The 144,179-nt window shown below is 37.8% G+C and overlaps 6 protein-coding genes across 11 annotated transcripts; 3 read left to right on the top strand and 3 right to left on the bottom strand.

Moving 5' to 3' along the window:
- Nucleotides 1-7,162: 7,162 nt before the first annotated feature.
- Nucleotides 7,163-16,079, top strand: CLEC1B (C-type lectin domain family 1 member B). The gene is made up of 6 exons (XM_027594100.2): nt 7,163-7,313; nt 7,945-8,043; nt 9,050-9,166; nt 9,321-9,472; nt 12,215-12,321; nt 14,140-16,079. Exons 1-6 carry the CDS (start codon nt 7,184-7,186, stop codon nt 14,282-14,284), a joined length of 750 nt encoding a protein of 249 aa, XP_027449901.1. The 5' UTR covers nt 7,163-7,183; the 3' UTR covers nt 14,285-16,079.
- Nucleotides 16,080-18,257: 2,178 nt separating this feature from the next.
- On the top strand, nt 18,258-32,811 carry CLEC9A (C-type lectin domain containing 9A). Its single transcript, XM_027594941.1, has 6 exons — nt 18,258-18,411; nt 20,068-20,148; nt 28,222-28,368; nt 30,099-30,250; nt 31,450-31,571; nt 32,271-32,811. Exons 1-6 carry the CDS (start codon nt 18,321-18,323, stop codon nt 32,401-32,403), a joined length of 726 nt encoding a protein of 241 aa, XP_027450742.1. The 5' UTR covers nt 18,258-18,320; the 3' UTR covers nt 32,404-32,811.
- A 3,135-nt stretch (nt 32,812-35,946) lies between these two features.
- Nucleotides 35,947-67,989, bottom strand: CLEC1A (C-type lectin domain family 1 member A). The gene is made up of 6 exons (XM_027594796.2): nt 67,742-67,989; nt 48,635-48,733; nt 46,849-47,025; nt 43,392-43,543; nt 40,876-40,994; nt 35,947-39,558 (listed from the first exon to the last, which is right to left on the bottom strand). Exons 1-6 carry the CDS (start codon nt 67,854-67,856, stop codon nt 39,408-39,410), a joined length of 813 nt encoding a protein of 270 aa, XP_027450597.1. The 5' UTR covers nt 67,857-67,989; the 3' UTR covers nt 35,947-39,407.
- A 10,388-nt stretch (nt 67,990-78,377) lies between these two features.
- CLEC7A (C-type lectin domain containing 7A) lies at nt 78,378-91,411 on the bottom strand. 6 transcript variants are annotated; one of them, XM_027593712.1, is made up of 6 exons: nt 91,228-91,411; nt 89,410-89,508; nt 88,135-88,272; nt 86,875-87,026; nt 84,993-85,111; nt 78,378-79,353 (listed from the first exon to the last, which is right to left on the bottom strand). In XM_027593712.1, the coding sequence occupies exons 1-6, from the start codon at nt 91,328-91,330 to the stop codon at nt 79,218-79,220; spliced, it is 747 nt and encodes a 248-aa protein (XP_027449513.1). In that variant the 5' UTR covers nt 91,331-91,411; the 3' UTR covers nt 78,378-79,217. The 6 variants fall into 6 exon arrangements, with proteins under 6 accessions (XP_027449513.1, XP_027449517.1, XP_027449515.1 ...); XM_027593716.1 differs by lacking the exon at nt 84,993-85,111; XM_027593714.1 differs by lacking the exon at nt 88,135-88,272.
- Nucleotides 91,412-111,138: 19,727 nt separating this feature from the next.
- On the bottom strand, nt 111,139-122,191 carry OLR1 (oxidized low density lipoprotein receptor 1). Its single transcript, XM_027591804.2, has 6 exons — nt 122,055-122,191; nt 120,042-120,143; nt 118,110-118,355; nt 114,811-114,950; nt 114,422-114,537; nt 111,139-114,152 (listed from the first exon to the last, which is right to left on the bottom strand). Exons 1-6 carry the CDS (start codon nt 122,140-122,142, stop codon nt 114,008-114,010), a joined length of 837 nt encoding a protein of 278 aa, XP_027447605.1. The 5' UTR covers nt 122,143-122,191; the 3' UTR covers nt 111,139-114,007.
- A 6,814-nt stretch (nt 122,192-129,005) lies between these two features.
- Nucleotides 129,006-136,575, top strand: TMEM52B (transmembrane protein 52B). The gene is made up of 5 exons (XM_027594764.1): nt 129,006-129,493; nt 131,207-131,250; nt 133,020-133,058; nt 133,583-133,749; nt 135,084-136,575. The coding sequence occupies exons 1-5, from the start codon at nt 129,440-129,442 to the stop codon at nt 135,323-135,325; spliced, it is 546 nt and encodes a 181-aa protein (XP_027450565.1). The 5' UTR covers nt 129,006-129,439; the 3' UTR covers nt 135,326-136,575.
- The last annotated feature ends 7,604 nt before the right edge of the window (nt 136,576-144,179 follow it).

The raw sequence follows: 144,179 nt of genomic DNA, 5'->3' as shown, positions 1-144,179 counted from the left end.
AATAAGGGTTGATACAATGAAGGGATGGAAGATGACTGTAAAGATGAAAATTATAAAAGATTTTATAAAAGGGACTGATATGATAAGAAGTTGTTTGGAAAAAGAAAGAAGAAGATTTAAAAAAAAAGAAAGAAAAAGAAAATTTAAAAAAGGGAGAGAATGTGATCAGGCAGGAGACTAGAACAAAGCCATACACTAGTGATTTAGGGTATATTTTGATCTGTTAGAAGAAACTGTATCTCAAAATTTTAAAGAGAGAACAACCTATATATATATATGCCAAAAATAAGGGTAACTACTATGAAGGGATAAAATATGACTCTAAAAATGAAAAATAAAAAATGTTTTTTTAAAAAAAGGGATCGAGGGCACCTGGGTGGCTCAGTTGGTTAAGCGACTGCCTTTGGCTCAGGTCATGATCCTGGAGTCCCGGGATCGAGTCCCACATCAGACTCCCTGCTCAGCAGGGAGTCTGCTTCTCCCTCTGACCCTCTTCCCTCTTGTGCTCTCTATCTCTCTCTCTCAAATAAATAAATAAAATCTTTAAAAAAAAGGGATTGATAAGATGTTGGTTGAAAAAGGGAAAAAGAAAAATTTTTAAAAAACCGTTTAAAAAATTAACTTTGAAAAACTAATGAATCATGGTAAAAAAAAAGCCATGAATTCTATGTGCAGTATTCCCCTAGTGCTGGAGTTCTCCCGTTCTCCTTGATCGGTAAACTTCGTCTTGGCTTGCTGGCCATTCGTGCTGATCTTCTGGGGGAGGGGCCTGTTGCCATGGTTCCGAAATGTCTTTGCCGGAGGTGGAACTGCCCCGCCCTTGTCGGTCCGGGCTAAGCAAGCTGCTCGGGTTTGCTCTCAGGAGCTTTTGTTCCCTGCAAGCTCTCGGTACAGCTTTGGAGGACCAGGGTGAAAATGGTGGCCTCCCAATCTCCACTCGGAGGAGCCGAGAACTCGGGGCCCCGCTCCTCAGTGCGCCCCCAGAGAAAAGCAGTCACTCCCGTCTCCCTGGTCTCCAGCCGCACTGCGTGCTCACCCGGCCTGTGACTGAGCATTTCTATCTCTGGCACCCAACCCCATGTGGAGTCTCCAAACCCAGCAGATCCCTGCGGTGCGCTCCCGCGCCACTCCTCCCGGGGGAGGAAGGGGAGTCTCCCCGGATCTGTCACGTGTTGGGTTCCTGCTGGAGGAGCAGTGGCCCGACTGGGCCGCAGATCACGGTTTATGGCCACCCTGAGCTGAGAGCCCACGCCTCGGCTCCGTCTCTGCAGCCGGCTTCCCCGCTCTGATACCTGGGAGCTCTGCCGCACTCAGGCACTCCTGGTCTTTCTGTGACCCCGAGGGTCCTGAGACCACACTGTCCCGGGAGGATTCCACCCCCCGCTTAGCCACTGGAGCGACGTCCCTCAGCGGAGCCGACTTCTAACAGTTCCGATTTTGTGCTCCGCGACTCTATCACTTGCCAGAAGCAGCCGACGGAGGCCCCCTCCCCCGCCGCCTATCCTCCCGAATATCGCCTCGGATTCACTTCTCCGCACGTCCTACCTTCCAGTAAGTGGTCGCTTCTCTGTTCAGAGAGTTGTTGCTACTCTCTTCTTCGGTCTCCTGTTGAGTTCGTAGGTGTTCAGAATGGTTTGACCCTATTCAGCTGAATTCCTGAGACCAGACAAAATCCAGGTCTCCTACTCCTCTGCCATCTTGCTCCGCCCCCCTTCTGGTTCCTCTTTATCTGACTTCAAAATGCTGTCATGGCCCAGAGTTGAGTTCCCGGCCCTCTGACCTGTTTGTGCTCATCCTTGGATGAACTCTTCTAGATCCATGGCTTGGAGTGACGGCCATGTATAAGTGATCTCCAAATGTATATCTTCATGCCAGGGTTTGATCACCAGGTCCAAATATCTGACTGGAGACTTGGCATATGTATTTACATATGCTATAGGGTTTTTAAATGTAACACATCAAATAAATAAATAAACAACTCTTCCCCAGTTTCACTCTGTGCTTCTCCATTTCAGTACCTAAGCCCAAAACTCAAATCAGTTTTGACTTTTCGTGCTGCTCTCACATGCATTAAATCCACCAGAAAATACTGTTTATTGTGGAAAATAAGGGAATGCAGATATTAAATATGGAGGTATCGTTGGTCTGGGATACATTAAAAGAAATACTGAGTTTACACAATAAAAATTTATCCTCTACTCTGTTCTTCTGCGATCATTCCATTCCCACATATTATATGCCTATTTCAGAGAACACTTTAAAAGAGGGGTCTCTATTGGATAGTATCAAGCGATTAGGTAGAATGGAAATTAATTCAAAACTATTTACAAAAAAGAATGGAGAAAATGAAGATTTATTACAGAGGGATCGGACCTAAAGATAGAAGCAAAAGAAAAAAATGACCACAAGGTGGAGCTAGAGGATAAATACACGATAGACTATTTTGAGTTTTTTCTTGTTTTGGGTTTTGTTATTTTTTTTTTTTAGAATTTATTTTGAAATGTATATTCATCCAATCAGGATAATCAAATATCCTGATTAAAATAAAGGGCTATGCAGACAGATTGATTACCTTAAATCTCAGATCAACATTTACTTGTCCGGTGAAATGAACACAACCAGGGTCTGCCCCAAGCTTTGCCAGTAAAGATCTATTATTCGAGTTTTTTCATAGTACGTATCATGATCTGAAATTACTTTGCTTTTTTCTTTCTTTGCTCTCTATATTCACACCTTTCACTAGAATATAACCTTAATAAAAGCAAAACTCTTGGGTACCTGGGTGGCTCAGTTGGTTAAGCGGCTGCCTTTGGCTCAGGTCGTGATTGCAGAGTCCCAGGATCGAGTCCCGCATTGGGCTCCCCCTCATGTTCTCTCTCGGTCTCTCAAATAAATAAATAAATCTTTAAAAAAAAAGGTGCAAAACTTTTGTATGTGTTTTTCACCATATTATCCCAGAAAATAGAATAGTGCTTGAGACACATAAAGTGATCAGTAGATGTTCAAATAATGGATTAATTAATGGTCCCTGCAATGTACGTTTTATAGTGATTTTAACAGGATACTTTATATCCCAAAATATTGTAACATGAATCTTCAGTTCAAACATGCTTGATCACTTTGTTTTCCTTGATCATATCATACTCATTCATACTTCCATAGCTTTGTTTAGATGTTTGCCCTGCCTGATAAAAAAGTATTCCTTTCCACTCTCTTCTTCTGTAATCTTTGCCTTTCCTTCAAATCATAACTCAAGGCTTATATATTCCGTTTGATATTATTTAACTTTACAGATATTTTGTATACATGTGCATGATAAGCTTATCAGTGTGGTAGATGTTGTCTGACATATTTTCCCCTTTATTTTCTCTACTCTGTAACAAAACGCTCTGCCACAGTTGTTGTCTGATAGTTATTCATTGTTTAGCTCATTAACTTTTAATAAAACATGCCACTTTTCAGTCCACATGTTTAAGCTTTCTGGAAGTGAAAGAGAAAATATTAATTATGCTTTTTTTCATGACAGGAAATTCTAGCTTTTTCCAAAGATAAACAGTATTTGGTATGTGTGTAGAAGGCTAGTAAGTCAGAGGTGAACCAACAATATTAATGCAGAGGACTGAGAGGGAACAGGATATCACTGATAAATGCACCGAAGGGTTAGCATAAAGGTGATGTGCCTTAAAAAGTCTGAGACTCTTAACTATAGGAAACAAACTGAGGGTTGCTGGATGGAGATAGGTTGGGGGGGATGAGGTAACTGGGTGATGGACATTAAGGAGGGCACTTGACGTAATGAGCACTGGGTGTTATATGCAACTAATGAATCACTGAATCCTACCTCTGAAACTAAAAAAAAAAAGTCTGTAAAAAGATACCACGAGCTGCAAAATTCTCCCTTTCTTTATATATTTTTTTCAGTTTAGATACATTACTATAGCATTCATAATAGTCAACATCATTTTCCTTCGGTCTTTCTCTTTTACACATCCACTAGCCCTCATTATATGTTGAACAGTCTTATCCACAATGTTATGAATTCCACTGATTTCTTATTGAATCTATACCTTGTTGTGAGTTTAGTGTCTTTTATTCATTCTTCAGCTATAAACATAGATAATGGAGTCGGGACAATCCTCAAATTTGAAAGACTTTATAATATAGTGGAAAAACTTGGAAACTAGGTAGATGGTACTGCTTTCTACAAGCAGTATGATCATAGAAATGTCTCCACATTCTTTAACCTTCCCTTTCTACATGTGTAATATGAGGATGAGACTGCTGTTTGGATACATATTCATTCATTCACCAAATATCTACTGGATGGTAACTGTATGTCAGTCACTATTTTAGACCAGGCTTTAAAATTAAAGAGATAGCTTATGTAAAAGTGCCTCTTAATCTCTAAAATATTAAACAAAGATTTTTATTCCAAATTCAAACTCATCAGAATATTTGCAATAAAGGACTTTTTCTGTTATACTTTACTAAGCCAAGAAAAGAGGGGCAATAAAATATACAAACATATCAATGACAGACCTTGTAGGGTGATTAAGAGAAATCTAACAAAGGGGCACCTAGCTGGCTCAGTTGGTAGAACATGTAACTCTTGATCTTGGGGTTGTAAGTTTGAGCCCCACGTTGGGGGTAGAGCTTTCTTTAAAAAAAAAAAAAAGCGGTATCTAGCAAAGCCTTTGGATTTTGGAAAAGGAAAAAGAAAAGTTTTTAATCTCTATCTCTTTTTCCTGCAGTTCTCTGCTTAATTTTTGCTGAGTAACTCAGCTTGTATTTATAGCGTATTTAGAGGAAGAAAACAAAATGAAGACTAATGTTATCAGGGGCTCCTTTGACCCTGAGAGACTGTACTCACCCAGCATATTTCCTAACAAACCATGTTGGGGGGTTACAAATAAAGGCAAATATATTTTTATGGACCATAGATCCGGACATAAGACCCTCAGCCTGCGGCTAGTGTTATCAAAGATCCAAAAACCATGCCTTGCTGAAATAATATGGAGTTAGTGATTACTGTCTTTCAGTAACGTTTTCACTTTAAAGTGAACTTCCAGGAAGGGAAAAATCTTAATTAAGTGAAATTGTGTAATTTCAAGTATGGTGGTGCTTCAATGAAGAGCTATTTGTGGAAGGGACAGAAGATATCTTCTGTTATTCTGTTACCCAGAAGATAACAGAAAGGAAGGATAAATGATGCATTGCAATCATTAAAAGGAAAAAAAACAAAAGAAAGTCCACAGGCTGAGCTATAGGTAGGAATGGAATAGCATCTGAGGCTTAGGTTTCAGCTTTACCTACATCTGGTGTTAAACATACAGTTTTAAACATTCATGAATCAAGTAAGCCCAGCATATTCCTGGCGATTTGCAAGAAGAATAAATGGGATATTTTTATAACTCAACCAATTGCCCAAGACCTAGAGAATGTGGAAATCACAACAAAGCAAGCTAACTGTTATGTTTCATAACTCCTGAAAGTTTCTGCTAATTGAACATGAAAATGTTTATAATAATTACGAAGGCTTCCAAATGTTCATGGATCTTGCATTTACATATTTGATTTAATTTAACCATACATTTTCAGAAGTTACATGTTTGATTAATAAGAGAACAGAGTAAAAGGTTTATTGAAAAAATGTCATTTAAATTGACCTTCCATCCTTGTTTTGTTTATTCTTTACCTCACTTTTAAAATTATTTGTAGGGCAAGAAATTTCAAGATGAAAGATTATTCTAAGGAAACTGACAAAGAATTCAGAGTGAAGAAGATAACAGAAAGGAAGGACAAATGTATACCAGATGTACCAAAGGGAACATTAGTAAACAAAATACCTACCATGAGATCTTATATAATTACAATATTGAAAAGTAATGTCTAACACACTAGTAACTAAAAAAAAATAAAATAAGATTATTTATAAGATAAATGCCTAGAATTAGGCACTTAGAAGAAGGGAAGCTTTTCTGGCTGTAAAGGTTTAAAAAAAATAAAAAATATATATCTGGAGGCACCTGAGTGGCTCAGTCGTTAAGCGTCTGCCTTCAGCTCAGGTCATGATCCCAGGGTCCTGGGATCGAGTCCCGCTTCGGGCTCCCTGCTCAGCAGGGAGCCTGTTTCTCCCTCTCCCACTCCCCCTGCTTGTGTTCCCTCTCTCGCTGTGTCTCTCTCTGCCAAATAAATAAAATCTTAAATATATATATATATATATCTGCTATAAAACTATATAAAAGCTATCCTAATGACAAAATAGACAGCACCCTCACTAACAGCCTTACATTAGCACAGCAGCTAGCCTTCTCTAGCTACTCTAACTCCTTTCAGTGTGAGCTACAATAACAATTTGAAAACCCATTTTATAGTTAAATGTGTGGAATACATATTACTCTCTGATGTGAAGGGCACTAGGAACCTGTCCCTTCCACAAATAGCTCTTCATTGAAGCACCACCATACTTGAAATTACACAATTTCACTTAATTAAGATTTTTCCCTTCCTGGAAGTTCACTTTAAAGTGAAAACATTACTGAAAGACAATAATCACTAACTCTGTATTATTTCACTTTATATGATTGTTTTTTCTTTAATGCCTAAACCTAAGCAATGTGAAGCCTACCTCCTGTGGAGTCCTCAAATTTTTGAAAAATATGATTTGTGAATGATGCAAAAATTTGGACGGATTCTAGGTCATAATTAGGAATGGTGCCTTCTAACACAAGACCCTAAAACATCTACTTTAGCTCCTATTAGATCGAATTATATTAGACTTGCTCCTCACAATGGAATAGACTATGTATCTGCTCCTGTTTTATCCACGAATCTTCATCAGAGAGCAGGTCATTTAAACAATACAATTTAGACTCCACTAAAGTTAAGATGAAGCATGAACTTTTGTTCTTTGAAAGGATATAATAAGGAGACATTCCTTCATTCAGAGTTGAAGATAAGAAAACAGGAAACAAATGCGATATCTACTCCTTTACTGCAAGTTATTATTTTTATATTTTTATGTTCAAGGTCCATGTATTTCTGAACAGCTACGAAAGGGCTTCCTGGAAGAAAAAAAATTCAAAACACAGAAACAGAACAAAACAAAAAACATGTGCCCCAACACATATGGCTCCACCTTACCAGAGAGGGGAGGGTCACGGACTGGCAGGCGCTGAAATCTATGCGTGGACATGACAATTCTCCTAAGTCATCGAACCCTGAGCTCACTTGCAGTCCGAGGGAAGCCATGCTGGACGAAGATGGATACATCACCTTAAATATTAAAAATCGAAAGCCAGCTCTCACCTCAGGTAAGAATACCCAGAGCCAGGGATTTGGAAGTTAATTATTGAAATAGGTCAACCCTACTTTCCTTTCTCTACTAGTGACAGCACATATAGTTTTATTTTATTTTCCTGATGATCTTCCTGCTCTACAGAATTCGAGTAACATCTACTTAGGCTCAGACAGACTTATTTAGAATATAAGCAACAAAAGATAAAAGCAGGAACATTATAATAAGACTTATAATAAGGAAAAAATAATAATGCAGGATGGAATAGAAATCAAGAGAGTAAGAGGAAAGAAGGTTTTATAACCTCATTTTCTAAGCTGTCAGCAAGTGGGTGTGATTCTTCAGTTGTTGCATATAAAAGCAATTATTTTTGGGGGTGGGCACAAAACAAAACAAAGACACACAAAACCTTAACAGTTATATTTTGACTCAGAGAAAAGTCCATTGGAAAAGGGTTGTACATGCTATTGGGAATGGGAATGGGTTGTACTTGCTATTGATGATCACCAAAGAAACACCAGCAAGATCTGGCAATGAAGCTGTCTATAACACTCAGAAAGCCTTGAGAGGGCAGGGGGCAGGGGTGATGCTGCCCCATAGTTATGCCATACAGCCTGCCCCCTAACATCTGTATTCTATGTCTACAGTTGACCCTGCTTCCTCACCTCTGTGGCGTGTGATGGCTTTGATTCTGCTGATCTTGTGCATGGTGTTAGTTGTTGGGCTGGTGGCTCTGGGGATAATGTGTAAGTATTGACTCACTGCAAGAGATTTGTTCTGAGGAAAGCAACACCTAAGGGTCCTGGTGTAGGCCACTAGGCTTGATTGTCACTATGTGTCTCTTTGTTGCTACTTCAATCATTTTATACATGGCTGCCAATATATTCTCAATAAAGGAGAACTCTGACTTTTCTGTTCTAATTCAAATCGCTTTATTTAAAATTATTTTCAAGTTTTTAAACTCGTCTTTAAGATCCCCTAAGGTCTAGATCCACACTAGCTTTTCATTTTTTTTTTCCTATCCTGCATATCTTCAGTTCCAACCAACATGGACTTTTCACAGTTTCACAAATAAATCCTCTTTCCCTGCCTGAAATTTCTCTCCACTGTATTACCTCTTCCTAAAGCGCCCTCTTTCCCACTTTGTTTAATGAATGCATTTACTTTCACTCAGAAGCAATTCATATCCCACCTAATTTATATATTTTTTCTTTTTATAAATCTAAAAGCCCTCCAATGTCACATTACCCCATGTAGCTGTTGCTTGTTTGTGTGCTTGTTTATTTGTTAGAATGTTTTGTTCACCATCTTTTATTCACCTGAATATCATATTTTGAGCACAACGAGAAATCAATATGTATTTTTTAAATAAATGGATATTTTGATATTACATGAAAAACAAAATAACAGAGGTCATTCACCTCTGAAATCTGCTTAGAAATCTGTATTCAAAGAAATATCAAAACATTCGTTTTGATATGGCATGATCATGGCATTTTCTTATTTGTGATTGTCTCCTTCATATAGTTCACTTCTTCTTTTGGATAACCATCAGGCGTCAGTTTTGCATAGTTCTTAATTTGTTCTTTATACACCCCTTTACCCAAACCCCTTTGCAGTACTCATTTACTCGTGTGTATCTAGTAAACACTTCACAGATTGACAATTCTACTGAAATTAAAGTTCATCGAAAGGTCTCTGCATCACCCTTATGATCCTGATTACAAATTATTATCTAATTTTTACATCTAGCCGTCACAGAGCAAAATTACCAAGTGGAGAATAATAATGTCTCAGGAACTCTGCACCAAGTAGCAAAGAAGTTCTGCCAATATTTAATAAAACAATTGGAACAAAAGAGCAGTGTCAGTAAGTATGGTTTTGGAACCTCTTCATCTCCCCTCCCCCTGGAGTATTTCTGTGATGTTATCCATAGGGAATCTGGAGATCTGCAGAAAACACAGGATATGGGGGAAAAGCAAAAGTAAAAAGTATGGATTCCTATGCTTGGTTTCACCTTAAGGCCATAAATGCAGCCCATGTGACAGAAACTGGAGATATTATGAAGATAGTTGCTATGGATTCTTCAGGCGCAACTTGACATGGGAAGAGAGTAAGCAGTTCTGTATTAACATGAACGCTACTTTGCTGAAGATCGCCAGCCAGAACGTTCTGGTAAGGAGATTCCTATGTCAAATATTTTGGAGTCGTAAGAAGAATCTTAAGTGAAACATTTGACTTTAAAATCTATATCTATATTTCTCACGTCTTCCAGTCTGTGCTGATCTTAGAACCTTATCAAGCCCAGTAGAAATGACCACATTTAAGAATTTCTTAGAAAGGGGTAAAATGAGCTAATGAGACTGACCTCTGTGACAAGTCATTTCACTTTTCTCAGCTTCCTTGGTTGCATTTACTAATCCATAAAAGAATCTGAAAGTATAAAGAAACTCAATATCATTGTAAAATATAAAAAGCAGTGCCATCCCAATATTACATGAATCCTCAGTTCCTGCTAAATTGTTGAACGACTGAACTTGAACAAACCATGCAGACTTTACCTTTTCACAGGCTCTTCCATAGTTTTGGGAACAACCTCATTTGTGAAACACACAGGATTTCAGTTGAAATTTCTTTACTAAACGTCTCCTCTTCCACATTTTTCTCTTTGACAGCTTCTAACAAAGGCTTTATTTTGAAGCAAAATATATTCACATCCACTCATGCACTCTCCCTTTATTATTTAATGTAGCTTTTCTCTTTTTTTTTTTTGTGAATCCTGGGAGCAAACCAGAAACCAAGCCTTGGAGTCTCCCTTCTGCCAAATGATAGATTTCTTAAGACATTTTTTGAAAGGCAGAAATTCTCTATGGTGTTTAACCTACAATTTCCAATATGGTAATGATTCACATTCTGTATATTAAAAATGAAAGCAAGGGGAGCCTGGGTGGCTCAGTCATTAAGCGTCTGCCTTCAGCTCAGGTCATGATCCCAGGGTCCTGGGATCGAGCCCCGCATCGGGCTCCCTGCTCAGCAGGAAGCCTGCTTCTCCCTCTCCCGCTCCCCCTGCTTGTGTTACCTTTCTCACTGTGTCTCTCTCTGTCAAATAAATAAATAAAATATTTTTTTTAAAAATTAAAAAAAAAGCAAATAGGAGATCTGGATTTGGGCTTGTGCGGAGATTAAACTGAACTCAAATAGTCAAGCCAGTCAGATTCTACAGAACTGCTATAATTGATCAGCAAAATTGACTTATATTTTCCTGAGCTGAAGTCCACAGTAATGGGCCAGACCTGAGGAGATCATTCCAGTGACACTCAAGGTCATTTGTTGCCTTGTTACTATCCTCTTAACTCTCTTTGTGGACTCAAACTAATAGAGAAGATATTCAGGTAAGTAAATTATCTTTCTTTCCAATCAGGCAAAATAAGAGAGTGTCCTAAAATCTCAACTTCAATAACAAGAGATTAATGGGAGACATACAATATGTCTTGAATCTTGCACTGATGCCAGGTTGAAGGTTTATAAATGAAAGAAATAATGTCATTTTTGAGAAACAAAGAATAGTTGAATTTCAGGCAGAATATATTTCATATAGTGAGGTATATAATGTAGATGTATTTTAAAGAATAGAACAGGAGTTAACAGAAAGGTGGGGGATAGCTCAAGCTTTAAAAAATAAGCAGTCAGGGTGCTTGGGTGGCTCAGTCAGTTAAGCATCTGACTCTTGGTTTCGGCTCAGGTTGTGATCTCAGGGTCTTGGGATTGAGCCCCATGTTGGGCTCCATGCTCAGAGGGGAGTCTTCTTCTTCTTCTTTTTTTTTTTTTTTTAAAGATTTTATTCATTTATTTGACAGGGAGAGACACAGTGAGAGAGGAAACACAAGCAGGGGGAGTGGGAGAAGGAGAAGCAGGCTTCCCGCCGAGCAGGGAGCCGGATGCAGGGCTCGATCCCAGGACCCTGGGATAACAATAAATAAATAAGCAATCAAAAGTGACTTTCACACAGTATCGATTATGGAATGCCATTCTGTGTCTCACTTCTGTTAAGAAGCTTGAGTCATTTCTTATTTGCTAAGAATGCATTCTCACCTACCTCTTTTTCTGGGAAGTATGAGAGTATATGAATATTTGACTCTTTAATTTTGTTACCCATGGATTGACTGATTGATTGACTGATTGACTTTTCCATTAATTTGACAAATATGCACTGGAACTATTTCAGAATCTGAACCCATGAAGTTAATAAAACAGAAATCTCTAACCTCAGGGAGCTTATGTTCTAGTTGGAGCAAGAGGCAATAAACAAAACAAATAAGTATAGTGTATCATATAGTAAATAGTGACAATTCCTAAGTAGAAAAAGGCAAATTAGAAAAAACAAATGCTGTTTGTAATCCCTTTGAGAAAGACATCATATAATTCCTTTTACTCAGTCAACTAAAACAAATTAATACTTCCAATGTAAACATTGTAGGCTACTACAAAACTAGCTAAGCAATGAAACCAAGGCAAGTAGAAGTTAAATGTAGGGAATAAAAACATTTCACCAACAATATATTTCTTTTTTTTAATTTTCCTTCTCTAGTTGTTTACCATTATCTTATTTAAGAGCCATATTTGGTACTCTATTTGAAACTCTAGTCTTTAATCAATGGAAGATAAACGTGTAGAAAGGTTAGAATATCCTCCTTCTGTGAACATTTTTTCCTATATTCTACAAGCAATTTTTTTTTATTCTAAAACAAGTGAACTTGGCACAATTCTAAATATCAAATATGATTAGTTAACATTAACGTAGACATACAATCTAACTTGTTTTTGTTGTTCAGGGTCTTATCATGAAACTTTGTCTTTACATCATTACGAGAATTGTGGAAGCAGGTTGACCATTATATTTATCTGTGTTTGCAATAGGAATACATGAAGTCCAGGACTGGATTAATTCGTTGGGTTGGATTGTCCCGCAAGAACCCTAATGAAGTCTGGATGTGGGAAGATGGCTCTGTGCCCTCCAAAAATGTGTAAGTCAATGGACATTCAGAATACAAGTCACAGCGAGCAAATTTTATTCTTGAGATCCTCTACCCTCTTGAAGGCACACTACTTAAAAGTTGGGAGGTGGCACTATGACCTACTGTGTGCTATAGAAACAGCAGCACACTCAATGACACCCTACTCCTAATAAGTGAACACTGGTAATAAGACAATTCTACTTTACTTACTTTCCCATTCCTCTGCTCTTTATCTAAGTCACAATCCACCTCTATTCCTGATATTTTTCCGCATTCATTTCTACCCTCAAATTTACCATTAGAACGTGTGTGTGTGTGTGTGTGTGTGTGTGTGCGTGCACGCGTGTGTTGCTTGATCTGATTCTCTTCATGTATTTCTAGAACAAAATGATCGTTCTTGTTATTTTATGGTTGAAAGTGATTACTTTGAGGATTCTTTTGGCTCTTCAGTATCATTTTCCCTACTCTTCTTCCCTAGGGGTCTCCAAGAATCAGGCACACCATCATTCACAAGGTGTTTCTAATGTTCATATCATAAGGCTCCATCCTTGTACAGACAATCCAGGCAAAGGAGGCATTTATTTAATGTGGCTTTCCAATCTCCAATCTCAAGACCTTTGCTCATCTTGTATATCAAAACTGTAAGGTCTCTCCAGTTAAAATTAAAACTGATAACCACAACCTGTACAACCTGATCATTACTTAACATTTCAGTTCATTTATTCAACAGATACTAAGTATTTACTATGGGTAGGAGCAAAGGATACTGCAAGTACAAGCAGACTTCTTCATAGATCTTGAGCTTTCTCTCCTATCATTTGCGCGTCATTCACAATATTGCAGGCAAACTGGTGAACCCTCTGTTCTTTCAACAAATTAAACTTGTTTTGTTGTCTTAGGGCTTTTGTACTTAACTGTTTTCTTCTAGATTGTTCCACTTCCAGAACTCCATGATGGGCTCCCCCTTGTGACTCATGTGTCTTTTAAACATCCCTTCCTCAATGAGGTCGACTTTAATTACCCAAACTAAATTAGCCTCCTTCCACACACACCCACTCGAGTCCATTATCACACCATTTCATTTCTTCGTAACTCTTACCACTCTGAAATTTTCTATTTGTTGGCTTCTTACCAACATCCTCTTACTATAATGTAAGTTCCCCAGTAGAAGAGACCGTGTCCCTGTTTACTCTATCAATATTGGCACACAAAACAAATTTGGCACATAGTAGGTATCCCATAGATATTTGGCGAATAAATTAGATCTACACATTTGTTGTTCTCTTGTCATAAGCAATGCAGCGGGGAATATAGACAAGTTAACAGGCAATTACAGTAGAGTGTGCTGCCTTATTTCTGCTACCCTACAACATAAATCCTCATTTCAAAAATATTTAATCAACTTTCTTTTCCTTGAGCTCCTTCCCACTCTGTACAGCTACTTGCCCTACAGGGCTCTCCCATCTCCTCTCTGTTTATCTAAATCCTACCCTTCTTTCAAGACAGAACTAAAGTGTGATCTTCTATGAAAAGATAAAGCTTTCCCCATCATTTTCAGATCCCATCCATCTCTTTCTCTGGGCTCCTATTGTGCTCCTGCTCACTAGTTGCTTAATCAATGCTGTACTAAATTGCTATTGAGTTACTCAGCTGTACATACTTAATACTCCCAAGCAGATGGAAAATTTCTCAATGATCTGAATGTTGTTTTTTACTTTTATCCCCATATTTTTGTTTCCATTTTGTGAGACAAAATACTTTCATGCAGAGTTTGTTGACTGCTTATATAGCTTTTGAAGGAACTCATTCTACCTTTTCCTTTCACAGGTTTGAGCTTTCTGGAAATGAAAGAGAAAATATGAACTGTGCTTATTTTTATGATGGGAAAATCTACCCGACCTTCTGTAAGAACAAACATCATTTGACGTGTGAGAGGAAGGCAGGCATGGTGAATGTGGACACACTACTTTAATGCAAAGAGATGAGCAGGATGTCACAGACAAGTGCTTGATTATACAATGAAAGATCTGGATGAAGTACTCACTAGCCATAAAATTGCTTATTTTTCCCTTTATTCCCATTGGAGTGATCTTTGCATCAACTTTTCTACCAATACCACCTCATCCTTTCTTTGTATATCCCTTTATACTAAGGGATGATTTCATCCCCTCTTTTATACATCCAGAATTGTGTCTGTGAGTTGATCATTTGTTCTCAATTGTTCTGTTTCCATGGATTTTCTTTCTTGTTTTCATTCCTATGATTTACCACATCTTCAGACATAAACATATACACTTTAAATTGAAATAAGAAAGGTTAGGACTTAATTGACTCAAGTTGTGCAAAATATCTAAGTCTGAAAGACAGCATAAGGTAGCTGAAAGAATACTAAACTTGGAATCAGTAGAACAATCTAGATGGTGTGATTACTTAACGTACAACCATGGACCAGCTAGTCATGTGGCCTCTTTACCATTCATTTTCTCATATTTCAAATAGAATAACACTCATTACTTCACAGCTGTACAACCTAACAAAACACTGGAGTAGTAGCTATGTCAGAAATTCCGTAAAGGCCAACATCATGGCTTTCCCATTTGCTGCTGTATGCCTGGCACCAAGCATGGTTCCTGGCTCACGGGAAACAGAAAAAATAGTTGCTTTTCATTATGTGAGAAGCACCACGATCTGTAAAACACTACACAATTATAATTTGGATTCCAGGTCCACCTTTGGTCAGATTCTACAGCAAGGGAATTAAAGTTTCCTTCTGTGGAAGGAAAATGAAATTTCTGTGCAAGGAACTTGACAGTGTTTGAAAATAAGAAAATATTTCTTAGGAAGGCCTATAGGCAAGTAGACAAAACAGCAAGTACAAATGTTTTATCTTTTCCTGACAGTTCTATGTTTGGTTTTTGCTGAGTAACTCAGGAAGTATTTATGGATATGTGGCGAGGCAGCCTTTCACAGGATAACAGGCAAAAATTGCATTTCTTTCCCACAGCTTCCCTGAAGCTGCTTTTTCTTCTTACATTGGTAGTAATAAAATTTATGAATATGATTCTCAAACATCGTTAAAACATACAGATGCTCAAGAACAAATACTTAAGGTTCTCAGTTGGAAGGTTGAGGAGACACTGAGACCTGGGCTTTTAATAAGCTCTCCTACTTGATTCTGATCAAGTAGTTTTTAATACATTTTGAGAAAAATTACATTGAAACTTATTCCCTATGTGGCTTTTGCTAAGTTACTCTGTTTCCTCATTTATGAAATGGGCTTAATATAATTATTTTACTCATAGGTAATAGCGAGGATCATTTAATATAATATATAAAGCATTGAGCAGAGTATCAAGGATGTAATAAATACTCAATAAATATGTATTATTTTATACCTTTGAGCACTAATACTCAGACACTTGAATCATTGTCTTGTTTTAGACTATCAGTAAACAAGCGGATTTTGGGGGCTGAGGAAAAATAACACAGATACCTCAAATTCTGCTTCTACTTCAAATGTCTTGAGATCTTGACTTTTGGGGGATAGTATCATTATTTTATTGTTTTTTTACTTGTTGATTTAGAGAAATGGAATAGGAAATAGTAATTCAGAAAATCATCCAAAAAACAACCAACCATGTCTCTGGACTTTAGTGTTTTATTACCCACAAATGGAAAAACATATATTTATATATTACTATATGGCACAAGTAAATTTCAAAGAATAATATCTTAGTTTGTGACAAAAATGCAATTAAAAAATGTAAACCAACCAACTGTGCCTACAAAGATTCTTTTTTCTGGTACTCATATCAAAATCGTCTTACCCATGAAATCAGAATAGCACAGATTTTAATAGCAGAGGCTCCGTGATCAGACCACCTAGTTTCAAATACTAACTCTTCCACTTACTATGCAAGTCAACTTCGGTAAATAATTTGACTTCTCTGTGCTTCAGTGTACAATTAAGTTATAATGTACTCATAACAGTGCTTATTTCACAGAGCTGTTTTGAGAATCACAGTAATTCATGTAGCCCTTTGAAGCAGTACTTGGAATGTAATGAATAAATAAGTAAAATGTAGTATGATTTAAAACATCAAAAGCAAAGCTAGTAACATTAGTTCCTTATTGGAAGAGCCCAATGTTTCCCCCAAAGAAATTTATCAGAGAATATGCCATATTAGAGAAAACTAGATCTTTCTGAGCTTGATATAAACTAGATCTTTCTGAGCTTGATATTTAGCACTGATAAAATTTGAGAGCACCTGGAAATTGATGACAACTCATTAAATTTCTGTTCCTGTGCTCCCAACATTAGTCTTAATGCATATTTGGTATGCTTATGGTTTCTTCCTCTTTTTCTCCTCAAGGTAGAAATCATTACATAATGAAGTCTGCAGAGAGTTAAGTCACTTTATTTTTCAGGTCAGAATCTCAGGTCACATGAAAATCATTTGAAATATTTGGAGAATTTGCTGGATATTCTCCATTTACCCCTTGAGATCCTCTCAACCCCACCCTGTGCCTTGTGAGGCAGAACTCAAATGAACAGCACTATTTGGGGCAATTTTCCTCTGGCTTCCAGTTAATTTAGCTATTGAGAAGTACTTGCAATAATCAAAGGGTGAAAGGTGAGAGTGGTCAGGGTACTCGTCATTCCCTTGGCTCTCTCCCTACCAAGCCATGTTCGGCAAAGGCTGCATGTTCCCTACCTTAGGCCATGGCCCTTACCAGATACCCTCCCCTTAACTCCTCAGGCGTAGGAGTGATAACATCGTGGCAACGCATAATTCACCACCTCTTTTTGTTCCAGTTAATCTTTCCCCAAACTTTACAAACAGTGTCTTCATTCAATGCCCTGAGATTACTCCTTGAGTATGTCATTTGTTTTCCTTTGCTATAGAGATCAATGATTGATCCAGGGAGATACTGAAACAAAAGAGAACATTGCAATTTTGCAGATTGTTGAAATTTGCAAACTATAAATTACCAAGATGTGACCTTTGGCCATAAGGACAAATGGCCAGTGTGTGAATGATGATTAAAATATCAAGTTTCTTAATGCTACAGTCACAGGATGTGACAGAAATGGCCATCTATCCACTAAATAATTGATGCTTCTCATTTAGAGTAAAGTTGTCATCAAAAGTTTGCTAGCCAGGCAAAAATTACATTTATCAGGCCCAGCCTTTTAGATCCAAACAAGGGCATTACATTAGTGGATGTGGACGTGATACATGTTACTTCTAGGTTATGGCTTTCAAGAGGCCTATGTGGATTTGCCATCTTCTCTTTTCCTTTCTAAGGGACTCCAATATCTCACAAGATAGAAGGAGCTTGGGTCCCATTTGGAGGAAATCTCTCCACTAACCAGGATTACTGGAGCTAAATTGTTATGTGAGCAAGAAATAATCTTTATTGTGTTAAACAACTGGGTTTTTTTTGAGACTTCCTTGTCACAGAAACTACATTACCTTAACTAATAGAGTGGGCAAATTTATTTTAGGGATGAAATCCCTTCCTAGAAGCTTTTTTGTTTAAGGATACACAGTGATCTACAGCTCTTCACCATGGCTTGTCTGATGTGAGCTAACATCAAGTCTTTGCTGGCTAAGTCGTCCACATGCTTCCTGTCCTGTAACAAAATATAAGTGCATTGTTTGCACACCTATTCTTTTTATCTTGATAATAACCCAGTGCTATCACCTTCAACATCTGCTGGACTTCAGAACCCAGAGCAATAACCTATTCTACTTTAGGCCATTTCAAGTTCAGTTTCTTTTCTCATTTCCTTCTTTAACAAGTTGTACATTGGCTTAAACTTCATAAACTTCTACTTTCTAGATGAAGATACATCTACTGCATCCCTTAAACCCAAGCATAGTTTCCCACCGGTGTGAGAAGTAGCCAATTTCAGTTCTTTCACGAACGTGCTCCTACCACAAGAAGACATATTTGTCTTAGCTTCTCGGGTGGAGTGCCTTACCTATCACAGCATCTCAGACATGCAGGAGGAAGAAACATACACCTCTCTTCAGTGGGATGATCCAACACCAAGCCCTTACCAGAAACATCTGTCTTCCACCAAATATTCAGGTAACCAGTTCTGATTATTTAGTCCAAGACTTTGCAATTTATGCTTTGTTTCTGGTTCTATGATGAGCCCAAGGTGACTTTTCTAATGAGATAACCCACATATGGGTCTGATAATGTGCATTATATAATAACGAAGTGATGTGTAAGAGTAAGTAAAGGTGTCAAAGGGAAAGAGCAATGGATTTGACAAATATATAGTACCTTTTTTCCCTCTTTCTTGCTGGAAAGACAAAGCATTCCGGGATTTGGAAGACAAATGAAAGAAATCATATATTTTTTTATTATTTTAGTTCTTGCATAAAACTCCCTGAAAAGTACCTGACAAACACTAGGAAATAAAGAGAAAACATAGGTTGAAAAATGGACAAAACTTGCCAGCCTGGAGCTGTGTGCTGTGGTGATCAGTTCTGGTATTCTTATTTAACATGTGTATTAGCTTCTTATTATTTTGATAATAAATGTCCACAGACCAGGGGGGTTAATACAACACAAATTTATTATCTTACATTTCTAAAGATCAGAAGTCCAAAGTGGGTTTCGCTGGGCAAGCTGTTGTCAGGGCTGCATTCCTTCTAGAGGCTCTAGCTAGGGAAGAATGCATTTGTTTGTGTTTCCCAGTTTCTGGGGCTGTGTTTCTTGCTTCACTTGGGCTCTTGGCCCCTTATTCCATCTTCAAAGCCAGCAGTGCTATGCCTTCAAATTTCTTCCTGCTTCCATCATCATACAGCACCCTGACCACTGATCTCTCACTTATAAAGGCCCAGATAAAACAGGATTATGTCCCCAACCCAAGATCCTTAACTTAATTACAGTTTAAAGTCTCTTTTGTCACATAAGGTAATATTTACAAGTTCCAGGGAGTAGGGCATGGGCACTTGGGACAGGGGCATCATTCAGCCTACCACATAATCCAAAGATAACTTTTATTTTTTCTCTGATTAGTGTTAAGAATATAACAAATCACAAATTCTTCATTTTTTTTTCCCTGAATAGATGCAAAATTACCTGGAAAAAAAGTGTTCCTCATTCAAAATTGTATGTTTAAAGGAAATATGTCTGAACCAATCATGTTCAAGTGGTGCTGAAAAGAGATGAGAGATGCACCCCAGCGTTTCTGCTTTCAAAAATAAAAGCCTGCTACCTGGTTTGCTATAGTCTCTAAAAGGTTGTTGAAAAAGAATACAAGTAACTAGTTAGTAAGGTTGTGATATTATATAAGGATAAGAGGAGTATGTTACTTAACCTATTGGACTTGACATCTTTCAAAATCCAGGGTGTTCTGGGGCGCCTGGGGAGCTCAGTCATTTAAGCATCTGCCTTCACCTCAGGTCATGATCCCAGGGTCCTGGGATGGAGTCCCATGTCAGGCTCCCTGCTCAGCGGGGAGTCTGCTTCTCCCTCTGCTTGTGTGCTTGTGTGCTCTCTTTCCCTCTCAAATAAATAAATAAAATCTTAAAAAAAAAAAGGTGTTCCAAGTTATAACTTGCATTTCAAAAAGTTGGAATTCTTTTTTTCCTGTTACCACAGTTCCCATGGCCTCTAGGATTCTCTAGTAAGAATGCTCATTCTTTCTTTCTCTCAGTCTAGTCTCACTCTGGCCCATCTCTTTCACTTACTTTCTCTAACTCAGTGTCATTGCCTCTATGCCTTGTTCAGGAGCATGGTGTCTGGTGATGGTGATTTCATGTATTCTCTGCGTGGGCTCAGTAACAACTTCTGTTTTCTTGGGGATCAAGTGTAAGTACAAAAGGATATATTCACAATAATCTATATACATATATTTCATATACTTTATACATTACAAACATACATATACACTGCATGTAGCTTTCTATACAATTTTGTGTATGTGTATCATTATAAATAAAATGTCATAATTTATAAATAGAAAAATCAATTAGAAACATGTAAATGCATATAACTGATGTAAAATAATGGCTTCCTAATTTTTTTTATTTTTTGAGAGAGAGAGAGAGAGAGAGTGCATGAGTAGGGGGAGAGATAGAGGGAAAGGGAGAGGGAGAAACAGACTCCCCACTGAGCAGGGAACCCCACTCAGGGCTTGATCCCAGGACCCTGAGATCATGACCTGAGCCTAAGTCAGATACTTAACCAACTGAGCCACCCAGGTGCCCCTTGGATTCCACTTTTAATAACTTTTAAGGTTCATTTGCATGTTGTTTAACCTAACTCTAATGCCATAGAGTCTCTTTGGGGAAAATAATGCAAATAATTACTTATATTATTATTCAATTTGTGAGTCATATTAGCATGCTAAAGGATGCAACTAACAAGATTTCAGTATAATGCTCTTTCTTTTCTAAATATGTATGTATTCTAAACTTTATGCAGAATATTTTAGTAAGTTTTTCACTTTATATTAGGCAAAGTAGAATTTAATTAGTTTAATGCAAATCTGAGCACTTCATATAGGCCATATTTAATCACATGTCTTTTTTTTTAAGATTTTATTTATTTACTTGTGGAAAGAGAGAGATACAGAGCACAAGCAGGGGGAGCGGCAGGCAGAGGGAGAAGCAGGCTCCCCACTGAGCAGGGAGCCCAATGCGGGACTCCATCCCAGACTCTGAGATCACGACCTGAGTCCAAGGCAGACACTTAAGTGACTGAGCAACCCAGGTGTCCCTTTAATCACATTTCTTTATTTCCTTTAGTGTAAATTTAAGACATGTTTTCATATATGGCAAGTGAAATTTTTATAAAATATAATTACTGGACTGCAATTCCAAAAAACAAACAAAAAAACTAATAACCTGCATTATCACTCATGCTAATACTAAGAAATATGCTTAGAAAGACAGAGATAAAGGTTATTGTCCGGATAATTCTTCCCTTTCGTATGCCCTGGCAAATCATTTCTGTACATAGGAGACTTTAGCTGGTCTCTTACAGTTCAAAAGATCAGAAGTCTACAATGAGGAAGAGATCAGATTTGCTTCCACAAAGTACAAGAAACTTAATCTTGTTCATGTTAGCTATGAGCTTATTTTCCTGATTGTTCTTAGAAAATTGTTTTAAGCGGCGCATGAGTGGCTCAGTCAGTTGAGCATCTGCTTTCGGCTCAGGTCATGATCCCAGGGTCCTGGGATATGTCCTAAGTTGGGCTCCCGGTTCAGCGGGGAGTCTGCTTCTCCCTCTCCTCCCACCTCGTGCTCTCTCTCACTATCTCTGTCTCTCTCGCTCTCAAATAAATAAATAAAATCTTTTTTAAAAAGTGCTTAAAAAAAGAAAATTGTTTTAAGAATTACTAGAAGCTCAATAAATAATTTTTACTTTGTTTATCACCTGAAAAGAAATTTCACTGCTCACAGCAAATGTTAGCACTTCCAGAAAGCTTTCCTTATCTCACCCTATACTCCCTCTGTGCTTCACATAAAAATGCATTATTGAAACCAAATGCAAGTCCATTTTTTTAAGAAACTCACATTCAAACAGACAAACTGGAAATAGATTGCAGAGTTGAAAGAGAACTAACAAATAAGTCAATTGACATCTAATAATTCAGTTTCTTCTCTAAAACCTGGGCACTTTGAACAGAATATTGCTGGGCTCCATTCTAATGACAGTACAAGCATTCATATTTAACTGGCATTGCAAATATCAAAAGATATGGTTTAAATATCACATCTATATGATAAATTAAAATGCTATTTTATAAATATGAACTACTTGGGGTAAGAAGATAAAACAAATGAAGTATAAAGAACACTTTCAATTAAAAACAAGATTAACTGAAGATGTAATACTTAAAGCAATATCATGAAGTGATTGGGATATAGAATTTGTCTCTATATAAAAATGAACCTGTAGTCTCCAATCACCAATTATTACCTAGCCAAAAAGCACATTGTACATACTAAGGATGTTCATAAAAGCATACTCTACATTTTTTCCATGTCCTCAAAAAACTTGCTGTCCAATATATATTTACTTTTGTCTATCTCTGTAGTTCATGAAATCTGTTTAGATGAATTATCATGTTCCTAACAAACTCTAGGTCATTTTAAATTGTACTAATTAACTTTGACCCACAAATCCCACTTTTGGAAACTTTTTCTATAGAAGAACTCGCATGTATAACAATGGGGTAAAAAAAAAAAAGATTGGAAAAACTCAAATGCCTTTCATTAAGGGATCATTTAAATTAACAATAGTACAACCACATTGTGGAATACCATGAAACAAGGAAGAGAAAGAGAAGGAGAAACAGAAGGAGGAAAAGAAAAAGGAGAAGAAAGGGCAGGAGAAAGAAGAAGTAGAAAAGGAGGAAGAGGAGGGTGAGGGGAGGGAGGAGGGGAAGAAGGGAGGGAGGGAGAGAAGGGGTAAGGAAAGGGGGAGGGGGAGAAGCAACAGCAGAAAGAGCAGCTGCTCTCTATGGACTGATATGTAAATGTCTTCATGATACATCCTCAAGTGAAAACTTCTAAAGTAATGTATACACTACCCCACAATTTGATTGAAAACGGGTATTTTCTTCATATGCCAAGTGACACTGGAAGGATATATAAGAAGTAACTAAAAATGGGGTCAGGAGAGGGGGATAGGTGGTGACAATGTCAGTGTTTATTTATTTTTTTAATGTTGTAATTCCGTGGATGTAGTATGTTTTAAACAATTTTTTTTAACTCCCAAAACAAAAATTGGGGAAGAAAATATTCTGATGAGGATAAAAGAAAGCTGGCCAGAAAATAAAGTATTTAAATCTTTCAGTAATTTCTGGAAAATGCTTACAAATAAAAGTTTTGGCTTTCTTTTGTTTTGTGTTAATAGTTATAAATACTTTTAAAACTTTTGGGCACCTGGGTGGCTCAGTTGGTTAAGCAACTGCCTTCGGCTCAGGTCATGATCCTGGAGTCCTGGGATCGAGTCCCACATCGGGCTCCCTGTTCAGCAGGGAGTCTGCTACTCCCTCTGACCCTCTTCCCTCTCGTGCTTTCTATCTCTCATTCTCTCTCTCTCTAATAAATAAATTAAAAATTAAAGAAAAAACAAATCTATATTTAAAAAAATAAATAAAAAAACTTTTAAATATTACTACACAAATATAAAATATTTTTACCATTTGGCTTTTGTTCAAGTATAGTGACTTTCATTTTTTTGCTACCAATCCTGTCACTTGCCAAGGTCATCTTATACATTCTCAAAACATTCAAAGGGATTTTATTAAGTAAAGCCAGTTACAGAAACAAAAGAGTTGTGTTAAACAAGAAGCAGTTTGTTCACTTCAAATTTCCTAACTAACTGCTTGTCCTTGCTAGTTATAGATTATGTTATAGCCAGTAGATTTCGAGTTATAAAAATCATTTAATTTTTAATTTTTAATAATTATTTCATCTTAATCATCATTCCATTTCAACAAAAAACGTTAAATGTTTTGTCCATGAAAATTTTCAGTGTAAGAGAAAGGTCAATACTAATATTTAAATTACATATATAACCACATATGATGTATATAATTTAATATACATAGTAAAAACACGGACATGTTTCTGACAAAGAGTAATGAATGAAATCTATATCCTGTTTAAAATATGATATCAAAGTAATGAATGGGTCAATTACAAATTATTCTTATATACCATCAAAAGTGCATCCATGGATATCTGACAATAAAATAACTGGTAAAAATTAATCATGCTACATTGATATAAAAGAACACTCTGCAGTAATTTAAAGAAGTCTTCTAGAACTATTGTTACTAACACGGAGATATGGTTATGTGATATTTTCCCATGAAATAAGCAGATTGAAAAGTCAGTTATGGAAAAATGTAGTTTTATAAAAATTATATGTAAAATAGATGTATTTTTTACATACAGATATGGAAAAAAGTTTCAATAGATATAAACTAAATGTTAACAGCTGTTATTTGAATGGTAGTTTAAATGTAAGAAGTAATTTCTTGCTTTCTTCCTACTATTTTGTATATTCTGTTTTTTCCCTCCAAAACTCTATATGCAAAAGATTTTCTAACAAATCGGATTTTTTCATTTGTTTTTACTACTCCTTTTCATTTTCTTTTCTTTTTTTTTTTTAAAAGATTTTATTTATTTGACAGAGAGAGACACAGCAAGAGAGGGAACTCAAGCAGGGAGAGTGGGAGAGGGAGAAGCAGGCCTCCCACGGAGCAGGGAGCCCAATGTGAGACTCGATGATCTGAGCTGAAGGCAGACGTTTAACGACTGAGCCACCCAGGCGCCCCGTCTTTTTCATTTTCTTAATTCATCAATTAGATATATCATATAAAATCATATAATAAACACTTTTCTTTTGGGGTTTTTAAAAACTTTTGTCTTATATTCCTCTAAGTAAATATATTGTTTAATCTATATTCTTCACTTGTTGCAAATTGATTACAAGCCCAACACCAGTAAAGGCACGGTACATTGCTTCCCATATAAGGAGAAACAAAGAAAAGTCTCATTTCCCTTTCTACAGTTTTATTACAGTTTTATGTAGTACAACCTTTTCAGATCATAATAAACAAAAGAGCAATAACCTCAAGAATATAGTTAATCTAGAAAAAGTTCGTCAAAATTCAAAATTTTGGAAAAGGTTATCTCCAAACATGCCAGCTTATAAATAGAATAAAATAAATAACATCACTGTCTTACTCCCACTCTGGTTACATCCAACCTTTTGCTAAGAAGGAACATAATCCAAGCCACTAGTAGCCGGGATTACTTGAACCATCCACAGATGGATAAGGCATAACCATCCATTGTCCATAGCTCTTGAGCAAAATATAGAAAAGAGGGTGAGAGTCGTAGAGCATATTGAAAAAGATTAGTATATTTGTAATAGTAGACCCAAAAGTAGAAGAGAGAGAGAGTTAGACAAAAGTAATATCATTTTAAGACTTACTGGATGAATATTTTCCAAAATTGATTAAAAACATTAAGCCATAGGTTCAAGGAATTCTATAAAAAACAATCAGCGTAAAGAAAAATCAATATCCTTGTTAAGAAAAATATTTAATAAAATAGGAATAGATACTTTATAGAATGATTTTTAAAAAGAACTGACTTGGGACACCTGGGTGGCTCAGTCGGTTAAGCATCTGCCTTGCACTCGGGTCATGATCCTGAGGTCCTGGGATGTAGCCCTGCATCGGGCTCCCTGCTCAATGGGGAGCCTGCTTCTCCCTCTCCCTCTGCTTGTACTCTCTCTGTCCAAAAAATTAAGTTTAAAAAAAAAAATCTTAAAAAAAAGAACTGACTTAAAAATCTAGTCAGACTTATAAGGAAAGAACTACAAAAAATATGAAAATAATATGAAAATGGGAGGACTGGCCCTGCCAAATATTGAAATAAATTATAAATCTAAAATAATGAAGACAGTGTGGTACTGACCTAGGAATAGATAAGCAGGTGGATTGAATATCATTAAAATAATAGAAATACATCAAAGTAGTTTATTGGAAATTACAGTAAGCTAAAGATAACAATTAAAAGAGGATGAGGAGGGGGTTATTCAGTAAATGATATGAGACCACAATGTCGCCATCTAGGGGAAAAATTTGGAAGTCATACCGCATAAATTCCAACAAAATAAATTCCAGCTAAACAAACTGACGGGTATTAAAGAAGGCACGTTCTGCGTGGAGCACTGGGTGTTATACGCAAACAATGAATCATGGAACACTACATCAAAAACTAATGATGTCATGTATGGTGATTAATATAACATAATTAAAAAAATAAAAAATAAATACATTCCAGCTACATCAAAATATGAAAGTGAAATATGCTTGTAAAAAGTATGATCTCAGGTGTAAGATTTTTGCTCAAAATGACTCAAAAAGCATCTGATGTATGTGGGGTGAATTACCACAAGCAAAGTCAAAAGACACATTGGGAAACTTGTGGCTCATATCACACACAAGCTAAGTTGACCCAAATGCAAGTGCACTAACACAATCAGTTAAACAGGATTGGTTGCTAAAGCAGATTCACACAACCTGAAATGACAATGCTTACAACTCTATAGTTTATTACAAGAAAAGGATGCAGTTTAGGAACTGCATTAAAGTCAGGATATGGTCTGGAGAGGCCAGGTACAGACAAGTACTTTGTCCTTGCTCTGTAACTATCTCCTCAGGACAAAATTTCTCTCTTGAGTCAGGAACCACTGATGTGTATGTCCACAAAACACTTTGGTGGCAGGGAGCCCAAAATGGAGTCTTGCTTGGTAATTTTTATCTTATGCTGACCACATAGGATATTTCTTTCTTTTTTTTAAGATTTTATTTATTTACTTGTCAGAGAGAGAAAGAGAGAGAAAGAGCACAAGCAGGGGGGGAATGACAGGCAGACAGAGGGAGAGGCAGGCTCCCTGTTGAGCAAGGAGCCCAATGTGGGACTTGATTCCAGGACCCCGGGATCATGACCTGAGCCGAAGGCAGACGCCTAACCCACTGAGCCACCCAGGTGTCCCCACATAGGCATATTTCTTCCAGGTAACCAGCTTCGACAGCAGAGACTGCTCAGGATCTCATTGTAACCAGGGGCAAATCATCAGTCATATGGCATCAGTAAACAATGCTGACAAGCTAGTATCATCTGACCAAAAAATCCTCAGACTGATGATTACAAAGCTACACTATTAATCAGTATGTCTCATACCTTGTCCATAGGTCCGTGCCAGGCAGGAACTTTAGAAACACTGTTCAGGCTGAGCCCAGGCCTATCTGAATGCATTCCCACAGCCCAAGAAGGACCTCATATAAAACAATAATGAAAAGACCAGAAACCCAATGAAAAAAATTATGATATATAATTATATCTTATATATAATTATACACTTCATAGAAAAGGAAATGCAATAGACTTTTATATATATGAGAAAAAGTTTCAACACCAAGCATAAAAAGGGAAACGCAAATTCAAATGATGTTGAAACACCATTTGCAACAGCTTATGTGGAGGGTAATTTGGAAATATCTAATACAATTTAAATGCACATAAACTTTGACCTAGCAACTTTTCTTAAAAATATACTTGCATATGTGTGAAATTATGTCTGACTAAGGTTCTTTATTACAGTATTTGGAATACCAAAAGATTACAAATAGTCTGAAAGTCAGTAGGAAATGACTAGCATAAATCATGATATATCCATACAATAGAATCTGATACAGTTTTAATGAAAGAACGAGAAAGTTCTTTATACACTGACATGGAATTTTGTCTAAAATATATTTTTAAGTGGTAAAATATGAAATATGAAAATATTAAAAACCATATAAATAGATCATTACTATTTGTATAAAGAGAGGGCATTTTATATTCATTTACTTGTAAAATTCAAAATACATGTGGAAGAATAAAAAAGAAATTCGTAAACTGACGCTCCAGGCGAGTGGAGTTGGGTGCATCCAGGTAGCAAAGGGGTTTTTGCTCTGTATCCTTTGAAGATTTTTTTTTAATTAAAAAAAATTTTAAGATTTTATTTATTTATTTGAGAGAGAGAGAGAGAGCACAAGCAGGGAGGAGGGGCAGAGGCAGAAGGAGAAGCAGGCTCCCTGCAGGGAGCCAGCCACAGGGCTGGATCCCAGGTCCCCATGATCACAGCCTGAGCCCAAGGCAGATGCTTAACCGACTGAGCCACCCAGGCACCCCAAAGTTTTTGATTCTTGAACAGTGTAAATTTTAAACAAAACCTTAATGCAAATTAAAGTCACAAAAATAATCAGTAATTTGTAGTTGTCCTTAGTCTGTATGGAAGAATTACTTTGTTCTAATTTGTCAGTATTTTTAGTTAAAAATGATTGTTATTTATTGTTTGAAGTGTTCCAGGTATCCACTATTGCAATGAAGCAGCAAGAAAAACTCATCCATCAGAACAGAGCACTGTTGAATTTCACACAATGGAAGAGAAACCATGACCTTCAGATGAAGTATTGCCAAAACTTGATGCAAAACTCTTTCAGTTCAGGTAATTGATATAAAATCAGTTTCCACTGTACAGATACAAATACAGGCACCAATTCCTCAAAAGAAACAGTGGTGCACATTTTACTGTCTGCAAAATTGCAGACAGAATTTTAAAATTGGGAGGGACATAATTGTAATCCACACTCCAGTTCAATGTTTTTTATATATTTATATATCTCAGTAGTAAGTGGAAAATACTGATGTCTCAAGAAATGCAGATTTAAAAAACATACACTCAAATTTCAAAGGGAAATGTGTGGGAGTAGCAGATGGGATTTTTTTTTTTTTTAAAGCAGCATTTTATGTTTTAGCCAATCACTCAAATTTATAAGTGTATCTTTATAGTCCTAAATTCTTCAATATACTTAGTTTAAATACTGCTTTAGATTCAAATTTAGATATCTCTTTGAGCAGGAAAATCATTTTTTAAAAAATCAGAGTATTTACCATAAAATTATAACAATTAGGATTCAACTCTTTTAAAAATTCTATGCCTTTACTTCAGTTTTATCTTTTACATCTCTCACTAGAATCTTAAACCTAAAACAGCCTTATTTCTACGTGCAGTATAGTTCGCCAAGTATTCTATGTTTACTTAATTGACATTAATTGTCCCTGTAGTGGATATCATTTAAATAATCACCAATGAGAGAGGTCAAAAACATACCTTCTGGTTGAAATTTAGTCAAATAAATGTTTACAGAATCACTGGGTGCCCAACAGTGTTTTTAAATATAACAGGCTTTTGCAAGCATGAATTAGCCCCACCTCTGAGCCATTAACCTTGAGACAATGGCAATATCCATTTTGGAGACCTACAAATTTAATATGTCCTCCAAAATTTCAGCTGCCTAGTCTTGCCTTAACAATAGTCAAGACACAGATTAGCATAGATTCCAAACAAAAGATATTGAAAAGCTTTAAATAACTCAACAGCCAGGCCCTGGACACTGATAATGAACTATTTGTGACCCTAAATAGAAGGTCTCTTTCTAGAAAGTAGAGTTCTGGAAATTTCAGTGTCTTTCCCTCTGGGCAAGAAACACTTGGTCAAGTTCTTGCATTTTGGTCCCCCTCTTACAGTCTTGAGCCCAATTCTTTTGTGAATACATTCTTTCTTAAGACAGGTTTCATAAAACTGATTAAACAATATGGCTTACTTCTACGTTACATCCAAGTCCTGAAATAAGCCAATTGGTCACTTATGTTTTTCTCCAATTTTCCTCACCCACATATTTTCAAATCAGCCCTCAAAGTGCGCTATTTGTTCTGTCCGTTCTATAGGAAATATTTTCATGTTTAACTCTCAGAATTTACAGATCAACTTGAAACTTATTATCAGCTTGCCTAATGGTCCAGCATATATTCCAACTAAATTGGGTGATTAAGATTAACAGACACGAAACAATATTAAACAATGAAGACTATACATGATGTAAGCTTAAAGAGAGGAAAGATTTATAAAAATAGAATCATCAACTCAGTTGTTATAGAAGAGGAACAATTTCGGAAAAAAAATTCTGAAATTAATTTTATCTTAAATTAATTCTTACAGACCTATTGCTGTTGGAAATGTAGAAATCTTTCTGTGGTAAGGACCAATGCATCTGAACCATTTGGTTACAATGAATGGTTAGCTTCACTGGGGACGGAACAAAGGTTTCTTTTGAGGAGATGGGCTACTAATATTTTTATAATAATTTTAACAAAGGGAAATGTTTCTATTCAAAGCCCATAACTGCAACCCTTGTCCAGACAACTGGATTCAGAATGGCGGAAGTTGTTACCATGTCTTTGAAAACTGGAAATTCTGGCACACCAGTAAAGAGGACTGTTTGAAGGAGGGTTCTAATCTTCTACAAATAGACAGCAAAGAAGAAATGGTAAACAGCGTCTCATGGTTTCATATCATTCTGAAAATACCCTGGTACACATTAAAAGCAAGGACTGATTCTAATTCTACAGAATTTCTTAATATTCTATAACAAAAATATATTTATTGTATATAATAAGGGTTTAAAAGAGACAATGTAGGAATTACCAAGATTTATTTTCCTTTTGATTGGACAAAAACAAACAAACAGGAAGCTATCCAGAAATCAAGGGGAATGTGTTAGTTGTATGTCCTTTGTTAATCAAAAAGGAGAGGGAATAAGGGAAATACCATCTTGTCACTTGTTAATTCACTCCAAGATATACATATATTATAATTTTGTATATGCTCCAAATTTGTTATTTTCAATGCTGTTGGGAAGTGTAATAACCAATAAAAATTTTGTAATTAAAAGAAAAAGCAGAAATATAAAAAGGGAAGTGATGTCATGAAATGGCGAGGTCTATAAAAATAAGCCTTTGCTAAATGAAATGTTTAATTGACATTAAGTCTGCTTTACTAACATCTTAACAAACATCTTAAACAGTGTTTCCCTGAAATCTTTTACCCATAAATATGTGTGAGGTAGAATACACAGTTACACATTTCTGACCTTATTAAAAATGTGTGCTTGCTATACTCAATAATTAGTTAAAGTTTATTTTTCCAAAAATAATGAGAGAACAATTTAAGGATATTTTAAGGATATGCAGTAAACCAAGGCAACTTGGACTTACAACAATTACAGGTTTACACTACTTTTTCTGTGCAAATTTGGTGACAAAAATCAATAATTTTTTTAACAAAATATGTCTACAGTTAAGTTGCCTCTGGAAATTCCTAAACTATGGAAGTATGCTGGGAAAGAATGATCTATGTGGTCTATGATGTCAAGGATGTTTTTACTTTTCCTCATAATGAAGGTTCAGTATAACACCTTGTTTTGACATATATTCTCTGTCAAATTCTGAGTCTAAGATTATTTTAATACCAGATGCCTATTTTCCCCATAGTCCTCAACACCCCATCTATCATATGGCAATAAAAAAATCTATAAAATGTATCGCTTCTTTTAAAAACCCTCTGTCTTGTTCTCTAGCTCTCAAGTTCCCACTAATGTCTGTCTAGGCAAAATGCCACACTTTATATCTCATGACAGTTTGTTGTTGTTTTTCCCTCAGTTCACTGTTCAGGTCTTGTGTCTTCTAGGACTTTATCACCGGCAGCCTGAGGACGGTCAAAAGAGGCTATGATTACTGGGTGGGGCTGTCTCAGGATGGACTCAGCAGAGCTTGGCTTTGGGAAGATGGCTCCTCTCCTTCCCCTCACCTGTAAGTACCTGAGAAAAATGTTACAAGAAAAAGTAGAAACATGAGGGAATTCCAAAGTTGATTTTATTTTATACCTCAGATTTTCTCCAGAAGACGTAGCCAGCATGATAATTTCACAGGCTTTTGACTGGAATCAAAGCTGAGGTAATTTCAGAGTAGCTTCATGGCTTCCAAATCTTCCTACTTCTCAGCCTCCTGCTATTACACTCTAGCACAATTCACATCAAAATTTGAGAATCTGAATGAACAATGTAATTATCACGGATGTTTCCTGTGTATTATTTAATGGCTAGCGAGTGCTAAGGGAAAGAAATTATAGTAACTATTAAGAGATTTCCTTATTAAGCTTTTTACTTTTATTTATTTATTTTTCCCTATTAAGCTTTTTAGATAGAGCTAGGGAGATTGGTGAACAGGACTAGGTGCTTTAGTATTTTGAGAATTAAGAGTCAGGGAAGAGATCCTAAGTTAGAGCCTATTTTTGTCTATGTATTTCCTTTAATATGAGGTTTTTGATATTATGTTAACATATTTTTATTGAGAGAAAATACCGCTATTACTGAAGAGGGGGTGTGCCACAGGAGGGTACCATGTTAAAACAAAACAAAAGAAAAAGCTACCCACCTCTCATCAGTTACCCACAAGAACATCACTATAAGCCCCATACCTAATGTCAGATTCACTGACTTTCTTCTCCAGATCACCAATACAGACACTCCAATCAACTGACCAGCTCTGTGGATATCTCAAGGACAATTTCCTTTCTTCTGCTAACTGCAGCATTTGGAAATTTTTTATCTGTGAGAAGTATGCATTAAGATCCTCTATCTGAAAGAAATTGTACCAGAAGAGATCTATTACGATAGTATGTTGAACAGGACATTGGAAAACCTGCCACAAAATTGCAAAGAGCAAGTGCAGAAGTAAACCCAAGTGTGGGCTATGAAACTACCTACCTGTACTCAAAACCTATCTCTACATTTACACTGGGCAATTTTCTTCAATACTTTCCAGACCTTCATTTGACATTGTTTAAACTGCCAAGAATAAAACCAATTTATAGCTACAGAGGACAAAATCCTAAAAGGTTGAGAACAAACTGAAGAAAAATTATTTCTTTGTGTTTTGTTTGTTTGTTTGTTTTTCTAATCTAGAGTGACTATACACTCCACACAAAAATCTATAAGCCACTGGGGGGAGATGATGCATTTCTAGCTGACTGATTTTTAAAAAATTAATAAATAAATGTGGCCTTTTAAAGTCTCTACCTGCCAGATTTTTCTATGCATTTTCTGCTATCGAACCAGTAGGGTGGTTGGACAGAGATATGGATTTTCAAATTAGAAGGAAGACAGGAGCTATCTGCTGTTGGTAAGACAATACCCTTTTAGGACTGCAGAATTCTACTGGACACGTGAACTACCAGCACTTCATATAAGTGGAAGTAATAGTCAGGCTGCGAATACCAATGCATGTCCAGTAAAGGACAGCTGTGAACTTCCTTCCTCTTTCTCACTGACTGTCCCCACCACTCACAAATCAAAGAGCTCAGATTGGGACTCTCAAGGTTAACACTCCAGCACTTTTTTTTTCCTATTTTTTTTATTTTAATTCCAGCATAATTAACATACAGTGTAATATTAGTTTCAGGTGTACAATATAATGATTCAACAATTCCATACATCATCCAGTGTTCATCACGACAAGTGTACACCTTAATCCCCATCACCTATTTCACCCATCCACCCACCCACCTCCCGTCTGGTGACCATCAGTTTGTTCTCTAGAGTTAAGTCTGTTTCTTGGCTTGTCTCTCTTTTTGTTTTTTGTTTTTTTCCTTTGCTCATTTGTTTTGTTCCTGAAATTGCATATACGAATGAGATCATATGGTATTTGTCTTTCTCTGACTTATTTCACTTAGTATTATAATCTTTAGCTCCATACATGTCATTGCAAATGGCAAGATTTCATTCTCTTTTATGGCTGAATAATATTTCATTGCATGCGTGTGTGTGTGTGAGTGTGTGTGTGTGTGTGTGTGTGTGTGTGTGTATCACCTCTTCATCCATTCATCATCGATGGACACTTGGGCTGCTTCAATATCTTGGCTATAGTAAATAATGCTGCAGTAAATGAGGGGGCATGTATCCCTTTAAATTAGTGTTTTTGTATTTGGAGGGGTAAATATTCAGTCGTGTGATTACTGGATCGTAGGGTACTTCCATTTTTAACTTTCTGAGGAACCTCCATCCTGTTCACAGTGGCTGCTCCAGTGTGCATTCCCACCAACAGCACTCAAGGGTTCCTTTTTCTCCACATCCTCATAATGCTTGTTGTTTCTTGAGTTTTTGATTTTAGCCATTCTGACAGGTGTGAGGTGATTTCTCATTGGGGTTTGGTTTGCATTTCCCTGATGATGAGTGATGTTGAATATCTTTTCTTTTTTTTTTTAAGATTTTATTTATTTATTTGACAGAGAGATAGAGAGAAAGCACAAGTACGCAGAGTGGCAGGCAGAGGGAGAGGGAGAAGCAGGCTCTCCACCGAGCAGGGAGCTGGATGTGGGGCTCAATCCCAGGACCCCAGGATCATGACCTGAGCAGAAGGCAGCCACTTAACCGACAGCCACCCAGGCGCCCCTGATGTTGAATATCTTTTCATGTGTCTGTTGCCATCTGGATGTCTTTTTTAGAGAAGTAACACTCCAACACTTTCAACTGCATCTCTCTGTGCCTCAGTTTCTTCATTATAAAATAATAATAGAATTTATTTCAAAATAATATTTGAAGATTGAAGTATGTATATGTTAATTGCTAAGAATAGTGCCTTTCTTAGAGTTTTGACACTGTATCAATGCTCCCTACTGTTATCTGGAGTAAATCACCAGTCAGCTCTAGGCATCTAGGGATGTAGACCAGATAAAAATGACCTTTTTTCCTGCTCATGTTACAGGAATATTGAGAAGATGAAGTTTATATGTAAAATGTCAACAACTGTCTAGACAGAATATCTGTTTTAAAGTTAATGAATATCCTCAAATAAATCTATAGACAATCTGTATCTTAGGTCTGGAGGCTCCTTGGACATAGATTAGCTTGTTCCCAAAAGACAGGAGATATGAAAGTATCTTATGATCTGTAGGAAGGAAAAATTCACTAATTATTATTATATTACTTTTTTACCACTTACCATCCTTAGAATACCTTACTACACGGTAAATTTTCATCAAATACCTGCTAAATTCAATATAATTTTATTTAATCTTTCATTTTTCGCAAGGAGTATTTGAGCTACATTGGAGTCTCATCTTTCTTTATAATAAAGACACCACTTACTTTTTTTTTAAGATTTTATTTATTTATTTGACAGAGAGAGACAGCAAGAGAGGGAACACAAGCAGGGGGAGTGGGAGAGGGAGAAGCAGGCTTCCCCCTGTGCAGGGAGCCCAATGCAGGGCTCGATCCCAGGACCCTGGGATCATGACCTGAGCCGAAGGCAGACGCTCAACGACTAAGCCACCCTGGCGGCCCATCCACTTACTTTATTTTAAAAGTAAAATAAAACCCAATTCGCCGAGGCAGTGGAAATCATTTAAATGAACCTAGAAGTCTATTATAAAAGGTGACCTCTGAAGGAGTAGGTCCTTTAAGGATGGGAAGGACATGTTTCATGTTGTTGTTGTTGTTTTTAATTTACCCTTGACCTGGAGTTTAAATGATAGGCCTTTCAGTAAAAGGAATTTTTCTAATTTTCTGCTGAATCTAGAGAAAGAAAATAACATGGAAAACAGAGTATAAGTTGAATCCTGTGTTTGGTTTTCACAGCTGACAGCTGGAAGCTGAATATAATAACTTGGAATGGAGGAGAAACAATAACAATTTTTAGTAGTAAAGACCGTTTGTCTTCAAGATTCTTCAGAGCATTGTTATGGGACTATGTTTAGAGAAAGGATAGGAAGCATTTAATAACTCTTTTAAGAAAAAGTACAATGAAGCAAAAGGCAAACATCCTTCGGCTGATGTCATCCCATCAATATGTGATGCAGTCTTTGCAAGTCAGAATCTTATCGACAGCCCAGCTGGCAAATTTCTTCAGTGGCAATACTGCTTTTCACATAGATATTATGGGTGGAAGATTTTTTCCTACAGGTTGCTTTTGGTCCAAAATATCAAGATCTTTTTCCAGGCACTGGTGAGAGATTGGGCCTTGGCCCTGGGATAACAAGTTTTAAATCTCGGTCTCACCCATAATAAATGGTATATCTTTGATCCATTTCATTGAAATCCAAGTTAGATTTAAAAAGGCGGGAGGGGAAAAGGAAACAGAAAACTCTGTCCTACAAATGTAAAGAAGCTTTGTTATACACCATGGGTAAAGTTTATTAAGTGTGTAAAAAAGAAAAACATTAGAATAGTAATATTGATAGAATAATAATATTAGATCATAAATATCTGTTCATACAATGAACCTTGTAAAAAAAGTTATATACATTTTAAATCAGATTGTGATTTTTTTTTTGTACTCTTCATAAATGACAAGAATCCCTTCACAAAGTATTTGACCTCCCAAATATTAACGCTGAAACTGAGGCAATCTACTAGACTCTTCTACTTATTTCATAATTGCTTCTGTCCCCAAAGTAAAAGCTCCCCTTATACTTCTCACTCTTCCTGCTATTGCAGGACTCATGACTGTTTCCTGTTGATAAGTTTTAAGAGCTGGTTCAATATCCTCAGGAAAAGAAATAGCTCATTGTGTACCCTAGGGCACTCAGATCTACCAGGAAAGACTATGTTCCTCATTTGACTTTTCCTGAAATTTCTTCGGAATGACCTAAACACACAAGAGCCTGGAAGAGAAAAGTTCTCAAGCCAAAAAAGTTCACGGGGCAATACTCTCTCTGATTCTCCACGGAAAAATGTTCTCAGCAAATTATGTCATGATTATTTCCTATTCTTAAATTTTAAAAAAGTTTGTGGAGAAAATGTTATACCATACTACTCTTCTTTTGAAATATTTGCTCATATTGGGATTAGTGTTTTGAGTTTTGTTATACAGATGATGGGATTGAGGGCAGAGATGGAGAGAAATAAGGTCAAGAATAGCAAAAACGTCAAAGAAATGTTATTTTTTTCCCTCCTCACTATCTAAAGTGACACTTTCCTCAGGTTGCAGATTTGAAGGGAATACTTCAAATACTATTCACCACCCACGCCCAGGCAGCTAGACTCTTTAAAGCAATGGCATTTAAAGAGACACTTGTCATCCAACCCTGCACTAGACTGCAGTTATGTAGGATGCCAGGGGTCAACACGTGTGTCATGTCACTATTTACAACTTAGTCCACAAAGTCATTCGATTTTCCTTAGGTTAACCACATTTTCTTCCTGTAGTAACAAGACTTAAATTACACTTAATTGCTTGGCTGAAGTCCTCATCCACATTTCTTGTTACATGTTTATTATATTAATTTGCATCCATTAAATATCTGCACCGATCATAGAAAATATTTGGTAATATCCACAGCTTTCCAAAGTGCTTCTCTACAATTTACGAAAGAATACAGGTCTCCAAAAAGGGTTGTTTATGCTTGTGTGTGCTCCCTTATTTAAAAAAAAAAAAAATTACTAATTCCTTTTTTTTACATATTTTAATATCTTTTACATTTTATATTACAATTTGGATCATAAAACTAATTTCACATTTACTTCATTTCAGCTAACAGCACCATGAGAAAATTATAAACATTTGCACTTTATACTTAATGAAATAAGCTTAGTGAAGTGAAGTGATTCACCCAATAACAGATCAGAATACAAGGTCTAAAACTCTCATTTTATGACCACAAATACAGTGTTTTTGCATGACACACTAAATGGAACACAAAATTTGTTCAACACTGAAGAAATTTCGTAATCAAGAAAAAATTGAAAGGAAAATTCGTAAGGAAGAAATCCACAAGCAGTGATTGCTAAGTAACACAGTCTTATGAAAATGAATACAGAAATGTTCTCTTTATCATGTTTGCTAATTTAATGTCATTTCACCATGCAATAGATGTTTACTGAAAATGAAACTGAAGCAGCCTAGTTTTCACTGCTGAAAAGTAAAGATAATAGATTATCCTCATGAGCATTAAACCCCTAAAACTGATTTCTCTACAAATCAACAAAGTCACTGGTTGTGATGGTGTTATTTGCGGTGACCCCTGTTACTATTGTGCATCTTGGCATCCTGAGAAAGGGGGCGCCTACACAGGAAGCCGGTGATGTGTGCAGATGTTCACAGTTTCTTTTCCACTTTCCATGACCTTATTGGGTAACTCACCCTATTAAGATTGTATTTACTCATCTTCAGCTATGTGTTAAAGACAAACTTGCCTCAAAGGATTTCATCTCAGGAGCGTATTAAAATCATCTTCTTAAAGACAGCATGTTTCTCAAAGACTTAACCCCCAAATAATCAAATAATCAGTACTCTTGTAGAGTCCCTACAAACTCTCTGTAAGGCACAAACAACCAGAACACAGATTGCTACCATTTTTGAAGAGCATCTCCACACTGAAATTGTCCCCAAATCACAAATCTATTCTCCATCACACACATTTCACATTATTTACATTTATTATTATTAAATCTTCAGTACCTGAAAGGCATAAACATGGATCAAATGGAAGAAAATAGGAGCTGAAACCAAACTATTATAGACCCACATAAAGAGACTGACTTTTGCTCTGGTCTTCAATATTGCTGAAGGGAGCCTCAGGGACAGTAATTTGGATATGGAACTAAGCTGAGAATATTTCTTTCCTGGAAGAAATTCCTAGGGAAAGGACACAATTATTGGAGGGGTTTTTTTTGTTGTTTGTTTGTTTGTTTGTTTTTTAGAGAGAGGGATCATGAGTGGGGAGGGGCAGAGGGAGAGGGAGACAAAAAATCTTAAGCAGCTTCCACTCAGCACAGAACACGAAGCAGGGCTCGATTCCAGGACCCTCAGATCATGACCTGAGCTGAAATCAAGAATCGGATGCCTAACTGACTGAGCCACCCAGGTGCCCCAATTGTTGGAGTTTTCAATGGATATGGGGAGGTAGGTTCATAAGAAGTTAAGATTCTAACTAAAAGAATTATCCCAGTGGGAAGCAGGCCATTGACATGGCAGGTAGGGGCTTTATTGAAAGACTAGGAAGGGAAAAATATGGAGTGAAGCAAACAGAAAGAATTAATTATGTATTTAGGAGCACAGTATAGGAAATGATTGCTAATTTCTCACAGACTACTTGACCTTTGGGGCAAAGAATGTTACACACATTTATTTCCTCTACTTCGGTAAGTTTCTCACTTCTCCAGATATGAAGGAAAACGTATTGGAAACAGGGAGATGACACTAGATGCTGAGAAGGAAGAACACTAGAAGTGATCTCTAAGACAAGAAGGTGGATTACAACTTTATGAGATTCTGGGACTGGTTGTTGGCACATGGGATTTCTCTGTGACTGGTAAATATATGCATGAACCCAAGCTCAGGAGTGCTGGGGATCCTGAACAGGAAGCATGAAAATCCTTGCACCAGTCAGAAAAATTGCTTTTCCTAACTTTTTTTTCCATGTTCTAATGTCTCAAATATCCTTTGCATTGACTTTGCTTGGCTCAAACTTTATGCTGAATTGTTGTATAAATATGGATCACATGGGGAAAAATAGGAACTAAAACCAAACTCTTACAGCTGCACATAAAGAGATTGATTTCTGTTCTGATCTTCAGTTTCCCTGAAGGGAGCTTGACATTGCAGTTATGGTGGGAGAGTCCATCACCTCCATATAATAGCTCAGGGAAGCTAATGGAGGCTCTCGGGCTTCACCGTGGCCGCCTTTCTTTCACATGCACACCGCCTCAACTCTTTGCAGTCCTTCGAAAAAGCCTTTCCATTGAGGATGGTCACACAGTCCCTGCTTCTTAGGCTTGTAAAATCTATTATAATCTCAAACCTTAAAGAAAAAAAAAAGGTTCATTGAATCATAGTTTGCCTCTAAAATGAAATGTTAAATACCCAGAAAGTACATAGGGAGTACTCCTAACTCGATAAAATCATAGAATAGATATGCAGAATGAATTAACTGGAGAGATGGGGTCACCAAGCTCTTTCTTTTCAGCCCCTCAATTTCCATACTTGTCCCTAGAAACATCAGTTCATTTAAAACAACAAAAACTGTAAGAAAAACTAAGAGGTATGCTATAATCCAAATTTATCATATTTTACCATCATCTGAAAAATCATCTACTTTCTCTGTGACTCAGTTTAATTAACTATAAAATAAAAATGATTACATGAGTATGTCTTATCTCCTGGGAGAATAAATCCCATATGATATATAGAGAAGAAAGGTGTCTGTCCAAACATGACTTCAAATTGTAATTATATTTTAGAATAGACACTACATTTACCTATTTCAAAAGATATCATACACAATCTTATCTAAATACTCACATAAGTAAAACCAATTTTTGATAATATTGCTCCTTATAACCTCAGTAAATCTATTCTCAGAGACTGTATTTTTAAAAATGTTATTCATTTATTTGAGAGAGAGAGAGAGGGAGCCTAAGTGGGGGGAGGAGCAGAGGAAGAGGGACAAGGAGACTCTGCACTGAGCGCAGGCCCCTGAGATCATAACCTGAGCCAAAACCAAGAGTCAGATGCTTAACCAGCTGGGCCACCCAGGTACCCCTCTGAAACTGTACTTCCAAAGATGTGCTCCTTATTACACTGCACAGGAAGACAAGAAATCTGAGGTCTTGCATTATCTCTGGGTATTGGTAAGTTGTGAAGTTGTGTGGTCTTAGGCAAGTTACCATCACGACCTGGGTTTCAGTTTATTCATCCATAAAAGATCTCTTCCCCTCCTCCTCCTCCTCCTTCTTTTCTCTCCCTCTCTCTCTCTCTCTCTCTCTCTCTCTCTCTCGGTCTCTGTCTTCCCCCCTTCCCCCATCCGCAAATCCCAAATACTTAATAACGCTCCAGGGGACTTCAGACCCTGAAATAAAAACTCTGAAAGCTTCCAAACAGAGAACGGTCCCTACTATTTTACTAACATTTTGTATGTCTCCTTCACTGGTTTATAAGCCATTCAAAAGCAAGCACTATGCTTTATTTTTATACATCTGTGTACATCCTCCTACAAACACAGTATCCAATACAAAGTGGAGGTTTGATTAATGTTTATTGAATCAAGTTGTTGAACTCAGTTACTGAAGCGCAAGCTCTCTACTAAATGCCTTTCCCACAAAATGTTCTGAAGGCTTACAGTTCAGGAGAGTACGGGGCTCCATCAGTCCACAGCCAGGCTTTGCCACTGCCGTTGCGAGAGAGCCCTGTCCAATAAGAGTAGAAAAACTCAGAGTAGCTCTGAGGCATGGCAAACTCCTGTGAAAGGCACACAAGAAGACCTTTAGCTTTAGACATGTTATACTATGTATACGCAGAGATGTGTAGGACCAGCCAGCACTTTTAATATGAGAACAGCACACGAGTCCTGCCCCACATAGGTGAGAGTACACTTGAGGGAAAAAGTGTCCGAGCTGAAGTCAGTCCAAGTTAAAGAATTTACTTGTCTTAATAAGTTTGAATATATACGGATATTCTAAAACCAAGAATCACATCAACCAAGATTAAGATTTATAAATGACCCATTATTTTCAAGTCACAGAGTAAACACTAAGATTTAGATAAAAAAATATGGGGGGCGGATTTACAAGGAGATGTGGGGTGATTGCAAAATGGAGGAATAGGGGAAGAAAAGTGTAAAAATGGGGAAAGTAATCTTTATAAATACATGCAAAGGGACTGACAGGAAGGAGAAGAGAATAATAAATATACTTTTTTTAAGATTTTATTTATTTATTTATTTGAGAGAGAGAGAGAGAGAGAGAGAGAAACAGCATGAGAGGGGAGAGGGTCAGAGGGAGAATCAGGCTCCCCGCTGAGCCGGGAGTCCGATGTGGGACTCGATCCCAGGACTCCAGGATCGTGACCTGAGCCGAAGGCAGTCGCTTAACCAACTGAGCCACCCAGGCGCCCCAAGAATAATGAATATACTTTAATGCAAAAAGAGGTAAGAGAAAATTTGGAAGGATGATTTATGTCTCAGACAAGGAAGGGGAGAAAGGGAAATTTTTCATATATGTGTGTGTGTGTATTTATATTTTTGTATAGTATTTATATATATACACATATATAATTCCTTCTCTAATATCTATACGGATTTTTTTAAGATTTTATTTATTTATTTATTTGAGGTGGGGGGAGGAGCGGGGGGAGAGGGACTCCATTCTGAGTGTGGAGCCCAACTTAGGGCTTGATCTCACGACCCTGATATCATGACCTGAGCTGAAATCAAGAGTGAGACACTTAACTGACTGAGGGACCCAGCAGCCCCTCTATATTAAATTTTTTTAGTTACCTACTTCCTTCTATCCAGTCTTATTCTTTAACATAAATTATTTAAATTTATTATAATTATCAATTTTTATGTCCTTCCTTTCCACTATACTATGAGTTCCTTAAGGATACATACTTTGTTTTATGTCCTCAACCCTTCAGATAATTAATGCCATATGTTGATTCAATAAAAGGTTATTGGAAATAGATATGAAACTATCACTAAGCAATAGTCATCTAGTAGGCATATCAAAGGAAGTGTAGTTGAAAATACTTCCAATTTATGGTAGACAGCTCAAATTAAAAGTTCTAAAAATAAGTCATATGAAAACAACTTAAAAATGTGCAATTCTTTGAAGTGCATGAGACAAAATCACTATATAACTTGCACAATATTTCCTACCATTATATATAATACAATTCAATTATAATATACCTGAATCCTCAGTATGTGCTAGAGGTGGAGGAAACAAAGAGTACAAGAAAAATCAGGTGGGCATAATTATGGTAGGACACATTGTCTCAGTCAAATAAATTACCTCCCTTTCTGCTTAAATTGAGCCATCGAGAAAGGATAAAAAATACTATTTTAGTAGATGAGAGACACTTCAGAGTTGCATTCATCACAGATTTCAGAAAAGTGGGTAGGAATTAAGATGTAACTAGAAGGATGTTAAGAGTTTGCATAGTGAGCTGGGCATTTATTTCAGTTAAATAATCCTTTGTTGATAAACTACTCTGTGCCAAGACTTCTGCTAAAACAAGGATAAATAATGGTCACACTGCCTAAGGCTTTAAATCCAAAGGCAATAATAAATATTTTTTAAAAGGGTGAGAACAATTACACAATTTTAAAAGTTTATCTTAACTGCATATACTTAATATATGTCAATTTATAATTTTACTTTCATATTTGCCTCGACTAATCTATGTTAGGTTATAAACTTCTGGAGGACAAGATATTTATCTGCAGGTTATAGTAATGATTTAATTAAATATTTTTCAATTAAAAGCTTTGTCCTTTTATAACAGAAGAACAGGAAATGCTATTTTCATCTTTCTAACCTTGCCTCAATATTGTGCCTTTCCTGCCCAAACCAAAAGCGGTAAGAAATTAAGGGATTTTTTTATTTGATTCCTGACTGCTGGGGATTTTGAAGAGTTTCCTCTAGTGGTTTTTTGTTTGTTTGTTTGTTTGTTTGTTTGTTTGTTTTTGTGGAGAGCAGAACAGCTTTTACATACTCAGGGAATCACTCCAAACAATAGGAGTAAGACCTTGATTACAGTAAGTGCAAAAGTCTGGGCACATTGACTCCTTAGGCTCTTCTTGTATAGCTCTTTTAAGGACCTCTTTTTCGAGAATAATTCAAACAGGAATCTTACCAGCACTTCTGGTGTGTTTATCTTCAGCATGGTCGCGTTCTCAGCGATGCAGAAATAGTCACAGCCCTGCCAATTCTTGCTCTCTCTACAGAATCGGTAGCATTTGTCCCCATGCCACTTCCATTCTTCTGGACAAGGGCTGCATCTGTGTTCTTGGAAAGAAACCAATTTTAATGCTATTTTCTATCCAGGTCTGCCATCTTTCTGCCCCTGAAATTACACAGTACTTGATGATTCAAGTACTCTTATTATTTAGAGTACTTTCTTTCAGATATTTAATTGCCCAGAAATGATAACTACAAATGTTTACCGAACACTCACTATATGCCAGAAATTGTAATTGGTACTGAGTATACAGTAAAAATTAAAACAGACACTACCTGCTTTCATGGATTTGGAATCTAACAATAAATGATTAGAACTTCCTTGCTTCTTGCCCTATATAATTCAGCACACAGAGGATATTCAATTTCATAAAGAACTTTTCATGTGTTCAAAAACTCATTATGCCTTGTATTTAAGAAAGGACTGAAACTGCCACAATCTTTTCCTCAAAATCCTCTTATGTAATTATAAAAGGATTTTTTTAATGCAATATATACCAATAAGATATGGACTCTTTTCTTACTCTAAACACAAGCAAATAAAATTTTAGAAAAAAAAAGACAAATATACTAAGCAAGGTATGATTTAGAATGGTAAATCTCCATGTGTCAGAAATCAAGATGGGCACCAAAGTCAGAGAAGTAAGTGCAGAAGTCAAGGGTGAGATGGACTAATAGGTAGAGGTTTTAAGTATAGAAACTAGTCCCTGAGAACCATGGTTTTAACACTGATGAGGATACATGGCCTTGGGCCTTTGAGAGTTCTGACTTGTAATCAAGTCCCTGATGGTGGGATGGGAACTCAATCATTCCATAAAAACGTCTTTATTTTAAGAACATGTTAAAATTTGAATGGTCAATATGCACTTGAATATTATGTTATTGTTTGCATTTTTGTATATTTGAAATCTTCCTTAAGGTAAAATAGTTTTAAATAAATAAATAATTGAGAGATTCCTTTGTGAGTCAGTTCATATTTCCGGCCCAGGCCTTATACCAAACTACTTACTCAGATCTCCACTTCAACATGCGCAAAACAGCATCCCTAACCTTTCCCACTCCTAACCACAGAATTCTTCCCGTTTCACTTGATCACATCTCTTGTAATTGCTTTGCCCCCAAACTCTGGAAGTATCCTTGACTCCTTTATTTCTCTCATGTCCCTTTTTATTCCATCATGCATTCATCTCTCTAATAATATCCTAGTTTGAGGCAACATCATCTCTCTCCTGGATTACTGCAAAAGCCATCTCTTAGGTGACTTCTATGTTTTTATTTTTCCTTCTTCCAGGGTATTTTCAACATATTTGCAGAGTGAGCCTTTAAATGCTCATGTCAGATCTATATTTCCTCTGCTCAAGATCCTGTAATGAATCCTTATTTTGCTCAAAATAGAAGCCAAATCCCTAATAACTTCACCTAACGCCATATATAATCACTACCACATCTCCTACCAGTCCTCTCCTCCTTCACTCTGCTCCAGATGCACAGACTCCTAATTGTTCCCTGAACATGCAGCTCCATTCATTTCAGGGCTCCTGCACTTCCTGTTTTCTCTACCTGGCTTCTGCTTTCTTCATGTATCTACATGGCTAATTCCCCTAAGTCTTCAAATCTTTGCTCCTATACCCTCATCTTAATTAGGAATTAAGTATTAATTAATTAATTGTATCCCTACATAAATTAGCAACCCACCATCCCTGAATCCCTGATGCCTCATACCATATCTACTTTATTTTCCATAGTATTGATTACCTTCTTACATGCTATGTTTAGTTTGACCAACCATTCTTGCATGTCTGAAATCTAGGCTTTCCCAAAATATAGGACTTTTAATACTAAAACTGGAAAAGTTTTGAGCAAACTGGGACAAGTCGATCATCTTATTTTACTTTTTTAAATTGATTTATTACCACCACCCCAATCGAGTAAGAGGTCTACGAGGGGAGAAATCTGTGTATGCTTTGCATGGCATGCATCAGTAAATCTTACTCGTGTGCAAGAGTAGGTGGATGGATGGATAATGGGAAAGAAATGGAGAGCAGCAGGATAACACTGAGAGCTAACATCAAACCAAAGGTATATGAACATTTTCATGGGAATAGGGATATCATTAATACATTTGCATGTTACATTTTATATTTAAACAAAATATAGTTTATTTGTATATACAGCTTTCTTTTTGTCTTTATACAGCTAGATGTAAATTCCAGAGACCACTGGTTTCAGAGAAACCTGGATTATCTTTTGATGACATGGCACCCAACAAAGGAAACAATATACAGTGGGTTGTCGGAAACACAAGAAGAAAAACAAAACTATATGAAGTGGTAAATGTATTAATTATCTTGGCCTTGATAATCATTGTACAGTGTATAGGTATATCAAATCATTACATTGTACACTTTAAATATATACAACTCCATGTGTCAATTATTCCTCACTAAAGTAAAAAAAGGAAAAAAAGAAAAGAAAGAAAACTGTGACCAGTGAGATCATTAATCATGTGGGGAAGAATCACTTAGAGAAGTGGAAATGTGTGCCTGCGGGTGTTATTTTACTGGGTAACCACGCAGTCTGGCCTTCTGGTTAGTGTGGGAAGAGGAAGATTCATCCTAATTTCAAGTCCCTGAAAGACAAATAAAAAGTGACCACTTAGAATGTATGTTGCTTCCTATGCATGCAAGATAAGCAGAATAGAAGAGAGGGCTAACATGAGTAGAGTTAGACACTATGAAACCCAAAAAAAGACAGGAGGAAAAGGCACAGGAATGAGGTAATTCTTCTAGCCTTGTCCAGAGGTGGTTATCAAAGCATGGTTCATCTCCCACTGGCATTGTCATCATTATTCAAACGCCGATTTATGGTACCCAGACAAGGCACAGTGGATTTAAATACCTGTAATTTGATTCCATTCATCAGCATTTTTAACCTGATCCCATATGACTCTTAAAATGTGACAACTTTCATGAGCTCATTAACTTCTTAAGGGGAGATAAAATTATGAACACATTATGAAATGTATACTACTGTTAGGTCTTTGTGTACCTAGGTAAATTGAGAAATGACCCTGTGTTTTATTTATTTGCAGTGTTATTTTGGTTATTTGAAGTTAATTGGTTTTTTTGTTTAAAATGTCTGAATTTGAAGAATCTGTTTATGTATTACAACACAGACCTATCTGAACTAAATGAGCCCAATAACTGGAGATTGACCTGGGTGTCCAAATTCTTCATGAAGTTTGCCTGACAACTAACTAAATAACTTGTGACTCCCAGGCATACGGATGGGAAAGTCAGTTCTATAATAACAGCTAGCCTGAGGGCAGAGGGAGCTTAGTGATCGGGACTCACCTCCACTTTTGTTATAGAGCTCTCGACACAGTTTTTCGGCCACGCGCTGTAGGATTTCTGCAAGCTTCCTGTTCTTGGTTTGGAGAGACTGCAGCTGTCGGGAGAGATTCCCCAATCTTTCTTCCTTGTGAGAAAGGCTGTCTTGCTGAGTATTGGAAAGGTGATAGAACTGAAAAACTAACCCAAGTTACCAAGTCAGACTGGACAGCTGATTTCTTCATTTCTATTTCTACTTTTTACATATGGGGGAAGACAAAACATCGTATTGTTTAAGATCTCATGCTCTGAGATTTCATTTTGCCTGTGTTCAAATTTGAACTGAAGCACATGATAAATTGCATTGTCTTGGGCAAATTAATGTCTCTAAGTCTGTTTTTTTTATCTGAAAATGTAGAATCATAGTAACAGTTTCTAATTTCAGGACTAAATTCCTTAACCATATTTACTGCTCAATAAATATTTTGTGTCCACTCTTAAACCACTGTTTAATAAAAACACAAATCCATTTATCTATTGATTATTATATTGAGCATTGACAGTGTACCATATATTGTTATCTAGTTCATTCACTAAAATAGTCATATTATCATTTCCATAGTTTTATACTTCCAAATTGGGCTCAGTGAGAACAATTGGGCTCAGTGAGAACAAGTAATTTCCTTAGTATCCCTTGGCTAGAAAATTTCAGCACTTAGGTTTAAGCTCCAGATTTCTAAATCTAAGTAGAGAAATCCTTCATGAATCATGAAAGTTGATTTATATCCCTAAAAAGAATGGTGGTTGTGAAACAAATTATATCAAAATGAAGTAAAAATTGGGGGGCCATGGTAGAAACACTAAGAAACACTTTTTTAATTTTAAAAAAGTTACAATAACAAAGGACAGTTCTAACATGCCTTAGAAAAACCAAATGTTTGACCTGCTCTTCAGGGTAACCTTTTACCTTGAGCCACCTTCTTCAACTGCTCAGGAAACATTAGTGTAGGGTCTCAATCTCATGAAGCAAATTCACCCACTTCCTTTTTTTTTTTTTTTTTTACTTTTTTTACTTGTCTTTACTTGTTTTGAAATTTAAAGACTTTTTCACATGCATGCATTTTTCCTTGTTTGGTTTTCACAGGATTTTGCGAAATGATTCCATAATTTCCTGGACTTTTTGAAAAATACTGTAGAAATTAAGGACCTATTCTGCTTTCCTTATATTGAGGGAGTTGATATAAATGAAATCTCTTCTCTCTGTATTAGCTACTGAGCTATGCATACTAAGAGCAAAAACCACAGCCTGTACTCTTGTAGAATGAAAGAGAGCTAAATCATGCATTCATTAAAAACTGCTGATTTTAGGGGCTCAGTCGGTTCAGCATCTGACTCTTGATTTCGGCTCAGGTCATGATCCTAGGATCTTCAAGTGAAGACCCTAGCGCAGCTCTGTGCTCCGTGCAGAGTCTGCTTAAGATTCTCTCTCCCCCACTCCCTCTGCCCCTCCCCCTCCACAGAGCCTTTCCTCTGCCCCACCCCCCAAAAAATTGCTGATTTTAAATATTGACATGTAAACAAACAGATAAAACCTGCTTATCTCAAACAGAAAGTCTAGCTGGCAAGTGATTGCTGTATTTTTTAACGCTTCTTTGACTGCTGGTCATTTCGATGAGTGCTTTAGAATAAGGTATATTGAATTATCCATGGGCTCCAAAATTAAAGTAAAAAAACCCAAAAACATAAGTATTTCTCATCCTAGACAAACCTTAGAACCAGGATCCTCCCCCAAGTCAGAGCGCAGACTTACACACAAGCCCCAGGGCTAACAGGCCAATCAGCAGCACCAAACACAAAGTCAGCAGGGTCAGGGCCACTGGACGCCAAACTGAAGAGGGAGGCCGGCGCTCTGCAGGGAACAAAGAGGAAAAGGCAGGATTTCGCTTTTTCTTTCTCTTGGATCCATTCCACCAGCAAGTCAGAAGAGCTGGTTCTGGGAAAGAACAACAGTAAGCAGGGGCTAGGTAACACTCCCTCTGTCCTCAGAACACTGTCAAAAGCCTCAGTGCCAAGCCTCCCTTCCACAGCGGGATTCCCTCACACGCCCCGCCCATTTCCATAGCCCCAACACCACCCGCAGTTCTACTGAATCAAGTTACGCATTGCCCTTATCTTTAAAAGGTTGTTTGCATAACCTTCTTTGTGTCAAAATTCGAGTTATGAAAGACATAGAAATGCCTGAACGGGGAACCGTTTTTCATATCATCAGAGAAGAGATGAAATTAATTTGTTGTTACTTTTGCAAAACGCCTCCCCACCGAGTTCCATATGGTCTTCTTCTGAAAAGAAAATTGCATATCAGTAATGAAAATGATCATTTGACTGTTTCCTTTTTGAGATTGCTTTGTTGAAAGTCCCTCTTTTATAAGGACTTTGTTCATTCATTTGATTTCTATCTCTGCAAAAATGGATTATAAAGAGACATGGTCATCAGTTTCTTGAAGATGGATCCAAGCTGTCTCAATTTTGAACAGTTAAGTAATAAATGCCACGCCCCCACGAGTTTGCCTTCTGCTAATTGCAGAGGCTCTACCCAGTCAACAGTGAACCCATCATCACCTAGTGGGACTGTTAATCTAAATGACCTGTGATATCAGACAAGAAAGACCCTCCCACTCCCATCCCCTCAGGTCACATAGCATCTAGCGTTGTGATCAAAATGAAACAAAGGGAGAGCAACACCCTCAAAGAAACTTTGGTGTCTCCAAGACCTGTGTTTCATTTCATTGGGAAATGAAGTCATGTTCTTTTTTTAAATTTTTTCCCCTAAATTTTATTTATTTATTTGACAGAGAGCGCGCACAAGCAGGGGGAGGGGCAGAGGAACAGGGAGAAGCAGACTCCCTGCTGAGCAGGGAGCCTGATATGGGAGTTGATCCCAGGACCTGGAGATCATGACCTGAGGCAAAGGCCAATGCTTAATGGACTGAGCCACCCAGGCATCCCTTGAAGTCATGTTCCAATACAAAAAGATTGAAGACCTATAAATTCATTTCCTCTTTAGCAAAGTCCTTTATGTAATGTAGTCTAGGTATAGAAGTTTCTGTTACACATTATTTCCAAATGGGGAATGGTAAGTGGGAAAGATAAAAATGGAAAATGTGATTACTCTCCTTTGGAATTTACAATCTAGTAGGAAAAATCATGGAGCAGACATTGAGACTGATATATTTTAAAAAGTGAATCTTACTTTCTCTTAATAATTATCTCCATTAAAAACTTTCAGAGCTGGCGGAGCAAGATGGCGGAGGAGTAGGAGACCTAGATTTCGTCTGGTCTCAGGAATTCAGCTGAATAGGGATCAAAACCATTCTGAACACCTACGAACTCAACAGGAGATCGAACAGGAGAGTAGCAACAACTCTCTGAACAGAGAAGCGACCACTTACTGGAAGGTAGGGCGTGCGGAGAAGTGAATCCGAGGCGATATTCGGGAGGATAGACGGCGGGGGAGGGGCCTCCGCCGCTTCTGGCAAGTGATAGAGCCGCGGAGCACAAAATCGGACCTTCTAGAAGTTGGCTCGGTGGAGGGACGTCGCTGCAGTGGCTAAGCGGGGGGTGGAATCCTCCCGGGACAGTGTGGTCTCAGGACCCTCGGGGTCACAGAGAGACCAGGGGTGCCTGAGTGCGCCAGAGCTCCCAGGTATCAGAGCGGGGAAGCCGGCTGCAGAGACGGAGCAGAGTCGCGGGCTCTCAGCTCGGGGTTGCCATAAACTGTGATCCGCGGCCCAGTCGGGGCACGGCTCCTCCAGCAGGGACCCAACAAGTGGCAGAGCCGGGGAGACTCCCCTTCCTTCCCGGGGAGGAGCGGTGCGGGAGCGCACTGCAGGGATCTGCTGGGTTTAGAGACTCCACACGGGGTCGGGTGCCAGAGATAGCAACGCTCGATCACAGGCCGGGTGAGCACAGAGTGCGGCCGGAGACCGGGGACACGGAAGTGACTGCTTTTCTCTGGGGGCGCACTGAGGAGCGGGGCCCCGAGTTCTCAGCTCCTCCGGGTGGAGATTGGGAGGCCACCATTTCTGCCCTGGTCCTCCAAAGCTGTACCGAGAGCTTGCAGGGAACAAAAGCTCCTGAGAGCAAACCGGAGCAGCTTCCTTAGCCCAGACCGACAAGGGCGGGGCAATTCTGCCTCCGGCAAAGACATTTGGAAACCACAGCAACAGGCCCCTCCCCCAGAAGATCAGCACAAACAGCCAGCAAGCCAAGACCAAGTTGATCGATCAAGGAGAACGGGAGAACTCCAGCGCTAGGGGAATACCGCACAAAGGTTCATGGCTTTTTTTTTTTTTTTTGGCTTTTTTTTTTTTTTACCATGATTCATTATTTCATCAAAGTTAATTTTTGTTGACTATTTTTTTTATTTTTCTTTTTCCCCTTTTCAACCAACATCTTATCAATCCCCTTTTTAAAAAAAAAAAAACATTTTTTATTTTTCATTTTTAGAGTCATATTTTATCCCTTCATAGTAGTTACCCTTATTTTTGGCATATATATATAAGTTGTTCTCTCTTTAAAATTTTGAGGTACAGTTTCTTCTAACAGATCAAAATATACCCTAAATCACTAGTGTATGGCTTTGTTCTAGTCTCCTGCCTGATCACATTCTCTCCCCTTTTCTTTTTTTTTTTCTTAAATCTTCTTTCCTTTTTCAAACAACTTATCTTACCAAGTCCTTTTATAAAATCTTTTATAATTTTCATCTTTACAGTCATCTTCCATCCCTTCATTGTATCAACCCTTATTTTGTACATATATGTCTTTCTTCCTTTAAAATTTTAGGAGGCACTTTTTTCTAACAGACCAAAATACGCCCAAAATCTAGTGTGTGGCACTGATCTATGCACTAGCCTGATCATATTTGATCATATTCTGCTTTTTTTGTATTGTTTTGTTTTTGTTTTTATCTTTTCTTTTTTTCTTTTTTTTTTCCTCTTTCTTTTTTCTTCCTTTCCCTTTCTTTTCCCCTGGTTTCAGGTCTTTTCTGATTTGTATACAGTATATTTGCTGGGGACGTTGTAAACCTGTTAGCATTTTGTTCTCTCATTCATCTATTCTCCTCTGGACAAAATGACAAGACGAAAGAAATCACCTCAGCAAAAAGAACAAGAGGTAGTACCGTCATCCAGGGACCTACTCAATACGGACATTAGTACAATGTCAGACCTAGAGTTCAGAATCATGACTTTAAAGATACTAGCTGGGCTTGAAAAAAGCGTGGAAGTTATTAGAGAAACCCTTTCTGGAGAAATAAAAGAACTAAAATCTAACCAAATCGAAATCAAAAAGGCTATTGATGAGGTGCAATCAAAAATGGGGACACTAAATGCTAGGATAAATGAGGCAGAAGAGAGAATCAGCGATATAGAAGACCAAATGATGGAAAATAAAGAGGCTGAGAAAAAGAGAGAGAAACAACTACAGGATCACGAGGGCAGAATTCGAGAGATAAGTGATATGATAAGACGAAACAACATTAGAATAATTGGGATCCCAGAAGAAGAAGAGAGAGAGAGAGGGGCAGAAGGTATATTGGAGCAAATTATAGCAGAGAACTTCCCTAATGTGAGGAAGGAAACAGGCACTAAAATCCAGGAGGCACAGAGAACCCCTCTCAAAATCAATAATAATAGGTCAACACCCCGACATCTAATAGTAAAACTTACGAGTCTCAGAGACAAAGAGAAAATCCTGAAAGCAGCTCGGGAGAAGAGATATGTAACCTACAATGGTAGAAACATTAGATTGGCAACAGACCTATCCACAGAGACCTGGCAGGCCAGAAAGGACTGGCAAGATATCTTCAGAGCACTAAACGAGAAAAATATGCAGCCAAGAATACTATATCCAGCTAGGCTATCATTGAAAATAGAAGGAGAGATCAAAAGCTTCCAGAACAAACAAAAACTAAAGGAATTTGCAAACACGAAACCAGCCCTCCAAGAAATATTGAGAGGTGTCCTCTAAGCAAAGAGAGAACCTAAAAGCAGCAAAGAGCAGAAACGAACACAGACAACAGACAGTTAACAGTCACCTTACAGGTAATACAATGGCACTAAATTCATACCTTTCAATAGTTACCCTGAATGTAAATGGGCTAAATGCCCCAATCAAAAGACACAGGCTATCAGATTGGATTAAAAAACAAGACCCATCCATATGCTGTCTGCAAGAGACTCATTTTAGACCCAAAGACACCCCCAGATTGAAAGTGAGGGGGTGGAAAACCATTTACCATGCTAATGGACACCAAAAGAAAGCTGGGGTGGCAATCCTTATATCAGACAAACTAGATTTTAAAACAAAGACTGTAATAAGAGATGAGGAAGGACACTATATCCTACTGAAAGGGTCTATCCAACAAGAAGATCTAACAATTGTAAATATCTATGCCCCTAACATGGGAGCAGCCAATTATATAAGGCAATTAATAACAAAAGCAAAGAAACACATTGACAACAATACAATAATAGTGAGGGACTTTAACACCCCCCTGACTGAAATGGACAGATCATCTAAGCAAAAGATCAACAAGGAAATAAAGACTTTAAATGACACACTGGACCAAATGGACTTCACGGACATATTCAGAACATTCCATCCCAAAGCAACGGAATACACATTCTTCTCTAGTGCCCATGGAACATTCTCCAGAATTGATCACATCCTAGGTCACAAATCAGGTCTCAATCGGTACCAAAAGATTGGGATCATTCCCTGCATATTTTCAGACCACAATGCTTTGAAACTAGAACTCAACCACAAGAGGAAAGTCGGAAAGAACTCAAATACATGGAGGCTAAAGAGCATCCTACTAAAGAATGAATGGGTCAACCAAGAAATTAAAGAAGAATTAAAAAAATTCATGGAAACCAATGAAAATGAAAACACAACTGTTCAAAATCTTTGGGATACAGCAAAGGCAGTCCTGAGAGGAAAGTATATAGCAATACAAGCCTTTCTCAAGAAACAAGAAAGGTCTCAAATACACAACCTAACCCTACACCTAAAGGAGCTGGAGAAAGAACAGCAAATAAAGCCTAAACCTAGCAGGAGAAGAGAAATCATTAAGATCAGAGCAGAAATCAATGAACTAGAAACGAAAAGAACAGTAGAACAGATCAACGAAACTAGGAGCTGGTTCTTTCAAAGAATTAACAAGATTGATAAACCCTGGCCAGACTGATCAAAAAGAAAAGAGAAATGACCCAAATCAACAAAATCATGAATGAAAGAGGAGAGATCACAACCAACACCAAAGAAATACAAACAATTATAAGAACATATTATGAGCAACTCTATGCCAGCAAATTAGATAACCTGGAAGAAATGGGTGCATTCCTAGAGATGTATCAACTACCAAAATTGAACCAGGAAGAAATAGAAAACCTGAACAGACCTATAACCACTAAGGAAATTGAAACAGTCATCAAAAATCTCCCAAGAAACAAAAGCCCAGGGCCAGATGGCTTCCCAGGGGAATTCTATCAGACATTTCAAGAAGAATTAATACCTATTCTCCTGAAACTGTTCCAAAAAATAGAAATGGAAGGGAAACTTCCAAACTCATTTTATGAGGCCAGCATTACCTTGATCCCCAAACCAGACAAAGACCCCATCAAAAAAGAGAATTACAGACCAATATCCTTGATGAACATGGATGCAAAAATTCTCACCAAAATACTAGCCAATAGGATCCAACAGTACATTAAAAGGATTATTCACCATGACCAAGTGGGATTTATTCCTGGGCTGCAAGGCTGGTTCAACATCCGCAAATCAATCAACGTGATATAATACATTAACAAAAGAAAGAACAAGAATCATATGATCCTCCCGATAGATGCAGAAAAAGCATTTGACAAAGTACAACATCCTTTCTTGATCAAAACTCTTCAGAGTATAGGGATAGAGGGTACATACCTCAATATCATAAAAGCCATCTATGAAAAACCTACAGCGAATATCATTCTCAATGGGGAAAAGCTGAGAGCTTTTCCCCTAAGGTCAGGAACGCGGCAGGGATGTCCACTCTCACCACTGCTATTCAACATAGTATTAGAAGTCCTAGCCACAGCAATCAGACAACAAAAAGAAATCCAAGGCATCCAAATCGGCAAAGAGGTAGTCAAACTCTCACTCTTTGCAGATGATATGATACTGTATGTGGAAAACCCAAAAGACTCCACCCCAAAACTGCTAGAACTCATACAGGAATTCAGTAAAGTAGCAGGATATAAAATCAATGCACAGAAATCAGTGGCATTCCTATACACCAACAACAAGACAGAAGAGAGACAAATCAAGGAGTCTATCCCATTTACAATTGCACCCAAAACCATTAGATACCTAGGAATAAATCTAACCAAAGAGGCAAAGGATCTGTACTCAGAAAACTATAAAATACTCATGAAAGAAATTGAAGAAGACACAAAGAAATGGAAAAACGTTCCATGCTCAGGGATTGGGAGAATCAACATTGTGAAGATGTCAATGCTACCTAGAGCAATCTACACATTCAATGCAATCCCCATCAAAATACCATCCACTTTTTTCAAAGAAATGGAACAAATAATCCTAAAATTTGTATGGAACCAGAAGAGACCCAGAATAGCCAGAGGAATACTGAAAAAGAAAAGCAAAGCTGGCGGCATCACAATTCCGGACTTCCAGCTCTATTACAAAGCTGTCATCATCAAGACAGTATGGTACTGGCACAAAAACAGACAAATAGATCAATGGAACAGAATCGAGAGCCCAGAAATGGACCCTCAACTCTATGGTCAACTTATTTTTGACAAAGCAGGAAAGAATGTCCAATGGCAAAAAGACAGTCTCTTCAACAAATGGTGTTGGGAAAATTGGACAGCCACATGCAGAAGAATGAAACTGGACCATTTCCTTACACCACACACAAAAATAGACTCCAAATGGTTGAAAGACCTAAACGTGAGACAGGAATCCATCCAAATCCTAAAGGAGAACACAGGTAGCAACCTCTTTGACCTCAGCCGCAGCAACTGCTTCCTAGAAACATCGCCAAAGGCAAGGGAAGCCAGGGCAAAAATGAACTATTGGGATTTCATCAAGATAAAAAGCTTTTGCACAGCAAAAGAAACAGTGCACAAAACCAAAAGACAACCGACAGAATGGGAGAAAATATTTGCAAATGACATATCAGATAAAGGGCTAGTATCCAAAATCTATAAAGAACTTATCAAACTCAACACCCAAAGAACAAATAATCCGATCAAGAAATGGGCAGAAGACATGAACAGACATTTCTCCAAAGAAGACATCCAAATGGCCAACAGGCACATGAAAAAGTGCTCAACATCGCTCGGCATCAGGGAAATCCAAATCAAAACCTCAATGAGATACCACCTCACACCTGTCAGAATGGCTAAAATTAACAAGTCAGGGAACGACAGATGTTGGCGGGGATGTGGAGAAAGGGGAACCCTCCTACACTGTTGGTGGGAATGCAAGCTGGTGCAACCACTCTGGAAAACAGTATGGAGGTTCCTCAAACAGTTGAAATTAGAGCTACCGTTCGATCCAGCAATTGCACTACTGGGTATTTACCACAAAGATACAAATGTAGGGACCCGAAGGGGTACGTGTACCCCAATGTTTATAGCAGCAATGTCCACAATAGCCAAACTGTGGAAAGAGCCAAGATGCCCATCGACAGATGAATGGATAAAGAAGAAGTGGTATATATACACAATGGAATATTATGCAGCCATCAAAAGGAATGAGATCTTGCCATTTGCAACGACGTGGATGGAACTGGAGGGTGTTATGCTGAGTGAAATAAGTCAATCAGAGAAAGACATGTATCACATGACCTCACTGATATGAGGAATTCTTAATCTCAGGAAACAAACTGAGTGTTACTGGAGTGTTTGGGGGGGGAGGGATGGGGTGGCTGGGTGATAGACATTGGGGACGGTATGTGCTACGGTGAGCGCTGTGAATTGTGCAAGACTGTTGAATCACAGATCTGTACTTCTGAAACAAATAATGCAACATATGTTAAGAAAAAAGAAAAAGAAGAAGATAACAGGAGAGGAAGAAAAGGGGAGTATGTCAGAGGGGGAGACGAACCATGAGAGATGATGGACTCTGAAAAACAAACTGAGGGTTCTAGAGGGGAGGGGGGTAGGGGGATGGGTTAGCCTGGTTATGGGTATTGAGGAGGGCACGTTCTGCATGGAGCACTGGGTGTTATGAACAAACAATGAATCATGGAACACTGCACCTAAAACTAATGATGTAATATATGGTGATTAACATAACAATAAAAAAATTAAAAAAAAAAAAACTTTCAGTGGATTGCATTACAGTTGGAATAAAATCCAAATCACTCTTTGTGAAGATTCAGATTTCTCTTTTTAACAGAATTTGAAATTTAAAGTTACGTTATTTCCCAACTTAAAAACTTCCAATTACTTTTTTGCACTTAAAATTACAAGTCTTTTTCTTCTGGACCCGACCTACTTCTTTAATCTTTTTCCGAACTACTCTCCCCTCACTCAAGTGTTCTACCCACTGGCCTCTGTTTATCCTTAAAACAAACAAATTTGTCCCAGTCCTTGCCCATTTGAGTGAGCTCTCCTCTGCCCTGCATTAATCAATCCTCAGAGCACGTGTTGGTAGGCTACTCCCCGCTACTCAGCTTTCCATTTAAAGGTGCATCCTTGGAGGAGCTCCATGAGTTCATTTCTAATACATAACCCCTTTACATAAGTTTTTTAAAAATAAGATTATTAATATTTTCATGGCTTTCATGTGTTTGTTTTCATTTATATCCTCCCTCCCATTGAAGGTACATTCCATGAAAACAATGATATTGTCTGCCTTGCTCACCAGTATATTTCCAAGACTGAAAGTAGTGCCTGGCACATAAGGGCTGAATACATATTTGAATGAGTAAATGAATGAAGAATGAAATTGTGAAAACTTAATATGACTTAAACTATGTAATTTTTACTGCGGCAAGGAGGATTATCTAAAGTTAAACTTTGTTGAATTTTTTAAAATCTATTGACCTTTCAGCAGTATTTCTGACAGCAGAAGGTGGACTCAGCTAAATTTATCTTCTAGACATACTAGTCTCTATTCACTGACTTGTGTGAGATTCAGAGAGATTTGCTTTCTCCCCTATTTCCTTCAATTAGCTTGCCTATGTAGTTTGGTCTAAATTTTCCTGGAGATTGTTGGCTTCTCAAGGCATTGACCTAAAGAATATCTCAAATCAGCAGAACATAAAAGAAGAAGATCAGAGGGCAGAATATAGTTTAAGCTAAACGTCCTCCCTAAACCCTAAGTCTCTTGAAAGTTCCGTGCAGCCCAAGAAACTTGAATAGGTGGATGGTTCTAGATTTCAGAAGTACAAGTGCATATGTGGACCCACCACCATGATGGCTTTATTTTTCTCCATATATCTTATTACTATCAAATATATTATATATCTTACTCATTTCTTCTGGTTTATAGCTGTAGAAAGTAAGCTCCCTTTGAAGAAGGTTATCATAGTCTATTTAGTCACCAGAAGAACATCAATTCTAGCACCTAGAACATCAGATGGAAGAAGCTCAATTAACGTTGAATGAATGTATCAACTATATATAAATATCTGTTATATGCCTATCTACCCCTGCTCAAACCTATTTATATTAGTACACATCTGAAAGGCATAAACTATTTTTTAAGTTTTTTATTTATTTATTTGAGAGAGAGAGAGCAAGCAAGAGCAGGTGGGGCAGAGGGAGAGGGAGGGAGAGAATCTTTAGCTGACTCTATGCTGAGCACAGCTGGATGCGGGGCTGGATCATGACCTGAGCTGACACCAAGAATCAGTCACTTAATCAACTGAGCCACCCCAGCACTCCAGGCATAAACGTTGTTTTAAATGTTGTTCCTTATTGTGATTGATATTTCCCTGGCTAAATATTATAAATAATAAGAAGGTAAAAGAACAACCATGGAAATCAACCAAATTATCCCTTAAGAAAACTGCTTTTCCTTGTATAATACAGGGGCAACAGAAACGCTGATCTTCTGCTCAAAGGATCAAAAAGAATCATCTTAAATCCTTACTGTGGAATGAGGGCATGGACTTAAGGAATTAGAATATTATTTAATAATAATTATATCCATGTAAACAGATCATCCTTCCTAAGGTTGTCTCTAGGACAGAAGATGCAAAAAGTATATGATATCTTCTGCACAAAGTTTTAAAAATTCCCTTCCAATGAATCATCTTTCCCTGGTCATTTGGAAATTTTTCTACTCTGACTCTCTTCTTCCTCTCTCCTTCTCTCCCTTCTTCCTCCTTCCCTTTCTACCTCCTTGCCTCCCTTTCTCAATATTCACCATCTTTTTGTTTTATCTCAGGACCCAGAAAAACACAACCCTAAGGAGTTTCTACAGCAGATGTGGCAATTTCCTAGGAACCTTGGCTTCCATTATGGAAAGACCATGGAGCTGAAAGTTTCATTTTTTTTTTTTAACTGTAAAGAACAAACTGAGGGTTGTTAGAGGAGAGGAGAATGGGGGGATGGTCTAGGTAGGTGATGGGGATTCAGGAGGGCACTTGTGATGAGCACTGGTTGGTGTATGAAAGTCATGAGTCACTAAATTCTATACCTGAAACAAAAAGAAAAAAAGAAAAAGTGAAACTTTCTTTTTGATGCTGTTTTTCCCTCTATTTTCCTAACTATAGGTTCAATATCCCTAAATTTTATTCCAAGTGGCCTTGATCATAATGAAGTCTCTCTCTAGGGACCACCCACACCCTAAAGTAAGAAAAATAAGCTGCCTGGGAGGTGTTTCAGTTTGGCTTGGCTTTATTGTGGTTTTATTTTTTGGAAGAGAACCCCTATTCTGTCTCCTGAGGCATGTTTAGAAAAAGGTGTGGACAGGGCTAGGAATGATATAAACATCCTTAGGAATAATAAGATATATATAGAAAAAAAAACAATACTTTCCTGTATCCTTTTATTGTAACTATACTATAAAAGGCTACAGTGCTAAGGCCAAGTTTTGAACACAAATTCCTTTGTAGGTATAAGAAACTTTGTAGATGAAGAGTTGTCATACTTGACCAGTTACTCTTCATCAGGCATCAGAGAGGGGAAATTTTATACACTTCCATTCCCAGAGCTGAGGAGAAATGAAACATATATTACCAGATGTAATCTATTAGTATGACTCTGAAATAGCATAATGAAAGCTGGAAAAGACACAAAGGCTTTATTTTTTTTTAAGATTTTTTTTTTTATTATTTGAGGGAGATCAAGAGAGAGGGAGAGAGAGAGAGAGAGAGAGAAAGAGAGAGATCAAGAGCCTGAGCAGGGGGGAGGGTCAGAGGGAGAGAGAGAAGCAGACTCCCCGCTGAGCAAGGAACCCACTACAGGACTCCATCCCAGGATCTCAGGATCATGACCTGAGCCACCCAGGTGCCCTGGAAAAGACAAAGAAACTTTAGATAATCTGTACAAAGCCACATTGCAAAATAGGGGCAGAGCCAGGATTAAATTGTCCTGCTTAACACCACACTTTGTATACTTCTTCTTGACCAGGACTCAGACAACTGGGGACTAAACTGGTGACAAAGTGCATAATATTTCAGAAATTACTTTTAATATTTTTTAATCATGAGACATTGCTGATTGGATATCTGACTTTTGGATATATTTTTAAATTTTAAATGTTGTCTTTTCAGCAACTTCCTGTTGTTTCCTTAATCCTCACATATGGTACATAATAAATCTCCTCATGGGAGAATATTCAACGTTCCATGAGTTGAGAGTATTTTTCAGTGTTTGTGAAAATGCAGGTTTTCTTTATCTTATGAGTCTATTTCAAATATGTGATCTTTTCATTCTCTCTAAAAGTAAATGGGTGTTATTCTTCCTATAATTTCAAAGGAATATACATCCACAATGTATAAGCTATTTCCAGAATAGCAAGTTTTCAATTCACGGCAATTAGAAAGTCAAATATATATATATATATATATATATATATATATATAGGAATGTCAAATATAGTGTCTCTCTCTGTCAAATGAATAAATAAAATCTTAAAAAAAAAGAAAGTCAAATATATATATATTGGTATATATAGTAAAATTTAGCTGAGTCAATTTTTATAGCCCATTTAGGGAGTTTCATTTATGAAATATAACTAAAAAATAGCATCACTATTAATAACGATTGCTAACACTCCTTGAGTTACTAAGATAAATGCCTTATATGCATTATCTCATATCATGGAACACCCTATGAATAGATATTATTATGGTCCCTACTTTACAGGTAGGTAACTGAGTTCTACGGGGGTGAGCTACCTTACCCAAGGACACACAGCTTCTGATAATAACAACTCCTGAGTGTATTGTGTATGCTGTAGTGTTTCCTTTGACTCATCCAAAACTTATTTAAGTTGGCACTATTTTTAACCTTTGTTTGGATTTTTAAAAACTGCAGTACCTAAGAGTTGCTTAATCTGCTTTGGTTTGCATAGCCAGTAAGTGATGGAGCCAGAAGTACTAATACTCTCCTTCCAGATCCGAATATTTTACATCATTTTCCTATCCTCCCAACAGACCCCACATTAATACTTGCCCTTATATGACAGTCCCTTACGAAATTGTAGAAAGGCTCTAGTGTTTTACTTCTTACTACTTTCCACTTCTTTATTATGAAATATCTCAGGAATAGCCACCTTAAATTATACATTCTCCACTCTGCCCCCAAGGTGAACTTTCTCAAGTATAAATTTAATCTCTTCCTTAAGGAAAAAAAAAAAAAAAGTTGCTTAGCATGCTCTATAAGACCCTGCATGGTAGGATTCTGTCCCATTTTTCATTTATTTTATTTTATTTCATATTATTTAAAGATTTTATTTATTTATTTGAGAAAAAGAGAGAGAGAGAGAGAAGCAGACTCCCCGCCAAGCAGGGAGCCCGATGTGGGACTCGATCCCGGGACTCCGGGACCATGACCCGAGCCGAAGGCAGACGCTTAACCGACTGAGCCGCCCAGGCGCCCCTCTGTCCTACTTTTTAGCCTCATCTGCCCACATGCCCCCTCACATACCCCTCCCTTTGAGGACTAACCATTCCTCAACCCAGTAATCTACCCGGCCATTGTGTTTGAATCATCTGCTGATGATTCCCCAAATGATCTTACCCTGTTCTAAATTCCGATCAAAAAATCACACTTCCTCTTTTCCCTCTGAATTCTCGTCTTTCTTAATTTTACCCATTAATACACTGCACCATGCTAGCTCTTATCTGTCTGCTTTTATCTCTGTGCATCTAGTCCTCACAACTCGTTTCCACCTTGCTCTGCCTGGAAAACTTGGACTCAGCCTCACAGACAAGAGCAAATGTCATCTCATTCAAAAATACCCACATGAGTAAATGCAGTCAGTAACTTATTCATCCCTATTTGCTTCTGTGGTCTCCTATATATATATTCAATAGCACTACGTAACATTTACTTATAATTGATTCAAATTCTTCCTTCCACTTCTCAAAGCGCCTGAAAATAGGGTCTCCCCATAAATATGGAAAACAAATGGATGGTTGCAGGAGAGGAGGCAGGTGGGAGGACGGACAAAATGAATGAAGGGGAGTGGGAGGTACAGGCTTCCAGCTATGGAATGAGTAAGTCAAGGGGTAGAAGGAACAGCACAGGAAATATAATGGATGGTATTGTAATAGTGCTGTACGGTGATAGATGGTGGCTACCCTTGTGGTGAGCACTGCATAATGTATAGACTTGTCCAATCACTCTGTTGCACACCTGAAACTAAGGTAACATTTTGTGTCAACTATACTTCAATAAAAAAAGTGTCTCCCGTGCCTATCATACCACTTGATATTAAGTAAGTATGCACTAGGGCACCTGGGTGGCTCAGTCGTTAAGCATCTGCCTTCGGCTCAGGTCATGATCTCAAGGGTCCTGGGACCGAGCCCCGCATCGGGCTCCCTGCTCCGCGGGAAGCCTGTTTCTCCCTCTCCCACTCCCCCTGCTTGTGTTCCCTCTCTCGCTGTGTCTCTCTCTGTCAAATAAATAAATAAAATCTTTAAAAAAAAAAAAGAAAAAAGTAAATATGCACCAAAAATTTGTTGACTCAATTAGATGTGATGTGAATCAATTTATGCTATGACACTTCAATGAAGGGTTTATGCTTTAGCTGAGGAAGTGAAGCTAAAAAGCTAGAGAAATTTGAGACTATTGTAATTAATGTAAGTAGGGGGAAAGTAAAACTTGAATTTATTATTAAAGGGTTTTTATTTTTTTCTTAAACCCAAATAGGTTTTCATATTCTTTTGATAGGTTTATATTTAGTCTTCAGTAGGAATTTTAGCCTATCAGTGATTTTATTCTTTCTCTCTCTGATATATTATTACCATGATGCACTTTTGCTGTGCTTCTTTTCAAGCTGCAGTTGAGTTAGAATCTCACATCTTAAAAAATAATTTTAAAAAGCATTCACACAATCTCATAATACCTCAGGTCTAACACTTTATCTTTATATAGCTGGCTTCTCAAAAAGAAAGAAATTAAAAAAAAAAGGAAATGACAAATTATTTATTTTCCTATTTAACTATGGTCCTTTCAAACCCCTGCTATTAAAAATTACCAATAATCTATTTTTTCCTTATTGCTAAAACAATAAATTGTTTTTAACCTTCTTTTTACTTGAACTTTCTGCAGTATTTATTGCTTATTATTTTTAAAATTCACTATCTGTTACCATTGACTTTTCCGTCTAGCATGAAGTTATTGTTTCTTGGCTTCCTTAATGTCTCTCTCTCCTGGCCCACTTCTGCCACTGTCTGCCATTCATTCTCAGTAGCTTTTATTGAAATCTCTCAGTATCCCTCCCCTCAGTTGGTATATTGCCTAAGATTCTCTCGTTGATACTCTATTCCTTTGGGCTTTTTGTCTTTTCATTTTACGCTCTCATCCTCGGTGATCTTGCTCATTCTCAGAAAGTTTAATTCTTACCAAAATGTCAACAATTCTCGCATACAAACATGTAGCTCAGAATCCTTACCTGCACCCCACATGCAGCATACACAAGTGTCTTTGGGCAAATACAAGTGCATGTTCCTTCTCTTCCAGGCATCTCAAACTCAAATTGGATTCATCATCATTCTTAATTCTTCCTGTAGCGTCTATCTCAGTTATCAGCAGCACCATCTACCTAACATCCTATGGGACCTAGTCAACCTATGTTTTTCTTTACTTGTATTCAAGTAAAGAAAGTAAAAGTAAAGACTCCACTTCTAACCAGTTGCCAGTTCTTTAAACTCTACCTCCTCAGCACCTGATTTCTCCTCCTCATTCCCATACTACTTCAGTTCAGATTCCTCTAATCTCATGTTGAGACTAGTGTGAAATACCCAGCTATTAGCTCATCCAATTTCCTCTCCTTCAATTCATCCTCCTCATTGCAGCCTAGATGGTCTTCTAAAAACACAAAATTCATTATGTCACTTCCTGTTTAAATCCTTCTGTGAGCTCAATTTATGGACTTAGAATCAAAATACCTGAGCATGATATAATAGGCTCTTTATCATTTTCTATACTTACTTCTTGTCAGCTTCTTCCCTTTCCAACTCTACACATCAGCCAGAACACATTGCTTATTGTTCTCCAAAAACACAAAGTTACTTAAGAATGCCATGGCTTTTCTCTCATGTATCTGTCTGACTATGTCAGCCCAACCCCGTAAGCACTCCCATTTTTGCTTTCATATAATGTGGAACATCTTAAAGTCAACTCAACTCAATGGCCATTTCCTCCCTCAAACCCTTCCTGATCTCCTTTACCCCTACCAGATAGAAGTGACCAAGCTCTCCATTGTATCATGTATATACTTCCATCATGGCACCTTATCATACTTATTTCATAGCTAAGAGTTGTATTAGACTTTTAAGTTTCCTTATTAACAGGAATCATATCATATTTGGCATTATACCCTTAGTACTTTGCAATAAACCTGGCATAGTATGAACCTGAGCATAACATGAACATGAAACTTTCTTTGGAAAGGAGGTATGAGGACGTTGTCTTTCACTTTTCCTTTTTATCTTCTGAATTGTTCAGCATTTTTAAAGATGAACGTAACTTTTATATTGAAAAATGAAAATCTGGAAAATAAATGAGTATACATAATTTATTTTTATTAATTTTGAAGAAAAAATTTAACTTTCTAGTCATAATGGTGCCACAACATTATGTTGCATTTAAATTTTCTTCATTGCCAAAATATTCTTGGAATGATTTTAGCTTTGTTATTTTTAATAGCAAAATTGTATCAAATCATTTTTCTAAGAAATAACGAAACTTCTGTAGTGACATTCCTCTACATATTTGCATTATCACAAGATGAAAACAAGGTATCATACGTGTAGGGTAAGATTACTATTTCCAGAGGTTTGCCTTCAAGACACTTTGTAACCTCTACTCCTACTGTTTCAGTTTCCACTTCTTATGGAAAGATTGCCAGATGTTTCAGTAAGTGTTTTATCCTGCCCCACCTACCTCTCCACCCTTGAGCTCAGCAGAACTTATTTGTACACTCTGTTCCTGATTATGCTGATCACCAATTCTTGTGAGAATTCCTGGCTCTAGTCAAAGGTGAAAAATGAAGTTATACACAAGCCACTTAAAACCATAGCCCTGAGACCTGATTCTTCACAGGGTTTGTTGGAGGAAAACATAACGTATCTTATTACACATATCCCATGGCTACAGAAACTGACATTCCGAAGTTGTCATTTGCTTCACATCAAGGAGGCTGGAAGTCCCCAGTATCTTCTTATAGCTTAGTAGATAGTTTAGTAAAAAGAAAAAAATAAAATAAAGTCACATCAGTGAGTCTCAGGTGGTGATCACTCAGTGAATAGAAAGGGAATGGAAAAGTATAACAGGGGAAAAGGAAGAACACCGAAAAGCTATGTGATAAGGGAGAAGTGGAAGAGAACAGTGAAAAGGTATGTGCCCAGATTTATAGAGGTGAAGAAAACCTGAGTGTGGTCAAAAGAGAAAGGACATACTAAGATACAGTCACTGAATGAGAATCTCTCTGATGCCGACTGACACAAAAATGTTAAACAGAACACTTAGGAATTCTCGAGGAATGGAATATTGAAAGAAAATGCACATTTCTGGTGTGTCTGCAATACGCCAAGGACTTTACATAACCTATCAACCTTATACTCCAACCACCTTATAAAAGAGCTGTTTGAATTGAATTATAAAATATTTAATTTGGGGGCACCTGGGTGGCTCAGTCGTTAAGCATCTGCCTTTGGCTCAGGTCATGATCCCAGGGTCCTGGGATCCAGCCCCACATCGGGCTCCCTACTCCGCGGGAAGCCTGCTTCTCCCTCTCCCACTCCCCCTGTTTGTGTTTCCTCTTTTGCTGTGTCTCTCTCTGTCAAATAAATAAATAAAATCTTTAAAAAATATACTTAATTTGTTACATTTAGCTTCCAACTTATACTTTCATTTCCAATAATTCGCCTTCTGACATAGTAATAAATTTTTTTTTTCACTCCCTACAAGAGAGAATTCACATACATAGAGAAGGATCTTATTTCCTGGGCAACTCAGCCAATGTAAGGCAGAAATGTGACTTGAGTTCTAGTGAGTGGAAAGACCTCACAGTAGAACACAAACAGGATGATGTTCTAATACCAGGTGTGCCGCTTACAAACTGTGATATTGGGGACACCTGAGTGGCTCAATCGGTTAAGCATCTACCTTCGGCTCAGGTCATGATCCCAGGGTCCTGGGATCGAGTCCCTCATCAGGCTCCCTGCTCAGTGGGGAGCCTGCTTCTCCCTCTCCCACTCCCCCTGCTTGTGCTCTCTCTCTCTGGCAAATAAATAAATAAAATCTTAAAAAAAAAAAAAAAACCTGTGATATTGGACAAGTTACTTAAGAATTCTAGGGCCTCAGTTTCTTCATTTATAAAATATTACTGATAGTAAACATGTATATAGTGAGCATTATGTGCCTGGAATTATTTTAAGCACTTGTATATATAAAGTGCCTCTCTTACAAGATGGTTGGAGTATAAGGTTAATAATTTATGATATATATATATATATGCGCTGAGTTGCCCAGGAAATAAGAGCCTTCTCTAAGTATATGAATTCTCTCTTCTATGGACTGGAAAATAATAAAAGGGAATGGGATGGGATATAATTGCATCCGAGGCCACTATTTAGATCATCAAATCACAGAATTTTAGAGCTAAAGGACCTTAGAAAGCATTTACTTTAATTTGCCCCCCCCCTCATTTCACAGATGACAAAACCCAACATGACTCTCCTAAGGCCTCACAACTTCAAGATACAGAATTATGACAACAATATACCAGGGTTGGTGTGTCTGCTTGGAAACCTCCCCTAAAGCATGAGTTCAAAACTAGCAAAAAGATAGCCTTTATAAATCCAAGTTTCCACATCAAATCACAGATGGTAAATAAAACAGCATTGGATCTGGCCTTCACAGGAAGCCAGGAAGAAGAAGCACTGCTTTAATTCTACACACAACCTCACTTTTGTGTACTATACCGACTTGGTGAAAACAACACACCCTCAACTGCAAACCACTGTGCCAACAACAAAATCTTAGAAAAACAAACATCTGTGTATATACTGAGTTTAATTTTTCAGATGTTATGGAAAATGCACAGTTACACATAAGCGTAAGTCATGAAAACACTTTCTCTTTCCCTTACTTTGCACATTCCTCAGACAGTTCATCTCATGTATTGCTCAAGAGTCTGACCAATTTAGACGGAGATAGAATACCTGTGTGCCCAGCCTCTGGCCGCTGGGTTGTAGAAGAGGTTCGAGATTGCACACTCCTGATGGTATCCCCATCAAAGTCCAGCATGTCCCTTGTGCTGCTGTACTTGGCCTGCATCTGGACTCCTGCAGGGGTGAGGTTGAGCTGCAGTTCGACGGCCCCCAAGCTGTGTGGCTACTTTGAGACAGTGTAGGAAGTACGGTGCTGAAAGTCATTCCTAATGTTCTCTCCCAGCGAGTAGCAGGGGAAGCCTCTGACTCCAGTTCCTGCTTAGAGAGGCCCAGCCCCTCTCCTGGGAACTTGTACTCTGAAGGTCAAATTGGTCAGGCAGAGGGGAAATAGCATGTGTTTTCTATTTGGGCAGTCTCTTTCTGAACAATTATTGAAGAGTTGTCTTTCTCGGATCTCTTTTGTTCATTTATTTGTAATTCCTGTGTAAGTACAGTATAAAAAAGGCAAGACCCTATAATCACACAGAGATTCCTTCAGACTCTATGGAGCAATAATCAGGCAAAGGAATACATATCACCTAGTCTCTTATATACCAGACGCTCACTGAGTCACTTAGATGAGGTTTAACTTCTGAAAAGAGATCATAGGACAAGCCTCTTCTTTCCTGCAAAGGCATAGTATAAAACATCATATACATGGAATGTCAGCACAGAGTCTTTTTGAGAATATCTATTGATTCTACTTTTTCATTTTACAAAAAAGTAGATTGAAGCCCAGTTAGATGAAGTGGTTGTTTTAAGGTCACATAGCTGCTTAGTGACAGTATTAGCTTCAAAAGTGTTCTCCTGTTGGATTTCTCCAGGAACAAAGGAGCTGTCAGGTGCCATTTCCCTCCCCTGCCCCTCAGCATAAACAACAACCACCTGCAGAAACCATTGTGGTGCCTAATTTGCACACACACACACCCCTAACCCCTAACATCCCACCCCACCCACACTGCTTCAGAAGATCTGCCCTTTCTAGTTATGCTCACCTCAGTCTTAGCACTGCAGGTGCCCTCCCCTAGAAGACCAGCACAAGCCTGGCCAACACCCAGTCTCCTGCCCCCACACACTTTGCGGGACCTTGGGCCAGCTTTGGTAGTGACAGTGGTAGCAGTGAGTCCCACAGAAGACCAATTGTTAACACTGTGTGCCCTGCCCATGCATTCTTTACAGATCTGCCCTAGTCAAGGGAGTAGTGGTGGCCGGTCTCACTTTGCAAGCAGACCAGTATGCACCCTGTGAAAACTGTGGACCCTGCTCTGGCTAGTGTGAGAGGCAGTGGCATGTTTGCTCCAATACAGTCTTGGGCAGAACCAATTCAAACTGGAGCCACAACGCTGGCAGTGTGCAAGCAGCCCCAACAGGGGCCAGCATCAATCCAAAGTGACACCTGCCCTGGAATAAGAGGAGATAAACACATACACCAATCAGAGGGCTGCCCCAGCCATGGGCTGGGGGCAGACAGTGGGTTTGATTGTAGGCCCCGCTCACCAGTGAAACTACTCAGGGAAAGTGCCTCGCAATTTGCTGCTACTGCATCTCTAACAAATATCTAGTCTGACTCAATTCAAGCCCAAGGTGGTCCCAAACGGGTCCACTAATACCACAGGGACCAAACACTGCCCACAACAGGGAAAGAGAGCTAGATGACTGGACTGAAGGAAAAGCAGTCAAGACTCAAAAGCAAGGCCCACACAACACACATAGGAGACACCTCTGAAACACCAGGCCATACTTTCAAGAGCAGGAGATGTAGCTGACTTCCCTAACACACTGAAACAGACACAGAGAGTTAGACAAAATGAGGAGACAGAGGAATATGTTCCAAATGAAAGAATAAGACAAAACCACAACTAGAAACCTAAGCAAAATAGATATAAGTAATATGCCTTAGAGAATTTAAAGTAATGATCATAACTTTACTCATAGGACCTGAGAAAAGAGTGGAGGACATCAGTGAGACATTTAACAAAGAGTTAAAAAAGGAACAGAGATGAAGAACACAATAAATGAAATTAAAAGTACACTAGAGGGAATAAATAGCAGGCTAGAGGAGCAGAAAAACAAATTAGCAACCTGGAAGACTGAATAATGGAAAGTAATAAAGCTGAGCAGATGAGAGAGAAAAAAATATATACAAAATGAGAATAGACTTAAGGAACTCAGCAACTCCACCAAGTGTAATAACATTCACATTATAGGGAGCCCAGAAGAAGAAGAAGAGAGAAAAGGGGACAGAAAATTTATTTGAAGACATAATAGCTGAAAACTTCCTAAACCTGTGGAAGGAAATAGATATCCAGATCCAGGAGACAGAGAGAAACTCCAACAAAATCAACCCAAGGAGGTCCAAGATACATAGTAATTAAAGTGGTAAAAAGTAGTGGAAAAGAGAATTTTAAGAGCAGAAAAAGAAAAGAAGACACTTACCTAAAAGGGAAACCCCATGAGACTATCAGTGGAATTTTCATCAGAAACTTTGCAGGCCAGAAGAGAGTGGCATGATATATTCAAAGTGCTGAAAGGGGAAAAAAATTCTGCAGCCAATAATCTTCTATCCAACAAGGCTATTATTCAGAATAGGAGAGGGACACCTGGATGGCTCAGTTGGTTAAGTGTCTGCCCTCAGTTCAGGTCATGATCCCAGGGCTCTGGGATCAAGTCCTGCATAGAGCTCCTTGCTCAGCAGGAAGCCTGCTTCTCCTCCGCCTGCCACCCCCCCTGCTTGTGATTGCTCTCTCAGTCTCTCTGACAAATAAATAAATAAAATCCTTACAAAAAAAAAGGGGGGGAATAGAAGAAGAGATAGAGTTTCCCAGACAAGCAAAAGCTAAAGGAGTTCATGACTACTAAACCAGCCCTACAGGAAATGTTGAAGTGGACTCTTTGAGTGGAAAGGAAAGACCATAAGTAAGAGCAAGAAAAGTAGGAACCACAGAGGCAGCAAAAATAAGTATATCTGTAAAAGGTAGTCAAGAACTCACAAAAGTGAGTCATACCATGCATCTTTTCTGATCAAAATGCAATGAAGCTAGAAATCAACCACAAGAAAAAAAAATATGGAAAACCCACAAATACATGGAGGTTAAATAACATGCTACTAAATAATGAATGGGTCAACCTAGAAAAAAGAAATAAAAAATTACATGGAGAGAAACAAAATGAAAACACAGCAGTCCAAAATTTTGGGGATGCAGCAAAAGTGGTTTGAAGAGGGAAGTTTATAGCAATACAGGCCTACCACAAGAAAAAGAATAACCTCAAATAAAGAACCTAACATAAACTTATACCTAAAGGAGCTAGAGGAAGAAGAACAAGCAAAAGCCCAAACCAGTAGAAAGAAGGAAATAATAAAGATTAGAGCAGAAATAAATGATACAGAAATTAAAACAAAATGAAACAAAACAACAACACGACAAAAACCCCAATAGAATGGATCAAATGAAACCAGGAGCTCGTTCTTTGAAAAATCAACAAAATTGATAAACCTCTAGCCAGACTCACAAAAAAACAAAAAAAAAAAAAAAGGAAAGAGAGGTCTAAAATAAACAAAATCAGGGGCACCTGGGTGGCTCAGTCGTTAAGTGTCTGCCTTCAGCTCAGGTCATGTTCCTAGGGTCCTGGGATCGAGCCTCGCATCGGGTTCCCTTCTCGGCGGGAGTTCTGCTTCTCCCTCTCCCTCTCCCCCTGCTTATGTTCCCTCTCTCGCTGTGTCTCTCTGTCAAATAAATAACAATTAAAAAAAAAATCTTTAAAAAAATAAAATAAAATAAAATAAACAAAATCAGAAATGAAAGAGGAGAAATAACAACCAACACCACAGAAATAGAAAGGATTATAAGAGAACATTATGATAAATTATATGCCAACAAATTTGACAACTTAGAAGAAATGGATAAATTCCTAGGAACATACAACCTTCCAAAAATGAAACAGTAAGAAATAGAAAATTTGAACTGACCAATTACTAGCAATAAAATTGAATCAGTAATTAAAAAAAAAAAACACCCAACAAACAAAAGTTCAGGACCACATGGCTTCACAGGTGAATTCTACTGAACATTTAAAGAATAGCTGATACCTATTTTTCTCAAACTTTTCCTAAAAATAGAAGAGGAAGGAAAACTCCCAAGTTCATTTTATGAGTCCAACATTACCCTGATACCAAAACCAGATAAAGACACCACTACAAAAGAGAACTATAGGTCAATATCTCTGATGAACATAGATACAAGAATCCACAACAAAATATTAGCAAACCAAATCCAACAATACATTAGGAAAAAAAAAAAAAAGTCATTCACTATGGGGGCGCCAGGGTGGCTCAGTTGTTAAGCATCTGCCTTCGGCTCAGGTCATGGTCCCAGGGTCCTGGGATCGAGCCCCGCATCGGGCTCCCTGCTCCGCGGGAAGCCTGCTTCTCCCTCCTCCACTCCCCCTGCTTGTGTTCCCTCCCTCGCTGTGTCTCTCTCTGTCAAATAAATAAATAAATAAAATATTTTAAAAAAAAAAAGTCATTCACCATGATAAAATGGGATTTATTCCTGGGATGCAAAGGTGGTTCAATATTTGCAAATTAATCAGCATGATACATCACATTAATAAGAGAAAGAATAAAAAGCATATGGTTATTTTGTTTTTTTTTTTAAAGATTTTATTTTATTTATTTAAGAGAGAGAGCAAGTGAGCGAGAGAGAGAGCACGAGAGCAGGGTAAAGGTCAGAGAGAGATGCAGACTCCCCGCTGAGCGGGAAGCACGATGCGGGACTCGATCCCAGGACGCTGGGATCATGACCTGAGCGGAAGTCAGACGCTTAACCGACTGAGCCACCCAGGCGCCCAAGCATATGGTTATTTTGATAGATGTATAAAAAATATTTGTCAAAGTACAGCATCCATTCATGATAAAAACCCTCAGCAAGGGCACCTGGGTGTCTCAGTCAGTTAAGCTTAGTTTTCAGCTTAAGTCATGATCTCATGGGTCATGGGATTGAGCCCTGCATCTGGCTCCATGCTCAGTGGGGAGTCTGCTTGAAAGATTCCCTCTCTCCACTATCTCTCTCTCTCCCTCTCTCTCTCTCAAAATGAATAAATAAATCTTAAAAAAAAAAACCTCAACAAAATAGGATTAGAAGAAACATACCTCAACATAAAAAAGGCCTTATATGAAAATCCCATAGTGAACATCGTACTCAGTGGTGAAACACAGAACTTTTCTCCTAAAGTCAGAAACAAGACAAGGATGTTCACTTTTATCACTTTTATTCAACATAGTATTGGAAGTTCTAGCCACAGCAATCAAACAGAAAAAAATAAAAGGCATCCAAATTGGTGAGGAAGAAGTAAAACTCACTATTTAGAGATGACATGATATTATATACAGAAAACCCTAAAGACTCCACCAACAAACTACTAGAACTGATAAATGAATTCAATAGTTGCGGGATACAAAATCAACATACAGAGATCTGTTGCATTTCTATACATTAAATGAAGTGGCAGAAAGATAAATATTAAAAAAACACTTCCATTTACAACTGCACCAAAAATAATAAAACACCTAGGAATAAACCTAATCAAAGAGGTGAAAGACCTGTGCTCTGAAAGCTATAAAACACTGATGAAAACAATTGAAGACAACAAAAATAAATGGAAAAACATTCCATGCTCATGCATTGGAAGAATAAATATTGTTAAAATGTCTATACTTCCTAAAGCAACCTACAGATTTAATACAGTCCCTATCAAAATGCCAACAGCATTTTTCGCAGAACTAGAACAAACAATCCTAAAATTTGTATGGAACCACAAAAGACACCAAATAGCCAATGCAATCTTGAAAAAGAACAACAAAACTGTAGGTATCAAAATCCCAGACTTCAAGTTATACTATAAAGCTGTGATCAAAACAGTATGGTACTGACACAAAAAGACATGGATCAATAGATTAGAATAGAAAGTCCAGAAATGAACTGATAATTATATGGTCAATTAATCTCTGACAAAGGAGACAAGAATACACAATGGGAAAAAGTCTCTTCAACAAACGGTGTTGGGAAAACTGGACAGCAACAAGCAAAAGAATGAAACTAGACCACTTTCTTACACCATACACAAAAATAAACTAAAAATGGATTAAGGACCTAAATGTGAAACCTGAAACTATAAAAATCCTAGAAGAGATCATAGGCAGTAATTTCTCTGACATTGGCCATAACAACATCTTTCTAAATATGTCTCTTGAGAAAGGGGAAACAAAAACAAAAATAAACTACTGGGACTATATCAAAATAACAGGCTTCTGCACTGAAAAGGAAACAACCAATAAAAGTAAGAGATAACCTACTGAACGGGAGAAGATATTTGCAAATGACATATCCAACAAAAGGTTAGTATCCAAAAAATAGAAAGAAATTATACAACTCAACAACAAAAAAACCAAAAATTCCAATTAAAAATTGGGCAGAAGACATGAACAGACATTTCTCCAAAGAAGACATTCAGATGGCCAACAGACACATTAAAAGATGCCCAATAACACTCATCACCAGGGAAATGGAAATCAAAACCACAGTGAGATAACACTGCACACCTGTCAGAATGGTTAAAATCAAAAACTCAAGAAACAACAAGTTTTGGCAAGGATGTGGAGAAAAAGTAACCTTCTTACACTGTTGGTGGGAATGCAATCGGTGCAGCCACTCTGGAAGACAGTATGGAGGTTCCTCAAAAAATTAAAAAATAGAACTACCATATGATCCAGTAATTGCACTACTAGGTATTTACCTAAAGAATACAAAACACTAATTCAAAGGGATACATGCACCCCTATGTTTATTGCAGCTTTATTTATAATAGCCAAACTATGAAAGCAGCCCAAGTGCCCACTGATAGGGGAATGGATAAAGAAGAGGTGGTGTGTGTGTGTGTGTGTGTGTGTGTGTGTGTGTGTGTGTGTGTATAATATATATATATATAATATATAATATAGGAATATTACTCAGCCATTAAAAAAGAATGAAATCTTACTAGTTGCAACGACATGGATAGAGCTAGACAGTGTAATGCTAAGTGAAATAAACCAATCAGAGAAAGACAAATACCATATGATTTCGTTCATATGTGGAATTTAAGGGAAAAAGTAATGAACAAAGGAAAAAAGAGACAAACCAGAAACAGACTCTTAACTACAGAGAACAAACAGTTACCAGAGGGAAGGTGGGTGGGGGGATGGGTGATAGGTGATGGGGATTAAGAGTACACTTATCTGATGAGCACTGAGTAATGTATGGACATGTACCTGAAACTAATGTAACAGGGTATGTCAACTACACTGAATTTTTTTAAAACGTAGTCTTCCTGTTGTCAACTCAATGATCTTTCTTCTTACATTATAGGAACTCAATTTAACATTTTATAACACTTTCGGTAGACCATGATCATGAACAGTTACACAATTAATTGTAAGTCAGGAATTTTAGAATTATTGCTAACTACATGTGACTTTATATGTGACTCCAGGAAACCAGGTAATAATTTTTACCTAAATTTCCTAAGCTCAGAAGGAAATGAAAAAACCATTTTAGATGTCCAAAAATCTTTCTTGAATTAATAAAATATAACTGTATTATTTTACCAATATTTTTCTATGTTTTGGTTATTAGCTTAGCTAAATCAAGCATACAAAATATAAAGAAATGGAGAAGATGCTTGGGTGGGGACAGGCAGGCCCTATGAGGGGTTAAGAAACACATACTGTAGATTTATTATGTGTCTCAAACTATGTATTGTTCATCAGGTTATTCTAAATAAAACAAACCTAAAGAGACCTTTCTCTTGCAGCATGCCTTGTAAAAAGTAGTAAATAAAAAATTATTTGGTTATTTGCATTGGAGTGATGTATTAGAAAAGTTTACAGGAGATAAGGCGGTAAAAAAACTTGAAGGAAGAGGTAAGTGAAACACATTGAAGAAAGGAGCAGGAAGATCAGTAATAGAAATTGCAACAGCTGGGGCCTGAAAGAATACATAGAAGGTGCTAATGATTATGAGTCTCATGAAAAGCAATTAAAACTATTCTCCAAACTTCATTGATTCAAGTAGATTCTTGATACTTTTCACTAAACAACCTATATTAACATTTTTCCTACTTGTCCTTAAATACTTATTTTTTCAACAATGACAAAAATATTTTTTGAACACCTGCTTCATTTCAGGTGCTATTCTCAGATTTTAGGATGCATCAGTGTAAAACAAAACTCTCTGTCCTTTAGAGCCTATATTTTATGGAGGAAGGCAGATAACATAAAAGAAAGTAAGTAAATAATACAGTATATTAGACTATAATAAGACTTATGAAAATATATGGAAGGTAAGGGAGATTAAGAATATACAAAAAGGAGGAGTACCTGGGTGGCTCGGTCAGCTGGGTGACTGACTCTTGATTTAGGCTCGGGTCATGATCTCAGGGTTGTAAGATTGAGCCCTGCATCGGGCTCCACACTCAGTGGGAAGTCTGCTTGAGATTCTCTGTCTCCCTCTGCCCCCACCCCCTCTCTCTCTCTAAAATAAATAAATAAATAAATCTTTTTTTTTTTTTTTAATTTTTTATTTATTTATTTGAGAGAGAGAGAGAGAGCACATGAGAGGGGGGAGGGTTAGAGGGAGAAGCAGACTCCCCGCCAAGCAGGGAGCCCGATGCGGGACTCGATCCAGGGACTCCAGGATCATGACCTGAGCCGAAGGCAGTCACTTAACCGACTGAGCCACCCAGGCGCCCAATAAATAAATCTTTAAAAAGAAAAAAGAATATACAAAAAGGCGGGTTGGTAATTTTAAATATGGCAGTCAGAGTCAGCCTCGTTAAGAAAATGATGTATGTGCAGAGATTTTTATAAGAAGTGCAAGAGTAGGTCCTGCAATATGTAGGGTAAGAATCATCCAGGTAAAGAGAACAGAAAGCTCAAATGCCCTGAGGTGGAAGCATGCCAGTTATTATGAAACAAGAGAGAAATCAGTGTCCTAAATGGAATGAGTGAAGAGGAGAAAAGTAGATTAGGTCAAAGGAGTAAAGTGGCCCACCGACAATTGAAAAGGTCTTTTCTTTTTCATTTCAATTTATTTATATTTAGTTTTACTCTGAGGTACATGGGAAGTCTAAGGGATTTTGAGTAGAGGGCTGACATGATTTGTTTTAAATTTAAAAGCTCACTCCGCATGTTTGAAAAAGGAGCTTAGAAGGACAAAGGCGGACACAGGGAGATTACTTTGAAAATTACCACAATAACTCAGGCCAGAGAAGATGGTGGTCCTCCAGTAGGTAAGTGTTTCCTCTAGCATGATCATTACTCATCTTGAATTTACCCTTTAGATAGAAGTTCAGGGGCGCTCGGTTGAGTGGCTGCCTTCGGCTCAGGTCATTGTCCCCGGGTCCTGGGATCGAGCCCCTCCTCGGGCTCCCTGCTTGGCTGGAAGCCTGCTTCTCCCTCTCCCACTCCCCCTGCTTATGTTCCCTCTCTCGCTGTCTCTCTCTCTCATTCTGTCAATTAAATAAATAAATAAAAAATCTTAAAAAAAGAAAAGTTCAGCTAGTAGCTATTTTCCCTTTTCTGTCTCTTAGAAAAATGGATGTTTCCTGTTCATTCCCACATACATGCCCATGTAAACTGTGGTATAAACATGTATTAACAAGTCAGGTGTAGTATGCTTGGACCATCTAGAGCATCTTACTTTGTATCATCATTTTGTTATAGTCACACTTTTATCTTTAAACATAAATATTTAAACAATAAATATTGTTGTCTGCTCTAAGTACATTCTGCATCCAGAATTATTTTTGATTTTATGACTTCTCAAATCATCCACTCCATCCTCAGGACCCAGGAGGAATTGATCAAACCAAAAACAAAATTAAAAGACATGGTACTCTTCAAAATCTCACCTTGTGCCTTAATTTAACTCTCAAATTATCTTTGCCCTTTTCACATGTCTTTTCATATAGTGACAATTCAAATTTGTATATTAAAAGGCATTAAGAAACTTCACCAAAAATTTCTATATCTTCTTCTTTTCAATTTTTAAATACTTAAGATCCCGAATTTATTCTTCAACATAAAACTACTACTATACTACCTCTTCCTAAGAGCCAAGTTCATCATCATTTTCTTATGGAGAGAGGGCATATTGTGATAATGTTTACTACACACAGCATTTGGAGGCCAAAGGTTCTTTGATTATCATTTTTTTATTACAGAGAAATTCACATAACATAAAATTAACCATTTTAAAGTGAAAAATCCAGTGAACTTGTTGCAGTTTCTGTTCACATGGTAATAACAATGGAAATAAAAACACGACCAAGGGGAAAATTTAAGAGAAAATAAGAAAGAGACAGATCATCATATAAGGAAACACGTTCCAATAATACCTTTTAATTGTAATTATTGAAAAATTGCTAAAAACTGCAAATGGTAATCATAAAAAATAGACATGTTTTGCCTTTCAGAATGTTAATACCTCAGTGATAAGATTTTTTTTTTTTAAGATTTTATTTATTTAGAGAAAGAGCACGCATGAGCAGGGTGAGGGGCAGAGGGAGAGGGAGAGGGAGAGAGAGAATCTCAAGCAGACTCCACACTGACCATGGAGCCTGACACGGGGTTCAGTCTCAGGATCCCGAGATCACCACCCCAGCCGAAATCAAGAGTTGGATGTTCAACCAACTGAGCCACCCAGGCCCCTGGATTATTTTTTTTTCTATATTCATTACCAGATCTTTTTTGATTGATAATATTTACAATGGACAACACTTTCTTATAAGAGCAGTTACCATACTATTTCACATTATACAAGATCCTATTACTCAGAGATGTGGCAGACATATTCTCTGGGCTATTTAACTGAGGGGAAAAAAGAGATGGAGTTGCTGCTTTTTCATGATGTTTTTTGATCATAACCATATTGATGAACAAAATAATAAAATAGCTCTGATTGTAGTGAAGATTTTTTTTTCCCTCATTTTGCTATTCAAAAATACATTTTGCCTTCCACCTGTGTCTGATACACTATTAGACATGGAGGAACATATCATGGAAACACATCGTGTGTACTCCAGGGGCATTTTTTAAGGACAAAAAGCAACTCTAGTAGACCCAGAAATAAAGATCTTCTTGAAACACCAAAGATTTATGGCCAGTTCCATGTTAATATTAGGTCAGTCAGTGGTGGAATGAAGATTTAAGTTCAGCTGACTTGACTCCATTTCTAGGGCTCTATTAACTAGAACCTAATACTGGTCTGCCATTTAAGTTGGTAAGTTCAGAATCATAGCTTCTCCATTCTCATCTAAGATTAAAGTTGGCTGAGCTCTCTTGATATTTTCAGCAGTTATTTAGACCTCAAATATCTCTCTTTTCTGTTTTGTTTTCTGCCCTTCTTATTATTTTACATACTTCTGTCTGCTCTTCCACACTGACACCCCCCCATCATTTTACTGACAACTTCTTCTCACAAATACTGTATGAGGGCACACTACAAAGTTGATCGTAAATTATTGACAGGTGAATCCACACACAACTGTGAGATGAGTTTTCTTGGGTTTCTGTGCTTCTGATTTGAAACCTGTTAAAATAAATGAGGCAATTAAAACAAATGTAAGAAATACTGTCTACTATCTACAGAATGCTGAAATAAATTAGCGAGGATATGGGTAAGGATATTGGTGAAAAGAGTTCCTAAGTGGTTATGTTACTGGGAAAGGAAACTTGAATTTAGATTGCATTAGTTCTCAAATGGTAACAGAAGAGCATTCATTATTAAGGCATAAAAACGACTCAAAAATTTTTTAAGAAAAATACTATTAGTCACATAAAACTAAATAAAGCTCCTGACAAGAAAAATCATATAGTATTCTATAGACAGTTCTTTATTTATCTTTCAACCTCTTACCTAGAAGTATATTTATCAAATAAAACAACAGACTAGTGAAACCAAGCAGAAGAGTTATTATTGAGAAGTATCTAGAACTAAATGAAGAATCATAGGTGTACCTGGGTGGCTCAGTCAGTTAAGCATCTGCCTTCAGCACAGGTCATGATCCCAGCGTCCTGGGATTGAGTCCCACATCAGGCTCCCTGTTCAGTGGGGAGTCTGCTTCTCCCTCTACCCCTCCCCCCTGCTTGTGATCTCTCTCTCTCATGCTCTCTTTCTCTCAAATAATAAATAAAATCTTAAAAAAATAAATGAAGAATCATAGATATCAAGGCCATTTAAAGGCGGGGAAAATAGCATTATATATTTTAATGCATTCTGAAGACAGAATTATATTACAATACAGTGATAGACAATTATGATAATTATCATGGGTAAGTGGGAGTACCACTCTGTTCTATTGCTCTTCAGTCTCCTGAAGGAGCAGTGTTAATTAGTCGAGCTTAAAAGGTAACACTGGCGGGCGCCTGGGTGGTTCAGTTGGTTAAGCGACTGCCTTCAGCTCAGGTCATGATCCTGGAGTCCCGGGATCGAGTCCCACATCAGGCTCCCTGCTCAGCGGGGAGTCTGCTTCTCCTTCTGACCCTCTTCCCTCTCGTGCTCTCTATCTCAAATAAAAGGTAACACTGGAGCACCTGGGTGGCTCAGTCGTTAAGCGTCTGCCTTCCGCTCAGGTCATGATCCCAGGGTCCTGGAATCGAGCCCCACGTCGGGCTCGCTGCTCAGCAGGGAGCCTGCTTCTCCCTTTCCTCTCTGCTTGTGCTCTCTTTCACTATCTCTGTCTGTCTCTCTCAAATAAATAAATAAAATCTTTAAAAAAATAAGTAAAAGGCAACACTGAGCTTCACTGTAAAAGCTGTGAACTGATGCTCTTCATCCTGTGTATCCAGCTCTTCTTGGCCCTGGGGCTGGAGGATTGAGACAATTCTTTTGTAGAAATGACTAGGCTAAAAGCATGAAACAACTTTGATTCAGGCCTCCGGGAGAATTCTGACTGGTGTTCCCCAAAAGTTTTCCTTGGCGTCCAAGAGTTTTTTTGGGTATGGACAGAGCTACGTTAAATTACTGCCACCCAGGAAACCAAGGCATAGTAACAATATCAAAGTGATAATTTGGGCCCATTCTTGTGATTTTTAGAATCCACTAGTCATATGTTTAAATAGCAAAAGAAAACTCAAGACGAACACGTGCTATAAAAACAGTAGGACATATATTTTGTCAAGATTGTTAACAAATTCACTGTGCTTAGGCCGGTGGGAGTGAAATAGTTAAGTGGTGTTAAAATCAAAATGTGATCATACTCAGCAGTTTGTATTATTTACACCCAAATAATGCCTACCAGAAGCGAATTAAAAGCCACTCTGTAAATTTCAAATTAATTCTCCAAACATTTAAGATATAATGTTGAGCACACTATCAAAAATAATCAGGCATGGGGCACCTGGGTGGCTCAGAAGTTAAGCGTCTGCCTTTGGATCAGGTCATGATCCCAGGGTCCTGGGATCGAGCCCCGCATCGGGCTCCCTGCTCAGCGGGGAATCTGCTTCTCCCTCTCCCACTCCCCCTGCTTGTGTTCCCTCTCTCGCTGTGTCTCTCTGTCAAATAAATAAATAAAATCTTAAAAAAAAATCAGGCATAAAAATCAAATAATCCAATTAAAAAATGGGAAGAAGACATGAACAGATATTTCTCCAAAGAAGACATTCAGATGGCCAACAGACACATGAAAAGATGCTCAATAACACTCATTATCAGGAAAATGCAAATCAAAACCACAGTGAGATATCACCTCACACCTGTCAGAATGGCCAAAATCAAAAACTTAGGAAACAAGTGTTGAAGATGTGGAGAAAAAGGAACCTTCTTACACTGTTGGTAGGAATGCAACTGGTGCAGCCACTGTGGAAAATGGTATGGAGTTCCTCAAAAAAATTAAAATTAGAATTACCCTCGGATCCAGGAATCACACTACTGGGTATTTACTTAAAGAATATGAAAGCACTAATTCAAAGGGATACATGCACCTCTATGTTTACAGCAGTTTTACTTACAGTAGCCAAATTATGGAAGCAGCCTAAGTGGCCAACGATAGATGAATGGATAAAGAAGAGGGGCTATATATATATAAATATATATATATAAAATACACACACACAATGGAATATTATTCAGCCATAAAAAAGAATGAAATCTTGCCATTTGAAATGACATGGATAGAGCTAGAGAGTATAATGCTAAGTGAAATAGGCCAGTCAGAGAAAGACAAATACCATATGATTTCACTCATATGTGAAATTTAAGGGGAAAAAAAACAAATGAACAAAGGAAAAAAGAGACAAACCAAAAACAGACTCTTAATTATAGAACACAAACAGGTTACTAGAGAGAATGTGGGTTGTGAAATGGGTGAAATAGGTGATGGGGATTAAAGAGTATACTTTATCATGGGGAGCATTGAGTAATGCATAGAATTAATGAATCACAATATTGAACACCTAAATAACACTATATGTTAATTATACTGGAAGTAAAATTTTAAAAGTTAATAACAAAATAATCAGACATATAAGAAAAATCAACATGAATGAAAAATAGGAGAAAAACATAATAGAAACAGACATACATGAGTATAAGACGTTGGAATTATCAAATACAAATGTTAAAGCAACTACATTCTAGGAGTTAAAAGATAAATTTGAAAAGGTTGGAAGAAAGCTAGGAATTATAAATAGTGACAGAGTAGATTTGACAAAGAACCAAGTTGAAGTTATAGAACTGAAAAATTCACTAAACAAAATTAAAAACTTTTAACACCAGATTAACCACAGATGAGAAAAAAATTGAGAAATGAAAGATATATGAGAAGTAAATATATAAAGAAAAAGGGATGAAGGATTAAGCAAACAAGACATACAGAATGTTGTAAATGGGTCTATAATGTATATAACTGGAATCCCAGAAGAAGGGAAGAAAGATAGGGTGGAAGCAACATTTGAAGCAAGTTGGCTGAGAATTTTCCAAAGCTGAAAAAAGGCACCAGGTTTAAAACATATATTACCTTCAAAGAGCTGACCTTTCAAAAACAATAATAAAAAATAGGAAAACATTATAACAGTATCTTTGAGCGGCTGAGAGAAACAAACTACACATTTCCAATTTTATAATCAAAGAAAATATTTTTTTAGAAAAGTTGAAATAAAAACAGTTTTAGACACAGAGAACTAAACTCTAAAATTTCTACTCTAAAGGGAATAGTAGAGAGCGTTCTTCAGGTTTAAGGAAAACAGTTGAAATGGAAGGTAGGAGACAGAAATAAATAGGAAGCAATGCAAACCATAAATACGTGGAAATATCCAGATGAACTGTGTATAAATCTATACATCTACTGTTTTCTAGGGCTATATTTTTTACTGAATCTGAGATGCCATCAATTGTTGAGAGACCATTTATTTAACTAATACTGTGAAATAAATTCATCCAAGATGGGAATTTAAAAGAAAACCCTGCAGAACAAAGGATTATTCTGGTGTAGGAGTAAATGAAAACAAACTACAACCAGAAAAGAGTTAACAGTGAGAAGTGCCTGTCTCAATCTTGCCACCAAGTGGAAGATGGGAGAAAAAAATTACATCCCCTGAGAAGTTGAACCACAAGCTCATACTTACACAGATCTTCTAATTGAATCCATAATACCAGTGTATTTAAATAACAAAACAAAACAAAACAAAACAAAAAAACAAGCAGAGTGTTCAAGTAATCTCAGGTTTGTGGTGCCTCTCTTTGACTGGCAGAAGCAAACACTAAGCCTTCTTGACAGGGCTCAACTTGAGTTCAGACCTACAGTGATTATAAAAGCCTGCAGTTGTAAGACAGGTGCCATTTGTAGAGATTTAAAATGTGGGGAAAGATGTGAGAACATTAAAGTATACAAAAATAATAGCATATAAATTGGGGAGGGAATACACAGAGTAAAGAAATATTCTAATATATTTTTATATTGCCCAGGAAGAACATAATAAAACAATTAATATTAGACTTTGATGAGTGAAGAATGTGTGTTGTAATCTTTAGAGCAACTATGAAAAAATTAGTAAGAGTAAATTCTAAATTAATATAAGAAAAAATGGAGTCATAAAATTATTTAAACAGTTCAGAAAGAGGAAAGACAGAAAAGAAGAAGTACTTTGAATGGGCTGTGCACCTGTACAGTATAAAAATTCTAAATCTATATGTGCCTAATAATACGTCATCAGCACATCAAAATAGTTACAGAATTTTAAGTAGAATCGCAGTAGAAGATTTTAATATACTTCGGAAACTTTGCCTTTTCCTGTCTCACTTTGTGAGCTGAGACATCTCAGTGTAGCTCATCTTCTTTCTACCTGACCCCTGGGTTTCACACCATTAGCTCCCCTCGTTCCCAGCCCTTCATACTTGAAGGGAATTTATAGCCCCAGGCTTTCCTGGGTCACCAGCTTGCAGATGGCAGATTGTGGGCCTTAGCTTCCATACTCATGGGAGCCAATTCCTCATAATAAATCTCCATGTAGCAATTATTCCTCATTGTGTGTGGATCAGTCAGAGTTCTTCAGAACCAATAGGAGATCTATATAGATCTTCTTCTCTGAAGAACCCTAGCTGATCCACATACAATAAGGGAGAATTTATGATGAAAATGGAAATATGTTTAAAAGAACTTTATAAAGTGTGAAATGTGGTTACTTTCAAAATTAATAATAGCATGTGTCACATATTTACTAGGTACAGAACACTATGCTAAATGATTTGACTTTTATCTCCTTTATCTTAAAATCCTAACAGACAGGTATTATTTTTATTCTCATTTACAGATGAGGAAAGAGGGAGGGGTTCAGGTAGGTCAAGCAGCTTAACCAATTTCACACAGTGAGTGAGCCAATCATTGTCTCAACCTGAGAAGTGACTCCAAAGCCCATGCTCTTCACCACAGTTTTATACTAACAGTGATGGGTCCTAACTGGACTACTTCAAACAGGTGCCAGATGCCCTCCTTGTAAGAAAGCTGAGGAACATTTGTGTCGACAGCACTAGATGACCACTCAACGTATTGTGACTGTAAAATTCTCCTCTACCCTCTTTTCTTTTTTTCCTGATTCATTCTTTTTCTCTCTTCATCACCATTTCCCTTTCTCTCATTCTCATAAACGACCCACAAATCAGATTCTTAACTGCTTGACATGCTCTTGTCTTTCTGAGAAAGGGTGTGAAGTTTTGTCTTTCCAGATACTTACAAGTTAGAAGAGAACGTTGAGCCATCCTCCCAGAGCCATGGTCCTTCAGTCTGATGGCGAGAAAGCCCTATCCAGAATGAATTATCAGGTTGAGAAGACATTTGCCTTACTATAAATTCCTGTAGGAAAGCATAAATACAAATACATGTCAAAGAGTCACTGAGAGAATGAGACAGACAGAGATGATAGAGATAAAAAGATGGAGAGAGACTCTGACAGACACTGAGAAAGAGACAACAGATTGAGTCGCCTTGGTGAAGAATGCATGCATACCCTGGCATCAACCTAGAGAGAAGTGTCAATTATTAATGCCACTGAGTGCCTCAAAAAGTATATTTCATTTCTTCAGAGTCATTATTGTTTAATTTTCCAATAAGGAATAGACCCATAATGTCAAAATTATAATGCCTCCATGCAACCCCCCTGACAAGATCCGAGAATGACAGAGCTCCGAGGCAATTTTCATGGACAACAGGCCACTATCTTCTCAAATCAAATATATGAATTTGTCACATTTTTGTCAAGAAATCCTTTGCAGAGTTAGATAAAAATATAAAAATAACATAGTTCCACTGCATGTTCTATGAACAAGTAATTTGAGGTTTAATGATGACACTTGACAAAGGACAGGAACATCGAAAAGCCAGATAGACTTCCAGTGTCATTCCCTTTCTTTGCCACAATCTACTCCCATTCATTTTCATGCGAACTACAACTGTCAGGTATTGCAGGACAGAAACACAAGAGTTGAAAGGAAGTGAAAGTAAATGTAGGAGTTACAGATTGTTTAGATTTATAGTGTAGAGTGTTTCCTGACTATTGATCCCTTCTTATAGCCCAACCGAGTTCTACCTTTCACTCACAGTGCATTATAACTTCCACTTTTCTGTAAAACTTTATATATCCAGGGATCTCTGTCTGAATTCCTATGTCATTGGGTGCCAATACCAGATATTTAACTTTTAGCAGCTGTTGAGTTGTTTCTTTCTTCTTACAAACTATATAAGCATTGAAATAGCAAGGTTACTTTTTAAACCTCTTTGCCTTTCCTGGTATCTTGCAAAGACTAAATGACTTATAAATGTATATTATCATTGCTGCTATTTTCCTTGATAATGACGACAAGGGGGAGAATTTTCTATTTTACTCCACCAAATTTAAGAATTGAAATCCAAATGCACAAAACTGAGTAGTGACCTGATTGTTATTGTCATGCAAACTTGGAGTGTGTTCGAATAGATTTGTTTTAAAATAAAACACACCGGGGCCCCTGGGTGGTGCAGTTAGTTAAGCATCTGACTCTTGGTTTTGGCTCAGGTCTAGATCTCAGGGTCATGAGATCAAGACCTGCATCAGGCTCTACACTCAGTGCAGAGTCTTCTTGAGATTCTCTCTCTCCCTTTGACCCCCTCCCCGCCTCAAGCACATGCACACTCTCTCTAAAAGAAAATAAATAAAATCTTTAAAAAAATAAAGTGAAAATATTTATTTTTGAATTAATTAAAAAACCATATATTTTACCCACTTAATACATGCTGTTATTATAATTATGGAGGATACTAAATGTGACTTTCTCTTAGGGAAAATATATTTTTTTAAGATTTTATTTATTTATTTGTGACAGACAGAAAGAGAGAGTGCTAGAGAGAGCATGAGTGGGGGGAGGGGCAGAGGGAGAGGGATAACTCCTTGCTGAGTAGGGAGCCCGATGTGGGGCTCCATCCCAGGATCCTGGGATCATGACCTGAACCGAAGGCAGACACTTAACCGACTGAGCTACCCAGGTGCCCTCTTTTAGGGAAAATTATCATTACCTGGACTCTACCTCTATTTTTCTGCTCAATATAGACTACAGATAATTATAACTGAAGTCTACACTTACCAGTTCTTCTGCACTGTCTATCTTCAGGAGGTTAGAATGCAGTTGAGAGCACTGTCTTTTACTTCTATTCCAGGAAGCTAATGATGTGCTAAATAGATAACAGTTGTTTTTATGTATGATCCAATTAGGAGGACAAGAGCTGGAAAAAGCTCCTGGAAATAAAAAGTAAATACAATGAGGTTCATAACATACCAATTTGCTCTTTCAGTGCAAGCATCATTCATCCCAAGGATACTTAATAATCAATGAATTGCCAGTAATATATTCCATTTTCAGTTCAAATTATAGGTATACGATTTTTACAGAAGAGACCACATTGAAACCCCCTCATTCATTTAAAACTTAAAAATGAATTAACTATAAACAGTGTTTTAGACAGTCAACCCTCCTTTCCTTCTTGACCTGTCTTCCATTCTTTCACCTTCAGTCTGTTACTCCCTTTCTTCATGATAATTTTTAAAATAAATCAACTCAAAATCAATCTTCAAGATATACAGTAATTTCATGTTAACTTATTTTAGAGTTGTGAGATCCATTTAAGAATGCGACTTTCCAAATGAGAAACGTATAAGAGCAATTATTCACGTTATAGAGTATCTCTACTTTCTATTTTTAGCTATTTGATACAAACAGTGAGGAGGTATGGGTCCAGAGATGGAAAATTGAAGTCAAAACATTGTCATAGTCAATTATGATACAATTAGAAATAAAGGTCAAGTGTGTATAAAATTGTAATGAATTGTATGATTAAATATAACCAGAGTTTTCAGGAACGTATCTATTCTATTAGGTCTATGTCTCTTGTATATGTTTAATTCACATACAATTCTTATTCTAAGCACATTTTCCCTTTTTTCCTTTTCTCTCTCTTTCTTCCTTTCTGACATCCAATTTCCTATTCTATCTCTGTTACTTTAAAATGTCAATTCTTAAGGGGGGGAGAACACATTTCTTTCCTTTGCATCAAATTATACAATCTCCTATAGGTCTAAATATGTAGAGAGTGATAAATTCATCACTAATTTGAAAAAAAATATCCAACTTAGAAATCATTGGCCGAATGCATGGGATATTTATATCACTTTATTACATATATGACAGGGACATACTATACTGAGATAATACTGATGTGTGCTTTCCTTGGATGCACAATCCTTGCATGTAAAAATACTGTCTTTACCAACCCTACTCCAGGCCTTAGCCACAGTAATTAACTTTCCTGTTTCAAGGATTCCATTCATCTTTTAACCCTGCCCTTGCCTGTGGTTATGAGAGCCTTGGTAGGAGCCACATGGTCTTCTAAAGATGATTGTGTGGGTTGACTGTGGTTCTCTTTATTTCTTGATGGGAAGCTGTCATTCTTCAATGGGTTGCTCCCTGAATTGGATCTCCAAATAGCTTCATATACCAACAACAATTACAGTGACAGGAAAAAAAAAAGTCATTCTACTATATTTGAAATTATAAGTCCAAAATCCACATTTTTGTTGGAATACAAAGGGATATATTTTTGATTAATGATAAACAGATAACACATTGCTGATTGAGAGGTAAAAGTAGTTGAAAGATAGATGATAGATAGATAGATAGATAGATGATATATGGTAGAGGATAGATAAATAAATGGAAAGAAAACATTACTTCCATGAAGGTGTAGGAAAAAGGAGAAAAACAAAGCAGATAGAGGAGTGTGAAAGAGAGAACGAGAGGCACATGAAATACCATCAATTGGAGCATGATAGATTTGAAATAGTAATAAATCTTCTATCTTTCTTCTGTTATTTAAAAATGAGAGCTCCTTGGGTCGCCTGGGTGGCTCAGTTGTTAAGCATCTGCGTTCGGCTCAGGTCATGATCCTGGGGTCCTGGGATCGAGTCCCACATCGGGCTCCCTGCTCTGCAGGAGGCCTGCTTCTCCCTTTCCCTCTCCCACTCTCCCTGCTTGTGTTCCCTCCCTCGCTGTGTCTCTCTCTGTCAAATAAATAAATAAAATATTTAAAAAAACAATAAAATAAAACCAGCTATTCAAGGAAGATACTAGAGCAATATAGTTAAGAGTATGTATTTTTTTAGGGGCGCCTGAGTGGCTCAGTCAGTTAAGCCTCTGACTCTTGATTTCAGCTCAGGTTATGATCTCGGAGTCATCAGATGGAGCCCCATGTCCAGCTCAGTGCTGAGTGTGGAGCCTGCTTGGGAATCTCTTTCCCTCTGTCCCCCCCGCACTTGTACTGGCTCTCTCTCCCTCTCTAAAACAAAAAAAGAAAGAAAAAAAAGAGTATGCGTTTTATTCAGTCAGATTGCCTAAATTTCTAATCATGGTCTTACCTCTACCTAGTTTATGGCCCTAGAAAATGAAATGCACCTCTCCCCACCTCTCACTTCTCTTATAAGTAAGATGAATTAGTAGCACTGATTCAATGTGGTTAATATACAGATTCAATTAGATTATGCATGTCAAGCTCTTAAAAGAGTGCCTGGCACGTAGTAAATGCTTATCAAATGTCTGTTGTTGTTGATCTCCCCCACCAGTACTCACCCCTGGTACCCAGGATCACAGCTATCACCAGTATTAGCAAGCATAGGATTCCCAAAGTCACAGCAATGGGACGCCAATGAGGAGATGTAGCAGAAGTTGCTAGGAAGCCAGAGGGAACAGAAATTAAAATGAAGAAATATGACAAATCACAGAGCATTTCAGTTCTACAGTTCATTAAAATCTGGAAAATTCTAAAGTGAACTATTAATCTCTGATATGCAGATAATCTAGTCATCTAGGATTATCTGAATTTTCCCTCACATTTAGCATAAGTCTTTAGGTCCTGGAACTATAATTTCAGCACAGTGCCCTGATATCTGTACACTCCTAATTTCGGGTTCACACTGATGGTCCTGACATTACCAGAGTTTCTGAAATCCCACTCATTTTTATAGAAGACATACTACTGTAGGGGAAATAGCCCTGGTTACTGAGGACAACCTTCTCTTTTCACTTATTTGTTGCATAGCCTTGGGCGAATTACTCCCTCTGTTTATTCATTTCTCTTTGTGAAAAATTGGGGTAATAATACCTCAGAGGATTATTGTGGAAACTAAATGAGCTAACACATAAAAGCACCTAGTCTAGAGGCTACTAGCACATTATACATAACTCACTGTTTGCCAACAAGTACGTAGAAACATACACCTGCCTCCCTACCTCTTGCATCATCTAGTTTTTCTAGTCCTCCTCAACAGGTTGAGAAAGAAAAGGATTTCATAAGTGGTAAAGGGAAAATAATTGTACAACGTGGGTTACCATAAAGCAGAAGAGAGCAAATCCTCATGTCAAAACTTATGAATAATCTTTCTCTTGATAACAGGAAACTCATTTTATGTTAATACCACTGCACCAAGGATATAGTTCTGTCTTTGAGAATAAACATTACAAGCATTTCAGAGAATTGTCAAATAGAACCACAGAGGAAACTACATGACTCATTCTATTAAGGGAGCGAGCATATAATGCCTTTCTCCATATTTTACTCCTTTTCTATTATGTTTAAGACTCATGTTCTGCAAATGGAATCTTTTCATCTAGCACATATATTTTCCTTCACTAGTATACAAAAGACTCCTATTTGGTTAAGAAAACAAAATCCAAATCAATGTCTTACCCCCAAAAAACACATCAGATTCATGATTCCAAAACCTATGACATCTGAAGTTCCTTTGGCCTTTACCACAAAATCACAAATTTGTTTTTTCCCTCACCTATCTTCTCTCTCTAATCTCCAATATCCTGATGTTGTTCATACACATTACTTTAAATTTCCATGACTTCCATTCTATGATTTACTCCTTTCTACCAAACAAGCAAGTCATGCCTATTGAAATTCTTACATCTTTGCATTTCATCACACTTATTTATAGTTCCTTACTGCTGAAGTGTCTATTTCTACAGAACAGAGAAATTGTGTTTTCTTTTTTTCTTTTTAAAGATTTTATTTATTCATGAGAGACAGAAAGAGAGAGAGGCAGAGGGAGAAGCAGGCTCCCTGCTGAGCAAGGAGCCCAATGCGGGACTCGAACCCAGGACCCTGGGATCATGACCTGAGCCAAAGGCAGAAACTTAACCAACTGAGCCACCCAGGCACCTGAGAAATTGTATTTTCTGCCATCTTAATAATTAATTTAAATACTAATAATTAGTTACCAAATGCTTGCAACGAACAAAGATATTTCAAAATATCTTCAGTGACTTCCGAAAATCTTTTAAAAGGTTTTCAGCCTACAAATCATAAGTCTTTCAAATTTTCTCCACATAAGTGTTTTAGTTGATGAGAACAAGAACACTGAAAGCAAAAAGAAAAGATACCTTTCTCTAAGACCACAGGTCTCCCAGTGATGCCTTGAGAGCGGAAGTCTAATTGAGTATAACCATCTTCATCCAAATTTTCTACCTCAGAACGGGAATCCATTGTTCTACTGAGTTCCTAAGTTGCCACAGCATTTGAGAGCTCTTTCCGCTCTTAAGACAACTGCTTGTGGACAAAAGAGGATGTATGAGTCAAATCATGTGGGGTAGGCATTTACTGAGTTTTAACAAGTTGAGCTTAAGTAAGTAGTCCAACCAGATATAGCCAAAGGCAGGAAATGAAAACTATGCTGTAGTAAGTTCCCATTTGTACTTTTAGATCCTATTTCTAAGACCAATGAGTCTTTTTTTTTTTTAAGATTTTATTTATTTATTTGAGAGAGAGAGAATGAGAGATAGAGAGCACGAGAGGGAAGAGGGTCAGAGGGGAAGCAGACTCCCTGCGATGCGGGACTCGATCCTGGGACTCCAGGATCATGACCTGAGCCGAAGGCATTCGCCTAACCAACTGAGCCACCCAGGCGCCCAAGACTGATGAGTCTTAAGAAAATTTTAAGGCAGCACAATAGATAGATCTTTGTGTCAGACCAAATATAAGAAAAATGAAACATGAATTCACACATGCATTCATTTATTCATGTACTTGCTCATTCACTAAACGTTTATCAAATGCCCATCTTTTCAAATGGCAGGAGCTGGGGATATAGGGATAAAAGATATCTGTGAAGCTCACTGCCTATTAGAGGAAACCTACAGACAGGTGTGTGAAGGATGCCATAAGGAGGCACTGTAACGACAAAAAAGAGAAGCAAATTTCTTCAGGATTTGTCAGGGATTGATAATTCAAAGTAGTAATTATTTATTGAACAATTACTCTGAGCTAGGTATTACCCATTGCCCATGTTTTCTCATTCAATCTCAATTTTCCAACAAGTCCATACGGTATATATTTATTTTACTCTTTTAAAGATTTTATTTATTTATTTTTTGAGAGAGAGCATGAGAGATAATAGAGGGAGAGGGAGAAGCAGACTCACCACTGAGCCTGATGTGTGGCTCGATCCCAAGACCCCAAGATCATGACCTGAGCCACCCAGGTGCCCCTTTTTTAATTTTCAAAAATATTGAGTCTACAGGAGATAGCAACCTTCCAAAGTATCTTCCCCATTCATGTTCACAAATTTCCAAAAAATCCTGAAATTTCATCTCTAATTTGAATGCTAACTTGGATCTCCTTCCTCCCTCCCTCCCTCCCCACCTTCTCTACCCTCCTCTATCCGTTAAGCAATTAAACATCAATTAAACATGTACCATAGTCTCAGAAGCCTGAATACAAAGAAGAATGAGACCCAATCCCTATCCTAATTGGCTTCACATTGTATTTGGAGGACAAAAACAAAACAAAACAAAACAGAAAACAAAAACTTAAATTGTTTAAGTACTTCTGGTTTGGGCAGACCAAAAATTACTTAGCTTTGTTCACAGCACCCTTTCCAGTTTTAATTTTAAGCTTATCACAAATGAGGTAATTGACATGGAATTCTTTCTTAGAGGGCTAACAACTTCTTAAATAAGCCAAAGGCCGTCTTTGAAATTTGAAATTTCCCAGTCTCCCCAAGGAAGAGATGAATTTATGTGTCATTTTCTTATTGTTAGATGCTTATAACGGTTTTCCTCACTAATTCTTGAGCTCTTAAGCAGTGGTATACCTAGCATATTTAACACTGAGACTGTTATTTTTGTTTTGTTTTGTTTTTAATTTTTACTTTCCTTTCCTTTACACAACAAAATAGTTTTCAGTAATGATCATGGAATGGAATGAATGAATAATAAGGGTCAGAAAACAAATGTAGGTAGTGAATATTTTTTGTTGAAAGTTGTATATAAAATAGGGGTGCCTGGTGGCTTTTTCAGTTAGGTGGCCAACTCTTGGTTGTGGCTCAGGTCATGATATCTAGGTCATGGGATCAAGCCCCACGTGGCATTCTGCGCTTGCACGAGTCTGCTTGGGGTTCTCTGTCTCTCCCTCTCCCTCTGCCCTTCCCCTAGCTCATGCATGCTCTCTCTCTCAAATAAATAAATAAAATATTTTTTAAAAGTTGTATATAAAATAATGCCAATGAAAATTAAAACATGTAGGTAAAATCTTTTCAATTACATTAATGCCTTTATTTTTTTGGAAAGGGAGTGGAATTTATACCTATATATAAGTATGTCACAGTAATACATAATATTACAATTTCTGTTTGTGTCCCTTACCTTCTCCAAATTTATCAATGATATTGTCAGAATTAATCTTTTTTACATGTTCGTGGTAAGTAGACTGTGTTTCCAGACACAGCAATTCATCTTTGCTCAAAATTGATTTAAGACCATTTTTTTGTTCATTTTGTTGAGGGAAGAGAAGGCAAGCTGAGGACAAAGCAGAAGCTGACACCCTACATCCCTCCACCCCCATGGGATATATCTGACATTCCTCAGGCACTCCTGGCTGCCCTAAAGGAAAAACAAATCGTTAACTTGTAGAGATCACAATCCTGCAAGACCGGAGTCTTCCTCAGTTTACTTACAAAAGCCTTAGCAATAGCTTCCAGAAGGGAATGTAAATACAATTAAATGTCTTTATGACCTGCCGCCCATCGACATAATTGAAGTGGGCAAAGTGTAATGTTCCTCCCAGAAGTTCCCAACTATCTTAACGTTAATGCCTTACTAGAGGGGTAAACAACATTAACTTGACAAAGGCAAGGCCTCCAGTCTCCTGTGAGTCTTCTTTAGCGTATGAAAGTTCTTTCAGAAACCTCCCTTTTTCCTCACCTCCCCCAAGCCCATAGCATATAATCCGCCACCCCTCACAACCCCAGTGCAGCAGCTCTTTCTGCCCACGGCTCCTGTCCCGGTGCTTTAATAAAACCACCATTTTGCACCAAAGACGACTCAAGAATTCTTTCTTAGTCATTGGCTCTGGACTCCACCCCATTGAACCTCATCTATATCCCCAAACCCCATCAATTTTAATTCTGAAAAAATTTCTTTCACTGAAGCAACAGATACATAAATACGAAAAAGACTTATACATAGAATATGTGTGGCAAAGATTTATAAAAATTCTATTTCACAGTGATTCCAGAAATTACAATATTGTCCATGTCTTTGTTTTCTCAGGATAAATTTTAGAAACTTCAAATTTCTCTGTAGGCTGAAAAATTGTGTAAGGACATATGATAATTGAAAATTGTCACATAGAGGGGCGCCTGGGTGGCTCAGTCGTTAGGCGTCTGCCTTCAGCTCAGGCCATGATCCCAGGGTCCTAGGATCGAGCCCCGCATCAGGCTCCCTGCGCGGCAGGAAGCCTGCCTCTCCCTCGTCCCCTCCCCCTGCTTGCTTTCCCTCTCTTGCTGTCTCTGTCAAATGAATAAATAAAATCTTAAAAAAAAAAGAAAAAAAATTGTCACATAGAACGAACAGAAGCTCAAAATCTTTTTCACTTTATAATCACTGCGCAAAGCTATCGATGTTGATTTCAAATCTACATTTTAAACAGAAATATTCCACATTGAGTAATTGCAAACAATGCAAACCAAGCGGTACTCTGAGTGAACTTCAGCAATTCCAAACCATTCCAAATTGTTCCACAATCACAACTAGTTCTGTGAATTAACTTCCATGTAGAATACAATATTTACTAAAGGAAAAGGGACATAAACCTGCTAATTTGAAGCATATATAGATAGACATATAGATCTATATACACAGATAAGTTGATCCTCATTGTTCATGGATTCTAAAATTACAAATTTGCCTACTTGCTAAAATTTAATTGTAATCCCAAATCAATAATCACGGCTCTTTCACGATCATTCACAGGCATGCGCAGAACAGTGAAAAGTTTGATCCTCGCTGTCCGGGAAAAAGACCCTCCTTTGCCCTATGGTCCTTCTAGCTGGACTTAGAATCAAACTACACGAGACAAAGTAACAGGAGAAAATCAAAAGTAATAGGCATAGGTAAGGGGCAGAGATTCTGAGGGCAAGGAGACAACAGGAAGCTTATATGAGCTAAGGAGAGGGGGAGGGTCTGGGGACACAAAGGGGAGGAAGGCTTTTAGCAGGAAGGTGAAAGGAGATGTTTGGAAGAGCAAGGTTGTCCTATTATGCAAATGAGTTCCTTCAGTAAAAGAGAGTCTCGGGGCGCTTGGGTGGCTCAGTGGTTGAGCGTCCGCCTTCCGCTCGGGCCATGGTCTCAGGGTCCTGAGATCGAGCCCCGCATCGGGCTCCCTGCTCCGCGGGAGGCCTGCTTCTCCCTCTCCCGCTCCCCCCGCTTGTGTTCCCTCTCTCGCTGTGTCTCTCTCTATCAAATAAATAAATAAAATCTTAAAAAAATAAAAATAAAAAAAGTATTTAAAAAAAAAAAGAGTCTCAGTTAATACTCCTGTACCTGTCGCAGGCTCTCCTTTCCAATGTAAATTTAGGCAGTTGTGGGGGAGGCAGAGAGTTTTTCTTTCATCTGCTGGGCTTTGATTACTTTTAACTGAAAAAAAGCGCTATGCCAAAGTGGCCCATCTTGGGGCAGCCTGCAACGCAACATGCCTGATTCCAGATGAGTTTGAACAAAGCAACACTGCTTTCTAGTTCCAACTGTCATACCGTAAGAGTGTCCTTTTCACGGTCTATTTAGTGCCTTTTTTTTTTTTTTTTGCATTCTTTGTTGATGACTTCACTGCTTAAAATGCCCTCAAACATCGTGCTGAAGTGCAGTCTGGTGTTCCTAAGCTCAAGAAGGCTGTGATGTGCCTTACAGAGGAAATATGTGTATTAGATAAGCTTTATGCAGGCATGAGTTACATAGTGCTGTTGGCTATGAGTTCAATGTTAATGAAACAACATTATATATTTGCTAGGGTGTCTTTAAACAGAAACATATATAAAACAAGTTTATGTATTAATCTGTTGACAGAAAATGTTGGGATCAGATGTTAAAGAAATGTAACCCTGCATTTCCCACAGAAGCGATAGTTATTCAGTGTTCTCTGTCACATCATAGATCATAACTACCATAAATAACGAGGATGGACTGTGTAGATAAATAGATAAACAGAGTTTTAAGACTAAACAATAATCACAAAAATTGTTCAAAACTTTGGGCAGCAAAAGATATTTTCAGGGAATTTTTATCATTGACATTGTTAACTATTGCTGGTGATAAAAAGCAGACTGACTTTTAATAAATTTTGTTATTTTTTAAATTCTTTGCAGATAGTTCACTACCCCCATATCGCTGCCTGGCTCTATCTCTCAGCTCTCTTGGCCTTCTTTTTTATCACACAAACACACTGATTTGCTTCTGTCTGAGAGACTTTGCTCTTATACTTTGGCCACATGCTTTGCCTTCAGAACTTTGCATGCGGGATTCTTCTGCATAATCAGTTCTCCGTTCAAACATCATTCTCCCTGGGCAGTCTTCCCTGATATTTCAGTCTGAAGCAGAATACAAGCAGGGTGCTTTCCCCATCATTCTGAATCACATCGTTATTTACTTTTTTTCTTCAAAGCACTTCATGCTATTCAAAAATCACTCCTCTGTTTATAATTAGACTCCCCCTGTTCACAAGTTTGTAAGGTCCATGAGTTAAGAATTTTGTTTGTCTTGTTCACTGAAATATCCCAAGAACCTACACTAGCTTCTGATTCATGGCACATTAGCAATAAATACACGTTGGGTTAATGTATAAATTAATTAAAAACCTTTAAAAGTAATAATATATGTGCACCATATATACATTTACCTTCATATATTATAGTCTAAAATTATCCAATTCTATTGTCTGATCCAGTTTATAAGCTCCAAAAAGACAAGAATTCTGTCTCTATGTCCTCTATGGACAGGGTATTCTCTGTCCAATGTCTAGTACAGTGTCTCCAGAGTTGTGTCTATCTGGGGGGGTAGACAAGCAACTATACACCTTATGAAAAAACCAAACTATTGGCAATTCTAATTTCTAGTCCCAAATCACAACCAAGTTGTCTTTAAATTTCCTTTGGAGAGCAGAGGAAAACAATGGGCATTGGGTGTCATTTTCAAGCGGGAAGTATTTTTTGTGTGTTTGTGTGAGGTTACCTGTGGCATTGTCCCTTTCTCTTCCACCCATCATGGCTCTTCTTTCTCCATTGTGTTTACTTTTATTGCTACATTGGACATTCACATTTTAGTGGAACATGACTGCATTAACTGTATTTTTATTTTCTCCTGTACCCTTGAACTCAGCCTCATCTTTAATAGGAAGAAAGATACAGCAAAATGTGATACAGGACAGAACAAACAGGGAAATCTCTAGACTGCCCCAGCATTGATACAACCAGAGCATCTCTGATTTTGCTTGTGGTTTTGTTTGTTGTTGCTGTTGTTTAACTAGGCTCCGTGCCCAACATGGGGCTTGAACTCAGGACCCTAAGATCAAGAGTCACATGTTCTACTGCCTGAGGCAGCCAGGCACCCCTGATTTTGCTTGTTTTGTATGTAGGAATTTCATAATTTCACTTAGAAGAAAAGCAATTGAACCCACAAAATAGAAGCTATTCACCTGGTATATTCCATTCTTCTTTTTTTTTTTTTTTTTTGAGAGAGAGAGAGGAAGCAACCCAAGATAGGGGATTTGAATTGCATAGGGGGAAAAATATCCCTAAGAACTTCTTGTTGGCAGAACTTCTGTATTCGAAGTCCAAGTTCTAAAAAATGCATCATGTTGCCTGGCCTCTCCTGATTCTGTCGCTGATTGACTTTAGATATGTTGTTTAATTTTTTTTTTTTTTTAATCTGCTTGTTTCTTCACCAGTAAAATGGGTATGATGGGTCTTAAATCTATACTGGGAACATTGGATAGTGAGTAAGAGAGGTACAGGATAACTAAAAAAAAAATGAAAACAGATTCCATGGGGTGTGTGATCTGAGTGAAGTCAGGACAAAGTAATCAAAAAGATTTAGCAAAATTTGGCAGGCGTGAATGAGGTGATGGGGCCATCTGCTGCTTTGTGGTGGGAATTTCAGGACAAGTTAGAGGAAGTGACTATTTTATTCACTTGTGAGTAAAACTGAAGAATTTCTGCAGGTTGGCCCCAATTCATAATAAAAATGTGACTTTCACTCTGCTTAAAGGCATCTATATTATTGCCATGTATGTTTATTTAATTTTTAATTTCTTAAAGATTTATTTATTTTAGAGAGAGAGAGAGAGTGAGAGAGCGCATGCACCTGAGAGCATGGTGGAGTGGGGCAGAGAATCTTCAAGCAGACGACCCATGAGTTCATGACCTGAGCTGAAACCAAGAGTGGGATGCTTAACCGACTGAGCTACCCAGGCGCTCGTAATTTTTAATTTTTAATTTCTGCCACCATATCATAAGTTCCCAGAGGGCAGGAACCTTGTCTTGTTCACTGTTAATTCCCAACATCCAGAATAGTACTTGTACGTGTTAAATAAATGAATAAAATTGTATACATGAAACTATTTTTAATTTAACTGTTATCTTTCTTCATCCACGCTAGATTGTAAGCAGCATGAGAATAGGCTCTATGTATATTCATTACTGTTTACACTGTGACTATTAAAGAAAGAAGGCACTCAAGAGAGCTGTTAATGAATGAATAACCAAAAAAAAAAAGTAAATGAGAAAAATATTTAATCCACATCTCTCTGTGAAAGTAAATTAGAATAACTTGGAGAAAAACAAAATATCCTGACACTATTATTTGGATATTTAAGATAATCAGCTATTTTAAAATTAAATATTATGTATCCTACATTATTTTCAAAATGTAACACATATGCTTAATATGATGGTCATAATGTTTGGAAAAATTGCTCATTCAAATGTTTTTGTTAATATTTGAGATTTGTTGCAAACAAATAAAAGACTTGATCCTATATAAGCATGTCTCAGAAAAAAGCTTAGCGAAGGCAGATCATTTGACATTTATGAATATATTGAGGTAGATTTCTGCTGTCAGTCTTATAGGCTGCTTTACGGAACTTAAATAATTTATACTACCACTGGATTGTCTATTCTCTAATGGTAGAATTATAAATGATCTGTCAGCTGTGCTCTTAATGGAGTAAAAGAGCCAGGGAAGAGCTGAGGCATGTAACTGTTCACTGACTAATAATAGGGACCATTACGTTTAAATGTGTCCTAAGGGCCAACTCAATAATGTTCAAAGCCACTTAGATTTTCTTATGGTCCAGGTACAAGCCAAATGGCTAGTATTCTTACTTAGAATTCTGAGTTTCCCAACTGTGCAAATGCTCAGAACCACTTACTTCTCTCTCATTTTTAAAATTTGCTCCCAGGAAACATGGTCCATCAATTCTCTGGTCCATGGAATCCTTGACAGGTTCATACCGTGCACACTGTGTAGATTAGGATAAATGATCATGGAGAGGCAGAAGTTGGAGGTAAATGTAGGTGCAAAGAAGGCACGTTTGGAGATATTAAGGTATGAAGATTGGATATTTAAAATTTGCTCATTTTACTTGCTAAGATGTAAAACTTGAATGATAGGTTCAGGAAAGCATACATATTCTGCTCATGTCTCCAAACCAGCATAGCCTAACTCTGTGAAATGTTCTAAGGTAACCCAATATTTGAAAAATAATATTCACTTATATGCCATCTATTCTCATTCTGACCCAAATGTCTTGCAGAGCCCTGATTAACTCAGAAAATCTCTATAAAGTAGAAAGGAAGAAACGTTGAACTGTAATTTTTTCTTTTTTCTTTTTTTTTTTTTATGGTTAAGAAAACAAGTGCCAAGTCAGGGTACATTCCACAGCACACTATTTCAACAACAACGACAATGAAATTCTAAGCAATGTTTACAAACACAATTATTTTTTTTTAAATGTTTTATTTATTTATTCGACGGAGAGATAGCGAGAGAGCAGGAACACAAGCAGGGGGAGCGGGAGGAGAGAGAAGCAGGCTTCCCGCGGGTCGGGGAGCCCGATGCGGGACTTGATTCCCGCACCCTGGGATCGTGACCTGAGCCGAAGGCAGGCGCTTAACGACTGAGCCACCCAGGCGCCCTACAAACACAATTAAACCTAGGTTAAGAAAGTCTTTGTTATTTGGCCAAAATTTGTTGTAAGAGGTTGAGAACCTACTATTAAAAACGGAAACACTTGTAGAACTTTATAAAGCCAGGAAGAAAATGAACTAATAATATAAATAGCTAACATTTCTTGAATGCTTGACAAATCTTAGGCACTACGTGAGGTATTACATAAACATTATCCCACTAAATTCTCTATGAGCTACTAGATGTGATAGGAAGATCTATGAGTTACTAGCATGATTTGTGTCTTTCAATTAAGGAAATCAAGGTACTAAGATATCAAGTAACTCGCCTTAGACAACAGAGATAGTAATAGACTAGAATTTGAACTCAGGTAGTCCAAATTCAGGGTCCTTATGCATGTCTTTAATGCATTAAGTTATTTATATCAGGAGTCAGCAAATGTTTTTGTGCAAAGAATGAGAGTAAATATTTTAGACTTTGTGGATCACTTATGGTCTCTGCTGCATATTTTTTTTAAATAACCACTTTAAAAATGTAAAAACCAGTCTTTGCTGTCAGGGTATATGTAAATAGGCTACAGATCAAAAGCTATAGTGGTTTAACAATAACTTTATTGTTTAAAATGATTTAAACCAATCAAGAAACAGTCACCTAAAATAAGAAAGAGAGAGATCCCCAAAATTGATCGGATTAGGTCAATTGCCTGTGAATCTAAGGTTTAGGAAGACAAGCCACCAATGTCTGTAAGAACTGGAGATAGAAATAGGAAGTGTGACTGGACAGTGACTCATAGGCACTGTCAGCCTGGCTTACAAAGACAGCTCTGTCATCAACTTTGAAATAGAAACTATGCTAGACACAGAGGCAAGAAAGTCATGTTCTAGAATTTTTTCCCCAGGGATTCTTTCATATATTTAAAAAGCTGCATAAAGACATGGAAGATATTCTTTAAAAAAGTAGGTGCACTGGGCTGGCTCAGTAGGTACAGCATGTGACTCTTGATCTCTGAGTTGTGAGCTTGAGCCCCTCATTGGGTGTAGAGATTACTTAAAAATAAAATCTTTAAAAACAACAACAACAACAACAACAACAACAAAGCACACTTTGAGAAACGAAAACTATGAAGCGTAAGATGAAAACCCCACTGAAGGATATTAATGACAGATACTCAGCAGAAGAGATTAATGGACTTGAAGATTTAACAATAGAAACTATCAAACATGAAACATGAGAGAAATAACTTTAAAAGGGAAGGAAGGAGGGAGAGAAGGAAGGGAGAGGGGGAGGGAGGGGAGGGAAAAGGAAAGAAAGAAGCATTAGGGTACTGTGGGATAACTTCTGGCTACCTAATATACATGTGATTGGAGTCCCTGAATAGTGTGTGTGGCAGGGAAGAGGGGTTCAGGGTGAAGCAGAATACATATTTGAATAGATAATAGCTTAGTAGCTTAAATTTTGCCAAACGTGGTCAAAAGGCAGAAAGAATTCCTCACAAGCAGACCATCCCAACAGGAAATGATAAGGGAAGTCCTTCAAGACAAATGAAAATATCACATGATAATAATGTAGATTTAGGGGGAAAAAATGAAGAGCATCAGAAATAGTAATTACATGGGTAAATATGTAGTTTTTTTATTATTATTTAAACATCTTTAAAAGATGACTTACATTGGGGTGCTTGGGTGGTTCAGTCAGTTGAGCAGCCAACTCTTGGTTTTGGCTCAGGTCATGATCTCAGAGTTGTGGGATCGAGCCCTGCCTCTGCTGGGGATTCTCTCTCCTTCTCCCCTCCCTTCCCCAGAGCATGTGCTTTCTCTGCCCCCCAAATACATAAATCTTTTTTTAAAAAAAGATAACTTACTCTTTAAGCAAAAATAATAACTATGTATTTTGATGTTCATAATATATATAAAAATGAAATGTATGGTACCATTAGCAGGACAACTGGGAGAAGAGAAATGGAAGTATCCTGCTGTAAGGTTCTGTTCCTATACATGAGGTTGCATATCACTTCAATAAGTTATGATGTGTATTATAAATCCTGAAACAAATACAAAAATAACATAATGAAGAGAAATAGCTAATAAGCCAACAGGAAGATAAAATGGGATAGTTAATTAATACAAAAGTGGGCAGGAAGGGCGGCTGGGTGGCTCAGTCTTTAAGCGTCCGCCTTCAGCTCATGTCATGATCCCAGGGTCCTGGGATCAAGCCCCGCATCCGGCTCCCTGCTCAGCGGGAATCCTGCTTTTCCCTCTCCCACTCCTCCTGCTTGTGTTCTCTCTCTCGCTGTGTCTCTCTCTGTCAAATAAATAAATAAAATCTTTAAAAAAAAAAAGTGGGCAGGAAGGTGGCTCATCAATTAAGCATTTGACTTCAACTCAAGTCATGATCTCAGGATCCTGGGATCAAGCCCCACATTGTGTTCCTCACTCTGAGTTCAGCAGGAAGTCTGCTTCTTGCCTTCTCCCTCTCCTTCTACCCCTTCCCCTGCTCATGTGCACACACTCTCTCTCAAATAAATGAATAAAATCTTTTTTAAAAAAAGGAGGCAGGAAAAGGAAAAGGGAACAAAGGTAAGTTGAGACAAATGGAAAACAAATATCAAAAAGATTTAAATCTAATTATATTAAAATCACATTAAATGTAAATGGTTTAAACACCTAAAGGACAGAAATTGTCAAATTATATAAAATAGCAGGACTCAACTATATGTCACCTAAAAGAACCACATTCTAAGTATAAAGAGAAAAAAATATGTTAAAAGTAAAAGGACTGGGGTACCTGAGTTGCTCAGTCGGTTAAGCATCTGGCTCCGGCTCAGGTCATGATCTCAGGGTCCTGGTATCAAGCCCTGCATCAGGTTCTCTGCTTAGCGGAGAGTCTGCTTCTCACTCTCCCTCTGTGCTCTCTCTCTCTCACTCTTGCTCTCTTTCAAGTAAATAAATAAAATGTTTAAAAAAAAGGTAAAAGGACTGAAAAGGTATGCCATGTTAACATTACTCAGAGAAAACCAGGAATGGCTATATGGCAACATTAATTTCAGACAAATAGATACATAGCAAACATTATTAATAGAGATAAAGAAGTTCATTTCATAATGATATAGGGGTTAATTCATCAAGAGGGAATAACAATCCACAATATTTATGCCTCTATTATCTTTAAAACGTACAAAGCAAAAACTGATAGAACTACAAGACAAACATAAAATTACAATTATAGTCAGAGGCTTAGATATTTCTTTTTCAATAATTGATAGGATAATAGACCCCCAGAAATCATCAAGGATATAGTAGACTTGAACTAAGTCATCAACCACTTTCATCTGATGTACATTTTTAGATCATTCCACTTAACAACAGCAGAATACACATTCTCCTCAAGTATACATGAAAAATTTAACAACAGGTCTCAATAAATTTAAAAGATCAAGTCATAGAAAGTTTGTTTTCTTCCTAGAATAGAATTAAATTGAAAACCTATAGCACAATGATCTCTGGAAAATCCCCAAATATTTGGAAACTGAATAACACATTTCTAAACAACCAACTGAGCAAAGAAGAAGTTTTTGGGGAAGGTAATTGAAAAAAAAAAAAAAAGGAACTGCTAACTGACCTGTGAGCTAACCCCAGGGAGGCTCCTCACCTTCTCCTCTGTTTTTGGATATGATTCCTCTTGCTTTTCCCACTCCCAGGGGCTGCTCCAAGGACATAAGCTTGAGATAGTGATGTGGTGTTGAGAACACCTGCATAGTGTAGGTAATTGAACCTAATTAAGGTCTCTACATAAACTTTTTTAAATTGGTGGGCGTGAGGATTCACTTTCTTATGACTGCCCATGACAAGCTTTGTACGTAAGTTTCCTTTGCTTATTAAACCTGCCGCCTACCAATCTTGAAAGGCTTGCCTCTTTCCTTCATTTCTCTCTGCCCTTGATGAATATGGGGCTGGTTTCAGACTACATGGAGGAAACTCCCAAGAGGGTTGCGAACCAACAACTGGTGAGCCAGCCAGGAGACTGAAGAAACAAGCCATGGGAAAGAGGGATCTTCCGGGGGAATCCATTGACTTTTATGTGGGGAGGGGTGGTCCATATGTTAGATGCTTGTGGACCACTGCATGACTCCAGGACACCCCGAAAACGCTGGCTGTGGTAATGTGTTTATTGGGGAAACTGAGGACAGCTCACTGTGGCAGAGAAGGGAAGCATTTGGGTGCTGCATCGGGCTGGCTTCTACTGTGGGCAGCTCGGCTGGCCACCGATGCCCAACTAGAGGCTGACACTCGGGTTAGAAAGTTAGAAGAGCTGACGGTAGAGAAGGATGTGTGGGTGTCCACTAGTCCGCCAGCTTCCGGCTGGCTGCCAAGGTAGGAGAGCAGGATAATCAGTTGGAGAGATTAGCATGCTGTTTTGCAAAGCTAGGAGGGTGCAAACTGCCACTGATTAAGATCCAGGCATTGGTGACAAAACCTGATTAAGAGGTGGAATTTCTGGGAAAGATGAAAATGAAGAGGAGGCTATTAATGGTGATTGATGAGGGACTCCCATGACTTGGGATCCTTTATACAAAGAAAATTTTAAATAGGAATTACCCCAAAACTCCCAAGAGAAAACTTACATTCTTTCTGTGTCCTTTTGAGTTGTAAATCTTACATGTCTTTGAAATGTAAACACCCAGTAGATAACCTTTGCCCACAGAGACTGAAGGGAAAAAAAAAACGAGGAGAAAGGCTTTTTAAAACACACAGTGCTTTAGAAGTTCCCTTTCCCCAAAACTAGTCTAGAGCCTCCAAAAGATCACAAATATCAGTGAAAAGCTTAAGCCATGGGAGTGGGTACCTAATTCCCAGCTGGAATTTTGGAATGACAACTGTATGGGTTTAGAAAGTTGCAGAAGGTTTATGGAAAAGGCATATTGAGAAAAGAATTTTACCCGTTGTCAAGCTAAGATTAGAATTGATTTATGTAAGTTTTTTGTTTGTTTGTTTGCTTGCTTTAGAGGAGAGTTTTGATTTCAAAAGTACACCATAGGAAAATGAAAATTTGGTTTTCTCTCTGTTAGGAGGACAAAGTTCTTGTAGATTATTGGTCTGCTCTTAATAAGAAATTATAAACAAAGGTTTTCCTTTACTCTTAATGTAATCTGCCTAGAAAATAAAGATTCCATGTTTTGTCTTTACCAGGTTCTTATTACTTAAGAAACTGAGTCTTGTCTATTAAAAAAAATAAGGTTTTTGGGTTTTTTTTTTACAACTATGTAATTTTTTGTCTATGTTAAATTTCGTGAGAAGCATCGTCAAATCAGAAGTGGTGCTAAACTTGCTTTACGGTATATTTGTATAAAATTCTTAATATCTGATATGTCCTGGTATAATGCTACCAATCACAATTTTTTCTAAGATTTTATTTATTTATCTGAGAGAGAGAGAAAGAGAGGGAGAGCACTGAGGGAGAGTGAGATGGAGAAGCAGGCTCCACGCTGAGCAGAGAGCTCAATGTGGGACTGGATCCCAAGATCCTGAGATCATGACCTGAGCCAAAGGCAGACACAACCAACTGAGCCACCCGGGCGCCCACAAATCACAATTTTAAAAATGTATGTCATAGAAATAACCAAATTCCCTTGTCAATTTCATCATGATGAACTCTCAAGTCTTTAAGCATGGCCATTTTAAGTTTTTTTGTCATTTGCAATTATTGTTTTACTCTGATGCTTTGGTCAAAAAAAAAAAAGTCTTTTATAAGTGCTTCATCTTCAAGGAGATTTCATGGAAAAGACTTGGACAAGCACAGGTTTCTGATAACTAAGATCAATTTGCCTTCATGTGTGAAGGACAAAGATGAACCTTTCAGTGCTCCTGCAAGGCTACCTACATAAGACCCACCATGTGCGGGATGGTAGCTGGGACTTGTCCCTGTTGTCCTTCCCCACATCAGTAAAATGGGCCCCTTACACTGATGATACAGCATTAACATGGGAAGACTGGCCTCTGCTGCAGAACACTCTGCAGACTTTGCTAGAGCATCTCTAAGGGAGAAGATGGCTAATGGACCAACGGAAAATCCAAAGCCCAGGCACTGCTATAATGTTTTAGATGTTGTCTGGTTGGGTAAAACCCATGTCGCCCCAAAAGCTATAATTAATGATGTACAAGCCTTTGTAAGGATTATGGGGTTCTGGAAGACTTTTATTCTTCTCCTGGCCCAGTGCCTCCATTCCTTATACTGCCTGCTAAAGAAAGGGTGCATATGGGACTGGGGATCAGAGCAGCAATGAAAAAGCAAAAATTCGAGTTAAGTAAATTAAAGCTCTGGGCATCTCTCTCGAGCAGGGCTACCATTTGAGGTACATGTGTGTACGACTCCAGAAGGGATGAATTGAGCACTATAGCAGAGATAGCAGAAAGGGGAGTGCCCCTAGGAGTTTGGTCCCAGCCCTGTAAGGGGACAGAAACCCATTACACCCCTACAGAGCAACAGCTCCTAGTGGTGTACACAGTGTTCCTCCAGGGAGAGCCTCTCACACAGCTGCCAGTGCAGCAGCCCAGGGGCTGAGCTCAAAGCAATTTGCCTAGTGATCACTCATGAGTCCTGGTCATTAATCCTTTGCAAGGACAGTTGGGCTGTTTTCAGAGGGATTGATCCTATGGCTTGGACAACGGGAAGCCAAGGGATGGATGATCATATACAAGCCCTTGTGGGGGCAGGATATGTGGAAAGACATTTGGGTCCATCTGGAAGAGACTGAGGTACTCGTCACTGTCCTCCATGTCCCAGCTCACAAGGCACTGACACCCCCTCGCAGTCAGAAAGCTGATGCTCTAGCTCAGTTACGAACCCTATCTACTGACCCTTCAATAGATTCAGCAGATTGGGAGCACTGGGTGTTATACGCAAACAATGAATCATGGAACACTACATCAAAAACTAACGATGTAATGTATTGTGATTAACATAACATAATAAAAAAAAAGCAGATTGGGTGCATACAAAGAATGACCACCACAGTGTCTGGTGGGATGGCATCTTGCCAAGGATGCTGGACTGCCCTTGAAGTACAGTGACTTGGTTAATGAAGTAACATCATGTCCTGTGTATTCTGAACAATGCCCAGGACAACCGCTGGAAGAATCGGGAACATCCACTGAAGTTCCCAGGCAGTAAGTGTTTGACAAATTGATTATGTCGGCCCCCTTTCTCTGAGTGAGGGTTCTAAGTATGCCTTGGTTTGTGTGGACACTGAATCTTACCTAATCCAAACTTTCCCCTGTCACTGGGGAAACCAGGCTGCCACTATTAGGGGATGAGAGAAGCTGAGTATTACACCTAGACAGTAGTGAGGGGTCACATTTCAAAGGTTATGAAGTACAAGACTAGGCAAAAGAATTGACATTGGATGTTCCGTCTCCTCTACAAATGGCAAGCAGCAGGGTTGGTAGAAGGGAAAAATGAACCACTAAAACAGCAGATTAAATTATTAACAGGCAAAACCACCTTGACTGGGTGGGCTAAAATACTATCCCAGGCTTTAATACATTTGAATGATCAACCAGTAGGGCCTGTCGCCTCACATGCCAGACTAGGGACCACGGCTGAGGCACAAATACAATAAAGGTATGGAAGTCTTGGGAAACAGCCATTGACCTGATTCTCACTGAGGATCAATGTTCCATGCTGCTGAGAGCACAAAGCCCCATAATGACTGGGGAAAAAAATTATCTACTGGAATTTGCAATGGGACATCCCCCCAAGATGGGTGAGTTACTTTGCACCCTCTGGGTGAGGGGAAACTATTCAATCTCCACTGAAATTCTGTTGTCCTGATGCAAGATGCACCTGTTAGAATATATGAACGGACAGGAACATGTGTCATTGAAAGAGAGGAGAAGATAGGGGTCCTGGTCTGACATATCCTGTTCCTAGTCCATCTCCTGCCTGACAGTGCTGCCTCCCCCACAGGTATGTACAACCAGGTCAGGTTCCTAAAACTGCCAGCCTCCCTCTTCTCAAGGCCAGGTGGGCACATTCTGTTTTCTACTAGTTCACTATTTGGCTGCTATCTTTGCTCCGCATTGGTTTAGAGGATGTTATACGACACAGAGGAGCCCTTACAAAATTCACCCAACAAGCCTTAAATGATAGTCAACACAACCTGTCCTTACTGAACGCTGAAATGACTCTAATGAGAGTCTTCAAAAATAGAATGGCCTTAGACATTATTACTACCTCTCAAGGAGGCACCGATGCCATTATCCAAACAGAATTTTATGTGTTCATACCTAATACATCTGCTAATATATTATCTTTATTAAGTCACAGAACAACGCAGGTAAATGCCCTAAATGATCCAACCCCCAGCCCAGGGGAATTAATAAATCAGTGGTTTGGATCACCGGTCTCTTGGTAGAAAAAATGTGTCACTGGTTTTAGAATCATTGTTTTCTCTTACGTGTACCTGTATTCTTGCTGTGGCATCTGCCTCCAGTGCAGCCAGAGAGCCACCAAATGAGCCACCTCCATGCTGGTGAAACCCCTTGCTGACTGCTCAGGGCACATTGTGGAAGAGAGGGGTACGTGAGATTATAAAAGCCAGTCAAGAAGGGTGGAGTTTTGGGGAAGGTCATCGAAAAGACATGACCTCCAATTGACCTGTGAGCTGGACCAGCAGTCAAAGGTTCCTCATTCCCTCCCCTGTCTTTCAAATATGGATTCTGCTTGCCTTTTCTGCTCCCAGGAGCTGCTCCAAGGATATATAGCCTCAAGACAGTGATGTGGTAATGAGAACACCTGCCTGGTGTGCATGGTTGAGCCTAGTTAAGGCCTCTGTATAAATTTTTAATATTTGGAGGGTGGGTGGGGGATTAACTAGTCTTGCTGCCACCTGAGACAAGCCTTGTATGTAAGTTACCTTTGCTTATTAAACCTGTTACTTCCCCTGGGGCGCCTGGGTGGCTCAGTTGGTTAAGTGACTGCCTTCGGCTCAGGTCATGATCCTGGAGTCCCGGGATCCAGTCCCGCATCGGGCTCCCTGCTCGGCGAGGGGCCTGCTTCTCCCCCTAACCCTCCCCACCCTCATGTACTCTCTCTCTCTCTATCTCATTCTCACTCTCTCAAAATAAATAAATAAATCTTAAAAAAAAAAAAACAAACCCTGCTGCCTCCCAACCTGGAGTAGCGTGCCTCTCTTTGGTCTCCCCTTGCCCTTTGAGTAAGGGAGATGAGGCAGTTTCAGATTTCATCCAGGAACAGGAAGTTCCCAAGGGAGTTATGAGACAACAGAAATTAAAGGGAAATTAGGAAGTATTTTGAACTGAATAAATATAAAAAAAAAATCAGAATTTTTGTATACCACTACAGTTAGTGCTTAAGGGGAAACATATAGCACAACATGGCTATATTTAAAAAGAAAGAAAAGATCTGAAATCAGTGAACTGAACTTTCATCTTAAGAAACTAGAAAAAGAAGAGCAAATTAAAACATAATTAAGTAGAAGAAAGAAAAATTATCAATTGAAGAAGAAATTAATAAAATAGAAAACAAAAGTAATAGACTGTACTTTTTACAAAAAAAGTAAATTCAATGAAAAAAGTTTCATCAAGAAAAATGAACTTTTTCTTCTAAACCAACTAATTAAAAAAAAAGAGAAAGACAAAAATTAACAATGTCAAGAATGAGAGAAGTTGCATTAATACAAAATCTAGAGATATTAAAATGATAAAAAGAAAATACAAAGAAAAATGTTAGGCCAAGAAATTAAATATTTAGATAAAGTGGACAAATTCCTTGGAAGACACTAATACCCAACAAAGCACACTCAAAAAAGAATTATTTGAATGATATTATATCCATTCAACTGAATCTATTGTTAAAAATCTTACAAAAAGGGGCGCCTGGGTGGCTCAGTTGGTTAAGCGACTGCCTTCGGCTCAGGTCATGATCCTGGAGTCCCGGGATCGAGTGCCGCATTGGGCTTCCTGCTCAGCAGGGAGTCTGCTTCTCCCTCTGACCCTCCCCCCTCTCGTGCTCTCTATCTCTCATTCTCTCTCAAATAAATAAATAAAATCTTTAAAAAAAAATCTTACAAAAAAAGAAAACCCATGTCCAGATGACTTCAGTGGTAAACTATATGAAATAATGAACAAATAGTACCAATTCCACACAAAACCTTCGAGGAAATTGACATAGAGGAGTACTTCTCTAAAACATAAACCAGACAAAGCCATTACACAGAAAGCAAATTACATATCAATATCCTTCATAAACATACTTGCAAAAATCCTGAAACAAATTTTAGCAGAACTAATCCACCAATATATTAAAATGATAATAAATCTCAAGAACCCAAGGTTGGTTTAACCTCTTATAATTATTCAATGTAATTCATCACGTTAAAAAATTAAACAGAAAAATATTAAAATATGTGATCATTTCAATAGGTGTAGAAAAAGTAGATGTAGACAAATCAATACCCATTCCTGATAAAAACTCTCAGCATTCTAGGAATAAAAGGGAACTTCTTCAAATGAAAAAAGAGCATCTACGAAAAATATACAGTTAACACCATACTTAATTGTATTAACACTGATTTCTTCCAAGATCAAGAACAAAATAAGGATGTTCACTCTCAACATTTTCTTTCAATGTTTACTAGAGGGTCTGTCTAGTCTATGAAATCTAGCAAGGAAGAGAAATAAAAATCATCTAGAAAGGAAGAAATAAAAGTGTTTTTATTTGCAGATGACATGATTATCTATGTAAAAATCCAATGGAATACACACACACACACACACACATTACTAGAAAAAATAAGTGTTTCAGGATATAAGGTTAGTATAAAATGTTTATTATAATTCTATATACTATCAAGAGACATTTGGAAATTAAAATTATAAATGATAACAATACCATCTCTAGCAGCATCAAAAATATGAAATATATGATGATAATCTAAGAACATATGTGAAACATCTATACAGAGAAAATTATAAAACATTGCTTAAAGAAATTAAAGAACACAAGTAAATGGAGAGATATACCTTGTTTATGAGTTGAACAAATCAGTATTTTTAAAATTTCAATTTTCCCCACATTTTTCTAATAGATTCAATGCAATCACATTCAAAATTTCAACAGGGTTTGTTTGTTAGGTTTTAGAAATGAACAAGCCAATTCAAAAGTTAACATGGAAATACAAAGACAGAGATTAATCAAAACAACTTTGAAAAAAGAACAATGTTGAAGGATTACCACTACATGATTTAGAGAAATTGCAATATTCATGGTGGCGTAAAAATATATAGGTAGATAGATCAGTGGAACAGAAGAGAGAGACAGAAAAAGACCCATGCACATATGGGTGACTGTTGACAAAAGTGCAAAGGCAATGTAGTGAAAAAAGAATAGTCTTTTCAACAAATGTTCTAAATCAGTTGAATATCCATATGCAAAAAAAATAATAATAATGAGAGAGAGAGAGCACTTTACTACCTGACTCACAAACTAACCCAAAGTAAGTTACAGATTTCCATGGAAAACCTGTAACTATAAAATGTCTAGAAGAAAACACAGGAGAAAATTTTGTGACCTTGAGTTTGGCAACAAGTTCTTAGAAACACCAGTAAAAACATGAAAATGGACTTCATCAAAATTTAAAACTGCTTTTCCAGAGAATTAAAAGTCAAGCCATAAACTGAAAAACAAAAACAAAAGATGATCAAAAAGACATCTGATAAGGGACTTTTACCCAGCATATACAAAGGGCTCTCAAAATGTAACAAAAAACAAACAACTTGAAACTTCTCAGATTTGTACATTACTTTATGAGAGAAAATATGTAGATAGTAAATAAGCAATATAAGTAAATAAAAAGACCTCAAGATTATTTTTCATTTAGGAAATGCAAATTAAACCACAGTAATATACCTCCATACACCTATTAGAAGGTTACAATTACAAGACTGACCATACCAAGTGTTAGCAAGGTTAGGTGGAATTGGGACATTCATACATTGCTGGTAGGAATATCAAATGGTACAACTTTGGTAAATAGTTCGGCAATTTCTCAAATACACCTACTGAGTGATCCTGACATTAAACTCTTAAGCATTTACCCAAGAGAAGAGAAATACTATGTACAAACAAAGACTTGTACACAAATATCTAGAGCAACTTTATCTGCGATAGACAAATACTGAAAACAACCCAAATGGTCATCAACAGGTAATTCATCAACAAATTGGGGTATATTAAGAGAATAATACTCAACATTTAGAAAGAGTGAAAAATTGATGCAAGCAACAAGATGAATGAATCTCAAAATGATTAGCTAAGTGAAAGAAGCTAGACCAAAAATAAAGAAAAAGGCATACTGTTTGACTCCATTCATATAAAATGTTACAAAATATAAACTGAAAGCAGTTTGGTGGTTGTCTGAGGAGAAGGCATTGGGGAGAGGATGACAAAAGTTGGAGGGATGGTGGAAATGTTCACTATCTTAATTGTGGCGATGATTTCAATGGAAAATGTTCATATATATGAAAAAATTCTTGTTACTTCAAATATATTAAGTTTGTTATATGCCAATTAAACATCAATAAATGTGCTAACAAAAGAAAATATCTCTTGTTTTCCTAGGAATGATACAGCTTTTTCTTTTTTTTTTTATAAAGTTGGTGCTAGATTATGTGCAACAAAATGGAAAGGCTTCCTTTAAAAAGTAGAATAACCTGTGAAGGAGGTAGCAAGGGAGTAGAAATACTGAAAATAGAAGGAATACTTCTAATTCCATCTGTTTCTATTCAGCTATATATCCATACCTGGCTCAGTTTGTTCTTTAATTGAGTATCTTCATATTTTCGTCCTGTGTGTTTCCATATTAGCACAGCACAACAGAGTTGAGAACTCATTTACAAATGGTGTGTACTTTAGGGGAAAAAAAAATCTATTTTTGCCTCAGGCCCCATGATTCTAACAAATACTGTCTGAGGATTAAAGTGATTAAGCTATCCTTTGATAAAGGATGAAGAAATAATTAGATTCCAAAACTAATAATGAATTGTGATTAGTTGACTGAAAAGATCATTCAATTTGTAATTACTTCCTGGGACATCCCAATTGCCCCAAAATGTGATGATGTGGGGTGTGTATGTCGTGTGTGCGCGTGTGTACGTGGTGGAATCTGGAGAAAGATCACAATTTAAAAGACCAATAAGTTGTAGCTTTTAAATGTTGAGAACACAAGTTTCTGGATTCCAGCATGGCCTTTCCCTTTTTCTGTTTCTTCAGGCATTCTTTTCTGTTTCACATGCATTTTTCCATGCATCCACCAGTTGGGCAAGTTCTCCACGTTCCATCTTCTATGTGGTTTAGGAGGGTGAGGGGAAGATGGTACTGAGGTAGAGAGGACTGAGTACAGAAGGCTCCCAAGACTTGAAGAGGAATAAGACTTTAAAATAAAAAAAAGTGAAGGGGGATTGAAGGGCTGGCAGGAAGACTTGGGACAAGCTAGGTGAAAAACAGAGAGAGAGAGACAGAATCAAAATTTCTGATATCAAGGTGCCAGGCAGCCGGAAGCCCAGTCTCTGCTAGGGAGTTCTGCCATCAGCTAATAACAAGCAGGGCTCTCGTGGTTTACACCTAAGTGATGAAGGACAACTTAAATTCCAGAAAAGAATTCTCCTTCTCTTCTTCCCAAGCGCTTTCGAATTCACTCTGCTCTCAGTAGATTCGCCTTCTTCTGACATATACTGAATGCACTTAAAATGCAGTTGTCAGCAAAAACAGCTCCCCTTTGTATATATGCACAACTACCTGAAGGATAGTTCTGGGAAACAGGACCCTGGAGTCTAAACCTGCAGATGGGGAAGGGGAAAAAAAAAAAAGTAGATTTACTGCCACCTTGTGTCAGAAACTTAAACTTGTCTTAAAAGCTTCAAATCAGTAATAAATGTGGGAAGGAAAACTCCAGAGAAGGTCTGAAAGGCTAAATGGGCGAGTCCCTGACAGAGGTGGAGAAGGAACATTCAGAAATTCCTCAAGCTTCTCCCTGACAAGAAGAGGACATTATGTGGAATGCGGAAGCAACTTCACTAGCACCTTCAGCAAAGAATAGGAAACTTACAAGTGGGGCCTCAAAGGAGAGCCGTCCTCCCAGAGCCACGCGCTGCTGGGTTTCCTCAGAGACAACCCCATCCAGAATGGGAAATTGGAATGGGCACTTGTTTGCCGGACGAATTCCTGTGGGGAGTAATGTTTAGGTTAGATTCACAAACCTAAAGAACCAAAAGAGATCTTCGACATCCTTTCCATGGTTTTACAGAAATGTTTACAAAAGCTTAGAGATACCATGTAACCTCTCTACCCAAGGTCATGCACATCATTAGTGGTCAGATGAGCCTAGAAAATAAGTATTCTGATTCTCAAACACGAGCTCCTCCACCAAGGGCATAAATCTGATTTATTTCCCTATAAGGCACTACTCCAGTGCAATGTACAACCATAAAAACTCACCAGATCATCTGTGCTATTAATTTTCAGCATCTGGGCATCCAAAGACAAACAGTTCTCCTGGCTTTTTTCCCAATTAAATGGGCCAGAGGAAAATAGGTAACAGTTTTCTTCATGCCAGAGCCAGTCTTGGGGACAAGGACCTAGGAAGTGTAGCATATCTAATCAGTGAGTGATGCCTGAGTAGAAATATTTCTACAGTTCTTAAATCAATTCTCCCCTCAGGACTGTCACATGCATATCATCTCTTCTTAATTAGAATTATATCCAGAGTCTTCAAAGACCTCAATACACCAATAGTCTTTATTTCTCTTAAAGTATTCTGATTTTAGTAAACTAAATTAAAAACCAGTGTGTTCAAAAGCAAAACTTGAGCTGAGATGTAACTTTAGAATCTGACCTATTTTTTATAATTATGTTTGGAAGAATGGGGAGTGGATATGTTAATAGCCACACTGCTCTCAAAAAGATAAGCTTGGGGTGCCTGGCTGGCTCACCCAGGGGAGCACACAACTCTTAATCTCGGGGTGGGTTTGAGGCCCACGCTGGGTGTGGAAAATACTCAGAAATAAAATCTGGGGTGCCTGGATGGCTCAGTAGGTTAAGTGACCAACTCTTGATTTTAGCTCAGGTCATGATCACAGGCTGGTGGGATAGAGCCCCTTGGGCTCTGTGCTCACCAAGCAGTCTGCTTCAGGATTCTCTCTCCCTCTCACTAGTATGTGCACTTTCTCTCTCTAAAATCAATCAATAAATAAATCTAAAAAAAAAAAAAGAAAATCTTTAAAAAAAAGACACATTTATATATTTTAAAACTTCAGGTTTTCAAATAATGAATTTAAGCTTAAATATTGTGCTTCCTGTTTCTGGGCATATGTTGTCCAATACATAGCCATATGTGGTATTCAAACTACCTGTGTTTCTTTTAATTCAAAAAAAATGCTTTTTTAAGTAAACTCTACACCCAAGCCCCCGTTGAACTCATGACCCCAAGATCAAGAATCTCATGCTCTACAGATGGAGCCCACCTGGGGTCCTCTTTTAATTTTTTTTTTTTTTTAACAAACACAATATCACTATGTTGGCAGTACTTTACACACATTAACTTATTTAATCCTCACAACAACTTGATTAAATAAATTCCATTCATTTTCTTCCTTTGGCAGATAGAATAAATGGGAATGTGAACCTTGGCAGACTCGCTCTCACATCCATGTGTTTAATCACGACATGCACTACCTCTCAAACTTTTGCGTTTGAATCAATTGAGGAAACTTCTTGGTGCCCTTCAAGATATTTTGATACAGAATCTCGGGATAAACCTAGAAATTGCCATTTTTAAAAAGCTACTGTAGTGATAATGTTGTACACCAAAGGTTGACAACCACCACTAATTTCAGTCCTAAATATAAAGTCTGTTACTGTGCAGACCCTGCACCTTTCTGGCTGGATTACCTCCTGAAAACCACACTTGGTAACTTCTCAGAATCTCTCTCTCTTCATATCTACACTGTGTACCACAGACTTGTTAGTAAGAAAGATAAAACTTGTCTCAAACTTGAGGAAACCGGTCTATTTTTTTTCCATGTGGTATTTTATTATTAATGTTTTTGAGAATCTTCTCAAAGCTGCTTGATGAAAAGCAGTACTTTATTTGCTATCTCTATTAATTGGCCTTTATCTGACACTGTCAAGGAATGGAACATGTTACCTGGGATATCTACCAGTGAAAAACATATTACTTAGTATTTTTGATTGGTTGCCCATGCCTGGAATCTCTGGGAGACAGTTCTGGATGGTCCTGATGTAGATTTAATCTCATACAACTGATAAAAACAAAACAAAACAAAACTGTTTTACAGCCCCATCTGGGGACTAAATCATTGGTTGGTATGCAGCTATGTCTGCTTATATAAACATTCCTATCTTTGATAGATTAGTCTCCTTCCTTTACACCTTTTTAGAGACAGTGTATTCTTTAATTTCCTCGATAGCTCCCTCCTTAATAAAGACATTAAATAGAGGTTTGATACTTGCTAAAGATCAGTTTGTCCAAAAAGCTCTGCTTCTTTTGGAAATTTAAATAACCCTGTAAATATTGAAGGGATTTATTAACTTCAAAACTTTATTAAAAAAAACTACTTATCATTTTATCATCACTTAACTTCTCTGGCTATCAATTTTTTTCATCTATAAAATAAAGATCTGTGGGTATTTGTGAACTGTTATATAATCCATATTCAAATAAATTGCATGGTTGAGATCAAGTGAGATGTACAAGCAAGAAACTGGAGAAATCTCTGTTTATTAGTAGCAGTTAGTTACTAATGCTGAGAATAGGGCACTCATTCATACACCACCAAGAAAGCAATGCATCTCTGAGAGTAATTCCATCTCATATCCCTTAAATCTCCCTATGATGAAAAGCATATGCCTGATTTAATTACATGTTGTACAAAGACTAAATGACACAGATAACTCCGTAATAACATCAGAGTTCACATCATCATCCCCTTCTCAGAGATACTATTTCTACTTGCCTCCTAGATTCTAAGATCAACTCAATTCTTCTTATATAAACTGATTTCCTGGGCCCTTTATATTTTTCTCTTACCTAAAGTATCTACCCAACACTTGCAAGTCAGCTTACCTCCATTCATTCAATTTAAATTGATGTTTTATACTCTAAGAAATAGGGTTATAGAATAAAGTTAATGTAGAGCTTCCCAGGGACAAAGGAGACACCATAGGGAAAGAAATCAATGATTAAGATACATTGGTACAGGGGCACCTGGGTGGTTCAGTAGGTTAGCGTCTGCCTTCGGCTCAGGTCATGATCCCAGGGTCCTGGGATGGAGCTCTGCATCAGGCTTCCTTCTTCACCCTCTCCCTCTGCCCCTCCCCCCTACTGGTACTCTCTGTTCTCTCTTATTCTCAAATAAACAAAATCCTTTAAAAAAAGAAAAGATACATTGGAACAGAAAGAAGTAAGAATCCATGGCAAAGGGTAAGGGTGGGAGAATTCTTCCAGAAATATCTCAAAACCAAATTTTAAAAATAAAGAAGAGGTTCTTATGAGGAAAGAAAATTTAAATCCACCAAAAACTGTGCTTAATTAAATCAGGTATCTCAAGAATTTAGCAGAGGGAAGGGTGGGTTGACAAAAATTGAGAAATTCTGGTGTCAAACATTATGAATATATGTTAATATGCCAATTTCGTGCCTAGAGACATTTTCAAAGCAGAGTTTAGATTAAACAGAGAAGTTTCCACTACTTCTTTTCACCTCTCCATCCCACATACCTGAAAAGTTTGCTGCTTTCCTCAGAGCTTCTTGGAGATTCAGGTTCTGATGATGAAGTTCCATCTGTTTTTTGGAATTTTCATCCATCTTCTGGTTAAGGGTTTCTATCGTTTCTTTGAGTTCCCTTTCAGACTCCTGGGAAGCTTTTTCTGCCTGCTTCTGTGCTAAGATCTGTCCCTCCAGTATAATTTCCTGGTTAGTAAGGTTTTCTTGCTGTTGCTTTAGAAGATCAGAAACCTGTGATACTAAATCATAGCTGAAATAAGAACTCCATTACCAATCCTGAATAAAAATCCCTCCACTGGATTTTGAGGAAATCAAAGAATCGAATCAAATTATCTATTTTGACAACCAGATAAACTGCTGGAAGATTACTCAGAAATTATGGATTTAAAAGTTATTTAATATTCCTGCAGTATTTTTTTTTTAATGTCAGGAACTGTCACAGACATTTTGGTTAAAAAAAAAACAAACAGGATTTTGCTTGTTATTGATAGTTATAGACAAGCTTAAAAGCAATCATAAGATAAAGGGTATATCAATGGCATAAATAAAATATGGACAATCTGAAATAGATGCCAACCAGACTCAGTGATTATTAATAGTCGTCATTAATGATTTACTCTATTTGTGTCTTTATTCTGCTGTTAACTCTCTACCCTTCCAGACTTCCTAATTTTATTTAAAAACTGTGACACCCCTTTTTTGAGGCACCCTCCCAATTATTGTAAGGTGCTATGTCATAACAATTTCAAGCATTTTTTGTTTCTTGGGTTCTTTTTTTTTTTTAGCCACAGTACATTTTAGGAAGGGTGGGGATGAAATAAAGTTTGTGAAATCTGGCAGGCAATTAATGTTAAGGGTCAAATGTCTCAGTTCTAGAAGCTTGATGGTTCAGTACAAAACAGACGGACCCCTTGGGTTGAAGGCTGGATTTGAGACTGTTGTGAAATGATTCTTCTCATGGGAAGACTCATCCAGTCACCACCACTGAGTCAAGGGCACTTATCCTAGTCATTAGGGAAGGCCCTAAGTGTTAACAGATTGAAAAAATAAATGGTTGGTGACTTTAACCAACAATTGAGAAACAAACAGCACTTCCAAGGCCTTAATCATCTAGATTCTAGATGGACAAAGTAACTCAGACCTACAATCTAAATACACAGGCAGATTATATGGATGATTGATACCATTTTCATTCCTTCTTGGCTACTCTCATCCTTCTTATCACTTCTTTTCCTCTCAACATCCTCTCTTATGAGTGGCCATTCTATAAATTTGAATTACAGTTATTTTAAATGTTTCATTTATTGAGATAGTGTTTCTGATTCTTAACTTTAAATTGGTATTTCATCATCTCAATTAAAACTCAATGTAGGAGCGCCTGGATGGCTCAGTAGGTTAAGTATATGACTCTTGATTTCAGCTCAGGTCATGATCTCAGGGTCGTCAGACTGAGGCCTATGTCAGGCTGTGTGCTAAACATGGAGTCTGCTTGAGATTCTCTCTTTCCCTCTCCCTCTGCTCCTCCCCCCACTCGTGCTCTCTCTCTCTCTAAAAAACCAAACAAACAAAAACCAAAAAAAACAACCTCAATGTGAACTATATGAAGTTTCTTTTCCTTTTGGGTCTCAGGGGATCTTGTGGCTTAGTAGCTTCAAATTATTTTCTTTTTCATCATTCCAGGATTTAAACAGACTTTATCCAGGAAGTTATAACAACAAAACAAAACAAACACCTACCATTCATAATCTTAATTCCATGTCCCAGTCAATTTGAGGGACAAGCACAATGTACTTATTCATGTTCCCACTTATTCCAAAAAGTTTGTCTAAACTGTATCTAAATCAAGGCTGTTTATAGTTGTTATGAAACCAATTAATAAACCATGTTTGTAAGTTCTCACTTTTTCTCCCTGTTCCAGTACTTACGTTGCATTGTTAGCATTATAAGAGTTACCAGTAATCCCAAGCAAAGGATCCCCAGGGTCACAGCAGTAGGGCACCACCACCGAGAAGAAAGAAAATGAGGACCTAGAGTGACAGAGGATAGAATCAGAAAGATGTAAAAGATGGAAGCAAGTCATCAAACAATTCTTTGGAAACTGTCTGTAACTTGTACTTTGCATTTCTTACCTTAGAAGTCCTCCCAAGGGCTCTGCAAATAATTCATTGTCCATATTTACAGATGAAAAATACAGACAGAGAATTTAAGTAATTTACTCTTGGTCACACAACTGACACAATTTAAGAGCCGGGACTCAATATCAGATAATGTGATGTTAAGTATCTGATTCTAAAGCTTATACTTTATCTACTCTCCCCATAATGACTCTCTAAGAAACTCTCAGTCTAGCTTGGTTGGATCAGTTTCGTCCACAGAACAGAGATCCTGATACTTTTAATATAGACCATGTGGATGCACACACACACACACACACACACACACACACACACGTACCTCATACACAGTGTGTTTTATAAGTAGTGTACCATAAAAGAATGTCAGACACCAAGCAAATAAGTTTTAGTTAGTTAATCAACAGATCACCTCAAATAATTATAATTTTGTGCTTTCAATTTTTATTCCACTAAAATTACCATTGGAAGTAAGGTTATTGACCGAAGAAAAATAGGAATTAAACTGCAATATTCATTTGACTCATATTAATGTCATGTCCTATACTTACACCAGCTGTGGCCCTTGTTGTTATAAAAGTTCACCATTATTATAGAAACAAATAAGTCATGTAGCTCACAGCTCCACCACTGCAAAAGCACAGATATTTTGGTTCAATGGGAAAATATCTCATATGATCTATGTGAACTCCTCACCCTGTGCAATACACAAATAGGGTACTGGTAGTGTTATCATCTATATGCAGATAAGGAAACCCAAAGTCTCAGTGAATTGTATGAGATCACACAGATGTTAAGATCCAAACATAGGTCTTTAATCCAACTGTCAGTTGCTACATGGCTTGGAACATTACATCCCCAAATTTCTAGTGCAAATGTGTAATGATCCAAATCAATCAATGGTCAAATATATTCACAGAGTCAAAAGCACTTCTGTTAGACTCTAGAGATGAGACAGACAAAATAGAAATCTTAACAGGAAGAAATACAGTTCATTCACTGATTCAAAAGTCATTAAGCTCCTGGAGTGTATGTGGCAAGTTGGCAGAGAAGTAGAAGATAGTTGTATCTCTTGCAAATAACTGCTTAGGATTCTAGCTTGGGGGTAGATATCTGTGTAAATCAACCAATATTTCCCTCTGATCAGTATTCATTCTATACTATGAGTGTATGTTGACCACTCTTGAGTGAAGAAACTCCTGAATTTTTAGAAGAAAATCATAGGCTCAACACCTGTTCAGGGAAAGCACAAGCTCCCATTTTCTACAGGACACCCTTTGTCCCATTTCGTGGGTAGGTAGAGACGATTAATCCAACCTCTGTTCCCATTAGTGATTTTCTGATCAGAAGGCAATTGGATTCTTTTCAGTAGGTGACTGATCTGAGAGATTTAGCTTCATAATTGTAGTAAAATTCAGGTACTCAATATTTACAACATGAAGAATGAATGAATGAATGAACAAATGACTACTGTTAACTTGGATGTCTACCTATGAATGCTGATTCAGAGAAGTAATGCAGGTAAAGTGAATAGGATAGAACATAACATATGATAATGTTTAATAAAAGTTATCAGAATCTATACATCATGATTCATATCAAGTTAGTTCATTCACAGCATCATCATCATCATCATCATCATCACCATTATATCTGAATTGTTTTTCTTTTAAGTAAATGTTATTAATTCTACAATATTTTTCCATCCTCGAGTGTTTCAGCTTTCTAATCTTATATTCAATTAATTTACATTTTTGGCCTAATCCTAGAATTCTGTTGCTGTGCACATTCACCCACCCCTAATACCTTTAGCTTTCTTTCTATTTGGCTTCTGATCAGGTTGATCCTTCATAGTCTTGCTCTTGAAGTCATCAAAAGTCATTTCCAAATTCATTCCACGAATGAGAGAGTGAAGCAGTCAAGGACTTCTGCAAAGTAAAAATGTGTGAGCTCCTGCTGGAGTGTTTAAATAGCTACTGCTATTTAATAGAAGAATGACTCAATCATTGGTAGGAGGAAGAAGAGGATTTTGCTTCATACTGGGAAGTTGGCTGATGCAAATTCTTGGGTTATGTCTATTGCAGGTGGGGAAAGTGGTGATTCTGCTAGTATTTCAGGATGTTTCAGTAGGTAATTTATGAAAGGGAAAACTGTATTTTCTGTGAGCATTAGAGGACAGGCATTTGTATTCATTCTTCAGATAAGGAAACTGAAACTCAAAAGAGTAACTCACACTAAATTTGTGAAGACTGTGCATTTAAACCAGATTACTTGATTCCAGTGTCCATATTTGTTTACTTCACTGTAGCAGACTATCTCTATACTGTGGCTTTCACAAGTCTCACATTTTCCTTTTTAATTTTGACTGTTTAAATAAGCAGAAGATTAGAAATTTTGGAGTTAATCACGTGTGACTCATCTCCAGCCATGGTGACCTGGGTAATTAAGAACTTAATTAGGAGTGCTATTTCATACAGTGGCAGTATAACATAGCAGCAGAAATTTGGAGCCAGATGGAGCTCGTTTCAAATCTTTCCTTTGTTAGTACCTTAGTCTATAATCTTGGGGAATTACTTAATACTCTGAACTTATGTCTTTGTCTATAAATTGAGACATTGCAATGTCCACTGGATAATGTTGGTAATGTTGCTATCTGGATTCATATGAAATATTGTTTCAAAATGCTAAGTATTCTACTTCAAACATGAGAACTCAAGAAATGATAGTTATTAATATTAGTAGTAGTAATATTCAGCACAATTGAATTGCCCATCAAAGGATACATTTTACACATAAATGACTGGAGTCTCAAAGACTTCAATGAACGCCCCATAAGGATGCTTATATGAATTCGTTGATAGAATTCTCACCTTTTTTCCCTCTACAACCTCCTAACCAGAGAAGAAATATCTCACTGCAGTTATATGTGCTTTTTTTAAAAAAAAAATATTATGTATTAGAGATATTTTCTGAAGTATTCATGGGCAAAATGATACGATATCTGGAATTTGCTTTAAACTACGTGAGGAAAAAAATAAAAGGAGGGGATACATTAAAGAACATTGGAAAAAAATATACATACAAATAAAATATCTAGGAAACTATTAAGAAAATCACTGATATTGACAGTCTACTTAGGATTCCATTTCCTTCCTCCTTCCTGGATTACTTGTATTCCCTTTTCCTGCACAGGATATCTGAGACCAAATTGAAAATAGTTCACTTGTCATTTAAAGTTTTACTCTACGGGGCACCTGGGTGGCTCAGCCTATTAAGCATCAGACTATTGATTTCAGTTCAGGTCCATTATCTCAGGGTAATAATCTCAGGGTCATGAGACTGAGCCCCGTGTCAGGCTCTGCCCTAAGTGTGGAGCCTGCTTAAAGATTCTCTCTCTTTCTCCCTCTGCCCCTCTGCTAGCTTGCTCTCTGTCTCTAAAAAGAAAGAAGAAAGAAAGAAAGAAAAAGAAAGAAAGAAAGAAAGAAAGAAAGAAAGAAAGAAAGAAAGAAAGAAAGAAAGAAAGAAAGAAAGAAAGAAAGAAAGAAAGATTTTAAAAAATTAAATGTAGTTTTACTCTATGATACAGTTCACAAAAAAAGCTCAGCCTGTAATATATCCTAGTCAAACCAGCTTGTAACAAATCAATGCTACTTACCTTTATCACTGAAGCCCCACCCCACTTCCCTTGACTGTGAGTGCCAGGAAGCAAGATTGCTTCCTGCATTCACCATGCTGACTTTCACATAAATAGAATCTCAGGAAAGTGTTTTTATTTTTATTTATTTATTTTTAAGGATTTTATTTATTTATTTGTCAGAGAGGGAGAGAGAGAAGAGTGAGCACAAGCACGGGGAGAGACAGGCAGAGGGAGAAACAGGCTCTCGGCTGAGCAAGGAGCCCAACGTGGGACTCAATCCCAGGACCCTGGGATCATGACCTGAGCTGAAGGCAGATGTTTAACCAACTGAGCCACCCAGGCATCCCAGGAAAGTGTTTTTAATGATGAATTAATAAATACTGAAATCATGTCACAGTGAAGAGGACATTTTATCATTCTCCACAGTGACTCAATTATTTTGTATGCCATCAATATTCTAGTGATACAGAAGTGATACAGAAGCACACTTGTTGACATGAAACATTTTTTTCTTGTGAGCTCATCACTTACTAGTAACCTTTTATGGATTGTCCTACGAAGGATTGTCTTGGAAGGACGCATGTGACTCTATAGCTAAAACGCCCAAGGATACACACAGCACTAGAAAGAACTACATTCTTTAGAGAAGGCCTAAGATTGAGCTAGATCTCTCAGACTTCAGTTATTCACCTTCATACCCCACCCATGAAACCCAGGAGAGCATAATCATCCATTGTTCTTTTGGGTCCACACTCATAAGAAACTCAGTAAACAGTCCAGGACCTGGTGATGAGCTCTACAAATCCTGTACTCCCTACAAATACAATTCTGTTTTTTTCTTTAAAAAATCCTCTGTACTCAACATCTACAGGTAGGATTGCCAACACTTTTCACTCCCTCATTTTATACACTCTAATAGTGCACTCTATTGATTTTCAATTCCATTAAAATTATTCCATCTCTCCAACCAAATTACAAGCTCTTTAGAAGTAAAGATAGATCCCCTTCTATTAATAAAAACTAATTCTTTCCTATCACCCTGGCATACCATATCAATTGTAATATTCTTTAATATCTTGTAAATAGTAAACAGTTAACACTTGAGATTCTTAGCTATTAAGACATCACCAGAATAAGCTGGGTTTTAAAATACAAAGAAATTTAAGGAAAATATGTCTTAGTTCTTTATTTTGAGAATGTGGAGTTAAAGCCCAAAAAATATAAGTGATTTACTGAACATCTCTTTTCTACCTGATGTCAGATATTCTTATCCAGTTAAAAACTCTGTACTCATTAAACTATAATTCCTGTGATGCTTAGTTTTATGTGTCAACTTGTCTGGGCCATGGGGTTCCCAGATATTTGGTCAAATATTTTTCTGAGTTTCTCTGAGAATGTTTTTGGATGATATTAACATTTTAATCAGTAGGGTAACGTTTTCCATCCATAATGAGAGTGGGCCTCATTTAATCAGTTGAAGGCCTAGAACAAAGACACTAATCTTGCTTCAAATAAGAAAATATTCTCCAGCAGACAGCCTGTGGGCTGGAACTTCACCATTGGTTCTCTTGGGACTCGAGCCAGCTGGTCCACATTACAGATTTGGACTTGCCAGTCTATAATTGCATGAGTCAGTTCCTTATAATAAATCTTTCTCTATAAATATGCACATCCTATCGGTTCTGTTTTTCTGGAGGACGCTGACTATTATAGCTCTCCATTCTTTCTTTCTCCCAGTTCCTGGAAACCACCATTCTATTTTATGTTTCTATGAATTTGACTACTCTAGGTATCTCATGTAAGTGGAAACATACAATACTTGTCCTTTTGTATCTGGCTTATTTCACTTAACATAGTGTCTTCAAGGTTTATCCATGCTGTAGCATGTATCAGAATTCTCTTTATTTTTAAGGCTAAATAATATTCCATTGTGTGTATATACCACATTTTGTTTATCCATTCATCCATCGATGGACATTTGTATTTCTTCTGTTTTTAAAGATCCATGGGATAATTTCTATAATCCTGATGTAGCAGATAGCTGGACAAGTTTCACAGACTAAGTGGTTCTCATTATCCCTGCCTCCTGATGTTTATGCCCTTGTGTAATCTTCTCTGCTTGGTGGGTTGGTGTCTGTGGCTTGGAATGTGGCAAAGGTGATGGAACATATATGATCCTTTTTTGTGATTATGTAAGGTATAGTGCCTATCTTGCTAAAGGTTCTCTCCCTCCTTTCTGCCTCTCTGGCCAGATTTAAAGAAACAAGCATGCACAAATCCTATAGCCACAAAGAAATGAATTCCTGCCTGACATAGCTTGGAAGTATATCCTTCCCCAGTCGAGCCTTCTGATGAGAGCACAGCCCAACAGCTATCTTGACTGCAGCCCGTGAGACCCTAAACAGAGGACCTAACAAAACTGTTTTTATACTTCTGATCCACAGACACTGTGAGATAAAAAAAAAATGTGTGTTGTTTTACATTGTTACACATATAATTTGTGGTAATGTGTTAGATGGCATATAAAACTAATAATCCTGTGATAAACTTAATCCTTCTGTTTTGTTAAATTTCCTTAAATCTAATCCTGACTGTCAATACCTCTGAGGTTGTCACTCATTGCTTACACTGCAATCTTGATTCATAAGACAAAGGGACTTCCTAGTGGAGAAGTTGCAAGATGGAACTAATCTCTTCTGCTTTATTATCTATTTTTGAAGCCATGGGTATGGCCTAACTCATTGCTCAACACTTTATAACTCATGCTTGTTGACTCACAGTAAGGGTTGTCCTGGCATCTGTTTCACTGAGGCACAGAAAGGAAGGGAATTCTTGGTTGGTCACCTGATGTAGACAAGGTCAAAAGGAGAATAATCAAAGGGGCCAGAAATAAGTAATTTTTTTAGCTTCACTTGTTACAGGTTTTGTATAACAATTTCCTGAGGCATAGGTGAAAAGGCCTATGTACATCACCCTCCATTGGTTCCACTCCAAGTCCTTAACAACCTGGGTATAAGCTAATGATTCACAAACTTAATGGAAGTACAACAAGATTGTGTAGGATTGAAATGAGGTCATTCCCCTCTACCTCAGCTACCTGCCCTTCCAGTGTGTACCCTCTTCAATCTTCCTGCAGGGGTCTTCTTTCCTCTGTCATCGTTCCTGATATGGAGGCTTTGACAGGGACTGAACTCAGCACTAAAATTGCCACAAGGCATAATCACTTTCATTAGGATAAACAAGAAGTTCTATTTCTTCAAGGAATAATCCAGTGAGAACAAAAAAACAAACAAACAAAAAAGGCAGTAGTAATTCTAAGAAAGAAAAGTAACAAGGACGTCATTAACAGAATCCCACTTTGTTCAAACCTGTTAGAAAGCTGGAGGGCAAAAAGATGATGGCAATCACATGCAGGCAAGTGTGATGGGGAAAAATCATGTTAATTGACAAACCTGTTCATGCAGGTTTGGCTGGTATGATTGGGAGGAGAGATGACCAGAACAGCAAGAGGAAATATTCAAGAATTGGAATACCAGGAAAGCTAAAACATGGTCATGGTAATAATACACCAAGAGGACATCAGTTATTCAGCATATTGAAGGTGAAGGTCATTGGCAAAACTGAATGGAAATCAAGATAATCCTAGTTAATGCTTATAAAATACTTGTTACATCAGGACAATTATATGCATTTCACATACATTAACTTGCCTAATCTCTATGTTTATGAAGTAACATTATTATTATTACCATTCTGAGAGAATGAAACTGACCCAACAGAGGTATAATAACTTTCCCAAGATTGTACAGCTAATAAGTGACAAAGCAAAAATAAATAAATAAATAAAAATAAGTGACAAAGCAAGTGTTTAATCCCAGATAAGCTAGCTGGATTCTTAGCCACGATGCTTTACTGTGTCTCTGACAAGAGAAAGGGCAGGGAAAGATTAATGATGCTACCATATGCAGGCCACTCTAAGTAGAAATATTCTAATCAAAATGCCTTCGTATCTCCAATGGTATTTTTTCTATGAAACAACATCTAGGGCAGGTCAAGTGAGCATTCCTCCTCTGTTTTATAAATGGGAAAATTCAGCCTCGGAGAAACCACAAATAATTTAGTGGAGGGCCAGGATTTTTCTGCTCTCCTTGTCCTATGAAATACCTCCCACCTTGTCAATTTTTCTGCTGAAATTTGAAAAATACTCTTCATCCTATCTCTATCTTCCTTCATTCTAAAAAAATAATGTAGCGCTCATTTAGTTTTGGAACTTAATGCTGTGTAGTCACCAGTATCATATTAGGCTTTTCTGTCACTATTTGATTCCCTTGGCTAAGAGGAAAAAAAGATTATATTCTCCATGCTGATATCATATTTTAAAGCTGTGTAAGGACTCTTTGAATTAATCCCACTCAACAGTTGCCCTCAACAATCACTCAGTAAAAGTAAAATTAGACTTTCAGCATTAGTTATGATCTGAAAGTTGTTTTATTCAATTCATATGAGATAGATAAATCTGCATCAACTGATGTCTAATTTTCCTATGAAATACTTTGTATTTTAAAAAAATTTTGAAGTACTTTGTATTAAGTAAAAAATCACTGACTTAAGAATAAGTCATTCATACAACATTCACTCATTCCTGTAGAGATGTTTCTTTCGAATATTGTCTTTCCACATGTGCTTATTTTTATGCTGACCTTAGATTTTATTTAAAAGAGAGAGAGAGAAACCTAGAGACTCATAGATCTTGGAACCCAATTTATTCTTTAGTTTTTGGAACTCAGTTTAAAAAAATGTGATGTGTGCCTATCTGACTTGTGTGTTTCAAAAAGAACTGAAGTCAAGGTAGAGGGGACCTGCTTTCCTCAAAGATGGGAGTGCTTTCCGGTCCATTTGTTAACGTCTCAGTCCTACTGCAATGGTTACGAACAAATGACCCAGAACCAGGAGAGTTGATTATCAACATAGCAAAGGGGAGGGTTTCAAAGAGCAAGGGAGGAGGGCTAATCACGTGGAGAGGGGAGTGGATGGTGATTGGCTGTTATTCAAAGGTCCCCCTGAAGTGCTGCAGTAAAGGACCAAGAGTATTACTCCTTTTTTGATGGAGATGAGAGAAGTTGTTTGGTCACCAGCAATTCACCGTTGAGCCGCCTCAAGTCAAGTTTCTCACCACTGCCTAGAAAAACACCTAAATCTGAGGACTGAATGTGTCCTCCCTGAATGTTTTCCTTTTGGGGGCAGAGGGAGAAAGTTAAAGACATATAGAAAGGATTGCTAGTAGAAGGAAAGGAAAGAAGGCCAAAAGAAGCAAATGTGGAGACCGTAACAACAGAATAGACAGAGAAAGAAGCCAGGATGAAAGGGGAGAGAAAGACCACAGAAAATAAAAGCCCAAAGGAGTAAGAGGAAAGAGAGAGCGAAAGTTTTATTGCTGAGAAAAATTTGTCTCCTTAAGTCCTCCAGGTCAAGAAGTCAGACCAACACAGAGCATGGAAAGGAGGCAACAGACACGGACACTCCGTACCTGATCCTGGAGAAGCAGTTCAGCCCCATGGGGGTGCAAACCCAGGCCGTGACAGTCTCTGCCCTGGTATATTGCATCCAGGTGAGTTGCGAAAAGGCAAAAATAAAACTTTTGTTTGTTTGGTTGTTTCTCAGATAAACCAACTCTCAGAAGAACCTTGGGGGATGTGATTGAGGTGAAAGACATGTATTGAACCAAAGAGGTAGTGGGGAAAAGAATAACTAGAATGTTTCCTTAGTGTTATAGGGTTACATGGCCCATGTGTGGCTGATGGCATCAGTGAAATGGGGGGACAGAAATTAGGGTAACCATAGACACATGAAGGATAGCTGTGGTAATTTAGAAGTGCCACTTATCTATATTTCTCTCTTTTAGCATCCTATCACTCATCCCTCAAAATCCCAAATAAATTATCAAAATTAATTACATAATTCCCCTAAACGGAGTTTCCACATCAGCCCTGATACAATTCTAGCAGTTTAGATGCCTTCAGATCAGAAATAAGTTAAAGGAGGGAAAGTTCCTGAAAAATACTTCCAACCTTTTATTTCTCCCTACCAAAAATCAGAAGCCCCTGAGTAACTTGTTAGCTGAGAAAAGGGTCATTAGACTGAGGATTCTGGACAACTGTCAAGGGGAAATTTACACAGCTATGAACACTAGTAAAGAGGAAAAGCAGGGGCACCTGGGTGGCTCAGTCAGTTAAGTGTCCAACTCTTGCTCTCAGCTCAGGTCATGATCTCAGTGTTGTGAGTTCAAGTCCAGCGTGTTGAGTTCCACGCTGGGTGTGGAGTCTACTTTAAAATAAAGATAAAAAAAGAGGAAAAAGAAGCAACTGGCTAGTATCATTTTCCTGTACATGTCTTAGTAGAGAATGGACTGCTTGTTTTGCTTTCTATATCCGAGTTAAATTATTGTCTGTAAATCCATTTCTTCTTCTTGTATTTTCCTTTTGCTTCCTGTTCTTTTCCTTGCCCTTCACTTTTCCTTCTTTTTTCTTTTCTTTTTTGGCAATAGTCACAAAAAGAAGTATTTTATCTGTTTAGCACTTTAAGCTTCTCTTACCTTTAGTCATATCTATGATAGAGTTTGATTTGAATTCTGGCTACATCAATAGGAGCATACAGTTGGCCATGTTAACTTAAACCCCTTTGCCTCCGTCACGTAACCTTTCAAAATAAGGCTAAATATACCCACCTGCATGAGTTTTGTGATGAAATGTTATGACAAACTGAAAATTCTTAGCAACCTGACTGGCATATAGTAGCTATTAAATAAATAAAATCGTTCCCCTCCTTTTCTCCTTTTTTTGTACGGTGTGTTATTGATGAGCTAAGGGAATAAAAAAAAGGAGTGAGGTAGAATTCAATTTGTTGCTGGGAAAGAATTAAGATGGTGATAACAATATCCTGAGGGACAGATCAGGACATTTCTAGGACTAATTGATTTAAATGCTGCTTCTGCCTCCCACTCACAAAAGTTGTAATGCTTACCAACCACCAAAAAAAAAAAAAAACCCCAAACAAAAAACCAAAACAAAACCGAAAAACAAAACAAACAAAAAACCCCCCACAGATTAGATATTTGCTCTTCTAGTGTCTCCCACTTCAAATATAATAATCAACAGGCATGGGAGCAATGAAAACAAACAGTTCTAAACATGGCTGACCCTATGACCTTGTCCTCATATTGTCCCGGCTAACTAACAGAGCAGAGTCATGAGGAATGGTTGGTAGGCTGCTGAGCAGAGCAGATGAGACATTTCCCTGTCTGAGACTATTTCCCTTCCTACAGCTTCCCCTGGCAAGATGTGAGGAGAACTGCGTGAATCCTGAACAGTAAGTATCTGAGACCAAACTGGGGAAGAAGAAGAAACAAAAACAGTACCCAAAAGAGGGTCAAGAGGTCATTAAATATCTGTGACTTCCCTTTATCTTTACTTAAATGGACATCAACCCACTAATCTCACAGATGGGTCATGCAAAAATAAAGACATGCCCTCGTGTCATCCTAAGTACTTAAAATAACATCCCTGAAAGCATTTTTTCCAAGACTTATCTTTCCATTAAAACAACGGAATCAATCTCAATTTATATAGTCACAGAAATTTGCAAAAGTCTTCCTTTTCCATGCTTCTCAGTGACTCATCAGGACAGACTAGATTTAAAATCTCATCCCAGGCAGATATGTTTGGGTAATTCCAGAGTAGCATCACCATCTGAAATATGACGAGCATTTTCTGTATTTTAAGGCATGTCAATACTTACTGCAGACTTCATTCAGCTATCACTTTGAGGTTGTTATCCCTTAATCTAAACCTATCACAATTAGGTCTTACACAGACGCAGAGGACATAAAAGGGGAAGAGATTCATTCCACTTGGAGGTAAATTATTAAGAAAGCAGGGCCAGTTGGAACAAAACACTGGCTTAGCCTGAAGGAAAACACATATTTAGCCATGGGAAGGGTTTTTCAATAGCCAAGACTGTTAAACCCAGGACAAATGGTGGCAGCCTTTGTTGCTTGTCACACTGTCTGAGGTTTTAGACACCTACTACTCAGGAAGAATCACTTTTAACAGAATCAGAATCACTAACACTATAGAACTAGAAGAGGCTTTAAATAAATGGAGAATGTGAGAAACCTACAGGAGACATTGTTTATTGAAAAAGCAAATTGTATATTCTACAACTGTACAACCAAAGAGAGGATGTAGAAGAAAATTTCAATAGGTTTCAATAGCTCAATATATCAGAAAGTATTATTAAATTTGTTCATCTTCAAACATAAATATCTCCTTCCTCTCCCCTTCCCACTCCTGAGCTTACCCCACACTCCTTCCTTGCAATCCATATTTTTGTCATCTCTATAGAGAAAATTCAGTTACTTTAATTAACTTTCAACATGGTGAAGTTGGTTTCTACATTTTTCCTCCTTCCTGTTTGGCTTCAGTGGGTGTATATATTAGTTCTGATATTGGATGTGAAAGTTCAGGGGTTTTTTTTCATTGTGAGAATTTTTATGATTTAATGGTGACCCTTTTTGCAACAATTTGCAAAACATAAGTTACAAACTTCATTGTATTGCTTTCATGCTTATAACTGATATTTTCTTTATGTTTGAATTTTATTGAACTCAAATATATATATATATATATATATATATATATATATATATATATACAAACCTTAACTTTCCTGCCCATTTTCAAACTTTGTAAACTTACATTCCAAATTCTTTCTTGGTAATTGTCATCATAACTGTTTACTGTGATCATGGTTATATTTTCTATTAACACCATTTTCATAATCACTAGTCTGTCTTATAATGATTTACAAAATTATTTACCCAATGCCATCTGTAGTACTAAACACTTTAAGGCATCCCATTTTGCAATAGATTCTGCTGGCTATATTGAAGTTAAAATAACCTGTTATATGTTAACTAACTGGAATTAAAATGCAAACTTAAAAAAATATATGTAAGTTGTGATGCTTTTATTATAACAAAATAGCAAATTATATTGTAACTCATATTCCTGATTCTGGAACTACAACAGGCGCCAACTATGTTTTTGTTGCAAAAAAACTTTATTCTTTCTCCATAGTTGCCTGACCACAGATTGGGTGCATCTCTGGTACATATGGTAAGTTTCAGCTATCATACCCAGAAAGACATTTCAAAGGAACTTTATTTTTCTCAAGGGCATTCATTTTTATTTTTTTTAGTTTTTAAATATATTGACAGTAGGAAAAAAATGTATGAGACAGCCAGCCTACTTACCTAGCATCTCATGGAGTAAAGTTTCTTTACCTCATCATTAACTATGTGACAATATGTCAGGATTTCCTATTTCAATACCATCTCCTCAGCCATCAAGAGGTTATTGTGTATTTTGTCAGAGTCACCTCTAGAAATTTCTACAGAGAGGAGAATATAAAGTAGAAAGCAGACCCTCCAAACCACATTAGATCTTTTATTGTTTTAATGAACTGATTTAGTCTTGCCGACAAAATAAGTATGCATGTGAAATGAAAGTGTTGAAATTAAAATCATGATTATTGTGCAAAATAGTCAAAGTAAAAATGTAGACACCGAAGACCAGTTATGGCCAGGGCTGGGAAACACACCAGATGGCAGAGCTATCACTGGGGGGTGCTCTTCTTGCAGGTTACTGGTGGTAATTGGTGCACTGCTTCTTCTATGCGGCCTGACGTCTGCGTGCTTCCGCTGCTGTCTGAGTCGCCAGCAAAATGGGGAAGATGAAGGCCGGCCTCCCTATGAAGTGACAGTCATAGCTTTTGATCATGATAGCACTCTCCAAAGCACTATCACTTGTGAGTACTCTGACATTATAACCTGAAAGGGGGTTTAAAAGGATGATCAGGGAGGCACATGGGTGGCTCAATCAGTTAACTGTCTGCCTTCCACTCAGGTCATGACCCTGGAATCCTGGGATCCAGCCCCTCATCAGGCTCCCTGCTCCGCTGGAAGCCTGCTTCTCCCTCTCCCACTCCCCCTGCTTGTGTTCCCTCTCTCGCTCTGTCTCTCTCTCTGTCAAATAAATAAATAAAATTAAGGGGAAAAAAGGATGATTGGGGGCACTTGGGTGGTTCAGTCAATTAAGTGTCAGACTCTTGATCTCAGCTCAGGCCTTGATCTCAGGGTTGTGAGTTCAAGCCCCTCGTTGGGCTCCACGCTGAGGAAACTACTAAAAAAAAAAAAAAAAAGACAAGTAAAAGAATGATCAGGATGATGAAACAACATAGAAACATGGATTGAATAGTATTAAAGATTCTAGAACTCAGGCTTGTTTTAATTTCCAGAAACCTGATGGTGTGGTGACATGGGCTCTCACTGATTCTGTGTCCTCAAATACTGGTCTAACGATAGAGTGAAGAAAGAAGTAGAATGTTGGAGAAAATATTGGAAATGTCTTATAGGAAGAATTACCCAGTTTATAAAGTTATTTTGATAAAACTATTTTAAGCTCTGAGTGTATCCCTTTTTCAAAAATGTCTTGGGTTTTGTTAGAACCTGTATTTTTTATTACCTATATAATATTTTACATCTTTGAAGAAATTAGTCATGTGCACTTGCAATTCTTTGTTCTGTAGTGTATCTACTGATACACTTATATGTTAGCCTAACATCACCTTGATGATTATAAAACACTTTCCTTTATGTCCTTCTCTTCTCTTCTTCATATTATATTCTTTCCTGAAATGGGAGAAGAAAGACTAGTCAGAACAGCAGGTGGCACAACATTGTGAAATTTCTTTTGAAGAGAGGCTACGTTGCTGTTCACCTTTCCTGTTTCACTTACTGCCCTTTGAAAAAAGATAAATAAGACAGAAGTAAATATTTCTAAGAAGGCTGCATTATCAGTGGGTTGGTGTAAAGGGCCCCAAGTCCATAAAAGGGAAGGACAAGGTTGTCAGATATGGGGACACAATTTAGATTAGTTGAGGACCCCAGGGAAGACAGGATCTTCCAGCAGAGTGAAGTTGGTTTCCAAACAAGGTTCACAGCATTTTCATAACATTTTGTGGCTGAGAGTGACAATGGTTTAGACACTTGCTAAAAATGAAGGGAAATTAAGTGTGTTGTAAGTCCCTGATTTCTGAAGATGTCACATTTACTTTAATTCTATTCCTTCTTTCCTCCCTAGCCCTGCAGTCAATATTTGGCCCTGCAGCTCGAAGAATCCTGGCTGTGGCTCACTCCCACAGCCCCCTCGGCCAGTTGCCCTCCTCTTTGGACACCCTCCCAGGGTATGAAGAAGCTCTTCACATGAGTCGCTTCACCGTTGCAAGGTGTGGACAGAAAGCACCCGATCTACCCCCAGTGCCAGAAGAGAAGCAGGTGCCCCCAGTGGATGAGTCTCCTCGAGTAGAACACTCTTCAAACTGATGGGAACTCTGGTTTTATAAATGGGGTGGGGGTTTCCCCAGAGTTGCTACAGACAGACAAATGAAACTTTTTTCCCCTAACTTCTGGAAGATTTAGGATGACAAGTAAACATTATTCAGTGGAAAGGATGGCTTCCAACTCTTCATTTCCAGCCACATCTATTTTCTAAGATGGAATTGCTGTAATTGGGAGCTCCAATTCTTTCTCCAGTGGCCAAAATTTGCAACTAACCTCTAGCAATGCTGATTATTACCAAACCAAGAAAGCATCAAAAGTATCTTGAATTTCTTTTGCTATTGAGTTCCTTTACCCATAGGATACTGCAAGTGGTTTTTCTTTCTGCCAGCTATAACACAACAATAGATCATAATACACTCGGGGAGAAAGACAAAAGCGTAGGCACAGCCACAGACAATGCACCAAAGTCATGAATTCTTCCTCTTGAGAGAACATTCACTTTTATGCCGAATGACAATGACACTCTTGGACATCATGTAATCCCTAAGTGGATATCCAGGATCCATCCTTGCAGATATGGGCTAAGAGAACACATTATAGTATCAAAGTGCCGAATATCAAGGTCTTTCTTTCACTCTTGGTCCTACCCACTAGCAGTATGAGAAACTGCATAGAGTGCAGCAACAGTTTCTATTCACTTGTCAGTTCCTCTGCCTAGCAAACACATGTGCGCGCACACACACACACGTGCATGCATACACATGCATATGCGGTCTTTTCTGAGTCTAGAAGAAGAGCATCGCTTTGCTTTTCTCTTTCTGGCTTTGACCACTTAAAGCCAGATGTCTTGAGTGACACATTCGAGTGGGGTGGCCTTCACTGCCACCTAGTGGAGCCGTGGTAGAAATGGCTTTCCGCACGCCTCTCCGATTCCTGGAGCAGCTGACTGAACTCAGCCTAGAAGGGATCCTACCCGGGACACGTGGAGCGCTAAGCTGTGCACCTGACGTACTACTGGACCATTGAGGAAGTGAAGTGTATCGGGGGAAAATAACTTGCCAGTCACCTTAGATAAATCATTGAAAATCTGTAAAGCAGTTTTCTCACCTGTAAAATAGGGGCTGATAAAACCTCCAAGGATTGTTGTGAGAATCAAATAAACTAAATATAAATGACAAGATTTGTGAAGTATTTCGCACACATATTTGATACTCTTACTACTGACATCAAATTTTCACCCTTTTGCTAAGATTCTACTGATAATTATGTTCTCATTTGTCCTTTTGCCAGTCATCCTGTTATGTTATCACTAAGTCGCACCGAAAGTCACTTTATTTCATCAATAAAGATTTGTTGATTGAGGTTAACAACTAAAGATGTGATTCCTTTTAAAATGGTCTGTACACAGGTAAGGAATATTTGAGAAAACACGTTTATTTGGCAATTAGCTTCAGCACTCATAGAGACATATACCCAGGGAATGGCTGATTAGTATAGCACCTCATTAAATACATTCTTGGAATGCTCCCTCAGCCCAAGGGGGAAAATGTTCTGAGTGTAAGCTGCTGGTGATCTGAATTTAGCCTGAGTCACTTATCAAATTGCCTCTGGAAATTGTTAAGATGCATGAATTGTTAATAGACCCCGTGGTGGCTTTGTTTTGCTGCTGCCAAATGAATCACTTCATTATCACACATTCCATAAAATAGTCTAGGCTTGTTTGTCCTTCAAGATACCACAGTATTGAAGAAGTTAAAACATCATTTGGTAGAATAAGACCTTGGAAGAAATCCTCCTGTAAGTACCTTATTCTAAAGAGATCTCTCAGCCCCACGTCTCCTCTCCGCCTCTCCCTCTCCTCAGACACATGGATACTTGCATTCCTGTGATCCTCCCACTTTGTCAGAATATTAGCAGCCGTTTGGCTTCACCTCTTTCTCTACTCAATCTAAGGTCTCTTAATCAGTGCAATCACTTTCACCACTGTTCTCAATTTTTTAAATGTCTTTTCACTTTCTTTACACCTATCCTTCAAACTTTAAACATTGGTTCAGCGAAACTGATTTCTCCCCAAAGCCTATGCTGCTGAGCAGTGCTGCAGAAAACTCTCAACTCTGCTAAGAGAGGTCATGCCAAGGTCATGGTCCCCAACACCACCTGAACCACCTGCCATTTCTTCTAGAGTTTCTTTTGTAATTCTCCTACTCCTTTTATTAGTTATTCAAATTTCAGTGGCTCCTGGGGTATGTGGATGGTTCAGTTGGTTAAGCAACTGCCTCTTGATTTTGGCTCAGGTCATGATCTCAGGGTAGTGAGATTGAGCACCGCCTCGGGCTCTGTGCAGAGTCTGTTTGTCCCTCTCCCTCCCTCCACTTGCACTCTCTCTCTCTCTCTCTCTCTCAAATAAATAAATAAATAAATAAAATCTTTTAAAATTTTTTTCAGTGGCTCCCTTCAAACCCCATGCCCCTTCACCCACTCATTAATTCTAGGCAGGGGACTTGTCCTTCTCATTCAGAAAGGAAATCAAGTCTTCAGGTAACTTCCTCCCCCAGAGCTATAAACTCCTGCCGACCAGTACCTGCTCTTCCTCCTTCTTTCTAGTCTTATTGAAATAGATGTCCTTCCTCCTCAATATAATACTTCTAATTAGGTTTTGCATTACACTGCTTCAACAGTTTCTGGGTTCAAAAGGTATTGTTTAAAAAATTATCTGCCAGGAATAGTGCAGAGGCAGCTGGGGGTAAAAGAGTGGGCAAGACAGTCAGGGACTCTGACTCATGGTCCTCACAGACCTCAAGAAAAAGTAAAAAATAAAATGATAACAATCATGAATAGTGCAGAGAACCCTTGGAAAAGGCTGAGTGAGGGAAGAACAATTTCAAAGACCAGGGAAAGTTTGATAAGTTTGAGGAGCTGAGCAAAGAGTAGCTGATTCTAGTAAGCTAAAGAGAGAACTGCAGCAAATAGGGTCAGAAGGGAAAGGAGTCTTGGGGGCAAGGAGTCTACACTGTATTTTACACGCATTGAGAAGCCATTGAAAATTTTAAACAGTAAGTCACTTGATGCAATTTGAATTTTTTTTTTTTTAAGATTTTACTTATTCATTTGACAGAGGGAGAGAGAGAGAGCACACACAAGCAGGGGGAGCGGCAGGCAGAGGGAGAGGGAGAAGCAGGCTCCCCACCAAGCAGGGAGCCCAACATGGGGCTTGATCCCAGGACCTTGGGATCATGACCTAAGCCGAAGGCAGATGCTTAGCTGACTGAGCCACCCCGGCACCCCCAATGCAATTTGAATTTTAAGGCAATGACTCTTGATGCTATAGAAGAATGGACTGGAATAGGACAAGTATGAAAGCATGAAGACTAGATGGGAGATATTGAGGAAGAGTAGACAAGAGGTGACTGTGGCTAGGAGTTGTGATTGTGGATAGTCCATGACTGTGGACTAACATGGTGATGTTAGAAGTGGAAATAGAGATAAATGTAGGAATTTGAAAGATATGTTGGGGATAGAATCATCCACATTTGCTGATGGATTGAGTAGAGCAATGTAGTAAGGGAAAGGAATGAAAAATGACTCCTTGATCATTGACCTGAGCCAATGCATGGAAGGTGTAGCTATTGATTAGGATTAGGGAAGGTGTAGTTGTCTGTTGATTAGGGAAGATTATGCAAGACCAGATTTAGGGGTAAATTCAAGATAGTGATTTCTAAAACGGGGAAAAGGCATTTCATCACAAAACATATACCAAGTTAATCTAAGGTAATGCCAACTTCGCTAAAGCAGCAAAAAAAAAAAAAGTTCAGATGTGCCAGTGGGAAAAATCAAAGTTTTTCTTGAGATTAAATGATGAAATTATCAATTTGTAAAAAAAAGAAAAGAAAAAGAAATTCTGTATTAGACCTTCATAATTTACAATATTTATAAAAGAATCCACTGGAAATGGCTGAGATTACTGGATTTTCCTATCTGGGACAGTGGGGTCTGAATAGGAAGATACAAGTTTAGAAGCCCATTAAGTTAAAATATCCATTTGTATTGTGGAAATAATTCCAAATGGAATTGGGAAGCCCTGAAAGGGGAGCTCTCAAGCATGTACCCTTCATTGTAGCCTACATAACCAGCAGGAATAAGGACGATAAGAATTATTTTAATAAGGGATGACACAGAACTGAATTGCCACATTACTGCCACATTACTGAATTGCTGTATGAGTTCTAGTAATTTGGGGGTGGAGTCTTTTGGGTTTTCCACATAAATTATCATGTCATCTGTGAAGAGAGAGAGTTTGACTTCTTCTTTGCCAATTTGAATACATTTTATTTCTTTTTGTTGTCTGATTGCTGTTGCTAGGATTTCTAGTACTATGTTCAACAATAGTGGTGAGAGTGAGCATCCTTGACATGTTCCTGATCTTAAGGGAAAGGCTCCCAGCTTTTCCCCATTAAGAATGCTAATCGCTGCGGGTTTTTCATAGATAGATTTTATGAAATTGAGGAATTTTCCCTCTATCCCTATACTCTGAAGAGTTTTAATCAGGAAAGGATGCTGTATTTTGTCAAATGCTTTTTCTGCATCAATTGAGAGGACCGTATGGTTCTTCTCTCTCTTCTTATTACTGTGTTCTATCATATTGATTGTTTTGTGAATGTTGAACCACCCTTGCATCACATGTACTGTTGGATCCTGTTAGCTAGGATCTTGTTAAGAATTTTGGCATCCATATTCATCAGGGATATTGGTCTGAAATTCTTTTTGATGGGGTCTTTGCCTGGTTTGGGATGAAGGTAATGCTGGCCTCATAGAATGAGTCTAGAAGCTTTCCTTCTGTTTCTATTTTTTTGAAACAGCTTCAGGAGAATAGGTATTATTTCTTCTTTGAATGTTTGGTAGAATTCCCCAGGGAATCCATCAGGTCCTGGAGTCTTGTTTTTTGGGAGGTTTTTGATCACTGCTTCAATCTTGTTACTGGTTATTGGTCTATTCAGGTTATCAATTTCTTCCTGTTTCAGTCTTGGTAGTTTATAGGTTTCTAGGAATGCACCCATTTCTTCCAGGTTGCTTAATTTATTAGCATATAGTTGTTTATAATAATTTCTGATAATTGTTTCTATTTCCTTGGTGTTAGTCGTGATCTCTCCCCTTTCATTCATAATTTTATTAATTTTGGTCTTTTCTCTTTTCTTTTGGATAAGTCTGGCCAGTGGTTTATCGATCTTGTTAAATCTTTTAAAGAACCAACTTCCTGTTTTGTTGATCTGCTCTACTGCATTACTGGTTTCTAATTCATTGTTATCTGCTCTAATCTTAATTATTTCTCTTCTCCTGCTTGGTTTAGGCTTTATTTGTTGTTTTTTCTCCAGTTCTTTAAGGTGTAAAGTTAGTTTGTGTATTCGGGATTTTTCTATTTTTTTGAGTGAGGCTTGGATGGCTATGTATTTCCCCCTTAGGACCGCCTTTGCAGTATCCCATAGGTTCTGGACCGATGTGTTTTTGTTCTCATTGGTTTCCATGAATTGTTTAAGTTCTTTGATTTCCTGGTTGACCCAAACATTCTTTTTTTTTTAATATTTTATTTATTGATTTGACAGAGAGAGACAGAGTGATAGAGGGAACACAAGCAGGGGGAGTGGAAAAGGGAGAAGCAGGCTTCCCGCTGAGCAGGGAGCCCGATGCAGGGCTCGATTCCAGGACCCTGGGATCATGACCTGAGCAGAAGGCAGATGCTTAATGACTGAGCCATCCAGGCACCCCTGACCCAAACATTCTTGAGCAGGATGGTTTTTAGCTTCCAAGTGTTTGAATTTCTTCCAAAAATTTTCTTGTGATTAAGTTCCAGTTTCAAAGCATTGTGTTCTGAGAATATGCGGGGAATAATCTCATTCTTTTGGTATTGGTTGAGACCTGATTTGTGACCCAGTATGTGGTCTATTCTGGAGAAAGTTCCAGGTGTGTTTGAGAAGAATGAGTATTCTGTTGTTTCAGGGTGGAATGTTCTGTATATATCTATGAGGTCCATCTGGTCCAGTGTGTCATTCAAAGCTCTTGTTTCTTTGTAGATTTTCTGCTTAGATGATCTGTCTATTGCTGAGAATGAAGTGTTGAGGTCTTCTACTATTAACATATTATCATCAATATGTCTCTTTATTTTGGTTAACAGTTGGCTTATATAGTTGGCTGCTCCCATGTTGGGGGCGTAGATATTTACAATTGTTAGATCTTCTTGTTGGATAGACCCTTTAAGAATGATATAGTGTCCTTCTGTATCTCTAACTAAACAGTCTTCAACTTAAAATCTAATTTGTCTGATATGAGAATTGCTACCCCAGCTTTCTTTTGAGGTCCACTTTTGAGGTATGAAAGATCTTTTTCCATCCCTTCACTTTCAGTCTGGATGTATCTTTAGGTTCAAAATGAGTTTCTTATAGACAGGATATGGAGTGGTCCTGTCTTTTTATCCAATCTGCAACCCTGTGCTGTTTTATGGGAGCATTTAGGCCGTTCACGTTGAGAGTGATTATTGAAAGATATGAATTTTTTGTCATCATGTTACCTGTGAAGTCCTTGTTTCTATAGATTGTCTCTGTAAATTTCTGTTCTATATCACTCTTGGGGTCTTTCTCCTTTTATAGAATCCCCCTTAATATTTCTTGCAGGACCGGCTTACTGGTCACATTTTATTTCAGTTTCTACCCGTCCTGGAAGCTCTGTATCTCTCCATCCATTCTAAATAACAACCTTGCCAGGTAAAGTATTCTTGGCTGCATGTTCTTCTCATTTAGTACCCTGAATATGTCTTGCCATCCCTTTCTGGCTTGCCAGGTCTCTGTGGATATGTCTGACATTATTCTGATGTTCCTCCCTCTGTACGTAAGGAATCTCTTCCCCCTAACTGCCCTTAAGATGATTTCCCTAGTTCTAAGATTTGAGAGTTTTACTATTACAAGCCGGGGCGTTGGTCTGTTCTCCTTGATCTTGGGAGGGGTCCTCTCTGCCTCTAGGACACGAATGCTTGTTTCATTCCCCAGATTAGGGAAGTTCTCAGCTACGATTTGCTCAAATATATCTTCTAGTCCTCTCTCTCTCTCTCTCTCTCCACCCCTTCAGGGATCCCAATAATTCTGACATTGGAATGTTTCATGGTGTCATTTATTTCTCTAATTCTGTCTTCATGGATTTTAAGCTGTTTGTTCTAGGCCTCCTCCTGTTTCTTCTTTTCCATCAGTTTGTCCTCTAGATTGTTAATTCGTTCTTCTGCCTCTTTTACCTTAGCTGTTAGAGAATCTAGTTTACACTGCATCTCATTTATAGCATTTTTAATTTCGGCCTGATCAGCTCTCATTTCTGCCCTTAGAGTATCTATGTCGCCATTAATGCTTTTGTCCAGCCTAGCTATTGTCTTCATAACCATTACCCTGAAGTCTATTTCTGACATCTTGCTTATACCCATATCCATTAGGTCTGTGAGAGAGGCCATTGTCTCTAGGTCTTTTCTTTGTTGGGAGTTCCTCCTCCTAGTCATTCTCTTGAGTTGTGGTTGACGGGATGTACAGTTGAAAATATCAACCACAATCCACACAAGGTGCACCCTCTTGACTGATGATCCTGTGCCCCCGTAGAGATCCAGATGTATAATCTTACATCTCAGGCTGATTTTGTGGGTGTTCAGAGTGGCTTGATAGATATCTAGATAAATTCAGGGGACCAGATGAAACGGAGTCCTCCACTCCTCTGCCAGCTCATGACAATAAGGGACAAAGCCCGGATGGGAGCTGAGGAGGTTCTGGCCCCAAAGCCCAAATTCTTGACTCGACCAGACCAGGGCTGCAGGCAAGGAAGTTGGAAGAAAACAGAAAGGTTTTTCAAACCACTTTGGTGAGGTGCATGGGTCTCAATGATTCAGATGTCAGAAAACTGTCCCAGGCAGGTAAGTTGTTGGGCTTTGATGGATTGACCATTAAGAGGTCCTTCTCCAGAGATGTGTTACAGAGAACCACTTCTGAATGCACATCTCATCCTTGCAGGAAAGAGCTGGAATGCTCTACTTAATGTTTTATTATTGGGAGAGTTTTATAATGTGATCAATATTTAGAAAGATACTCCAGTGAAAGTTTGAGGTCTTGGGTGAAGTGTAAGGAAGTCAGATCCTCATTTCAGCTAGGAGCATATTGTAAAAATCCTAGTTAAAGATGGTGAGAGTCTGAAAAGGAACACTGGGGGTGGTGATGAAAAGGACTACAGTTATTTATTTTTGTCAGCAGAATTTTAGGTTCTTTAGGTCTTTTTATAGATCTTTCTTTTGATTTGATTTTATTTTTTTAAAGATTTTATTCATTTATTTATTTAAGAGAGAGAGAGTATGAGCGGGGTGAGGAACAGAGGGAGAGGGACAACCAGACTCTGCACTGAGCACAGAGCCCAATGCAGGGCTCCATCTCATAACCCTGAGATCATGAACCTGAGATCATGACCTGAGCTGAAATCAAGTGTTGGATGCTTAACCAACTGAGACATCCAGGTGCCCCTTTCCTCTGATTTTAAGCAGTAGAGATTCTCTCCTACCTCTTTCTTAGCCCAAATGACACAAATATGTATTAAATCTTCTGTAGCCTGGCGGTGAAGCTGCACTAGCCACCCTCTACAGGTTACTTTGGGCTTCTTGGGGTGATTACTCTGGACAAAAAAACCCCCATATTTTCCATAGCTTGTTACTTACCCAAACTAAAACTCCTGTAAGGGGTAGTGTCTGGTGGGATATCACTATCTGAAAGAAGGTATCTACACCTACATAGTGGGAGGAGTTGACTCTGATAGCACAAAGCTTCCAATCCAAGAGGGAGACCTGAAAGATGGACATATATTGATTTACAAAAGAGCAATATAGATTCTC

Source organism: Zalophus californianus, chromosome 9 (genome assembly GCF_009762305.2).
Source record: "Zalophus californianus isolate mZalCal1 chromosome 9, mZalCal1.pri.v2, whole genome shotgun sequence".
NCBI lineage: Eukaryota > Metazoa > Chordata > Mammalia > Carnivora > Otariidae > Zalophus > Zalophus californianus.
This window is presented reverse-complemented; position numbering and strand designations above follow the sequence as displayed.

What these genes read in the sequence shown, in the direction of transcription:
- CLEC9A (XM_027594941.1), top strand. Translation starts at nt 18,321, where the DNA reads ATGCAGGAGGAAGAAACATACACCTCTCTTCAGTGGGATGATCCAACA. An exon ending in TGTTTTCTTGGGGATCAAGT is followed by an intron (nt 20,149 to 28,221) that starts GTAAGTACAAAA and finishes TATTGTTTGAAG; the next exon opens with TGTTCCAGGTATCCACTATT. An exon ending in TAGACAGCAAAGAAGAAATG is followed by an intron (nt 30,251 to 31,449) that starts GTAAACAGCGTC and finishes TGTGTCTTCTAG; the next exon opens with GACTTTATCACCGGCAGCCT.
- CLEC1B (XM_027594100.2), top strand. Translation starts at nt 7,184, where the DNA reads ATGCGTGGACATGACAATTCTCCTAAGTCATCGAACCCTGAGCTCACT. An exon ending in GGAACAAAAGAGCAGTGTCA is followed by an intron (nt 9,167 to 9,320) that starts GTAAGTATGGTT and finishes TTTCACCTTAAG; the next exon opens with GCCATAAATGCAGCCCATGT. An exon ending in TCGCCAGCCAGAACGTTCTG is followed by an intron (nt 9,473 to 12,214) that starts GTAAGGAGATTC and finishes TGTTTGCAATAG; the next exon opens with GAATACATGAAGTCCAGGAC.
- TMEM52B (XM_027594764.1), top strand. Translation starts at nt 129,440, where the DNA reads ATGGGGGTGCAAACCCAGGCCGTGACAGTCTCTGCCCTGGTATATTGC. An exon ending in CCCTGGTATATTGCATCCAG is followed by an intron (nt 129,494 to 131,206) that starts GTGAGTTGCGAA and finishes CCCTTCCTACAG; the next exon opens with CTTCCCCTGGCAAGATGTGA. An exon ending in AACTGCGTGAATCCTGAACA is followed by an intron (nt 131,251 to 133,019) that starts GTAAGTATCTGA and finishes CTTTCTCCATAG; the next exon opens with TTGCCTGACCACAGATTGGG.
- CLEC1A (XM_027594796.2), bottom strand. Translation starts at nt 67,856, where the DNA reads ATGCAGGCCAAGTACAGCAGCACAAGGGACATGCTGGACTTTGATGGG. An exon ending in GCCAGAGGCTGGGCACACAG is followed by an intron (nt 48,734 to 67,741) that starts GTATTCTATCTC and finishes TGTTCCCTGCAG; the next exon opens with AGCGCCGGCCTCCCTCTTCA. An exon ending in GCTCTATAACAAAAGTGGAG is followed by an intron (nt 43,544 to 46,848) that starts GTGAGTCCCGAT and finishes TTTCTTTCCAAG; the next exon opens with AACACAGATGCAGCCCTTGT.
- OLR1 (XM_027591804.2), bottom strand. Translation starts at nt 122,142, where the DNA reads ATGAATTTGGAAATGACTTTTGATGACTTCAAGAGCAAGACTATGAAG. An exon ending in GAAAGCAGCAAACTTTTCAG is followed by an intron (nt 114,951 to 118,109) that starts GTATGTGGGATG and finishes TACACTTCCTAG; the next exon opens with GTCCTTGTCCCCAAGACTGG. An exon ending in TTAATAGCACAGATGATCTG is followed by an intron (nt 114,538 to 114,810) that starts GTGAGTTTTTAT and finishes TACTCCCCACAG; the next exon opens with GAATTCGTCCGGCAAACAAG.
- CLEC7A (XM_027593712.1), bottom strand. Translation starts at nt 91,330, where the DNA reads ATGGATTCCCGTTCTGAGGTAGAAAATTTGGATGAAGATGGTTATACT. An exon ending in TGTGATCCTGGGTACCAGGG is followed by an intron (nt 88,273 to 89,409) that starts GTGAGTACTGGT and finishes TGGTATATGAAG; the next exon opens with CTATTTGGAGATCCAATTCA. An exon ending in TCAACGTTCTCTTCTAACTT is followed by an intron (nt 79,354 to 84,992) that starts GTAAGTATCTGG and finishes TTATTTTAACAG; the next exon opens with GTTTCAAATCAGAAGCACAG.